The sequence below is a fragment of the Chaetodon trifascialis genome, chromosome 5 (assembly GCF_039877785.1).
Source record: "Chaetodon trifascialis isolate fChaTrf1 chromosome 5, fChaTrf1.hap1, whole genome shotgun sequence".
NCBI lineage: Eukaryota > Metazoa > Chordata > Actinopteri > Chaetodontiformes > Chaetodontidae > Chaetodon > Chaetodon trifascialis.
Genome location: NC_092060.1, coordinates 8,976,186 through 9,120,364, shown reverse-complemented (window position 1 = coordinate 9,120,364; position 144,179 = coordinate 8,976,186). Strand labels below are relative to the sequence as shown.

The 144,179-nt window shown below is 42.3% G+C and overlaps 4 protein-coding genes and 1 non-coding gene across 9 annotated transcripts in view; 1 reads left to right on the top strand and 4 right to left on the bottom strand.

Moving 5' to 3' along the window:
* LOC139331422 (matrix-remodeling-associated protein 5) overlaps nucleotides 1-6,559 on the bottom strand; it is a 21,730-nt gene extending 15,171 nt beyond the window's left edge. The window contains exons 1-3 of the mRNA XM_070962887.1: nucleotides 6,473-6,559; nucleotides 5,828-5,961; nucleotides 284-413 (exon numbers count right to left, since the gene is read on the bottom strand). Coding sequence (XP_070818988.1) covers nucleotides 284-413; nucleotides 5,828-5,961; nucleotides 6,473-6,559 — 351 coding nt within the window. The remainder of the gene's footprint in view (nucleotides 1-283; nucleotides 414-5,827; nucleotides 5,962-6,472) is intronic.
* Nucleotides 6,560-29,945: 23,386 nt separating this feature from the next.
* Nucleotides 29,946-37,737, top strand: hdac3 (histone deacetylase 3). The gene is made up of 15 exons (XM_070962536.1): nucleotides 29,946-30,131; nucleotides 30,942-31,024; nucleotides 31,166-31,308; nucleotides 31,453-31,534; nucleotides 33,443-33,499; nucleotides 33,571-33,626; nucleotides 33,823-33,956; nucleotides 34,152-34,232; nucleotides 34,400-34,473; nucleotides 34,637-34,701; nucleotides 35,158-35,247; nucleotides 35,524-35,582; nucleotides 35,871-35,950; nucleotides 36,136-36,293; nucleotides 36,394-37,737. The coding sequence occupies exons 1-15, from the start codon at nucleotides 30,077-30,079 to the stop codon at nucleotides 36,461-36,463; spliced, it is 1,287 nt and encodes a 428-aa protein (XP_070818637.1). The 5' UTR covers nucleotides 29,946-30,076; the 3' UTR covers nucleotides 36,464-37,737.
* A 161-nt stretch (nucleotides 37,738-37,898) lies between these two features.
* On the bottom strand, nucleotides 37,899-51,886 carry LOC139331170 (myotilin-like). Of its 2 annotated transcripts, XM_070962533.1 has the most exons (11): nucleotides 51,780-51,886; nucleotides 47,528-47,747; nucleotides 46,050-47,059; nucleotides 45,144-45,294; nucleotides 44,723-44,824; nucleotides 44,008-44,045; nucleotides 42,967-43,105; nucleotides 42,593-42,800; nucleotides 42,257-42,422; nucleotides 41,676-41,809; nucleotides 37,899-40,064 (listed from the first exon to the last, which is right to left on the bottom strand). In XM_070962533.1, the coding sequence occupies exons 3-11, from the start codon at nucleotides 47,033-47,035 to the stop codon at nucleotides 39,922-39,924; spliced, it is 2,067 nt and encodes a 688-aa protein (XP_070818634.1). In that variant the 5' UTR covers nucleotides 47,036-47,059; nucleotides 47,528-47,747; nucleotides 51,780-51,886; the 3' UTR covers nucleotides 37,899-39,921. The 2 variants fall into 2 exon arrangements, with proteins under 2 accessions (XP_070818634.1, XP_070818636.1); XM_070962535.1 differs by lacking the exon at nucleotides 44,723-44,824.
* A 13,651-nt stretch (nucleotides 51,887-65,537) lies between these two features.
* LOC139330901 (mitogen-activated protein kinase kinase kinase kinase 4) lies at nucleotides 65,538-135,259 on the bottom strand. 4 transcript variants are annotated; one of them, XM_070962116.1, is made up of 33 exons: nucleotides 135,117-135,259; nucleotides 134,165-134,230; nucleotides 124,618-124,674; nucleotides 120,757-120,882; nucleotides 120,417-120,527; nucleotides 118,503-118,593; nucleotides 118,189-118,319; nucleotides 116,742-116,796; nucleotides 116,310-116,388; nucleotides 114,806-114,978; nucleotides 111,249-111,321; nucleotides 110,708-110,831; nucleotides 109,899-110,015; nucleotides 109,316-109,459; nucleotides 104,876-104,941; nucleotides 101,033-101,359; nucleotides 99,614-99,748; nucleotides 99,219-99,356; nucleotides 97,093-97,163; nucleotides 95,832-95,911; nucleotides 92,373-92,461; nucleotides 91,917-92,011; nucleotides 91,204-91,288; nucleotides 83,506-83,673; nucleotides 82,601-82,709; nucleotides 82,154-82,309; nucleotides 81,795-81,938; nucleotides 81,364-81,498; nucleotides 81,112-81,212; nucleotides 79,929-80,078; nucleotides 72,718-72,877; nucleotides 71,915-72,054; nucleotides 65,538-71,043 (listed from the first exon to the last, which is right to left on the bottom strand). In XM_070962116.1, the coding sequence occupies exons 1-33, from the start codon at nucleotides 135,171-135,173 to the stop codon at nucleotides 70,960-70,962; spliced, it is 3,837 nt and encodes a 1,278-aa protein (XP_070818217.1). In that variant the 5' UTR covers nucleotides 135,174-135,259; the 3' UTR covers nucleotides 65,538-70,959. The 4 variants fall into 4 exon arrangements, with proteins under 4 accessions (XP_070818217.1, XP_070818218.1, XP_070818219.1 ...); XM_070962117.1 differs by having other exon boundaries at nucleotides 109,325-109,459; XM_070962118.1 differs by lacking the exon at nucleotides 101,033-101,359.
* trnal-cag (transfer RNA leucine (anticodon CAG)) lies at nucleotides 83,304-83,386 on the bottom strand. The gene has a single exon. It is a non-coding gene; the product is annotated as a tRNA-Leu (tRNA).
* Nucleotides 135,260-144,179: the final 8,920 nt, after the last annotated feature.

Genomic DNA, 144,179 nt, shown 5'->3' with positions numbered 1-144,179 from the left:
GCAACCATAAGTATTAAACTACTTTCTCTTAACTTGGATTTGCTGTTGGTCCTGAACAGAATAGACAACAATGATGGACCATATAATTAAGAATTAGGGATGAGAAGCCTGTCTGATTTTGAGGATATGAGTAGTTGAGTATTAGTATTATACATTATATATACACTTTTTACTATAAGATCCCAAGATCACCCCCCCACCCCCCACCCCACCCCAACACACACACACACACACGCGCGCACGCACGCACGCACGCACGCACGCACGCACGCACAAACTCTACCTGGAGTGATCTCAGGCTGTAAAAGGCCCCCGGGTGGAGTGTGCTAATGTCGTTGCCATGCAACATGAGCATTTCCAGTTGCCGTAGTGACCTGAATTCTGACCCCTCCACCTCTGTCAGGCTGTTGTAACTGTTTGAGAGAGAAAATAAACAGGGCCAGTCACTGGGATGAAAGAGTGACAGAGGGTCATCTGGGGGGTCAGAGGGAATAGAAACTATAATTAGTTAGCAGTCAGTGCTTGCATGTGTGTCTGGGCAATGTGACTTTTCAAATGAAGGGGACGAAGAGCGCTGGAAAGACTGAATGGAAAGAAGGAAAGAGGGATGACAGAAAGACCTCCGCCAACCTTTGACCTATAATTATGAACTCATTCTTTAAGCATTGTCCTGTGAAAGGCAGAGGAAACAAACATACACACACACACACACGGGCCAACAATTACTGTGCTGCATTTTTTTCACAACCTTCTTAAATTGCACCAATGCACAGCAGGCACTGGCTCAGCATATCTATAGGCAGGAGCTTTTTACATTAGTTTTGTCCCGTTGTAAACAACATTGACATAACACTTTAAAGCAGCAGGGGTCTTTGTGCATAAGCCCCTCAGTACATAATTATATCAACAATCAAAATACAAAGAACTACTGAAAAACGTCTCTTGGCGTATTCAGATTTGAACACACTGCGACAGACATCTGTGAAAGAGTCAAACCAATTGCCAAGTACAGTATAGAACAGTAAATGCCAGAGCCAAACACATTACTCATGAAAGGAACACAGCAGAGCACGTTACGTATTGGCAGCAGCCGCCAGCATTTGACAGATTTCAGTGTTTGAGACTTAGTCAGGCCTTCCAATGCCAGGAATAAGCACAGTATTGTCTAACAGAGTCTAATATCCTGTAGTGAGTTCCTGTAAACTATAAAACATGTAACATTCCAGTGCAGCTATGTGGTTATCCCTACCCAATTGAACACATGTGGGAGATGCATTTTTCCTCTGCCATCAATAAAACAGCCAGCTCACAATATATTATCTAGTGGTCACGTTCATCCAGAGTGTCTCTCTTTACCGTGATGCACATATTAAAAGTGTAGGGTTTCCCATAGGCAACTGAAATTTGACTGCTTTGTGCTTATACCATAACTAAAGCTGCTGCATTTCTTCAGTATACAGGAGTTCTAAGCACTGGCAACATGATAGATAGATAGATAGATAGATAGATAGATAGATAGATAGATAGATAGATAGATAGATAGATAGATAGATAGATAGATAGATAGATAGATAGATACTTTATTTATCCCCAAGGGAAATTCACTTTACATACAAACACATTGGTGTTTGTATGCCCCTGAGCTGGCATTAGCCGTGACTGCAGGGTCATCCATATTGTGAAGGGGAATTTCTTCAAATCTGGCACAAATATTCATTTGGACTGTTTTTGCCTACATCTCAAGGATTCACATGCAAATTATGAATTATGACTAAATTATTAATCAATAATTCTGAATTATCAGCTGTAGTTAGACAGGCATGCCCAGCACTTATTGAAGCATACTGCGGCTTTAAGCGCACAACACTACCTTCGCTGTATTGTTCTTGGTCCAGTTTTTTTTTTTTTTTTCACTTTTGTATGTAAATTATTCAGCATTTCAGGTTGAGCAGTGCACAATAACAATAAGTAAACTAGACCTTGCAACCAAATATTACATGCACTCCATTTGCAACAGTTTTGATAACTTCTCATCCCTTGTGATTAGAGATCCCTGGAGAAAGTTGATTTGATTTCAGCTTCAATCACAGCAGACTTGTATGTGCTGTTTTCCATAACTCATAATTACTTTGTCATGATAGACCACAAAGAGAAATAGCTCAACGCTAAGCCCTATTGTCACTATGCCAGGCTCTGTAAGCATGACAAACTGCAGCCTATTAGATACCAACACCCATCTCCTAACAACCATAAATCCTTGTGTGTCGGAGTTGTTCCCTCTAGGTGGTCCATAGCATCCTCCATGCCTACTGAACAATTGGCAGGTTGTCTGAAAGAGGCTGGACACCTGCATTTATTAGAGCAGTTTCTGTTTGAATTCATGCAGCACTGCTGTAAGCCCAGACTAAAGGAGAAAAGACTCCACAGTGTAAATAAAGCATTACAAACACGCCTGGTGTGAACATATACCAACAGTTTTACATTAGATAGGAAATCCTCTTGTTCTGCACCCCAGTTTACAGGGTGGTCCAGTGTTTAGGATGTTAGAGTCTGTCGCTCCCTAAAGGTTTGGTCCCCCTCCAAATGTCTGCTCTGACAAAGTGTCTTTGAGACATTCCCTTTATCCCCATCAGAACAGACAGCGCCTTCTACCCGACACAAAGAAACAACCATCAGGAATCAATAGTGAATAAGAAAAGAGTGTATACAAGTGCAACATCAAACAGCCCTCTGCAGTGAAATTAAATTAGCGTATGTAGTGAACTGACAGAAGCGTGTTCAGTTTTGCAATTGATTTGCTAAGCTTCACCAGCCCTTAGTTGCTGTTGCTACGCCTGTCAATCTGTCTGTTCTAACATATGCTGTTCCCAGTGATGAAGGTGGCAGATTTACAGACATTGACAGATTTTGAAATGCTTCGTTATTTTTGAAACAATGGATCCTTCATTTCAGACAGAGACAGAATAATGCAGCTTTCTCATTTCTAACTGGTGTTTGCAAACTGAAATAACGACTGTCACTGGCAGCTGAGTGTAGTTAACTGTAACTCCATAAGTTGGTTTAAAATGCTATCTTGACTGGCTTTTTATTTCTGGCTGATGTTTTTTAAAACAACAATAGTGTAGGCCTATTAAGATAAGATAAGATAAGATAAGATAAGATAAGATAAGATAAGATAAGATAAGATATACCTTTATTAGTCCCACAGTGGAGAAATTTCAGGTATTACAGCAGCAAAGTGGATAGCAGGAATATAGGGCATCAGGAAAAAAAGACATTAAATATGAAACAATATAAACAAGGAATATAAAAAATATCAAAATATGGACAACAGGTACTGATTGGGCTGCACGGTGGCGCAGCAGGTAGTGCGCGTGCCTCACAGCAAGAAGGTTGCCGGTTCGATCCCCGGGTCAGACGGGGCCTTTCTGTGTGAAGTTTGCATGTTCTTCCCGTGCATGCGTGGGTTCTCTCCGGGTACTCCGGATTCCTCCCACAGACCAAAAACATGCTCATTAGGTTAATTGATGACTCTAAATTGTCCGTAGGTGTGAGTGTGAGTGTGAATGGTTGTTTGTCCTTGTATGTGGCCCTGCAATCGGCTGGCGACCGGTTCAGGGTGTACCCCGCCTCTCGCCCATTGTAGCTGGGATAGGCTCCAGCCCCCCGCGACCCCGAAAGGGATAGGCGGTATAGATAATGGATGGATGGAGGTACTGATTGGATGATATTAAAGTGAATATCACATATCTGCAATCGGCTGGCAACCGGTTCAGGGTGTACCCCGCCTCTCGCCCATTGTAGCTGGGATAGGCTCCAGCCTCCCGCAACCCCAAAAGGGATAGGCGGTATAGATAATGGATGGATGGATGAATATCACATATGCACTTGATACTACATATGTGATATTCAGAGAAGACAAAGAAGCAGCATTGTTCTTGTATTGCAGGATTGAGCTAGTTAGCACAAGGAAAGATAAAAGTTCAGGATAGAGCTGCTTATGTTTCTCTACACTCTGGTATAACAACAACCAGGACTGGCTCCTACACAGTGAGGAAATATTATACTATGGATGTCCATTTCTTTAACCTAAGTTCATAAAATAATGTAGATGAAATGTTCCTTTGTCTTGGAACTGACACTGGGTTATGTTACTACTGTAGACAGTAAGCTAGTTAAATAGACAGATAATGATGTTTACTGCTATAAACAGCATTCCTTACACTTTCATTTTTGTGTTTCTGGTTTTGGACAGGCTAAAAAAAAGAGACCATCTTCCATACGCTTCATTTGCAAAGTAACACTCTTCCCTCTACCCCAAGCACACTGCTTCAACATGCAGAGAAATCCAAGTTTTGACTGGCCTGCTGTCCCTAGTTACTGATGTTAAGCTATGATTGGACAACTGTTGTCCAGCAAGTGGTCAAAAGAAAAGAAAAGAAAAGAAAAGAAAAGAAAAGAAAAGAAAAGAAAAGAAAAGAAAAGAAAAGAAAAGAAAAGAAACATTGAACCAGCATCTCACATATTGTTACACATATTGTTGCTGCCATGTGGAAATCATGTAATGTCCACTTTTTGAACTTTTTTATTGTTATGTTGTGCATCTGCAATGACATAATACCTTCCATGTGTCTGTTAATGTGTGCTGGATGTGTGTTTGGTGTTCCAACCCTGCAATATGTTGCTACAATGGTTAAAGACAGATTCATAAAACAAAGGCCAGAATGCTTTATGGCTGTTGAAATCCGAGTGGGTAATTTTATATTAATATAACAATTGCGGTTGCCAAAGCCTTCCTAAAGTAGTCACTTTGTCCCTAGTGTGATGCTGGCTATATAAATGCTGTATATTCATTTTGTTTTGGTTTAAGACCAAAAATATCTGGAATGCAGTGATCGTTCCCACACTACTGCTCCCACAGGAGCACACACAGAGACAGTTTACCTCCTGTGGACTGTAGTCCGGCCTCAGCATTGGAACTTTTGTGAGCATTTACCTACTGAAATGCTCCATCACATCATAACATTATATCCAGTAGTGAAGAGGTGGACAGCTGCCTGAAGCACAAATGTAATGCACCTGAAATTCAGTGATAGTTGTTTCCACCTCCTGCGAACAACAGTGTAGCTCTGGCTGCTGCTTGCCAAGTAGCTTGCCACGTAAATATCTATTGTTTGCAGCTAATTATTAGCCAAGACAATTTGTTTTATACAAAACAGTGGCTGGGCTATTTCTCTGCAGTGCTGGAGGGCAGTGAAAGCTTCATGCACCAGACAGAGACCCACATGGAAGTCATTAGGAGATTTATCTCCTCCGCTGTCAGTGCAGAACCACATGCTGGTGCTAAGCCCTTATCTTCTGGGTTTAAAGCAGATGTTGCCAAATGAAATCCACCATGGGCTATGTGCTGATTATCTCGCTGATGAGACTGCTGTCTTTGGCTTGCAACTGGCTTCTTTTGTTCTTAAGGAAGCTTGACATATGATAAACCGATCGCAAGCAGCAATATGTTTTTATGATCCCACCCCCTAAGGCAAAGGAGTAATTTCTCTGTTGGATCCACGAAACCATAAAATGTGATCTCTAAAGAGTAGTCGAGATTTCGCAAACCAAAAAGCATTTGCCTCAGCATTTTAGTTTGTGAGTCATGAGAGGCGGTGATGATCGTTTGTTCGCAGAGAAAACACGTCTCTGACAAATCACCTACATCGCATTCCACAGTATTTCCTGTCGACTGTTTAGGTTTCTTCCCTTCAGGCTGCCATTGATAACAATGTCTCACTGCTTCTGTGTGCTTGTGTGTTTATGCATAGGAGTTGAAACTTACCCAAGGTTGAGCCTCTCTGTGTCTTTAGGAAAGGCTTTTGGTATGATGGTCAGGTGTCTGAACGTACAGTGGACCTCTTTAACACCCGGACAGCTGCAGCTCCTTGGGCAGGACTGGATGGCATGTGTGGGGATCTACAGAAAAGAGAGAAGGTGTGTAGGAAGAAAGGGCCAGAGGGAGGAGAGGAAAGGGTACAAATGGAAAGCAATCAGATGGAGAAGGTTAGGAGAGGGGGCACAGATATAATAAACAAGGGATGGTGTGATATAGCAGGTATGAGAAAGCAGTGAGGAGAGGCAAATTCAGAAAAGATGAGATAAGAGACAGAGAAGCAAACAGATGAGTTCAGGCCTGTGTAGGCACTGACAGTTTGGAAAGAAATCAATTCTAAGTGGAGTAAATAGACTTAAGGCTTATATAAAATAGACCAGGTGTATTAACATCGTGCACTCCTGTGCCTAATGCTATCAAGCACCTTTTTAAAAATATTTTATTCATCTGAGAGCCAATATTTTTCTTAAATTCAGGACTTTGTCATTTGCATTTGCATGGCTCTTTTTTTGGAGATTGAGTATCACCAAGTGACTTTTATCAGTCAAGCAACCACTGGACTCCCATAAGAGAGCTTCTGTGAGGAAGATTTACCGTTTGCCATAGCAGTGATGAGAAGAGCAGGGGAAACCACACTGCAGCCAGCCTGCAGAAGATGTTGGCACACCACCACAGCGCCATGACTGGATGGCTGTCTGACTGCTCACGTCATTAATCCACCTGCAGGAAGGGATGAAGTGATTTAGATGCACAGTCAACAAAAAGCATTACAAACAGAACATAAATGATATTTACCACAGGGCTGTAAGAAGTGGATTGTATATTCCAAGTGTACCTGATGAAGTGGTGACTCAGTGTAGTGATATTGCTATTGATGCATTTGCACAGTAGATGATGATGATGATGATGATGATGATGATAAAGGAAGCAACCCAACGATGACCTGTGCAAGGTGAACTCTACTATAGCTTTTCCTCATTGCATTACGAGATGGACTCCAGCCCCTTGTGAACCTAAACAGCAGTTTGTAGAATGGATGGATGGGCAATATGAAGAATTATACTCTTTTACTTTGGTTGTTGTCCACATTCATCTACTGGAAACAATTCCTTGAAATTGTCTCTATCCCTTCATTCAGGCTTCATTCAGGACAGTGTGCATTATTGTTAACTGGAAAAAAATTTATATCGCACCTCCATTCATAGTTTTTTGGCCACTTGGGGGCAGCTGAAATAAGTTGTAAACAGAAAACATACACAGCATCACCTAATAAAGTTGATATTGCAAACTTTTTTTAACCATCCAACAGATACATGTTTTTTGGACTCTGAAAAGTTGACAAATTGTCTCACTTCGTAGCTGTTAAATGCTCTGCTGTGCTCGTCAGCTCGCTGCTAATGTTGCAAGAGATGAGACTAAACCAAAACAGTAAAGCTGCAGGATGTAACATCAAAACAATGAGAGGAAAAAGAGGCTGAAAGTCACCATAGAGTTTGGAGCCCTGGTAGCTCACCTGACAGAGCACACCCCACATAACAAGGTTGAGTCGTTATCGCAGCCAAAGTTGAAGACAAATAAATTGAAGGCATCAATGAAATGTTATAGTTGATTGTTTTCATTTTGGGTGATATTTGTTTTCCTCTGTTACAATTTAGCAATGAAACATCTTTAGATAGGTTACTAACCTTATTTTTCTCAAACTAAGCTACATTCACAAGCCCACGGTCCTTATAGTGTACACGTAGCTCATAATGCATGGACACACTCTATGCACAGATGGACACGTATGCATCCATGCATATTCAGCTGATTTTTCATCTTTTGACACGTGGTGAGTTTTTGAAAGCGCAATAAGTAAGATCACAGTTTTTAGCTTCAGCTAGACATGATGAAAGAGAAAATTAATATAATGACTTGCAAAATGCATCACATTAACGATCATTTACCCAAGCCGAAGCAGGCACACACACACGTATTAGAAGAGCAAAGAAAGAAAGAAAGAAAGAAAGAAGGACGGACAGACAGGCAGAAGAAAGAAGAAAGAAAGAGTGAATGAAAATTCTCATGATAGCATTAGCAATACTGAGAGAGAAAGTGAGAGAAATCTCCTTGAGTGAGTAAGCTGACAACTGTAGCAGCACTCCTATCACCAAACTATTCGCCCTCAAGGTTGACAAAACATGTCAGCGAGGTTTGAACACTCATTTAAATCCTGCCTGTCCTCACTACACCTTCCCTTGGGGAACTCAGCAGAGTGCAAATCCTCTTTTATCCACCTTAATCATGTGCAAAACTAGGAATATGTGTTTATTTGAAGACACACAATAGACATATCATCTGTTGGCATTAGGTATTACAGACTCAGAATCACAGTTATTTTTTTTTTAAATAATACAGAATCCAATCCAATACAACACAATGCAATAGTGTAACAGTGGCGCTTGTGGTTTGCTAGAGTGCCAGGTGGTTTGGCACTCGGTATGTTGGTTTAAATGTTAACATACTGCTTTGAGGGCATTACATACCAATTAAATACAACCACTCTTACTGAAACATACACTCCTACACACAGGCACACACCGGTCTGGTGGTTAATAAACTCAGAGGGGAGAAAGGAATGGGTGGAGGAAGAGAAAGACAAGCGTTCACAGGTAGAACCAAACAGCACACACATGTACATATTTGAAGTCATTAGAGGCCAGTTTGGGGTTTCTGGTTTCCACTTCTATCTCTGTGTTTGCTCCTCTCAGGGAGGCTAATTCACCTAACAGCTGTATGTGTGTGTGTGTGTGTGTGTGTGTGTGTGTGTGTGTGTGTGTGTGTGTGTGTGTGTGTGTGTGTGTGTGTGTGATAGAGAGAGAGAGACATTTGTGACAGGAAGACAGGAGAAAATTGCCCTAGAAATTGACCTGGCTCGTAATGTCTTATTGATAATCATGCTCTCGCTCTCTCTCTTTCCCTCTCTCTCTCTCTCTCTTTCTCTCTCTCTCTCTCTCTCTCACACACACACACACACACACACACACACACACACACACACACACACACACACACACACAAGTTTAGACTTCCTGATCTGACAAACACATTAACCTATATAGAGGTCAGACAGGCTCACCATTGATTTCAGTGGTGACAGTTCAGGTTAAATGAGTTGTTTCCATTCTGAAAGTGTCAGCTGGTGACAAGAATAACAAACACAACATTCTCAATGCTGAAAATCACGTTTCTTTAGTTCCAGTGTCTACAAGGTGGAAACCAAGGAAATGTTGGCTTTGCAATGTGACACCTTCACCACTGTAATGAATGTCAGAGCAAATGGGAATTCTGCACAGCTTACTGTATGTTTCATTTTCTGGGCTGACATTACAACAACACTAAAAATCCACTGCTAACAGCAGCCTGTGAGGCTGTGGGCTACATAGGCACAGCTTGAGCTAAATGCTAATGAACATGCTAATGTTTGGCAAGTACAAAGAAACAGTAAAAGTGAGATAGGAATATCATTAGTTGTACAGGTATATGGTCATGAAACAAAGAATAAGACAAATTTAAAGTTTGGACTGTTAATGGCACTTAATAAAAATAAAGGGGCTCATCAAAGCAAAAACAATTCATCCTTAGGGAGATATAAATGTATCCAACAGTTGAGATATTATGATTCTACATTCGCAAAGCTATGTGGCTGTCATGGCTAGAAGTTGAAAAAGTCATCTTTTCTCAAGGTCCACTTGTTAGTTTTACCTGAAACTTTCAGCCATATCTCATGATGTTCATTAGCAGCTGACTGTAACATGCAGTTGAGATATCTGAAAAGGTAGCCATTGGTTCATAAACCCACATTAACTGAAATGACCACAGCAGTGTAAACAAGCTGTAGCAACAACAGACATACTCTTCTTTTAGCTCTGGTTTTGGTCTCCACCAACACCTAAGAAAAATATCTGGCTCCACTATTTGCAAAATGTTGTCAAGTAGCCAACTTTGTCACAAAGTGTAGCAATTTGAATCACTGTTAATTTAAATAACAGATCACCGTAGATTAGATTTTCATATTATGATTATTTGGCCTTTTGTGCCCTCCACAGTGAGGTCAGGAGTCAGGGTCAACTGCAGATCAGAAGCTCTGGAGATGTTCAAGAGTCATTGCTGTGGTCAAGGATGCAGGAGGGATATTATGCGTCACCAGAGCTTGAACCTGTGCCCTCAGGTCTCTAATGACTTTGCCACCTTTTGGCCAAGATCATAAACATTTGTGCTTGACATTTTTAAGAAGCCAGTATCTGAAACTTGTAATGGGACACACTACACCTATGGCCATCAATAAAAGTCCCATATCGTTTGTGCAAAAGTGGTCATTTGTTCTATAATCTAAATGGCATGTTGAAAGGATACTGGATGCATTTTATCAGGTTTTACACGCAGCTGCTCAGTAACCCTCACTTTTAATACAGCTCAGGTAAGACTAAAACCTGTTGTTGCAACAGCTTCTACCCTGACTTTACAGAGCAATAAAGATGTCAATTCAGTCAGTTTCTAGTGTCGCGGTTATGATGATCACAGGTAAACGCTGTCAACCAGCTAATTCTCTGCTCCTGTCCTCTTCTAATAGCTTTACCAGATCTCTTGTGTTAGTACTTTGGAGACAGATAGAGGGACAGGAAGGGGAATGTGAGGAGAACGTAAAAACAGACGAGTCAAGGTGGTGCATGGAGAGAGAGGAAAGGAAAGGAAGGGAAGTCTGGTCGAGGAGGAAAGGGCAGCAGAGTAGAAAGAGAAGAAAGAGAAAACAGATGAGAAGATGAGAAAATGTTTTCCCTGTACATTTAAATCACTTAGTGCCCCTCCCAGACGCTCACCTGACAGAGATTAAGTGCTGTACTTCACCAAAAGAGCCAGGGCACTGCACTGCCCGACCTGCCTTATTACAATCAAATGTTCACCGGCACACAGGGGTTTTCTCAAAGTCCTGCCAAAATTCATCTGTCACTCCTTTGTTTCCTCCTATATGGGCTTCTTCATGATCAATGAACGAACGAATGAAGGAATGAACTGTGCAAGGAGTCAAAGTCATGCCATTATGAAGAGAAAGGACAGGAAGCAAAGGAATAATTTAATGAATAAAGGATGGGCAGAAACAGAAAAGGCTGTAGTAACTTACTCTACTTTGAAGAACATAGAAACCCTCCCAGTATTTAACTGGATCATTATTTAACACTTTAGCATATCACATATTGAATAATAGCAGGATTATGTGTAGGAAAAATAAACTTTATTTTAGTGCTGTCAATCGATTAAAATATCTAATTGCGATTAATCTCATGAATGTCATAGTTAACTCGCGATTAATCACAAATTAATTGCACATTTTTATCTATTCTAAATGTCCCTTGAATTATCATTTTAATACTGTCATCAACATAAAAGTGGATAGGCATGCTTTGTGCAAATGTTTTTTATTGAAAACAACTTGTAGTGTTACACTTCACACTAACATTCTCATTTTGAGCAGTCATTCACATTTGAATGAATCAAATCTCACACAATTTAACACTGTCAATAAACAGATGACAAAAAAAATAAATATTTGCTTACAAAAAAGCCCCTTCAACAAGCCTTTCTAAGGGATCAAAACAGGGTGATACAAGATAAAGTTACAAAGGTCACATCATTGTAAACTAGGACTCAGGCTATAGTGCAGTTAAACCATGGCTGAAACTTTCCTTTCTTAAGTTTCCTTTGAACATACAAGCAGTCAGACTATGATGCTCTTCTGTTTATTCACTAGAGGCTTATCAACCCAGCCTCTAACTTCTCTCCAGAAAGAATGAACATTACTTACCTATGGCTGCATCAAGCTTGTTCTTAGTTGCGATATCCACATGCCTCTGCCGAAAAACATCCATTGTCACCTGGTTTTGACAAGGTGGCCATTCGGCATGTGTTTGGCTATCAAGTGCTATTTCAGACTGGATGTGCTACGGTGATAACTCAGTTCACACCGACAATACACACAGATAACTTTGGTCTTGTCAGTCAGCCCATCTGGCAAATTTTTGAAACTAAACTTTCCATTCAGAATCGTGTTCGCATCCATTTCGGCGTTTCGTGCTTGACATCCACACAAACCGGCAGCCTAGTATTTTTACAGCTAGTGAGCAGGCAAGACCAAAACACGTGCGTGGGACGTGCCTATTGTTTTGTTTCCGGTTTACAATTGGATCCTGTAGTTTTTCTTACGTTACTAGCAGTGGCCACAGCTTATAAAAAACTAGGTCACAAAGAACGTTAATCTCACGATAAAAAAATGACGCCATTAAAATTGATTTGCGTTAACGCGTTAATAATGCAATATTTTTGACAGCACTACTTTATTCATTTATTTTTGGGCAGTAAACAGTCCTGTGTTTATTATTTGGTCTAAAAGTATTATGAAATCAATAAAGCTGATGTGGTGGTTTAATCTGAGTTTGTCACTTCTGTTCTCATAAGTAATTAGCAATGCAATCTCAGTTACTGGGAATAGTCCGCACACCCAACCAAAAGCTTACTCTGAAACAGATGGCAGTCGTACTGTCATAGACAGAAAGTTTTCATGACTATTTCCTTGACCTCATTGTTAAAGCTGCTCCTGTGGAGGGCTTGTAGGATGCTATGCTACCCTGTGGTTATATTACCAAACGGCAACAATGAGAAGTAGATTAATAAATGCCAGTTTTATGGTGGCCAAGAGAGCTCAGTGCACTGCAACTTAAAGGTCCAGTGTGGAGGATTTAGAGGAATCTATAGGCAGAACTATAATCTAATATTTATAGTTATGTTGTCTTTAGTATATAATCACCTGAAACTAAGAATCATCATGTTTTCATTATCTTAGAATGAGGTCTTTTTATTTACAGAGGGAGTCCACCATGTTGCATGTTTTTACTTTAGCCCAGAACAGACAAACCAAACACTGGTTCTAGAAAGCACCTTATGCATTTTTTGCAACCACCATAGGCTTTCCTACACGCTTGAAGGGCAGGGTGATGCTAAGGGTATCCAGCTGGTTGCAATCTGCAACCTCACTCCTAGATGGCACTAAATTGACACAGTGGACCTTTAAGAAAACACAAGCATCATTTGTGTGCTGCAAATATTCACAATGCAACCAAGAAGACAAAAGTACTGCAAATATAACACAAGTAAATAGACAAACCAAAGCAAACACGCTCCTTAATGCATGGTGTATTCCTTGAAGAATAGGTGAGGCCAACACATCTTTATGTCAGAAGCATTACACTGCTGCCAGCCGAGTCACAGCTGCTCTATTCAAGATAACACATGTTAAGAAAGGACTACAATATGAGTCCCACATGTTTTCCATACATGTCTGTAATATCTTGTGCTGCCCATATATCCTCATTCAGAAATCTCTTTCAACATAATGTGAGGAGTGTTGCTGTTGGATACTAACCTTGTCCAGAGGGTTATTTAGCGAATTGAAAATAAATGTTTTATGACTGACAAACATATTTGAACATTTACATTTGGGGGACTTCTTTGATGTGATCATTATCCCTAGTCCTCCTCACTTCACTAACAAATGTCTTATGGTAATTTATTTAAATTTATTACATTGTGACACAACTTTTTAATATTCTTGAGAAACTTCTGAGGGTAAGGAGTCCACGGTGGTTTTAGAAGTCTGTTTTATATACAGATGTGGTCAAATCAGTCATGTGGGTTAAAAACATGGAACAAATGTCCTTTTTTCCTTTTGTGTTACAAAGTTTTGCGCGTTTGTTGAGTATTTGTAAGTGCCTGCATGTTAATTGATTGCTTTAACTATTTTCAGGGACAGATTCCTGTCAGATTTGCACAAGAAGTATTGGCTGTAAATCTCTCAAAGTTTTAGCATGGCTTGCTGCAGCATCACAGAGAGAAGCTCAAGTGGTTTTAAAACAAACCTAAAATAGTTTGTACAGTCTAGGCGAAGTTTAGCGAGCTTTAATCTTTCCTCTGGCTCATTATTACTGAACGTTGGCCCCCTTTAGTCATTAAAACAAAGCTGCATGTGGCTAATAAATACTTGAGAGTGTATTTATATAGAGTCTGTTTGCCTGAAGTGGTGATTGGTACTAATATATTTCAAATGCACTTCACCAAAAGGACCTGGTTAAAGTAAACTTTCCAGCAACAACCAGTGTTTAGCAAAAACTGTCTGGCACAGAGTCTAGCAAATATAAATATTTGCAATTTCAGATCCTCTTTGAACACAATCATATGGGAATATTGTGCTATTACAGCTGTTTTTGGTGGGTGGGGGGCAAAAATAGGTTACAGGGCATAATATGTAGGTCAGAAAAGTTCAAAAGCTTTGGAAGACAAGCTCTATTTCACAGCATTGCAAGTAGCTGTGTATGAAAAGTTTCTCAGTAGACCAATATAAACAGCAATTTGACTTAACACAAGTCAACAGATGAGTTACTGTGACACCAGTCATATCTGTCACTGTGTGGCAGAAAGTATGAAATCAGATTTCAAAGTGAGACATTGTTCTTTGATGTTGCAAAGACAAATGTGGCTCTTTAGCTGTCGGTCTTGCAGCCTTTTGACACTCATTAGACAACCTCAGTTTATCTAACTGGCAGCTGTAAACAAGCACAATTAGTCATCAGCCATACATCAACTTCAGTTAAGTGTGGCTCAAAGCGCTGGAGGAACATTCAGCTCATGCAGATGTTGGGCTTTTGCATCAACACGTGAAGGGCAATTTTAAATGTGAACATTAAATGTGAATCTCCACATTAAACCAGAGGACTGTACAGAAAACAGTGTCCTGAAAACTATCAAACCCTTAAAACCCTTAACCCAAACAAAGTTACTTCTCCATCTGGGAGCATTTAACAAGTCGTTGTTAGAAAAACCACAAGAGACTCACCTGGAAATTCCTCCAGAGGTGGAAAAAAAAAAAAAAAGTTTAAGTGCAAAACAGACCCCAAAACAAGTCCTTTAGTTTTGACGGCAGGCGGGAAAGTCTGAGTTTTACAAGAAAAACAGGCGTAAAAACAAAAGTATCCAGTTGAGGCTTTAGTCCTGTGGATGTTTGCTGACTTGTAAAGCCACCGAGGTCCTGAGGTCTGTGAAAGAGAGAGCAGGAGAGGGGATGGAGTGCCTTCAGTGTGTGTGTGTGTGTGTGTGTGTGTGTGTGTGTGTGTGTGTGTGTGTGTGTGTGTGTGTGTGGATAAGTTTGACCCTCTGTTGGTCTTTAAGGCATCTGGATTTCAGATTAACTTCTTTCTCATCCTGTTCTGTAACTGTGGAGTCAGGAATGCTGTTTCTCCATCCCCTCCTACACCTACGCTCCTTCCTTCACCTCCTCCATTCATCTCCTCTCTCTCTCTCTCTGCTCTAACTACCCCTCGCTCTCGCTCTGTGAGACTCTTGATTTCCATTTCACACAGGCAATCCTGATGGAAACATTATCACTGTCTGTTCCTTTTTACAGTTTGCTTTCTTCCGTTCGTTCTTTCTTTCTCACTCACTCCCTCCGTTCACCTCTTCTCTCAAGCTCCCCCTTTTTTCTCTGTTCTCTTCACACACCTTCACCTTTCCAACCCTGCACCTCCCTCTTCCTCTCTTTTCTCCCTCTTGAGGTACATTACAGCTTCTGAATACAGATTAGCCAATTATAATAATCTGTCTTTAGCTATCAAGCCTGGGCCGGCGGCTACACACACTGACGCATACTTTGCAAAAAGTTGGCAGGCAGTGCGTATTTTTCATCTGATCTGCCCAGATAAGTTTTACATTGAATTAAACAGGATGGGAACATTTTAACAGTTCAATTGTCCCTCAAGCCCTGAAACCATATGTCATATCTGCAGTGTTGAGGCACTGGCACCATACCTTGGCTGTGTTGACATGGCAATTTACAGGATTGAAGCCTTCTTTTTCCTGTAGAAATGTTAAGTCTGGGCTTTTCATAACAAAACCTGTGTAACGGCTAAATGTGAGTCTTAACATATCGTGCACATTGACTGTGTGATAGGTTTGATCATGGTGGTACCATTTGGAACCACTTAAGTCGCTGACATACTCATTTGTTTCCCAAAGTCAAAGTCTAAACAAACCTATATAAATAGGTCTTTCTAACAGAGGCCAACCTTCACTTTATTTACTTCACTTAGGGAAAAAAGAGATGAAAGAGTCTGTAAAACCTTTAACGTAAGCCTGTTAACACGCTGTTGGAGCAGTTAAGGAGTTGAAAAATGAGAGTTCAGACCATCAGAATAAAGCTCATGAGCTTTCAATCATATCACATGGTCTTCATCAGCAGACAGAGTTTTACAGTTGTCATAGAAATGGCTTCAGATTTTAGATTTTGAAGTTTCCAGTTTTAGGTGCACTGGCAGTGTCGCTCTACATATGGCAGTGTTGGTCTGTTGGTCTGTTGGTTAAACACATCCTGACTGACTTTTGTGATCCTGGTTCCTGCTGTACCACCTGCAGGTTGGCTTCCTGTTTATTTGTGAAATGTTTTGATAACTGTAGATTGGCGCAAACCTTTATTCAGACATTCATGGTTCCCAAAGGATGAATCCTACTCACTTTAGTCATGTCCTGATTTTTCATCTCTTTGTGTTTTGTGCCAAGTGGCAAACCTTTGAAAGACTTTTCATTTTTCAAACCATGCTGGACAAGAAGTCCTTAAAGCGCTCTTGCAAACTTTGCATCTGTGCATCAAGATGATGTGAGTGTGACAAGCTTGACAGGATGGCACGGACATTCATTCCAACAGACGCTCTCTGTGTGTAGATGTAAAAATTCTGCACATTTATATTAAATAACATGTTTCTTCAGATGTCTGCCAGATTTACAACATGAATTCATTCATTCTTTTCTAATCCTTAGACATCCCTGAGACAACTGTACTTTGACATCACTCAGCACCTTCTCTCTGCTCTCTCTGCACTTTTCTGCTATCCAACAGCATTGTACACACAGACACACACATAAATACACAGTTCAGTCATCAGTTTATCATTGTGATGACGGTGGCTGGTGCCAGCTCCACGGGCCAAATCTCAACGGCATTCTTGTGCCACATTCTTTTTCCTCGCACACAAACGTACATGCACAAATACAAGTGGGTCATTGTAAGTAATAACAAACTGCATCCTGTTTTGACAGGCTTCTTGAACTGTTTTTTGATGTGTGTGAGAATGTGTGTGCCCTTTGGAGCAGCATGTGCACACTCATTTCTATGGTTTTGCTTTATGATGAACAGTGCCTGAGCGACCTGGTTCAAATGTTAAACAGGTCAGAAATGATGCTGAATAGAGCAGATTGACAAACTACTGTTTAAAAAGCATGAACATCATTAACTCCAACTAGGGTATAATAAAGATGTTTCATACATCAAATATATATACCATGTTGGCTTATTCAACTGTTTATCAGCCAATATGAGAGTGACATTTACAATGCAGGAGGAAACTTCATCCACAGTTATAATGTCAGTTATAATGTCTTTTCCAAGATGTTTGCAAGAATGTCTGGAGAGAGCAATTTCATACAAAATCAATGGAGAGACATGAGTAGACGCCAGTTTACCCAAGACCGCGTAAAGTCATGTATGTAAGGAACATGTATGCAACAAATGTGTTCTTGTCCCAGAGCTTTATGTATCTGCTTCATGAATGTGCAGAGATGAGAGGAAAAAGGAGAAAAATAACTGTTTCTGATTGGCTCTGAGATCTCAGCTAAACACAAACACACACGTTTGCACACTCCCATGTCGCTTGCTGGCTAACATCAGCAGCTCAGTGGATAGTTGGGGGGGTGGGGGGGTGATGTGTCTCATGCCCATTCAGAGCATTGTCAATGAAAGAAAGAACTTCACCATGAGCTTATTGTGTGTCTGCTTTAGTGTAGGTTTTCATTTTCATTCTTTCACTGACATTTACTTTGTGACCGCCAGCTGAAAGTTCAGGGTTACAATATTCTGTCTTAACCTCAGTGTGATGTTCTGGTGGTGGTATCATTCATTCCTTTTAAATCTCTCAGCACTGGTCTCTCATTTTCATATTCTCACAAGCTCTTAAGTTCTTTATCATGTGGTCTTTCTCTCTACTTAATCTCCGCAGTTCCATACACAAGACAGACAGAGAAACAAGAACAAGACTAACAGCTGAAATACATGGACGCATGTACTCAATTTTTTTACATAGCACTATGTAGTTTTTACCTGTTGGAGGGCTGCATAGCCATGTAAAGAGACAAAAATAGACCAACCATGTAAGAGAAAATAGAGATAAGCAGCGTTATGTCTGCACAGGTGTGCCCTGCTTCTGCGGTCAGAGCAGCAGCTTCAGTTGCTTCTAACAGATGCGTTCTGCCACAGTGGACGTGTCGCGCTGCGTCCGTGCCATATTTATTTTGACTGTAAAAGTCTACAGGCACGCTAGCAGCTCTGTGGTTCTACTTAGCGCTTTGTCCTAAATGCTCATTTCAACATGCTAGCATGCTCACTATGACAATATGACATAATGTTGAGCAAAATACAATGTGAACTATGTTCGTCATCTTAGTTAGTGTTAGCGTGCTAACGTTGGCTAACAAAGCTGTATACCTGCAAAAATTAAGTAGTGGACAAATAACAATTTTGACCTCTAGAAGTTCACAAAAGTCATTAGAATCAGATCATGAAGTCTGCACTAAACTGGATGGCAATTCATTCAACGTCACTAAGAGACATTTGCTCCTATATTCATTTTAATATAAAATAATAATAATTTAATAATAATAATATATATCAATAAGTTATTGATAATAAAGTTAGAATGCCTGTGGCATGCCCTGCGATCGACTGGCCACCAGTCCAGGGTGTACCCAGCCTCTTGCCCATTGAAGCTGGGATAGGCTCCAGCCCCCCCGCAACCCCGAAAGGGATAAGCGGCATAGAAAATGGATGGATGGATGGATGGATGGATGGATGGATGGATGGATGGATGGATGGATGGATGGATGGATGCTTGTGGCATGGAGTCCATCATCATCAGGTCCATCAGGTTTCTGTAAGATTTCCTGAGAAAGCTGGAACCTGGCGATACCTCATGTGTACTTTAAATCTGCCACTGAAGAAGTCAGTCCACAGATTACTGAGTGATACATGGCTCTGTGTTTGTTCTCAGGGGTTTCCTCCTCTTCTTCCTCTCTTTCATTGTTTTTTACGCTGCCTCTCATGCTCACTTTCTTCCCAGTACTTTCTTTGTGGATTATCCAGTCCAGCTGTGTTGATCTGTCAGCAGGGATGGGAGCAGAGACTGAAGGAACTGAAGCACCTGTATGTCTCTCATCCATTTTTTCTCCTGTCACGCACTTTCTGTCTTCTCTCCTTCACTCACTCGTTCAGGGAGCCAAGATTCCATCGACTGATGGACCATAAAACATTAATGCTCTCCATTGACAGGGTGGTGCACGATTTCATATTTCCACAAGCTCAAGTTTCTACTTTTTAAGAAAAACAGACCTAAATATTCAGAAGAGGAATGTTAAAAAGTAACATCTTGTATAAGATTGTATAAACTCCTGAAGCTGAGAGAGATCTGAGTAGCTGGTTTTCTGAAAAACATTCCCCCATTCATGGAGTTTACTCATTTGGCATCACATGACTGATGAATGAAGTGTGGAACTTCTGTCACATGATGACAGGTGGTTGTATACTGAGGAAGGACTGCAGCCTCTGTCCCTGCTGTCGGATGTGAATGGCCTTGGTCTTTCTGTGGCTGTACAATGTTTCTCTGTCAGTGACAGTCAAAGATACTCTTGAAAGAAAGCTCTGGAAAAAGCAAGTGGACCTTGAGTTAAGCTGCTTTTTCTTCTTTTCTACAAACTAATGCTGTGTTGAAATATCCTTGCTGAAGTGGCCTGCTAATGTCATAATTCACTAAGATAACAGTGAAACTGGGATGCACATCTCGTCCATGTTGTTTGTACTAAGAGCACAAACCTCTCTGAATATCAAGTCAAGGCCAAACAAGCAAACACATCTGCCCATTATCACCAATTGTGATGGCAGGTTCATCACTTTCTGTTCTCATATGGCTTGAAACCTTTCAGCTCTTTCAGGGAAAGAAATGAATCTAAATCTAATCTAAAATGAATCTAAATCTAATCTTATAATTGTTAGATAGTAATAGCAAAAGCATGCAGTCGCTGTGTGGGATATTATTGTCCCACACAGAGTTTACTGTACATCCATCACCATTAAAAGATCTCTTCTATCAATATCTTATCATTTCTGTTGCGTTGTGTGAAGGCAGGGCACAGAATGAGGAGATCTCGCTTGAGAAAACAAAGCTGATCAATTATCAAAAAATATGTACATAATTATATTCAGTATGTTCAGTTTAGTATGTTCAATTTTCAAGTAATTACCATAAAGACAAGGTGTAATATTTTTTTTTCTTCATAAAAATCTCCTGATGGAAATGACAGTGAGGTTTCTCCACATTTGTGAACACTTCCAAACATCTTCCAGCCCTGCCTGCTGCAACAGGTCTCTCCTTGTTCCATGAAGCTTGATGTTAGTCATGCTCATGGTATTCCTCAAAGTATTAGCAGATTGCTTTATCTTTTATGTCTCTCCTATCAACTTAATTGCTCCCTAGAATCACATATGAGCCCATTTTAGCGTTCACACTGCTGGTGCTGAAGTCAGGTTTTTGCCAGTGAGGGCTCCATGTTGGTTTGTCGCTTCTCCGTGAACTCGATGACAAAACCTGACACCAGTTTTTCTTTTCAACAAACAGGACAAATCTGGAGCCTCAAGGGTTGCAACACGCTTCTCTCTTTAACCCACTGCTGACTTCACTTGATAAGATGAGTGTGTTTCTTGCATAGCAAAGCTGTAATCAAGGGCCGTCTGTCAGATTTTATAGTTCTTAGCTTCTGCAGTGCTGCAGGCAGTACAGCAGAAAAAATATGATTTTATGATGAAAATATTAAAAAGATTAAGGAAAAAATATCAAAGTTAAAATATCAAAGTTATGAAGACTGTGGTGAGAAAACAGAGACACAAGGGAAAGAAACTTTTTCTTGTTCTGAAGAGTCGAACATTGATCTCAGCTTTCACACTGAAGTGCTCAGAAAGTTTTCATATGGCAGAAAATGTCTGTCGCGTGGACAGTTTGTCAGAGCTTCCTGCCAATCAATTCCCCATCAATCCACTTAATTAAACTACTCTTAATCACTTCTGTCTTGCTCTACATCTCAAACCCAAGCCAGATTGCTTCATACACAGGCAGCTGTAACGTGATGCTTTTTTGGCATTTGTTTGCATGACAACTGTTGTCAGGATTTCACTGTTCATTTATCTATCAGTAAATACATGAATGTGTGTGTTGCACTGTGAAGACTTTTACAGTGTGATGTAGGTTTTTATTGCCTGTATCTCACTGAGTGATTTATTATAACTGGGATGTGGGTGGCGTTCTTTGCTCTGGGTAAGCAGCTGATGATGTATAATGGTTTAGCTTTTCCTGCTCTAGCGATTGAAATGATTGGTTGTTGGTTCTCCAATTTGGTCCAACTATTGGAAGGGCTGCAATGAAATTTGGTGCAAGCATTAATGCCCCCCTCAGGATGCATTGTAAGAGCTAATATTTGCTAAGTAAAGTAAAAACACGAAGTACAGCTGAAGCTGATTTCATTGGTTTAGGTATTTGGACATAAACCAAAATACTGAACAGAATGAAATTTTGACCTGATGATTTTTACTGGAGAAAAAATTAATGTATCACATTAAATCATGTTTTGATGTTATACATATCTGGCAAATTTCAGCTGCAAAATACATTTAATGTAGTGAGCGTGAAGAGGGCAGTATGGGAATGGCAGTAACATGTTGGAAGAGGAGCCTGGCTTTTTGTCAGGGAGGCCTTGTGGAACTGATCAGCATTTGGAGTGGACTCATTGTGAACTTTGTGATCAGCAGCTCAAGTCATAGTCATGAATCATATCAATCATTGCATCTTTACAAGCCCTTAAGGAGCAGGATGATCTTGTTTCTACTTGGGTTTGTGTAAGTTGCTTTCACTGTGGTGAAAAAATGTTGCTTTCACTGTACATAGTTGCTGCACAATCTCTCCCTATAACTCTTTCTCTTCATTGTGCTATAACAGTATCTGATCCTCTTAAAATAGGCACCACGTTCAGAGGTGGTCAGCACTAATGCCGTGTAATGGGTCATTTCTTTAATGGCAAATTCTTCACTAAACCCTGCTATGCTTAGTTTGTATACCAACACGTACAAAGCAGCCCTTCTTTTCTGGTCCAAAAGGTCCCATTGGTTCTACTGTGTGTTTTAAAAGTGGTTGAAGAAGCCCTTATTGGCTACTTACTGTAGGTCAGACTTTGCCGTACACACTACTGTGTCCTAATGAACATATGGTCAAATGTACAACAAGAGGCATGCTGATGCCGACAGATATTTTTGTTATCATTAAGACCACCATGAGGTGATAGGCGGTGCTGCAGTTCAGTGACTCAGCTTCCAGGACTAAATCATTCATCATTGACTGACAGCAGCAGCACTCAACAGCACTGGGTGAAGCGTTGCACCCTCGACTGCCCATGAGGCATTAACTACTGCGTGAAATTGATGGCTGTCATACTGGCACTGAAGTAACAAACACACGTTATGCACAAACAAGCTTGTCAATCAGTTTCCACCCTCCTGGTTACTGAACCATCAGGATGGTAGCTATACCTGCCTGCACACACCCAGTGACACCCCTTCTCTAGGCCTCTGCTGGACTAAAAGATGTGATGTTTATTCTTCAAGGAAGTGGACACCGATCTTTAATTTATGTCGTATGTGTGTGATCACAGGTGGTGCGATTCTCCACATCTGTCATGCAGCAGGTGAGGTCATGGATGATTAAGACTCCAGGGAGGAGACTCAGGCTGATGTGCACCTCCTGGAGCGAAATGAAGTTGGTGGAACGTTATGGAGCACTGCATACACACTTAGGACTGCTGGAATCAAGTACCTGTATATCTGTGAGAGTATATCTGGTTTTAATGGACTTGAACAAATTTAAGCCCAAATTTCTCACTATGGCTGACACTTGTTATGCCTGACCAACTTGGACAGACTCCTAGACAGAACATTTGCCAACTCCCACAAGACAAGCTCAGCATTTAGCAGTGTGTTATATTTGTTCCTCAATTCGAAGTATAACTTAGCAGAATAAACAAAAATAAGCAACCCTATTAATCAACACTAGAAAAAGGCTACCCATACACATACCTTCCACCAGATTAATAACGAATTAAGTCCAACAGTCAACAAACTCAGTTCTACAGCATGCTAAGATTAAGCCAGTTCTCAATATGCATACTGGAAGAGTGACATATATGTCTCTGCAGATTTGTCCTTCTCAGAGGTCAAAATGGTTTTGTCTGATGTTTTCATCTTCAGCCGTACTCATTTTGTTGATGTGTGTAACATTCAGCAGCTTCAAAGTGGTGTAATTATGGCAGGAAGTGAAGATGCAAATCAGATTTTCATGACCTGACTTTTTGTTGGTTTGGGTAACTCATGTCAGGACCACCAGGGCTTTAGGCCTCATGCTGTGCTGTAGTGATGGCAAGCAGCAGCTGCTCTGCAACATAGGAAAAAGAACATCTTATAACAAATCATTGACTCATTCATGATCAGCTGCATGGCAAAACTTGGACTTTACATGAAGGTTCCCTCGTCTTTCAGCCACTTTCAGAGGCCTGCTCTGAGACTTTCAGTCTGAGGGTCTGGAAAATGAAAACCAAATGAAGTGTTTTAGAGCACCACTGTGAACACATGCCCCTGGTTTGTGGATGAAATGCATAAACTTTAGAGTTGTCACAGCAAGTTGCTGACAGCTACAGTATACACACAGCTTTTAGCCAGCTTTGTGAAGTGATCTGGTGACCTTGGCAGTGGACTAAAGGTTAGAAGGCCAAGCTCGTGATCAGAGGATAGCTGGTTCAATCCAACTGGACTGGCAAGATAAATCTGGGTGGGGAAAGTGAAAAAGCAGTGCTACTGTAGCCCCTCCCTCGTTACCACCATCCTAACCTTACCCAAATATCCAGACGATCCAGTCCAGTAAAGTATTTTGTCCAAAACGCTACAACAATCCACAGAAAGTGGTTTCATCTTTTCACATTGGTCGGCATCATACATATCTTCCACATTGTCTGAGTTATAATTAATTTGTTGGTTTCAAAATGGCTGCAGCAAACTGACCCATCTGCATTGGAAGGAAGTGTTTCTTTCTCTTCTTTTGTGTAAAGATCGAGCCAATTGCCACCTATTGTGCAGGTGACTGGTGCTTCGTATAGCCAATGAAATTCTGAAAAAAAGGACTTGCTGCTTCAGTGGGTAACTTTACAGCCAAAACATGGAATTGAGTGCAAATAGGGATATTAAAGATAGCCTGAAATGATAAAAATAGTGAATGACCTCAACATAAAGATAGATGTCCTAACTATGAATTGCCTAAATATAAATATAAATGCTTATCTAGATTAACCAAATTAATTGCCCCTTTTTTAGAGAATGCCTATAACATTAGAAAAACAAAATGTTCATTTTCTCTAGTATTGTTAGGGTTTTTTATTGAACTTGGACTAGTGTAAGGCTTCATGCTGTGTTCCCATTGTGTTTTCCAGCTAATAAGTCCCAGACAACGTCCTCTGCTGGCATCTGTTTGCCAAAAACGTACTTCACTGTGTTCAGACTTTTATTACAATGCCAGTAGCACTTACAGTGATTCTGACTTCTTCAGATAGCAGAGTGTTAGATTTCAAAAGAGACCAAAGCCATGCATGTACTGAAAGACGCTCCAAGCAAATTGTTGACAAATGGTAAATTAAGCCCCATCGCTCCAATAGAGCTGCTCAGTGGCTGCAGATGAGACGGTGGTTGTACTGGGCAGCTTCCAGGTGTGAATGTGTGTAACTGTGGAAATGCGATCAGGGCGTTCCTGCATAAGACAGTCGTCCTGTCAGTGAAACGTCCCTGAATAAACAAGGGGAAATAAATAAATGATGAAATAAATTAGAACTTTTGCAGCCATGCCTTGATTTTTGCACCGTATTTATAACAGTCTAATGTTTTGAACATGCGTGTATTGTGTGTGTGTGTGTGTGTGTGTGTGTGTGTGTGTGTGTGTGTGTGTGTGTGTGTGTGTGTGTGTGTGTACCCACATCAACATAGGCTGTCACCACTTTGTGTCATTGATAAAGCCTAGCATCTCTTTATAGTGTATATATCTCCAAGGCAATGACATACAGGAATGAGTTGTTGATGGCACTTGGTGGTGTGGTCTGTATGTGTGTGTGTGCGTGCATGTATGTGTGTGTATGTCAAAGGGAGTACGTGTGTGTTTCAACAAACAGGCAGAGACAGATGCTTGACAGAACAGAGTTGGACCCTGAGGCCAAAACAAGCCAGCTAAGGATGAGGCAGACACACATGCGAATGTGCGTGCACACACAAATGCACAGACTGACTTGATAGCTATGCAAATACAGACTTTGACAGGCTGCTCTTCATCAGGCATGCTACACTGTTATTAAAGTTTTAAACAAGCAAGACTATGCTTCTGATACAGGATGAATAATGGGTAAGGACAGCACTGCTGGAACAAGTTTCCTGATACACATGATTTTGTCAGCCAGTAAAATAATGTATCAAGAAGTAAAACCTTGTCTAGTATACCAGTAATACCAGTATACCTTTATTCTACCACAGGATACCCATTATCTCTGGTAGCAGAAACCTATTTTTTATTAGTTCTGTTAGTATTTTCTATTAGCATAAGATTTGCTATGCTCTAGCAAGGAGACCTGGTTTACTGTGGTCCTCTGCCAGGAAAAAACACAACTTTGTGTACACAGAGACATAAAATCCAGGTGACTTCTAGTGCGCTAGAATCATCATACTTTCCTGTGAAATTTGGTAAACAAAGAAAAGAAAGAAAGAAGAAAGAAAAGAGGAAAATAAAGAAATAAGTGGTTGGAACTGATGAAGAAACAGAACACGAGCAGCTCTCTCCATTTTAACATCAAGGCCTTGGTTTTGATGAATGCAGGCTGAAATTAATACATCTCAAAAGAGCAGGTGGACCCATGTGAGTGTGACATGATGTCCACAGAAGACAAATGACCCTCACTTCCTGAAAAGAAAAATAGAATACATTAGCCATAAATGAGGGGGATTCCAGGTTGAAATCTGCTCTCTCTCTCTCTCTCTCTCTCTCTCTCTCTCTCTCTCTCTCTCTCTCTGTCTCTCTCTCTCTCACACACACACACACACACACACACACACACACTAACATAATCTGCAGCTCACCTGTTGAACCTACTGTAACCTGAATCTATGTAAGCTCAGCCATTTAGCTGCAGGCAGCAGAGAGAGATGAGAGATGGGGGGGGGGGGGGGGGGGGGGGGGGGCAGCAAACAAGCAGAAGAGAGAAAGTCAAATCTACAACCAGACATTCCAACGCAAAACAGCCGACAAGCCAACACAAATTCTGCTCGTGAAGGCGAGGCAGCGTGACTATATGAATGAAAATTAACGCCAGCCTCTCCATCACACTCTCCAGAAGTCATGGATAAGCAGTTCTCTCTCTCTCATACACACATGTTGCCGTGTTCACAGTGATTTCATGGGGAGTCAAACTTTTATTTCCATGGAGACAGAGATTCAATACAGTATCTTTGCGTTGGTCTAATCTGTGCTGATGTAATCTGTATCCAATTCAGCTTTCCTTATGTGTTCTAGGGCCTAACATGTACAGTATGGTCTGCCTAAACTGAACCATTCTCATCTTTGTTAGATATGGACACAAATACGACCCCAAGGTCCTCTAACAACAAGGTGATGTCTTCAGCATCTTATCTGAATATGTCATTAAAGCTGCCCTGTGGAGCTTTCTTGGACACACACGTTTCTCCTCACAGTCAGAGTTTGTCACTAAAACACACTGTGAATCCTTGACAACTAGCAATGTACTGAATAGATTTCCTTCCTCAGCAATGACCTGTGTTATTCCTATCTGTGTATACTAACTGTATACTACTAACTAATAGCCTTCTTTGGTGCATTATTATGTTTCTTGACATGTTACCACCACCTATTGATCAGTGCAAAGCCATTGGCTGGAATATGTTTTGCATCAACTGCATGCATGTGCAACCCTGCGTGTGTGCAAAAGAGCAAACAAAATGGGACCAACACAAAAAAATAGAGCTAATACTAGTCAAACGCTCCATGGAGAACCTTTAACTGAGCATCTACATTAATTATATGAAAATAGGCTTCAATAAGTTTAAAAATGCTTCAGCTCACATGAAGCATACAAGATTAAACAAGTGTGTAAATCACCAAGTCATCATATTCTTCTGACTTAAGATAGGGAATAAACCAACTGCTGGTTTCTGGACAAATCTCTCCATATATTATGCTTTCACAAACACTAACCACTTCAAATTTAAGGTCACAAATGTCTTCATTTTGTTGGAGCAAAGTTGGAGCTACGCTGGGTCACCAAACTCCATGTACTTTAGATAGTATCCCTCGATCAGGTGCAGCAAAACAGCAGGAAAAGTCTGCACAACCTAAATCCTAACTTAAAGTCACAAGAAAAGAAAAATCTGTAATAATTAGACGATTCAATTATTAGCCGAGAAACACAAAATCATTTAATTGACAACAATGTCAATAATTATTGATTGTCAAAGTTATTTAACAAGCAATAATGGTTAACAAGCAATAATGGTAAACATTTGCTGGTCAGTTGCTCTCAAATACAAGGACCTGCAGCTTTATTTTGTTTCGTATCATTGTAAAGTGAAGATTCTCTATTTTCTGACATTTAATGAACTAAAGATGAATCGAATCACCAGAAAAATCAGACAGATTAATCAGTAATGAAAATAACCAAGAGTTGCATTTCAGAGAATACACAACAGAAACATATCATCAACAAATCATTCGCTCCTCCTTTTGTTGGTTCATGTGACTGCATGTTAGTGAGTTTGTGTGTGTGTGTGTGTGTGTGTGTGTGTGTGTGTGTGTGTGTGTGTGTAGCGTTTTGGAGGGTGTAATAAATCACATTTAATTCTCTCAACAGTTTAGCTGTCATACACAGAGTTTCATACACACACGTTTGTGCATACACACACATGACCCTGTCTGTGTAACGTTGTGCTGGTAGACCTCTCGGGCACATCTGCTCTTGCCATCTCACACACACGCACGCATGCACGTGCGTGCGCGCACACACACACACACACACACACACACACACACACACACACACACACACACACACACACACAGATTTTATTCTTTACTGTGGAAAGAAACAGGGAGGGTGTGGGTGGACTTGAGTAAAAGCACTTATACCACAGTGCAAAAATCCTCTGTTACAAGTAAGAGTACTGAAAATGTTAGTAAAAACTAGTCTTATACAAGGGGGCCAGGGCCCAATGTGACACCTTCATAATGTTTGTTTTGTCCAACCAACATTCAAATATCTAAATGATTCCACATAAATACAGATGATTGAAATCATTGAAAGGAAAAGCAGCAAATCCTCACATCTGTGAACCATGACAATGTTTTTCCATGGAAAATAAAATGATTATCAAAGTAGTTGCCAATTCATAAGTTAGTTTCTACATGTTTCTACAGCAGTACAAAATGGACAAAACAAACACTGTGTTTTTTGTGAGTTTCACAAACACCATAGATTGTCCTGCATGGAAAGGGAGGGGTGAGATGAGGAGTATTCAGCTATTTGCAATCTGGAACCTCATCACAACATGCGACTAAATGCTACTCACTGCTTTAATTTATAAGGATATGTTTTGTAGGTGACAATCTTAATTTAAGCTACCTAATTAAAGTAACTAATAACTCCACCTGTCAGATAAATGTAGTGCAGTAAAAAGTACAATATTTACCTCTGCCTAACATCACTACATGGTGTCAAAATCAGATGATTAACACTATGACACTATAGAAATCCTTTGACAACAGCTCAATGGTAAACATTACATGATGATTTAAACAGGCTGGACACAGCCAGCGCAAAAACAGATTCTTCACCTGTACTGTTTTGCTGCTGTCAGTCACAATCAACATTTGGATACCAATGGAAAAAAATCTAGGTGTCTGAAAAAGCACTTCAGAATTAAATCCATCTTTGTACAGTACATTCTGTTTGGTTTAACCCTGAAGGTGTTTTGAAAAACCAAACTGACCCCCCCCCCCCCCCCCCCCCCTTTTTTTTTGAGTGCCTGTATTAGCCCATTTTTCAGCAAATTAAGAAACCTGTGAGTACAGAAAATAATTGAATTACAGTAATGAGGCAGACATTCAAACCATTAAGGGGTCCCCCATTATTTTTGGTTGATCTGTTACAGCAAGTGATTCAATTACTAAAGCTCTTATAGCAGGCTGTTACATCATATGTTGAAATACCCACAAAAGGACTGATTTAAATTCACGTAGTTTGCATTTTTAATAGATCTATGACTTCATATTTTGTCTGCAAAGCATAAAATCAATTTGGCAATGCCACACATCCACAGAGGAAAGGGCCACACTGATTAACAGCTACTTTCTGTCATTAACAAATTTAACACAAAGTAGGAACTGATTTTATGTCATAAAGGGCAGCTTTATGTAACTTGATGCTTTCAAATATTTTTCACTAACTACACTCCAAAGTAATGTCGAGCACTGCTCTTCCTTTAACGAATGCAAATTTTCAGGGATTTCCTCTATAACACAACCTTCATCAAAAGGTGTTGTGGTAAAGAGAGGTGGTAATAAATGTGTTGATAATATCATAATAATTGTTCAAAAATAACTGTAAAATATCAAAAGAAATGACAGTTAACACGAAGATAGTCTCAGTAAACGAAGCTATAACCGTTCATTGTTTATTTTATATAGGGGAATAAAAATGACTTTTATTTTTTCCTGTCGCATCTCTTCCTGCCCCGCCCCTCTCCGTCACCACTGTCGCTGTTTGATGACGTAGAGAGTCGGTGTTTACCATGGCGGCTATCTGCTAATTGAAAGAAAAAATGAGGGGTTTATAGCTGCGAGAACAGATTTTCGAAAAAGACCGGGAGACATTTCGTTCAGAATGACCAACAGAACATCTTATTTTTATGACCCAGACGTGGGAAACTTTCATTACGGTGAGTTTGGTGATGGTAGTGCACAGGCCTACAAAGGGAATGGCGCTAATGTAAGCTAGCTACATGCTAATAACTTGAGCGATGTGTTTTATTTTTATATTTATTTTTATTTTTTCGTACTTCACACTCTCTCTCAGTGCATTTGTAAATATGTTGTGCTGCTTTTCGCTATAGCACATTTTTCATGTTTATGGCTACATTTTGTGTAAATTTCAAAGTATCTGACCTGCTTAGCTAACTAACGTTATGTTACCAGTAATGTGCATTGATTTGTATTGAATGATCATGTTTCACTCTGTGATCGCCATATCCCTATTTTAATATTTGTGATGTATAAGTTGTTGCCATAGCAGCTTTAATGGTTTAAAACTGTCATTTTGTACTAATTGCAATAGCTTACAATACGAATCATTTTATGTTGACAGCTGAAGTGAAGTGATATAACACTTTGTGTCCGTTTCCTGCGTTTAAAGCTTTTGCTGTGACTGCTTTGGTGCGTCACATTTAAATACACAAGGATAAAGATATTCAGATCACAACAAAGAGTCTTCACTTGTATAACTCTAGTTATAAAAAATGATATTCAGAGTATTTTAGTTTTGTTAAATCCATCGTGTTGTAAGTGTAACAAATACAACCATGTCATGCTGTCAGTAATGCTATGAGTCCATTAGTGAAATAACTGCACTATAATGTGGAAACTCTGTGTGTGTGTGTGTGTGTGTGTGTGTGTGTGTGTGTGTGTGTGTGTGTGTGTGTGTGTGTGTGTGTGTGTGTGCGGGCGTGCCCGTCCGTGCGTGCACACTTCAGGTGCTGGCCATCCCATGAAGCCTCACCGTTTGTCTCTGACTCACAGTCTGGTGTTGCACTATGGACTCTACAAGAAAATGATGGTGAGCTGCACAGAGATTTGTTAGCACTTCACGTCCTGCTGGTGCTTCTCACAATCAACACTCACTCTTTTGATTAAAGAGGGACAAAGATCACGAGCATGATACGATTAAAACATTTCATACTGTGCATTATGAAAATAGGTGTTCAAGCCATACAAGGCGTCTCAGCACGACATGTGTCGGTTCCACTCTGAAGATTACATCGACTTCCTCCAGAAGGTCAGCCCCAACAACATGCAGGGCTTCACAAAGAGCCTCAACACTTTCAATGTCGGAGATGACTGGTGAGTTTTCAGAAAAAGGGTGTAGAAAATGCTCATGTCTGAAGTCATTAAATATTTTTGACATGCAGTGCAATTTAGTCATAGCATACAAAAAGAAGTGACTGAACATGACTAGAATATTTTGTGCCTGTGTTTTTCTTTCAGTCCTGTGTTTCCAGGTCTTTTTGAATTTTGCTCAAGATACACAGGAGCCTCTTTACAGGGAGCCACACAGCTCAACCACAAGGTAGCGCGCGCGCGCGCGCGCACACACACACACACACACACACACACACACACACACACACACACACACACACACACACACAAAGCAATGCAGCGCACGTGCAAACATGATTGAAGTCGGTGTTGCCACAGTCAAAGACAGTTCCACTGTCACAAGCTTCACAGGCGCTGATTTACTTTAGCTGTTTAACCCTGTTTCCAAAAAAGTTGGGACTCTGTAAACTGTAAATAGAAACAGAATGTGATGATTTACAAAACACTGAAACCCTCAGATTAAACCGAAAAGAGCACTAAGATGACATATCAAATATTGAAACTGAGAAATTTCTTTGTTTTTGAAAATGATTTCCTCATTTAGAATTTGATGGCAGCTACATGTCTGAAAGCAGTTGTTCAGGCTGATGTTTAGCACTCTGCTGCATCACCTCTTCTTTAAACAACACTCTGCAAGCTTTGGAGAACTGAGGAGATCAACTGCTGTCAGTGTAAAAGTGGATTGTTTTCTCATTTTTGCTTGATGTACAATTTTATGTTTCATAATGCGTCGAACATTTTTAATGGGTGACAAGTCTGGACTGCAGGCAGCCAGTTTAGCAGCCGGACTCTCTTGCTAAGGAGTCATGCTGTTGGAATATGGGCAGAATGTAGTTTGACTTTGTTTTGCTGAAATAAACAAGTCCTTCCCTGAAAAAGATGTCATCTACTTGGCAGCACATGTTGCTCCAAAACCTGTATACAAGGTTTAACATTAATGGAGCCTTCATAAATGTTCAGGTGGCCCTTCCACGTACAATAATGTCCCCCATACCATCAGGGATGCTGGCTTTTGAACTGTGCGCTGATAACAAGCCGAGTGGTCCCTCTTCTCTTTAGTCCAGAGGATGCAGCGTCCATGATTTCCAAAAAGAATTTCAAATTTTCCACTTCACCTCAGGCCATCTTAAATGAGCTCGGGATCAGAGAAGGCGGCAGCGTTTCTGGACCTGGTTCATAAACGGTTTCCTCCCTCCATGATAGAGTTTCAGCAGTGATGAACTGTGTTCACAGACGATGGTTATGTGTTCCTGAGCTCATGCAGTGATGTCCTCTGCAGAATCGTGTCTGTTTTCAGTGCAGCGCCATCAGAGCGCCTGAAGATCACGGCCAGCCAATCCTGGTTTTCGGCCTTGTCCCTCGCATACAGAGATTTCTTCAGATTCTCTGAATCTTTTAATGGCATTATGTACTGCAGACAATGAAATCTCAAATTTCTTTGTAAACTTACATTGAGAAACATTATCGTTCAATTGCTGCACTGTTTACCAGCACAGTCTGTCACAGAGTGGTGAGTCTTCAGACAGATTCAGCCTCTCTGGGAGGCTCTTTATAGACCCAATCATGTGACTAACCTGCTGCCAGTTAACCTCATTCATTGTGAGATGTTCCAGCAGCTGTTTTCTTTTCGCATTTCACAACTTTTCAGTCTTTTGTTGCCACTGTCCAAACTTTTTTCAGACATGTTGCTGGCATCAAATTCTTTTAATTCATCAAATTAAATAAACAATGACATCTCTCAGCTTCAGCATTTGATATGTTGTCTTTGTGCTATATTCAGTTAAATAAGGGGTTTCAGTATTTTGCAAATCATCACATTCTGTCTCTTTTAAACAGCTTCCTGACTTTTTTGGAAACAGGGTTGTGTTTTGGTTGCTGCCATGACAACTTCCTGTCCTGCTGTGTGGTTTCTGCTCAGCAGCTGGTGGTTTAAGATGAACGTGTTTCACAGCTGATACCTAAATCACTGCACATTCCACCGTCAAACAGTGTTCACACGTCTCTGTTGAACTGAAACAGCAGCAACATGGCTGCAGCTCGACTGGCAGACTGACTTCATGACCTTGTGTTGATCCCATTCCACTTTATTTTACAGATCTGCGATATTGCCATCAACTGGGCCGGAGGTTTGCACCATGCCAAAAAATTTGAGGTCAGAAGAAAGTCCTGTAACACTTTCCATTCACCTGTGAATGAGGGCTAACACGAATGCTCTGTTTGCAGGCTTCAGGCTTCTGTTACGTCAATGACATCGTCATCAGTATACTGGAGCTGCTCAAGTAAGAGGATGCTCCTGAATGACCTTCATCGGGTGCTTGCTGCGTCTGCTTCTCTCTTTACAGCTGTGTGTGTGTGTGTGTGTGTGTGTGTGTGTGTGTGTGTGTGTGTGTGTGTGTGTGTGTGTGTGTGTGTGTGTGTGTGTGTGTGTGTGTGTGTGTGTGTATGTGTGTATGTGTGTGTGTGTGTTTGTTACAGATACCACCCCAGGGTTCTTTACATCGACATAGACATTCACCATGGTGACGGCGTACAGGAAGCCTTCTACCTGACTGACCGCGTCATGACAGTGTCCTTCCACAAATACGGGAACTACTTCTTTCCAGGAACAGGTGCGGCCAGCTTTATGTATCTCACAGCTTGTTCACGCAGTGTTTGTTTGTTTCAAGTACACTGTGGACCTTTCTGTACAGACTCTGAAAGTGCCATTCGCCTGTGTGGCAGATTTACTTTGGCTGAGAGTGAACATATCTGTAGTGCAAGTTGTATACGTGTGTATTAATGCAGTACGTGTGTGTTTGCTGCAGGTGACATGTATGAGGTGGGAGCAGAGAGTGGCCGCTACTACTGCCTCAATGTTCCTCTCAGAGACGGCATCGATGACCAGAGTGGGCTCACTTCCTGCACTAAGTTCATGTTTTCAGTTTAAAAGCTTTGTGCAGAGTAACACATGAAGCTGCATCGTTACTGTGTTGACTGTCAGTCGCTCTGGAGATTCATACTGCTGTCAACTTGTCCTCATGTGAGACATGACCAGCGTATGTGTGTGTTTCAGGTTACAGGCAGCTGTTCCAGCCGGTTATTAAGCAGGTGGTGGATTTTTACCAGCCGACCTGCATCGTTCTACAGGTCAGTGAGTAATTCTGGAGCTCTAATGCATCATTTGGTCTGTGTGTGTGAGGAAACGACGGTGCTTCTGTTCTAGTGTGATCTGGCCATGATAAAATGAATAATCAGGCTGTCAGGCTTCAGGGAATCGTGGGATGATCGCTGCGTGTTGTTCTCCTTCCAGTGTGGAGCAGATTCTCTGGGCTGTGACCGACTGGGCTGCTTCAACCTCAGCATACGAGGACACGGGTGAGACGGACTCATTAGAACGTCGTCCAGTGATCTGTTTAATCATGCACCAATCAATTTTCCAGTGATCTGATTGGTCACTGGTCAGGCTGTTGGCAGGTTTTGATCTAATCCTCTGAAGTGAACCTGCTTCAACACTGGTTCGGCATGCAGCATAGGTCACCATGGTGATCTAGCAGGGTTAAAAGTGAGCCCAAAGACAGCTGGCTAACAAACTAATCTGGCTTCTTGGTCCAGGTCACAGATCACATGATAATCACATCTTTTCTCTGATTGCATGTCATAGAATTTTGATTTGTTACACACGTTGTCTTTGTAAACACTGACGTGATTTGACTGGTATTAACACAGTGTATTATGTGTGTGCGTGCACAATGCCAACATGTTATGTGTAGATCACATTTAGAGTTTAAATGAATGTATTAATGTCTGTCTGCTGTGCTCCCTGTCTCTCAGTGAGTGTGTGGAGTTTGTGAAGAGTTTTAAGATTCCTCTGCTGGTGCTGGGAGGAGGAGGATACACAGTGAGGAACGTTGCTCGCTGCTGGTAAGTAGTCCGATCGGCACTGCGGCCGACACGGCCAGAACTTTAGTGTAAAACGTTCAAAAAATGAAATAACAGAATGTGAACAATTTTGACAGCATGTCAAAGACGTCTATGTATTATGTTTGGGACTGTTAAAATTGTCCAAAATTGACTTTTGATTATTCCTTCTTAAAAGTTCAAACCATTCAAATACTTATTTACATTTTTTTTTGTGACGAGGTGACAGTGGTCATGAGGCTTTGGTATTTAAATCATGGCTGCTTTGTTCTGTTGCAGGACCTTTGAGACGTCTCTGCTCCTGGATGAATCCATCAGTGATGAGCTGCCTTATAGCGGTGAGTCCGTTACTGTTTACCTCAGTGTCTTTTCTGTTGCCCAGAGTGAATTCAGGATCAGAGTCCTGTCATGTTTCTGTGGCTCAGAGAAAATGTGTTTACTGGGCAGCGTTTTCCATCTTTACTGCCACCTGTTGGAAGAGCAGTGGCACTTCGACTTTATGTCTGAGCATCTGATTTCTCAGGGGAGAATTCAGTGGAAATCATTTTTAAGATAAGTATAAACCACCTCTCTCCCCTTCCTAACCTCTCTGGATTCTCTCCATCCTTTGTTTCTGTCCTCTGCAGAGTATTTTGAGTACTTTGCTCCAGACTTCACGCTGCACCCTGATGTTAGCACCAGGATAGAGAACCAGAACTCCAGACAGGTGAGAGACACTTATTTGCTACAATAGAGTCGAGTGTCTGCAGCACACGTGTCAGCGTTGAGCTGCATCACCTCTGCATATTTAAAGTGCTTTAACAATGCTAACAGTTGTTTGTTGAGTACATAAAGGTGACAGATCACATAAATCCACTGCGCAGTCTGAAACGTGTGCACATGTTGTTGCAGTATCTGGAGCAGATCCGTCAGACAGTGTTTGAGAACTTGAAGATGTTGAACCACGCGCCCAGCGTCCAGATCCACGACGTTCCCTCTGACATGCTGAGCTACGAACGCAACGATGAGCCCGACCCCGACGAGAGGGGGGGCGAGGAAAACTACACCAGGTCAGTACACTTCGATGCTAAGCGGCAGCGAAAAGGGCGTTTCTCTCACCTCTGAATCCTTCCTGTGTCTAACTGGCTGTCAATAATGTCACTTCCTCAGGCCGGAGGCGGCCAATGAGTTCTACGACGGTGACCACGACAACGACAAAGAGAGCGACGTAGAAATTTGACCTATGAGAACGAGAGGAGTGGAGCTTTCCCTTGCAGCGGCTGCAGTCTCCAAACATCACGACTTCACCACAGTTTGAACAGAAACTCATACAAACTTCTGGAAGGACTCTGAAGCTCCGCTCTTTTTCTCTGTAGGTTCAGTTTTTAAAAGTCGCCATCGCACCCACATCACAGTTGTTTCACCGCCAGAACTCATCAGGACAGATGTGACGTCAGCCCCACATGTCACTGAGCACACCTCCAGCAGAAAGCACCATTTTGGTTTGGTGATTTCAGCCGTCACATTTTGAATGATGTAACGGACAGGAGGCTAAATGACCTGTGCTTTGACAATGCTGGGCGCGGAAACGCACACAGCATGTGAGCTGTGTTATGTCTGTTCATTAGAGATGAGATGTTTGTCTTGTTTTGAATTTCCAAGCAGAAATCAGCGAGAATCAGGACTCAAAACAAACCTTTTCTGTATGTGCACAGTCAAATATGTAGATTCTGATAGCAGCTTTTTTCTTATGTTTTCTTTCCACTTGTTAACTTCATGTTATTGTAGTAATAAATGAAACGTATTTGACTTTTGAAAGAGAAAAAATGTCATCTGCAACAAATTTTGCAGCTACAGTATTTTAATCAACTGAACATGTAAACGTCAACACGTTTGGATTTAGGACACAGCCGAAGCAGAGTTTCCCCCACGTCACCGAGTTTTGAGCATCTCAAAGGTATGTTGTGTCAAAATACGACTCATGCATACATGAGAGGCTGCTCAGTCACACATCGACTCGAGTCCCAGAGGTACAGATTATTTTAGTTAACACTTATTTCAGTCACTATTTTTTTAATCTGAGTGTTATTCATGTGCCTTACAGCTCTGAAGTCAGCTGTAGAGCTGGGCACCTTCACATCACTTCCATTTGAACTTTACCTTTATTTGGATGTGTACCAGTGAACATCTGTACACGAGGCTGATCCAAATTAGAGCTGTCCAGGCTGTTCATTCCGTTCTGTTGTCTGCTCATTACTGTAAATACACATATAAATGTATCAACTGTGTGTTCATCAGGGAGAGGAGGACCACTGTGTGTGGTAGGCAGAACATTCTGTACTGCAGCTGATCAGGTGTCAGCGTGTCTGTCCTTCGCTGTGCACCTTTACTAAAGTAGTCTCATATGTGGCAGTGGAGCTTTCTACAGTCTGCCACCTCCAGAAACAGGTTTTATGTGATTTTTGATATTGTTGTCTACTTTTGTTTTTAATAAAAACAACTAAATGAATCACCCGCATGTATATGTGTAAATATTTCGAAGGGAGAGCAAGTTTTGAATACCGCCATTAGAGGGTGCCGTGATCCATTAATAATGAAAGTTCCTCTGAAGACGGTTGGTGAGGTCGTGCTCACGGAGCCCTCATCTCTCTCAACAGCAGAACACAGAGCCAAGTCAATGTCACAAACTTTATTCCTCAGTCATCCAGTGATATGTAGAACATCTTACACAACAAATAGTACTTAGGAGGGTACACACTAATACCTGCAGCTTCAAATCTCAACAGAAAGGACCTAACTTACCAAAACTATTCTGGTGCTTCAAGCAAATCCAATGTCTAACCCTGTTTGACCCAAACATGCTGACAAACTGTTGAGATATGATATGAAGGACCTTTAGCTCCAAGTGAGAGGCACTTTAAATGTTCATGCTTAAATGCAGTACAGTGCATTTGAAGCAGTTGTGACCTAAACCTCACATTTTAAGGGCAGACTGAGCTTTGGCTACACAGGGTTAAATACCAGATTTTCACTTTGCATGCAGATCCAGCCAAAAATACCAGGTTTTCTGAAATTACTTTATGTCTGGCAGTAACAACAAACAGTTCCAAGATAAGCAGGCAACTCAAGCCTCTGACAGACTGTGGTCAGACACGGAGTGTTTGGCAAACCTGGGCACAGGCTGACATACTGATACCTATGTTTCAACTGAACATACTGAATCAATGATGCATACATGCACTGAAGGAGGAAAAAAAACTGACTTTCTCCTTTTTACACTTAGTAAAAACATGTCTTATCTGCACTGCAGATGTGGTAAAATGTAAACTTTTCTAAGTAAGTTAGGTCTAAGTGTTCTTTTGAGTGCAGGTCAGGTTCTGGTATCAGGATGGCAGCCTGTTGCTCTTTGTCCAACTCACTGATACTACACACCTCATGTGACAGCCTTTTGCAGGCAGAGAGGGGCAACTTAAAGTACCAACACTGATAACTAATAACTTCAAATAAATAGCTTCATTCACATACACTGGATATTAGGAACCAGCTTTAAAAACACATAATAGGCTGAATTTATACCACAGCGAATAATCTGAGCAGTAACCGACTGTGACCGAGCTGTCTTTTTGGGGGGGGGGTTATGATTTTCTATTCCAGTACAGACACACATCATCAGAGGAAACAGCAGCTGTAATTCAGGGACAGAAACTTCAATTCTGAGGCTCACACACAAAATCATCAGGATTCAGGTACAAGCTGGAGGAGAGACGTGCAGGTGCTGCAGGACACAGTGGTACAAGCAGACGGCTGTCAGGATTAAAGTGCAGTGATGGATGATGGCAGTGTTGGATTGTGGGTACTGTAGTTAATCTAGGTTGTTTCCTGTTTTCTAATCGAGACCCCGAGGACATGCACAAATGACAGCTGCTGACCCAGCACACACAGCGAGAGAGCTCAACAGAAGTAGAAATAAAGGTGCTGTTTGAGAGGCTCCTGTCGTCAGCCGTCTGTGGACAAAATGGTATCGTGGTTGGCGGCTGGGACAGAACTGGCAGCGGAGCTGACTCTGCCACACTGTATCCAGGTCTATTAATACATCCATGAGCCACATACAGCATTTTGCTGAGAGCAGTCCGGACAGGCAGAGGCTTACAGGCATGTATCAAACATGAGCTCTGCAGCCTTAAACAACAGACAGATGGGGAGAGGACGGGCACAGCAGGGACAAACAGCGGCAGATGGACAACATGAGGTGTGATTATGGAAACGTTTCTGTCAAAGTAGCTGTCGAGTGCTCCTAATGCTTAAGTACATAACGAATGGAGGATGGGTTGTTTTGAGCATGTTGTCTGGACAAATTTCAACTTCTTTCAACTTCAAGATGTAACAAACTACCTTAATCTTAAAAATTTGGCAAATGTACAACTGAATTTGTTCCTGAAATCTGAAATAAAAGTGAACTATTACTCAGCCTCGCACAGCAACACAACCAAAGTGTTGAATGAACCCAACCTGCTTGTCCTCAGAGGTTTCCTGAAACGTGTCCTCATCTGCTGCAGTGCTGTTACTCTGTATTCTGAACCAAAGCGTGATGAGTGCTGCATCTGCCCGGACGTGACAGTGGATCCAGACTCCGGCCCAGTTTGAGCGCTCTGAGACGTGTGGCGGTGATGTGAGGATGTGACTGGGTTTAATGTGGGTCTACAGCTCTTCGCTCTCGTACAGCGGGGCGGTGTGCTGGCCGGGGCTCTCCACGGTCACAGCGGGGATGTGGCTCAGAGAGGACAGCAGCTTCAGTGTCTTCGAGGCAGGGGGCGCTGTCTTCATGGGCGGGGCTGTGCGAGCTGCGAAGGGGCACAGGGAGGGGAGCGATGAATTCAATTTCACCTTCACTCATCAATTACACATGTACTCATTATTAGAACGCAGTACGACCATACTTCTGTACTTTTACAAGAGTGGCATCTCTTAACTAAACTAGAAAAAATAAGTGTTGCTGTTGTGCTCAGATGCCATGTTTATTTACATTAATAATACGAATAGCACCACTGGTTGTTCTACCGGTGAACGACTCAGGCTAAACATTCACTTCATGGCCGCTGTCTGACGATAAGCCTTCTGCCCTGCACGCTGCAGCACGGGACAGCATAGCTCAGTGCCAAATAGGGAGCAGACAGAGAGTCCACGGCTCCATGCTTCACCTGCAGTTTTCAAACTCACAAAACCACCAACTAGAAACTTTAGAGTTTCCAGCACCTGGGACCTGATGTGTTTCATGTGTGTACATGTCCTCTGTGGTGAGTCACTGTCAACAGTTACAGTAGACTGTATTTGTGTACGGTTGCTGCTGCAAGTCAGTTGAAGTATGATCAACAATCAAGACTTAAAATGTACAAGTGCCAGGAAATCTAAACCAAAGTAGACGTTTTAAAGAAAAGAGCCCAGATAAAACTTCTGCCCTCTCACTCAGGTCTGAATACTGACACAGCTGTACGCCAACTCACAAGACTCTTATCAGGGATGTGTACCTATGAAGAAACCTGCTGAGGCTTTGAGAGGAAACTTGAACTATGTCCATGGCTGGTATATGTTAACGATCAGAGGAGCTTGATAGGATTGAATGATTGTAACATTTTATATTGTGTTTTCTGTTTCATTTCATTTTTGTCTCTGGATCTGAAATAAATGGACTTAAACTGAAGCATAAAGCTTTATGCTTCATTGTACTGTATATTCTAAGAGAGGACATGAAACAATCAATTTGTCAGTGTGTGAGTTTCTCGTGTTGCACCAGAGTTAAAAAGAGAGACTTTCCACTATCTTACATCACAAAGAAGGTAGATGAGCACAGCTGTGTTTAAAACACAGTCTATGATCACTTGTACTGACACAAGCATGAAGCACCTGACTGGCCTCTTCTCACTGTGAACTGTGAGGCTGATGAGGCTCGATAATGTTACACTAAAGTCCTGATTAAATTATAGACTGGATCTGAAACTCTTTCACAAACGGTAAATAAACCCTACGTCCCTCCGGTTCACATGAAGCGGTCTCCCGTCCAGCTCGGGTGGAACAGAGGCTCAGGTACTTCTCTTTGTCAGCTTCCCCTCCACAGAGCAGATGGTGTGTTATGTGATCGAGCAGAAACCTAATAGCTGTGTTGTATTTTCCTCCGCTGAGCCCTCTCTCATCAGTGGATGGAGTCCATACTTATCTCTGTGACTTGGTGATGATGCAGTATTCTTGAGGAAGGCTAAACAACTCAATGCCTCGTACGTTCATCAAGTTTCCGCTCGATCACATAACACAGCATTTGTTTGACGTGTACCAGGCTGCCGAGCTGGATTCACAGCATTCTCCATCTGCTGTTTGATTTTACAGCCTGGGCTACTATGGTAACTACCGGGCCCTCTAAAGCAAATTTGCATAGAAAGATAAACACGCAGTGGACTTACTGCCTACATCCAGCCTGGCGTTGCATGTGGACATGCCAGCTTCATTGATGGCAGAGAGAGTGTACCAACCAGCATCAGACTTCATCACCCTCTCTATCAACAAGCACTGGCGCCCTGAGCCGTCCTGATACAGACTGTGGACAAACAAGGAGACAGGTTCAAATGCTTACTTCATCACTGAGTTGAGTGGTGGTTAAATCGTCCTGATGCAGGCTGATCACTCAAAACAACAGTGACACAATTTGAAAAATAATGGCACAAATAAACTGAGAAATCAAGCAGCACATAATCAATTTCATATATTTTCACATGCGAGTCCATTTTGCTTCTTGTGTATATTGTACTTTAGGAACTTTGAACAGGACACGCTGTGCATGGGTGCAGTTTTCTATTAAATGTATAGCTGTAACCTGCCATCAGGGATCAGAGCAATATGATGACATATACTTTATTTTCAAACACATTTTCATGATGTTACAACGCACATTACTTTACCTGTGCACATTCATTTTTTAAACCATGGCACTAATTCATAGAGATGAGAGGAGTTTGGGGGGAATTAAGTCCCTTAGTTGACCCACCTCATTCTGTTGGGGTCAATACGCAGCATGTCTTTATCTTTCTTCCAGAAGAGCTGTGGAGGAGGGGAAGCGTCCACTTTACACTCTAACCGAACAGTGTCGCCCTCTAGAGCTCTGGAGTTCAACATCTTCTGGACAAAGGTGGGAGGACGGAGAGCCTCCTGGGCTGCAGAGAAGAAGAGGAGGATGCACGGCACACATTAAGCTCTGTCCCAACCTGAAGAGGAACTTTTTCTGGTGCAGATTTTGTTGAATCAATTGGAATTATGATTAAGCTTCACTATGCTGGAATGCTATTAAAAACTAGCCTAAAACAGGATGTAATGACATTTTTACCTAATACGTCGAGCCTCATGGAAAACCTGCTCTCCCCTGCTCGGTTCCTGGCCACACACTCATAGACTCCGGCATGGTGCACTGTGACGATCTCTATGATGAATGAGTGCATCCCTTTTTCACACACCAGCATCTTATGGTAGTCGTCTGGACGAATGGCTTTACCGTCCAGATACCAGCAGACGTCAGGAGTGGGGAGGCCTCCCACCTGGATTGAGAAGTTGCACTTTTATTCCCTCTTTATTTACCTTTGCATGGCCACACCATGACTGCTCTATGAGCGAGCCCCTGACCTTGTAGGAATACAGATTGGGTGTATTAATAAACTTAAAGACGTAAAGCCCTTCGTGTAAAGGCATGTGTGTGTGCTTCACCTTGAAGTCAATCCTACAGAAGCGTCCCTCCTCTACAGTGAGGTCTGGAGGAATCTGCAGGAAACGAGGAGCGTAACATTTCTCCTGGATAGCTGAGCCCTCATTTGCCCTCTCATCTGTCCCTGAGTGGTGCCTCCCCCTGTGGGGATAGAGACAGATTATTTATTCATTATTCACTTTCAATGACTGAATTTTACAGTCCACTGGTGACAGCGCACGCACAAGCAACCATATTACTGCTGATTACTGCTCAGTTTCTGTCCTGAATGAGGACTTTTCTATCTTTCCTGACGAACAGCTGGAGTTATAAGACACTCTGTAGATTTAGGAATACCCATTTCTATCTCAAAGCCCATGAAAATGGTGTTATGTGGCAAGATGATAAAATGACAATGAATAAAATGTATGATGATAAATGACAATGAAAATCTGAATCAGTCATTTAGATTTGCTTCATATGGATCCTCATTTACACAAATACAATTAAAAAAAATCCTGTCAGTCATTATAATGACATGTCAGAAATGGGGTTTCGAGAACTATAGAGAAACTAGTAATAGACATATGGAAATTAAGTAATTTAAAAGATCAACATGGATACGTGGATAAGTGAACCTATCGCAGCCCAATGGATTGGACTATCACACTTATACATACGTACATACATACAAGATTTTAAAACAAGAATATTAAATGACTGTTTACACGGATGCTTTTACACGGATGCTGCTGTGATGCAGCATAAATGTATCATATGCATGACTGTGCAGGACAACTTGAGGCTCAGTCACCACACTCAAATGGACAGAGACACAAAGTGTCAAACATTTATGATCTGGACAAACATGAAAAGCAAAATGACCATCATTTTTAATCCATCCATTTCTAAGAGATTGATTTTGTTTTACAACTGCATAGATGGAGTAAATACTGCCAGGCTGGCCAGAGATCTCACAGGCGAATCAAGGCTCAGGGTTCTGATATTGACTGGAGTCCTGGGTTAATGATTATGAGCAGTACTGATACATAAACTGTATTTACCATAGTCCACCTGTGTGTCTTCCTTCTGGTGAGTCTGGCTGTAACAGAAAACACATTGATGTAAGCAGAGGTAATCACAGGTTTGAACTCTGGAAACTAACTGATCAACAGGTTGACAAAATGCCAGGAGGGGAACTGTGTGTGCGTGTGTGAGTGTGTGCATGTGTGTGTGCATTCTGACACAATGGTCCTGTTGTCACCGATGAAAGGGGCTCGTTCTCAGAAAGCAGGCTAGAAATAGCCGCTGACAAACATCGTTCACTTTAGAGGACGTGGGTGTGTATGTACATGCATGTGTGTGTGTTGGTGCTGTGTGTGAAAGAGAGAGAGAGAATAGAAGGTGCAAAGCCCTGTGAGCGACAGAGGCACACACACACAGAGTGCAACGGGTCAAAATGACAGCATGAGACAGCTCACTGGGGCTGCTGATTATACTGCCAGGCTTTTCCAACTTTGTGCTCGGGAGCCCATCAGGAGGCCCTGAGAGGGGAACGGGCTCCCTGTGCAGCCATTCAAACCCAAATGACAGCAATAATGTGTGGTCTTTACTTGATAGCAAAATGAAAGCTAATGGGTTTTGGACCAGAGCCAACATAAATGCAGCAGTGCAACACACACCAGAAGAATCTGAAACACACTGTTCTAAAGGTTGAGCTGGTAGGATTTTTGTAATGATTATGGTGTCCCCAAACTAAACCAAAGTTTTCTGCCATACCTGGTCGAGTTGTGAGTCTGAAAGATTGTCTTGGTCAAACATGTAGGTGGCGTTGTCTGGACCCAGCAGCCTACGAGCCATACGCTCCTCATAGGATAGTTTCTGTCAAAATTGAAGCTTTAACTGTTAAAATGTCAGTTTTCACACACACATGCACACAAAGTGTGCTGTGATTTAGGTTCAAACAGGCACACACTGTGTCAGCGTGAATGGGTTGGAGTGTGTTGTGTGTTAGTGGAGGGGTCTTTTCTTTGATGAATGAAATGTACGATTCTTGCACTTCCAACACAGTTTGCAGGACACACACACACACACACACACACACACACACACACACACACACACACACACACACACACACACACACACACACACACACACACACACACACACACACACACACACACACACACACACACACCTGACTGTTTCTCCTCCTGGCCTCTTTTGATCGCAGCTTCTTTTCCAGATCCTGGATGAGGGCGTCTTTGGAGCCCTGGATGTCATCATCTGTGGAGCGAGAGGAAGAAGGCCGAGGCGCTACAGCCTTCTTCAGGATGGGCTTGGGAAGGCTGGCAGATGGAGAAGAAAGATAAATGAGGGAGTGACACAGGTTAAAAGAAGAGCAAGAAGAGAGCAAAGACGAAGAAGAGAAGACTCCAAACTAAACAAACTACTAATAGTTGCTCTTAAATGCATTTAATACGGAGACTGCAATGAGTTCCCTCCATGAACTAGATGTCAAACACCATGGATTGCTCATAAGCCTGCACAAATAAGTCAGTCGCTTCTGTGATTTTATAATTTCAGGTTTGTTCATGTTATTTTCAACTCTAAAGAACATTTAATTGGTGACCACTCAGAACGCTAACAGTAGTGTAGCTGGCCTGCTGTGGACAGAAACAGTCTGTGGAGGATCTTCTCAATCATCCAGGTGGTATAACATCTGCAGAAAGTTGCACTTAAATAACTGGAATCTCCACTAACATCCACAAGTAAGTACAGTTCACTGTTAAATTATAGTAAACAAGTGGTGCCTCTCTGTTTAGGGAGAGTTTCTCCTGTTTCTCTCTCACTCACACACACACACACACACACACACACACACACACACACACACACACACACACACACACACACACACACACACACACACACACACACACACACACACACACACACACACACACACACACACACACATCTGTCCTCTCTGAATACATAAATACAGTTTGCTCCTCAAAGCAGTGCTTTTTTTTTGAAGAGTGGAGAGCTGGCACTTGTCCGTGACAGTACACATGCCAAACTGATATATACTGTGACTCACATGTTTGGCGTCCCCTTATAGCTGGTGGGCAGGGAGACCACAGCAGGCGGTGCTCTGTTCTGACTGCTGGGAGTGCTGGGCTGTGGGAGAGAGGAGGACGAGGAGGAGGAGGGAAAGAGAGGGGAGCGAGGCAGGGAAGGGGATACTGGGAGAGGCTGCTGAGGCAGGGAGGAAAGAGTGGAGGAGGCCCTCATGGGGAGGATAGGGCTGGAGGGGGGGAGTGGGGAGCGGGAGGGGGAGGTGGGAGGGGGGGGGAGGTTGGAGTTGGGAGACAGCTTGGAGGAGGAAAAAGGGGAAAAGGCGGACTGGGAGGGCAGCACAGAGCAGAGGTAAGCAGCAGATGCTGACATGGTCTCCTGGTTTGCTGGCAGGGTGGCGCTGCCGAGGCCAGTGGCACTGGGGACGCTGGGGGTGAGGGTGATGGTGGAACGCATGGTGGTGCGAGGGAGGGAGGAGGAGGAGGCTGAGAGAGGGGAGGAGGAGGTGGTGGAATCAGAGGGACTGAGCAAGGGGGCAGTGGAGGAAAGAGGAGGTGCAGCAGAGAAGGCCGGGGTGGAAATTGGAGAGCTGAGACTGGATGAGGAGGGAGAGGACTTGCCCGTGCCATTGGCCTGGGTCTGGATCTGGATCTGGGTGTGGGTCTGGGGCTGGGTGACAGACTGGGTTTGACTGAGGTTTAGTGATTGAAACTGTGACTGGGTCTGAGACAAGGACCTGGACACCGACTGAGTTTGAGAAAAAGACTGACTTTGTGTCGGCATCATTTTAGTTTGACTCTGTGTGTCCAGAACATTTGGACTCTTTTGGGGATTGCTGAGGTTCTGTTGGGAGTTATTTTGGGTCTCCTGGGCTTCCCTCAGAACACTTTCATAGCTGGGCGCCTGGAAGGAAGGCTGCGATTGAATAAAATGCCTCGGTCGCTCATAGTTAAAGGCACTGGGAGGGAAGGCGCTGGGAGTGAAGGTAGGCAGGTCCGACAGGTTCATGTTGTTGCCTCCTGACTGGGAGGACTGGAAGGGAGAAGACACACAGATTGACAAACAGTGAATCTGGTGGATTTCTACTATTTCTGAGTGTAATAACGACGTGAAATTCAGAAACATTCACACCTCTCTATTTGCTGGAATCAAGATAATTAGCATGCTTATCCAATATCTCATGTGGCTAACACATTCAAAAGAATATTCAAGGTGTAGTTAAGAGGTTCGGTGTCAGGGAACTGGTTTGTTCTTGTCAACTAATGTCTGTTATATTTCCTTCTGTTCAAAATTAGCCAGAATTACCACCTGCCTCCACCAACCAGTCAAGCTGCACTTTACATTCAACTCTGTGCACTTCAAAATCTGAAGGAATTTGATAAAAAGCCTTTTAAACACATCAACTCACACAAAACAGGAAGTAGCTGCAAATATTAAAAAAAATAACTGCAGAAAAAAGGTTCTCAGAGAGCACGACAGTTTGATAAGAAATGTTCTTACAGTGAAACTGAGCTTGCTTGGGGTGAACAGCTTGGGTGTTTGGGTTGTCTCCTTGACTTGGGTTGGTGGTGGTGGTGAGGGTGGAGGGGGAGGGCTGGGCGTACAGGCTCGGACAGTGACTTCTGGTGACCTTTGTCCCTCTGAGCTCAGGGTGCTCTCCTCCTCCCTGCGACAAAGGCGTTCCTCAGAGAAGTGGTTGGCCGGCTGAGGCTCTGGAAAACTGAAAAACAGGACAGACGCATTAGCAAAGATTTGAATACAGTGAAAACCAGAGAGTCAGTGACACTGATGGGTAACAAACAGTTATAGTTGTGATGAAAATTCTGTTACGTTCCTGAAGCTAAAGGGATTTTATCCATGACAATCCCCTGATCTCCATGCAGCTCAAACCTAGTGTCAGCTCTACAAGAAATAATACCAAGGTCCAGAGACCCTAAACAGTTGTTGTTACTAAGTATAGGAGTGCAAACATCCAATTGGGTAAAAGTTGAGTGCTTGCATGCAGGAGAACTACAACATGACGTATGGGTCCTCTGATAATCAGATTAAAATGACATGGATTGAGGCTGCACAGCAGACAAAATGCTCATTGTATGTCCTTTATTTCTCAATGGTTGCCATGCTCCACATTCATCCAACGTTGATTCTGCACCAGCTGATGTTTCTAATGCTAGCCACTTTTTACCATCGACATGTTAACAGGTGAGCAAAATTTTAAAGTGTCTTTAACTAGAAAATATATACTCCACTAGGGCTGCCATTGTCCTACAGGGACTGTCTAATGAGAGTAACAGATTTTCGGCCCACTCAGTAGTCTTTTTCCTGTAATACTGAGCCTGGCTGGTCCTCCACTTTTCTAATAGGAAAGAATGTTGTTCCCATGACTACCACGTAGTCTGGGCTACGCAGGAGCATAATGACAATAGCAGTCTCTCTATTCGCTCATTCTCACACACTCATTTACGTATACACACTGCCTCACTGTTTTTCTGCATTTCTTCTGGTCTCCTGAGGGCACAAGACAGTTTTGGCCAGCCAGCATCAGCTGACCTACAGTCTGAAACAGTAATCTTGGATCTGGATAAAAATACAGTGACGGACAATCACATTTTTGATCCCATGTGTGCCTAAATCCAAGGACTGTGGAGTGAAAAATGGCAAAAAGGGCTTAGAAGAGGATAAGAAGGGTTTAGAAGGAGAATTTGGATTCTATACCTCACAGTTCAAAACGTTAAGTGTTTCGTGAGGTACCGTCCACACCTATTGCGTCTTTCTTCAGCCAAGGTCTTAGTTTTACTGAACTTGTTAAAGGGACAGTTTAAGTGACCATGGCAAGAACTGACTGGGACATTTTACGTGTGAAACTGTTTCCACATTACCTGAAACATATTTTGGTCCATATATATGACTACTACTAGTCAGGCATATAGCAGAAAGACTAAAGGTGTTACTAATGACATTAATCCAGTGTTTCTCAATTCCGGTCCTCGGGCCCCACTGCACTGCATTAATGCAAACACTGCATTAATGACATTTAACTGTCCCACTACTGAAATGCTGCCTCATGATGAGGCAGCATACACAATACCAGGGTCCTGTAAGTGTCACACCTAAAAGTGATGCAGCAATGAGTGATGCAATCAAATCCACCTGTCACTGACAAGTCAATGTGAGTAAGTCTAACATACACAGACATCCACGTGGTGAACCCAAAAGCTCTAAGATGTGTCATCACTTTATCATCTTATCTACTTCTATGCTTGTTTATTCTTTTTAATGATCAGCAACAGTGAGCCTGATCATTTAACACTGCTGTTTAGCCCTGACTATCATGTTTCTACCTCTGCACACAGCTAAATGATACACACTACATGTGAGTGATATGTCTGTGTTCAAGTGACTGTGTGTGTGTGTGAGTGAGTGAGAGAGAAAGCAAGAGAGCATTTGTATGTGTATTTATGTTTGTGTCATTAAGTGGGCATAGCTATATTGGTCTTGGAATTCGGACATCAGCTGGCAGGTGCAGACCCTCTACTGGTGACCCAACCCTTTTAATATGCATGCGCACACGCGCGCGCACGCACGCACACACACACACACACACACACACACACACACAAGATCTGCATGGCATGGTGGGTAGGAGCATGCTAAGCTGTCCTCAGTCCTTTGAATGACTGGTGACAACAGAGAAACAACAACAAGAATCTAGTGAGTGTTTGGAAAATAAAAGTCTCCGCTGCATCAATTTGCATTCAGAAAATACTTTGATACTGGGTGATGAACCAAATGCATCATTTTCACTTTGAGAGGGATTCTGAATGAGCATTGTTTTCTTTATTCATTTGTCCATTTATCTGTGTACCTGATGATCACAGACTAAACTGGGTTCATTCTAATGAAAGCTGGACAATTCAAGCATCTCACTACTACGTTAGACCTTTTTCAGCATAGTACTGATCAACCCAGCAAGGTTCAATGGCAGTAATCTACCTTCAGCTCAACAGAAATCATTGCAAAATAGCTCTCCTGTTAAATGTTGTGGCTTTTATCTTAATAGAAAATATTTTGGTGTTCAATAGTTGAAGACTTTTCATCATTTTATGATGCCATTTCACCAAATGTTGGTTGCAGCCAGTCAGAGTTAAAGGGAAAGGCTGAGGCAGAAAAACACTTTGTTTTACTAAATCACTCATGACAGAAATGTCATGTCCTAACCAACAGAAGTAACTTGTGTTGCAGATAATCCAGTTCCTCTTTCTCAAATAATCAATGAAATAATTAGATAAACTTCAAGTTGGCCAGAGAAACTCAACATGATCTCAAAGGCCAGACCGCTGCCGACAGTTCGTGAACAACTGTTGTTGTTTGCAGCAGTGAAGAAGGAGAAGGGGGCTTTCTGAAGGACACCGACGCCATGTCTGCACTTCACATTACACATGAGATCACAGCCCTGGACCCTGATATAGAGTGGACACATTACACTCAGTCAAACATACTTCACACCTTGAAATACTCACTGCTTTTGAATATGAACCAAAGTATGAAGTCAAAGTTAAAGACATACTCACCAGACTGTATCAAACACCAAGGATCCAAAAGCTCAAGAGACACAATGTTATGTCATACTCATTAAGCAGCACCTGTGGTGGGCTTCTCAAATGTACAATTTTTCATCTGCTTCTTTCAGTGGGGCTGTCATTTGTCCATTCCACATGACTGCACCTGAATGCACCAGGCTGGTTCAATCAGTCACTTCAAACTCACACTGTGTTGTTTGTACTCCCTCACATGCAAATTACACAAAATCATTTTGAGTAGTGCAAATCTGAAGAAGACCACCAAATTCAATCTATAAATGGGAAACCATGTCCCATAATAAGAGCTCTTTTGTATGACTGCTAGCAAACTGTTAGCTCGGTCTGAAGGACACACAGCTCATACTACTACTTCACAGATGAGCTCATGGCCCTTTCTAAGGTACCACTTGGCTAAAGTATGGGCTGTCTGGCATGCAGCAAACGACTCGACAGCACTATAAAGACACATATTTACGGTGGATCCCTGGAGCAGCTCCAGAGGATCCTCAGAAAAGTGAGGGATAGGTTAATATCATATTTCAGTTCAGTTTAAGTAAATTAGATGTGTGTGGAGATGTGCCAGACAGTCATAAATCCCTACCTGAAGTGCAACAGGCATCGACTTTACTGCCACATCAAATTAAAACAAAAATCCTAAGCCAGCTAAAACCTCAGTTTCTTTGGACAAAAAAATTGTAAACTTGGAGGACTTCAGCTAAACTTTTGCCAAACTTTAAAGACAACAGGGATTTTTTGTTGTTGTTTTTTTTTGTACGGGAGCACGAGCCAGTAGCCAACGTTTTTCACCGACTGTTTCAAGAAAACAATGGATGTCGTCGTTTGCTAACGTTATGTTAGCATAACTGAAATTAACCGAAAGTTATTTCTTCCTAACCTGCTCCAAAGAGCACCAAGCCAATGACACAAACCCCCAAAATAGACTTAAGTCCACTTTCCGAGCGCTCTAAACATAGTTTGACCTTTTAAAGAGGACATAGCATATTACGTTTCCATGACATAAACAGGGAAGGAAAGCTGGCTTGCTTAAACATTAACGTCAAAAAAAGAAATAAATATAGAGGTCAAAACTGTGGCGCCAAACAGCGAAAAAGTCCCGGCAGGTTGAAAAGCCAGTGGCTCACTGAGCAGCGACAGGAAGGACGTTTTCTTACCTTGCTGAATGTTTCTGTACCACGCTGCTTTAACTTCAGTATGAATGAAATTAAACTCGTCTCTGCATGGAGCTCAATCCAAACTCCAGCATGAAGCGGGAGGCTGGAGTGCAACAGGTGACACCGCGCGCTCACGAGGGGTACTAGGAGAGACGGGAGCGCGCGGATCCAGCTCATTGGTCGAAGGGTCCAAAAGCTCAGCATCGTCATCACAGCTGCATCTCTGTTCAACCTCTGTGGTCCAGCATGCAAACAGCTGCTATGTGACCGGACGAGTCGCCTTTTCTTAAATATTATTTTGAATTAATTCAGCCTCAAGCACGTCTCAAAAGCTGCGTTTCTTTACCTTTTTGAATCAATATAGTAGCCTCATCATTATCATTAAGTTAACAGTTGGTCCCTTTAGGTAAGTCTCATGGAGAAGGAGAAAACAAAGACAGACAGACAGACAGACAGACAGACAGACAGACAGACAGACAGACAGACAGACAGACAGAAAGAAAGAAAGAAAGAAAGAAAGAAAGAAAGAAAGAAAGAAAGAAAGAAAGAACTGGCTGGTTCTAGACTTTTAGAATAATACAACAGCGCCCTCGTCTGATATAAAAGGGAACTACAACAATGTAAAGCGTATAGTACTACCCACTACATTATAACAAAATAAATGATGAAATCAGCAAAGGTCAGTCAGTCAGTGATTGAATGAATAGATAAATACACACGTATAAGTTTCTTCCATTGACTAAAATAACAAATGGTGTATCTAATTTTTTTTCTAAAGTCAATAAAATCTGAATTCAGAATCAGACTTTTATGCAGCATTTCAGTGATTGATACAGACTTGCTGAAGAACAGCACTGCGAGTTGTAGAAGCTTTGACTGGTACATCAACTGTGTGGCAAAGCAAAAATAACAAGGGCAAAGGTCAGAGGTCGTTGCTGCATGTGAGTGCTCTTGTTTGCTGTCATACACATTGAACAGCACCATAAACACAGAAGTACACTGCTGAAATAATGGTGTGTGCATAAACAAATAGGTTAGTGTTATATAATGTTTATAGAGGCTGACGAGTGTGTGTGTGTGTGTGTGTGTGTGTGTGTGTGTGTGTGTGTGTGTGTGTGTGTGTGTGTGTGTGTGTGTGTGTGTGTGTGTGTGTGTGTGCACTACTCACTCTGCAACAGGGATGTTATCTTCTTGAGAGCCATCAGGCCACTCAGGAGGGGGGAGGTTCATGGGGTCGGGCAGCTCAGAAGGAAAGTTTTCAGTGCTCTTTCTGGAGGAGGAAGTCTCCTGCTCGAACGCCGTCTCCTTTTCCTGTCTGAGAGAAAGAGCTTCCTGCTGACGAACAGCCTCGATCTCCAGCTGCTCCTCCAGGTCTGGATGGCGGGGTGCAAAGCAAGAGGCTGATCAGTTTCACTGTATATGCAGTCAAAACAGGTAAACTTGTAGTTGACAAATTCTAATAATAAAAAAAGGATGTCTAACCGTTGTAAACTTCCAGGATTGCAGAGCAGGAGACGGTGCCAAAGGAGTTGAGGGCCACACATTTAAACAGGCCAGAGTCTTCTGGAAAGGCCTCCGTGATCACCAGTGTGCACAGCTCCTCTGCAGAAAGACAAGAAAAGAAATACAGCTTTTCATTTAATAAAAATCTTCTAAACGAGATCAAAACAGCAGAACCTTTCACTTATAGAAATACACTCATAATTTCAGACCAAAGGAAGGACTCATACTCAGTCACTGATTTACTGTGATTGTGTCCCAAAGGCTTTGGACAGTTTGTGTCTGTCATATTCTATAACAATTACCTTACTCACTCTGCTCACTTTTGCCATAAATAGTTTGAGAGTATGTTGGTTATATGCGAAAGACACGTTAACTGTAAAGGTTGTAAGCTGATGTGGCTGAAAACGACCAATCAAGAGGCACTTTTCACCACCCACTGACAGCACAGCTTCAAATATTATGTGACAGTGGAAGCATGTAGCAGGCCAAGGTTTTATACCTGTGCTCCCCGACGTCTTTGGCTCGTGACTCCTGAAAATGAAGTAATGCCTAACCCCTCATCACATACATGCCAAGACAACATGATTATCAGAGGGAAAAATATAGCTGAAGGACTTGATTTAATTTTTGTGAATGCATATTGTGAAATCAAGTGAGGCAGAAAATCAGGGAAGTGTAAGTTAGATATGGGCATGGCATGAGCTGTGAAATCCTGTGGGATTTGTTTCGTTCTAAAAATTATTGTGTCCAATTTTTTCCCTAAAACTGAGAATAAAATAAGAAAATCAATTTTCTGATTATTTTCCCTTCTTCTCCTTTTGACTCCTCTGATTTAACTCTAGACTCCCCACCCCATCCGCATTAAAACCATTAATATATGACCGTATTCTGTACCTACCTGGCACTGATGCAGAGCTGGCCTCTGGGGAAAGGAGAGGAGAGAAAAATCATTTTTTTAAACCAAACTCATGAGCATATATAAACACAGCTGCCATACATCTGACACAAATCACTAAGCAGGTCAATGAATGAAGACTTTTTTTTCATGTAATAATATTACCACAAGCAGTCATTTGTGATATAATGTTAAAGTTATTTATGTAGCTTCATAAATCTATAGAAACACAACATTTAGACACAAGTGTTAATATTCAACCATCTATCAGGTCAAAGTTGAGTTGCTGAATTTCAAACACACCCAACTCATACGACTCCACTGACAAACGGCACACTCACTCTTGCGCAGTATCCTAAAGTCATCGGAGTCCAGTATTTGTTCGTCCTCTCTGTACCACATGACCTGCAGGGGAGGAGTCCCCCTCAGTCTGCACTCCAGGACCACCAACTGACCCTTCACTGTGGACACATCGTGGAGGCACTGCAGTGGAGGTGAGGAAGACGAATGCAGAGATGAAGAAGTGGAAAAAAGACAGAGGAAGAGACAGTCTCAGAGGATGTTATTGTAATCAGTGATCTTCCATTTCAATCAAGCATTTTTCTCATTTTCTTTTCCATTTTGCTCTACACTGACAGTATAAACTGCACACATGAGAAAGTAGAATAAGTGTGTTTTACCTTAACGAAAGCAGGAGCCACTCCATTCCCTGAATACTGCTGGTTGTAGATGGGACTCTGAGTCTGGAAATGAAAAATAACATGCTCAACTGAACTTGCTTGATAATCATTTTACTTATTTGTTTATTTGTAAAGAGTGACTGAACATTAAATCCACTTTTTAAATCAGTTACTTCTTGTAGTGTTAACTACGTCCCGTGCTCCTCGTCCAAAGTTCAAGGCAATGTCATGTTCAAGCTCACCTCCCCGGGAGAACCATCTACAAATTTGAGATCAGTCTGTAACATCTATCGAATGAGATGATTCATAATTACCCTCTGAGGGCTCACACACAAGGGCTGCACCAGGCTGGAGTGTCTCTGAGCGAGGAAGGTGGAGGAGGAGGAGCTGGAGGAGCAGGAGGAGAGCTCTCGAGAGGAGGATGAGGAGGAGGAGATGGTCAGGGACATGGTGCTGGTCTTCTTCTGCACCCTCTGGACGCTAGACAGTCACATACCAGCAGTGATTAGGAAATGACCTTATCTGCTTATGCTATTAGTATTCATTATTGAGATTTTGGGCACACTGGAAATTACTTCTGTGTGTGTGTGTGTGTGTGTGTGTGTGTGTGTGTAACTTACTGTGCCATGTTTCAGGCGTCCCAGGAGGCAGTGACAGAGGTTGTTCGACTCTCTACAAAGACAGAGGCAGAGAGTCACACGTGTTACGCTCCCTCCCACAGTGTCTTTTACTGTATGAAAGGTTGTGAGAGCATGCAGGGTCAGCCAAATCCTTCCTTGCATAGTAAAAGTTTTCTAACTGCAGATGTTGGTAATGTAGGGAAACAGCAGCTGCATGAGCCAGGAGTTTTGTGCACAGTGAGGAAAGACAGCAGCTTAGTTACATGTGTTTATATATATGTGCTGTGATGGGATTCACTGCTGGACTGATGTTTTGGATTGTTCAGGTTATATTTGCACCTCAGTTCTGAGTGTGGACATAAAAGGATTTTTTGCAAGAAAGAAAAAATAGAAAAATTATACACATGCAAAAATCAGCAAATTCAGAGGTGAATATTTGTATTTTGTTGTTTGCCCTCTTTTAAATTCGCTGCACTGTGCAGGTTAAGAGTGCTACAGTGGGCCACAATTCCAGCCAATGAAATTTCATTTCAACAAGTGTCCCATGCATATATTGACTGAGGAATACATAGATTTTTATTTGCTCAAATTCAGCTTTTCTTTTCAAGACAATCATTTCTCTACATAAAATAACTGCATGCAAAAAAAAAAATAATTAGAATAAAGCGATGGGCCATCACACACAGACACAAACATAACGCCACAGCCTGCACTCTAACTGAGATGCAATGCCTGCTGATCCTATTGGTATGAAATTAATTGTTAGCAAAATGCTAGTGGAACCCAGTGGCAGCACTGAAGGACACATCTTAGCCAACATGCTGAGTGACAGAACTCTGGATGATGCATGTTTGTAGATTTTATGGTTAACAGTGAACTAAAGGAACTTGGAAAGACTATATGCCTGTGCTGTCAGAAATCCTTCATTTGAAGCAAAATTACAGCAGACCTTTCTGTACTTGTCCATCATTAAACCTGGTGCTGCTGTGGCACACAAAGAGATCCTGTCAACACAGTCTGGGCCTTCTTAAATGTTGCAAAGCTGAATAGGCAAAGTCTAAGAAAATGCTTGTGTGTTTTATTGCCTGAACAGCAGATGGTTGATTTATTTTAATCCTGTCATAAACCACATAAACACACAAAAAACCCCACAGATTCAATACGACAAAGACAAACAAAGTAAAAGCAAAGTCAAACAAACTATAAACAGCATGTAACATCAGCAAGGTATTTAACAGAAATCTGAAGCTTGACACCTAATGTGTAGGTTTCTGTGGTGGTCCTGATGTAAACTTTTCACCAGGAGTCTCTGTAATCAAACAATGTGTTAACTGGGGTGAAAAGCTGAAGAGCATAAGGGATAGGGAGTATGAAGACGAGTGAAGACAACAGTTTGCTGTTGGAAGCTTACTTCTAAAATCTGCGCTGCATGAAAGAAACATGGCTGCCTTGATATCCAAATCCCGTTTTCATCCAGTTTCTCTTTGTGTGGGTGCAATAATACAGCTGATGCATTTGCTGAAAAGTGCATGTGTCCAGTCCTTATTTTGACATATTCAGTCGTCTTTGTCATGTCTGATGCTGTAACATGATGTGACTGAACCCCATCCACTCCCATTTACTATCTACCCACCTCCTTGTCTGGCCACACACACACACACACACACACACACACACACACACACACACACACACACACACACACACACACACACACACACACACACACACACACACACACACACACACACACACATATCATACATAAGTCAAATCTGCAATGTTTCCAGACAACCTAACCTAACCTAATCCAGCTTCCTGCCTGGGATCTGTATTGCCCGGTGAGTGTACTTGAATATCTCCTCTTTCACCATCAGGCCAATAAATTCATCACTGATCACTGTGAACAACAGTATGGGGTGTTGCAGCTAATTGAAAGTACATGGAGTTTTTGTTATCGTTTCACACCCACAAATCCCAGCCTGCTGTCCTCTGTGGCTGTGTGTCGGGCCCAGAGAAGGAGCTGACAGAGGAGGCTCAGGTTCAGGTTTCCAGGCTAAATTAAACTCTGCCGCCTCCTGAGCACAGCAGAGACTCTCTGACCTGAGAAAAATCTCTGTGTCTCCATTAACAAGACACACACAGACAAACAGTGGAGGGTAAAGCTTTCCTTCACACCACATCTTTGCTTCCGCTCTGCCTTTAACCTCTTTGTTTGCGTTTTATCCACTCTGTCTGTCTGTCTGTCTGTCTGTCTGTCTGTCTGTCTGTCTGTCTGTCTGTCTGTCTGTGGAAGTGCTATATAGGGATCACTAACAACAGCACAGACTAAACACAGTCTAAACTAGAGGATCGCAGCTTAAGAGGAAATGTACAACATTCATGTGCACATCCAGTTTTCCCCTCAGATAATCACTCCCAGCAGGTGTGATTGTGTGTCTGGTTGAAGTCTGTTGTCGATAAAACAACAGCTGCTGAACCCTTCCTATCAATTGTTTCTCTGTTACATAACCGAAGGTTTTATAGCAGCAGCAACAAGCTGCATTCACCCAGCATTACTAACGTGTTGCCTGGCAATAGACAGACATGCAGGAAGTGGTGAAAAAGTTCACTGAGGAACCAAACAAGCACAAAGTTTTCATAAAGTCAAATTATGATGCTCTAAGTGTTCCAGTGAAGGGGTTACAATTGGGGATACAACGAGAGACGGATCAGAAAAGAACTGTCAAAGCTGACGGAGCAGCGGACAAGATTTCTTCACTTTTAGTCTCTAGTATGTGTCAAAGCTCCAGTTCGTGCTGCAGGCTTTCCGTTCAGAGACAAGCCGGGTGACATCACCATGAAATCACCATTTCTATTTTGGAACTCTCCTCCTGAGGCACAAAAAACATTATACAGCTGAGTAGTAGACCTCATGATGAGCAAACTGAGCTTCATGTCTAAAATCTTTTGTGGCAATTCAAGGTCTGATCCCATCACATAACACATAATACTCACTGACTGTACCAGTGTGATTCATTGATTCTGGCAAGTTTTATTTACAACAAAAGTTCAGAGGTGGATGATACTGGCTGAGCCCACTGTTGTCCCTGACTGACCCAATAAACTCCACTAGTGACCTTGAGTCCAGTGTGAATCTGCAGCCTGCTTTTCATTCCTCATCCATAATTTAAGAAACACATTGTACTCAGAGATTGACACCACAAATACATGCCCACCTGCAGGGTTTGTACTGGCCTGTCTGGTTACAGCAGCTGAATTGTTACAATATAATCTGTATATATGAACTGACTGATTTTAGACCTGGTTTGAATGAGTATGGGCGCTCTGTGCTGTTTTTTCTATGTTATTCTGTGCACTGCATGTTCTTTATCAATATGTCTTAGAGTCTAATGGTCATTAAACTAGTCACAAGTGGAAGATTTAGGATTTTCATGTAGCATTTTGATTTGCTTTATGTCTGCCTATGAAGGTGGAAATCAAATTCATCCTGTGTAAATACACAACATAACACAACAAACAGATGTTCAGCCATTGCAGGCGAGTAATCTGACCTGTGGCACACAACTCTGGAGTTTATGTGTCACTGAAGAATAATGGCTGTTATTTTAAGCACTGCAAGTCCCCCTGGGACAATGTTCATCATCCCACCTGTTCTGCTACACACAGGAAAGAGTGAAGAGTGCTGCCCTTCATGCATGCAGATAGACAACTGTAACAGAACCACAATACACGCGGTATAAGCAGCAGCTGAAAAAAAAAAAAAGAAAAAAAAAAGTCAAATGGGCCATCACATTCTGGATTTTAGCTGCTGGTCAATAAAACAACTGACATTTCACATGTTATACATATTGTTGCTGGTGTTGTACAGTAGTTGATGTTGTCTTGGAAAATGTGCATGTTTAGCATAAAGGTTTTTGCATTGACAGCAGTATTATGTAAATCATGGCAGTGCTTTATGGAAATTCCTTTATGTGAGTTAATCATTTCAGCTTCAAGACCTGTGTTATTTAGCGCCAGATGTTGGGAAATAGGAATTCCCCTTAAAAGAAAAGTCCCATTTGAAAACTCACTTAAATATTCATTTATTCTTTGTTTATTTATTTTGAAATCTTTTTATTGAACTTTTTAAACATATTCATACACTCCTAACATATATCACATCAAACAGCATCACAACTCAACAATGTATACTAAGCTCCATACACATATAGACATGCACATATAGTAACAAAGTACAGCAACTATTCTTTGTTTATTTTTGCATCTTTAGTCTCCATGTATGGTAAATTGTATGTTTGTCTGTGGACAAATTTACCATTTTTGCATAACAAGCTGACCTGCGGTGCACTGACTGAAGATTGCCTGAGTTACACTTAACTGGAATAACTGGACGGAGTTAACTGAAACATCTCTAATTTCCTTATAATTGGAAGTTATGGACCCATCAAAGAAATAATTCTCTGTTGACATGTGTAGAAGAAACTACCAATAAAATCAGTGCAGTAAAAGTGTTTTAAGTGGCACCTGGCAGCTTTGCCCTTTGGTGCTTCCGAGTGGCAGTGGGAAATTGCTGCTTGATTTAAGTACTTCATTACCCAGTAATGACACAAATAACAAAGTCTACACTTCTCTGACAACAACACTGAGACTGTGCCGCCATGCTATGATCTGTGAGGCTACACTTAAGCTCAGCAGTGCTTTGAGCTGAATAACACAGTCAGCATGGTCACATGCTCACAGTGACCATGCTGACATGCTGATGTGTAGCACTAATGTTTACCATTTTCACCATCACTTACTATGATAGGATGCTAACCTTAGCTAAACACTAAACACAAAGTACAGCTGAGAATGATGGGAATGTCCTACAATGCCATCAGAGGAAAAGACAGGATTACTAAAACCAATCCATCAGGACGATGTTTCATTCCACACATGAAAACTCTGACCTGCAGATGGCGCTACACAAAAGTCAGTGAATTACCAATCGCACAGGAAAGAGTGAAGAGTGCTGCACTTCCTCTAACAGTCAGAGTTGTATATCACCATGATTCCAGAGGCAGAGCCACCTGTTCTCAGCAGACAGGACGACAGTTAGACATTCAAGATGAGAGCTGATCATTCAGTTTCCTGTGACACATGGCGCAGTGTTCAGAAGCTGGCAGTACAGATCTCTGATTGGGGAGAAAGGTGGAGGATAACACTGCAAATGACTCATTTCTGAGCTGTTGCCATAGAAATATCCTCTTGCCTGCATCATTTTGGCAATCTGTTCTATACATTAACAGCACAGAGTATACTGAAGATCTGATTTCCCTGCATTTCCACATCTACACATTGCAATCAGATGACTGTGCTGTTATTATTCCTGAGAGAAAAATGAACCTGTAATGACAGATTCAGGTAAGTATAGTTCCTGGTTGATGAAGTAGAGCCTTCAGGAGAAAAGAGGAGGAAACACCAACACCTACCCACAGACCTTGTTAAATTTAAACAAACCACCCACTGTGTAATTCCAGCCCTGCACACAACACCATGAAGCCTCCAGCCAGCAGCAGCTCTGCGCTGTGGACAGATTTAGCGCAGCAGCGGCACATTCTAGCAGCAGAGCTGGATGAGCTGAAATCCACCAGCAAGCAGTCATTGCATAAGTCTGTGGGATCTTCTTTGATTGACAAGAGACCTCAAAATCTATGGCGCAACAAAACCAGCTGCTGCAAGAGACTTCACTGTGGGAGAAAAGATAAACTTGGCTGAAAATACTATAACCAATTTGAACCGCTGCTCACTTATTTGCATTAATAAAGTCAGTGTTTCATGGTACATTTCATTTATGTTTCATTTATGACTCATTTCTTTTTTAATAATGTTTGGATAAAACTCTTTATAACCATTAAACCCGATGGAGTAAATTGTGACTGAATTGTTTTCAGACTTAAAGCAACTGTCTGTGTTATGCTGTCTTGGAAAATTGAGCATGTCAGCAGAATTATGGAAATCACTTTGTGTAAATTCCTTGATGTGATACAATTTTCCAAAAGGAAAAGCTCCATTTGAAAATTCACTTAAATATTTATTTATTCTTTGTTTATTTTTGCATCTTTAGTCTCCATTTATGTTAAATTCTATGTTTGTCTGTGGACAAATTTACCATTTTTGCATAACAAGCTGACCTGCGGTGCACTGACTGAAGATTGCCTGAGTTACACTTAACTGGAATAACTGGACGGAGTTAACTGAAACATCTCTAATTTCCTTATAATTGGAAGTTATGGACCCATCAAAGAAATAATTCTCTGTTGACATGTGTAGAAGAAACTACCAATAAAATCAGTGCAGTAAAAGTGTTTTAAGTGGCACCTGGCAGCTTTGCCCTTTGGTGCTTCCGAGTGGCAGTGGGAAATTGCTGCTTGATTTAAGTACTTCATTACCCAGTAATGACACAAATAGCAAAGTCTACACTTCTCTGACAACAACACTGAGACTGTGCCGCCATGCTATGATCTGTGAGGCTACACTTAAGCTCAGCAGTGCTTTGAGCTGAATAACACAGTCAGCATGGTCACATGCTCACAGTAACCATGCTGACATGCTGATGTGTAGCACTAATGTTTACCATTTTCACCATCATTTACTATGATAGGATGCTAACCTTAGCTAAACACTAAACACAAAGTACAGCTGAGAATGATGGGAATGTCCTACATTTGTTGGACTCTAGTCATGAACCAGAATACTGGATAAATTAAAATATACCTAAATGATGAGGTATTTAGGCAAATTACCTAATGATGAAGTTAGATGAAAAGTCAGGGATCAATTTGTTGTTGTCGTTGTTGAGATACTTAAGTCTGGACCTAAGTGCTGGACAGACTGACCAGCAGACAGCCCAACTTCAGTTCCAGTTGGTAACTCTAATTTTTGTCCATGACAACACAAACTTCATCTGTGCAAACAATGCAGATGGAGAAATTCAGAGCTCTGTATTACTGCAGAAGACTGTTGCCCAGTGCAGCTTTAATTTTTAGTTCTAAGTGTAATTTCAAAGGTACTCTGGGACATAAAGGCAAAAGAGGAATTCCTCTGCTTGCTGTGGGCCCATTTTGGCTGTCTTCAGTTACATCACTCACATAATATCACAAAAAACCTGTTAACCCTCCACCTCTACCTCCACCTCTCCAATTCTCCTAACTCCTTAACTTGTCTGGTGGGGGGACCGATTTAGCCCGACCGGGTCACCTGATCTCCCCCTCTGCCAACCACAGCTCAGCGGCCGAACACAGCGTCATACAGGCATGCCAGGCTCGCACTGCGAACCCCCCACTCTGCCACCCACTCGGATTTGGCTGCTATGTCTTGTGTTGCCTCACCCTGCAGACTATATAACTGACACACTTTTTTTTTTTCTCCCACTTCTACCTTTTAAACTCCCAAACGGATGCAACAGATTTTTCATCCAATGCTCTCATGGAGACAGTTTGCATCCTGGATGAAATAGATGCTCACACACACACACACTTCAACCCACATATATACAGTTACGTCATCACACTGACAAACATATAGAGACACAGACAGAAAAAGACAGAAAGACGGAAACAGAGATAAAGAGAAAGGCAAAGATACATACAAATCAACTGTATACAGGCTCAAATAGAGCCGGGGACATGACACAGCATATAAATTTAGCTCCGGACAGATTATCCCAGCTGCCCTTTTCTTTCTGACTGCAAACTCATTCACCAACTCTCTCTGCAGTATCAATCATGTTGTATGAGGAACCTTGTGCCTCTTCACCAAGTCAATCACAACATCTGATGTGATTGATTACCCTGCTTTCTGTCAATCAGAACAAGGAGCACTATCTATCACAGTGGAGAGCTATGGATAAACCGTGATACAGAACGTGTCCAGTGACAGTTTATCTTTGGTCCAGACATGTGCAGCAACAGAGAAATATCACATTCCTTCACCCTGCAGTGAAGTGATCCACTGTGACTGTTTCTTCTACTTGATGTTGAAATTGTAGTGTTAATCCAACCATGTGCATGACAAACAGGCCCAGCTGCACCTTTAACACACAGCTTTTATCCCAACTGTAGAAAAATTGATCAAAAATGTTCCTCTCCTTACCTGTTTGGTCTTTTCCCTGCAGGTGAAAGTAAATAAATAATAATAATTTAAAAAAAACAAAACAACAAATGTATTGATCCAACAGGAAGTGTGAATGATCCAAATGCAAAATTGCTATGAGACCGTGTGGCTGCCAGTCATGGCTTGGTCACTGGACGCTCCCTGCTCTGGGCGAGCTGACACACACATTTACACACAAACACACAGAAAGGGGCATGTGTGTGTGTGTGTGTGTGTGTGTGTGGTGGGGGGGGGGGTTGTGTTGGTGGAATGGGGTTAGGAGGGAATCTGAGGCTGGTGAGGTGGGGGTGAGGGGAGGCTAAGAGGGTTCAGCTGAAGTGGTACTAAACGGGGCAAATTTAGAGCAGAGACAAGTGTTCAACAACAGTGCCGAACTCACTGCAGAGCAGAACTCAGAGCTGCTCGAACAAGTGCTTTACCTGTTCCTGTGTTAGCTCATTGGAGCAGCTAATGCTAATCCAAGCCAAAGAGGGGTGAGTGCTAATGGATGTCATTTGTTTGAGCAATCTTTGAGGGGTCACTAAAGAAAAGAATACAGTAAGTTCAAATCAAAAGAGGAAAATGTGGCTGACGTGTCGGGTTGGAGGCTCGATGACCTAACCTCATCCAAGAGTGTGAGTCGGGGGCCAGGAAACCTGCGACTGGTGCCAGTGAGTCTTCAGGAGACATTTGAGATGAGACCCCTGGAAATGAGAGAGAGAGAGAGAGAGAGAGAGAGAGAGAGAGAGAGAGAGAGAGAGAGAGAGAGAGAGAGAGAGAGAGAGAGAGAGAGAGAGAGAGAGAGAGAGAGAGAGAGAGAGGGAGAGAGGCAGAGAGAGAGAGAGAGAGAGAGAGAGAGAGAGAGAGAGAGAGAGAGAGAGAGAGAGAGAGAGAGAGAGAGGCAGAGGCAGAGAGAGAGAGAGAGAGAGAGAGAGAGAGAGAGAGAGAGAGGCAGAGAGACCACACATTTGCCATGAACACTATTAGCTGAATCTGAAGCTGTGTTCATGGCAAATTCAGTAGCTGATATGATCAAAAAATCAAAAGCGCAATTTTATTTGTCCCGACCTTAAACCTGATTAAAATAAGATCTGCACTGCATAAGCCAGCTGTAAACTCCTATTACCTTCAATTTTGAAAAACTTGTCATAAGGAAATGAGAGTAACAAATGCTTCTGCTGATGGTGTTGTGCCGACAGGACGAGTGTAACATCTTCTGCCACAGTGACAGATGCAGTGTGTTTACATGTGCGTCAGTTTCAGAGGTTAACTGGATTAAAGGTTTCTGATGACTCAGTGGTGAAATGAATAAATAAATAGATAAATCAGTCCATCCTTTAAAGCAAACAACACAGCACTCATTTCAACACATTTATTGTTGTCTCACTGTCTTTTGCTTCATTACATGGAAACACAAGTTAGTGTGTGTTCATCTCAAAGCAGGAGGGGTACAGTATATGCTGCATCAAACATAGGTCCAGTGCAAAAAGTAACACAAAGGATCAACTTTCTAATGCTACTGACATGGTAAAGGGGAATATACATTCTTAAATATATATATTTATAGAATATTTGGCATTTTATAATCTCAATGTCTCTTTAGAATTTACAACTTACAGTATAAGAACACAACCGTCCTGTGTGTCCAATAACATCAAAAACTCCATATTGCAAGCAGTTGGGTAACTCCATCAAGTCAGCCCACAACATAATGACAGTAACTGTGGAAGTCTGGCTAAATCTAAACTTCAGGGAAATGTCACTCATCAACAGACAATAGAAGTTTAGCATACCGTGCATCACCTCAGGCTATTATTGCTTCACAGCCAGTGCTATCAGGAATTTCATCTGGCCAATGGATGAGTAACAGAACTGGGCTAGAAATCTATGCCTAAACCTACACCTTCGTCTCCTCACCATAACCATCATTACGTATACATCCAACATGTGCAGTTTGGCGTCCCCTGTTGAAAACATGCCCCCCTTAATGACTCTGTTAGCATGTTTGATCATTTTACTCTCAGGTTTTTTCCACCGTTTTTGAGCTTTTGATATCAGGGATTCTTGAATTATTCAGCTTAGTCAGAGCCTCTTGACTCTTTTGCAGTTTTGCATTTGGGTTTAAAGCAACATCCACATTCCTTCTATTACCTGACACTTGACTCAAGCCACCAACTACGTCCTCTAACTCTGTCCGTCCTTCCCTTACAGACTCAATTCCTGTCTATTCAACACCTGCTCCCATTCTCCATCACACCCTCCCACACAAACACACTTTCTTTTTGGATTGCAAAGCTCATCCATGCAGGCTGGAAAATAACGGTTGTAGAGCTTAAAGCAGAACTATGTCACCTTTGAAAGAAGAAATAACACATTACGCATCATGTTTTAGCATCTACCATTAACCCATAACTGACTCTTTCTTTAATGGGCTACAGAGCTGCTTTGTATTAGCATTTCTCTGCATCATGCTTCATCCTACTTCCCCAATCAACAAAAAACAGTGTTGGACCAAGACTCTTGATACTTTCGTAGTATGTGAAGTATTTGATGCACTATAGACTGTTTATGCTCTGTGTCAAAAGAAAGAATCACATAAGCAGCAGTTCAGAAATATGACAGAAGCATGTCAAAAACAAGTTTTCCTGAATTGGCTGGAGAGTCCTTCAACAGGACTGGGGGTGGACAGAGACACCTGACACAAGAGAACGAGACACTGGAACAAAGAGCTAGAGGATGATAAAAGATGTAAGCGGCAGCACAACAGATGTAGATGAGTAGAGGAGAGAGTTGAGCTAAAGATGCAGAGGGAATGAAAGGCGGCGGTAAGAAGAGACGTGTTGACAAAGTGAGAGGAAAAGAGTTGGTGTGGGAGTTGGAGTTGTGAGTCACCGCGGGCCTGAAACAGCATCTATCATCTTCTTAACCAGTGGAAGGTGTGGGTGGAAGTGCACTGATCTCCCTCTCATTAGCGAAACAGCTACAGTCAAATGTTCAGCGCCAAAAAGACAAAGTGCAGGAAAAGACAGAGAAGTTTGTTTCTCACAACTCCCAAAAAAAGGCAGAGCTGATTTATATGTTGTTTTCCAAAGCAGGGTGAAGAATGATGCAGATAATTGCCACATTTGGAGTCATGGCTTGTAAGTGGGCCGATGCAGAGAAAGAAAGATTCAAATATCCTCTAATAACCTTTGCACTGAGCTACAACCTGACAGTATGAGGTTGGCAACCTGTTTTTCAGTGTTGATATACTATACTCTATCCATGGATCACTCACAACAAGGCTCAATTCAGAAATTTACCAAATCACAGGTCACCTGCTAGAATCTGTCGCAGTAATTGCATAACAATGATAAATGAATGGTACTAAATACATTATTGCTTTAAGAAGTGGGGACACGAAATCAAACTGGAACAACATTCTTACAATTTTGGACTTTGTTTTGTAATGGAAGAAATAAAAAAAAGAATAAATGAATCAAACTGACCAGTCCAAGGCTGATTAATGAATGCACTAACTTGTTAACTTGTGCTTAGTAGCAGTACATGTACGGCTGACAACCAGAAATGTATGACAGAGTGTGTTGGATAGTGGAGTGCAGCGAATACAGGCTGGCCACTGTACATACTGTACACTGTCCATGCTAGAACCGCTGTGGTAGCTCAGGACCACTTTTGATCTGGTTTCCTGTCCCATTTGGACTCTGATGGCCAGGATCTTGCTCAGGAACCTGGCCAAACCTGCCGGTGCTGCGTCGGCCTCCATTTAACAGCTGACCAGACCTGACCAAAGCTGGCCGCAAGCTAGCACTGAGCCCGATTCAAAGCATGACCAAGACAAAAAAATTCACATCTACACAACATCTGAATGCATTTATGTCAACATCTGAAAACATAAATGCTGTGACTGTCCCTCAAAACACATTTCAAATATCTATTTTGATCAAACTTTAGCGCTGTTGCTGTCAGCTGCACATAGGAATAAATGTATTTCCAGTGTCCATAAATGTTTTTGCCAATTTCATGTCTTAAAATACAGTTTGTCAGTGTTTAAAACATAGTTGTGTCAATTTATCTTACAGTATGTGGAAATTCTACAAAGACCAAAAGTGATACATTCAGGTGCTGCTAGCCAAACCTCTGCTAGCTTTGCTATATGCTAGCTAACAAAATGAACATTTTTAGCCCATGTTAGCAAACAAGTCTGTTATCCTGTTAGTAGACAGTGCTGTATTCCATGCACTGCAGCCATGTTAACTAGCTATCTGGTCCGGTGTTTCGGGGACAAATAACATTTACCCCACTGAGACAAATACTGTCAAACATTTGGCAAACAAGCAACAAGAGAGTCATTATCAGGAAGTTAATTTTCCAGTTTAAAATATTCTCACAGAACCAGCTGCATTATTTCTATCACATCCATTATAAAAACTAAAAGTCAATGTATCACTGAATATAAAACATTTGGTGCAAATTTTGATAGCCTGAACATTCAAGAGTAAATATAATATTGAGTATAATGTAACACAGAACATAACCATGTTAGCAGTTGGAGCAAAATCTAACGAAGGAAAAGACAACTGGTCAAAATTAAGATGGATCAGAAATTACAAATTCACATTTGAAGGTAAAAAAACAATTATTCCTTCACTTCTACCAAACCTAGTACTGTCTAAAGCATACATGTAAGTTATTAAATATATGAAGACTAGCAATGTTAAACTGCATATATTTTGTTGCACTTTACCGAGACACATCGTTCCTGGAAGCTTTTCAGGCCTCTGAGTGTCTGATGTGTTGGTCTAGTTGGCATCTTTTGTATGGAATATAATAATATACATTAAAAGTTTTTTTTTTTTTTTAACCATCTTTCCAAATGAAATAGTCATTATGTGTGAAATATCTTACACAGTCAGATTCAAAGAAGCCAACATATCAAAGCCTTTATCTTTGGTCTCTTGCTTTGAAGCTCATTGTGTAAATGACAATGAAAAATATCAAGGAGAACAGAACAAAAACTATACAACTGGGCATTTCTGCTTTTCTCAGCCCAGCTCATTGCATCTCGTCAGATCCAGGCTCAAGGAAAAAACCCTTTATCAAGGTGACCCATCAAAAACAGCTGTGCATCCCATGTTGGGTAGTGTAAGAAATACTGCTCGAAAGCCGAAGGCTATCAGTTAAATCTTCAATACTGACGATGGAATGGCTTTAAATTTTTCAAAGCAGGATATATTACAGAGAACATGTACAAGGTGGCCATTGTGCAAAGACTCTGACTCATACACGTTGGCAGAAAGTCCACCACAAAACAGAGCCCACATGATTCGTTCTTTGATCTTGACCAAAGATCAACCTGGACAGGAGCCTTCAAGTTCACTGTCAGGAGCTGATCATGAAAATCACATCATATGTCTGTTATGGGATGGAATTTCACATTCATGAGCATTTCATTCTGTACACACATAAAGATGGCTTGTCAATTATAAAATACTTAGAAAACAGTGCATCTTACAACATTATTTACATCCTAAGCTGTACAAAACAGAAGCAGAGAATCCTTCTCAGCCTGTCACTGTGGAGGTGTTCTCATCTCTACTTGTGCACACCAGCCTTACTGTACATCACAACTGCAATTCCTCCGGTAAAGTACAAGGCTTTAAGGTCCTCATTTTGGAATAAGAAGACTAAAATATATAGTCTGGATCTGTGGTGGAGTCAATGCTCAAACTGGGACCTCAGAGGACTGGTGGGGTTCTCACACCTTCTCAACTCTTTTTAATGCAAAGTGGGTAACTACCCCAAGAGATCATTTTTGTCTAATTGCCCACTGATTTCAGGCTACGCACAGAGCAAAGCTGACTTCCAGCTCATAAGTAGGGACAGAATGACTTCATGAATAGTTTTCAGTTACTGAACTCTGTCTTCATGGCAGTTATTGGATTCTGACATTTGGCCTTGTGTGGTTTGCATGGACAGTGTATTTCACAGCTAAGGATAAAGTTAAGCATCAGTTATGTCACATTATGATAAAACTCTTCTCTCAGTCATATAACACTTGATAGTGCCACATTTAATACTGTCTAATAATGCTATATGGATATGAACAAAAAGTTAAAGTTTCAGTACAGTAACTGACTAATTTGTTTTGGCCCCTTGATATCTGCAAATAGTGACAAAGAAAACTAAACAGGACGAAATGCGTTCATAAATAACACTGCTGAGGTACTGGAGACAGCACAGATGGTTTGTGGATCTGGAAAGTGATGAGAGAAACTTATTAGGAAAAAATGGAAAACAGTCACAACAAAATGTGGTTGTCCTACTTAGTCCACATTTTGGCCCCAAACCAGTCTCAGAAATGCCCAGATGATGTCCATGGACCACATAAGCTTGATGAAGGACTTCAGTTCCTCTAGCTTTCCTTCTTAAACACAGATTCTGCTTGCATGAAGACAAACCAGATGGACGAGAGGGAAACACTGCTCCCCTAGACTGTATTCTGAACATAATTATCCACATATGAAGACTTGACTTTGTCAGATGAGAAGGAAGCAGTAGATCCGGTAATACACCACAGCTAGGCATTGTCAAAGCAAATATGAGTGACTAAGTGATATACACATGATTCACTGAGTAACTGATACAACGGAGTCCTTAAGAGAGAGAAAAGAAAGGATGAGCAAAGTGGATGGACTGCAGTGGTCTCCAGAGCTGACAGATGAGAGGAGGAACAAGATGCTGAGGCTAGATGTTGACCCACGGTCTGGTGTTCAGTGGGAATGACAACACAATCACCTGAATCAACAACAGTTTGGCTGCCACATAGATTTAACAGGACACACAAAGAGCTTTGCTTTCTGCCACACTGGCGCAGTGATGGTTTTCAGGCTGAATCCTACTGGGAAAGACTCCAGGTAACTATGGAGTGCAGACATGAGGAAACGCTCGCTGTGCTGTTCACAGGACAGATGCTGACGCGGCTAGTTGTGCCTTTTCACGCTTGCGTGGACGGGTGGGGTGGCAGTCAACTAAAGCTTTTTTCGCTGAATTTCAGGTCCAGATTTGTGTGTCGCTGCAGCTGCAGGAGGGATGATTCAGGCCTCAGGATTCAAGGAAGGAGTGATGGATTCAAGCATCTTTGCTGCAGCCAGAGTTATGATCACCTCAACTGTGAATCCATGCGCCTTGAAATGAGACGGAGCAATGGATCCAGGGATAACTAGTTGATTTTTGTGTGGTGTCCACTATCCATGGAGATGAACACCAGTCAGCACAAACAACAAAGAACCCAGAATGATGAAGGCAGACCCCACCAGCTGAGCCCAGAATAACAGGTGCAGTTGTTACCAGCTGAACAGCGAGTTCTGTCCGAGAGTCATGAAGTAAATCTGACTGCTGCCTCCTGACTGCACTGAGGCAAAGAAGACCTGCAAAAAGAGAGACACGCAGGTTTACGAATTATGTCAGAAGTTTACAAAAAAATCATAAATACATATCAGCTCTGTGGCTTTGAAGTCAGACTGTTCCACACAGAGGAGCACTGAGGGTGATGGGAATTCTGCGAGGAAAATTTCTTAATTCAAGGTCCAGCTATTAGATGATCTCTGAAGCTTTCAGACACATCTCATAGCCTTCTTCAGCAGGTGGAGTTTGGTCATTAAGCTGGTTCAGCTGTCATCAGCATGAAACGTTGGTCACATGATAACAAAATAACTCCATCTACTGAGAAAGGCCATGAGATGCGACTAAAGAAAGAGACCTAGCAAGTGGTCCTTGAGTTGAGTTGTCAGACTGCTCTTTTCAAGATCGAGATCGAACTTAAAAGAAACTAAAAGAAGAAACAAAGCTGGAAAAATGAGCTAAACCAAACTGAATACCAGCTGAGCAACTACTGAATCTAATTACATTGTTTATCAAACCATGAATCTTTACTAAAAGAGTCTGACAGGAAATTAAATATTCAGGGCCATGATACCTAATCCACATTATTAAAGCATTCAGTGAAAAAATATGCACACATTTCAAATAACACTGATAGTAATGTGGCATGGATCCAAATGCACTGGCAAAACAGCCAAATAAGCCAATTGCTTTATTTTGACTTCACAACTGTGACTATTAAGAATTTTAAAAAGTCTTCCTTATTTACTCAACTTGTGTTTTTTATACTTAATGTTTCAGGAATTGCAGTTAGATGATAAATGATGGATCAAGAAGTGTTTGAGTGACAATACTGCACTTTGTGTTGCAGATTTAAGATGGGCTTCAAAGTAAATCTAGACAGAGTTGAACTCCCACCTTGTCGTTCCTTTCACACAGGAACTTGAGCTTCTGGGCCTTTTTGTGCATGAAAACTCCCTCCAGGTTTCCTGTGTTGGCTGACCTCAGCTCTATTGCCTTTTCTCCCCAACCCATCACCTGGTTAGACTGAAGGTAGGCTGGAGAGGGAGAGAGAGAGAGAGAGAGAGAGAGAGAGAGAGAGAGGCAGGGGACATGCATATGAGGAGACAGACTTAAAATAAAGATGCTTATAGACTGGAGGAAAGGGGAGAATGGTGTGAGTAAATATTTTCCCTACAGACATTTCTTACTAGCATAATGATAACTGGATGCACGCAGGCACACACATGCACAAACACTGACAGAATCACCACCACCTTATTTTTAGCCCACCCTGTCCCAAATCTGTCTTCATAGAATCTGGTTCAGGGTAAGTTCTCAGTGCTCAGGACAGCTGCTGATCTAGAATCAGTTAGTCAGACAGAATGCCACTGTGGTGCCATTCAGCAGTAAGTTAAGAGTCTGATCCTGTTGAAATGACTGATGTGTCACACACACGCACGCACGCACGCACACGCGCGCGTGCGCGCACACACACACACACACACACACACACACACACACACACACACACACACACACACACACACACACACACACACACACACACACTGCATCTGGTAGTAATACAGAACAATACCCATTCACGCTCATGTGTGTGTTGTCATTTCGTGTGTATTCCTCTATATGCGTGACCCTTGTGTGTGTGTGTGTGTGTGTGTGTGTGTGTGTGTGTGTGTGTGTGTATGAGTGAAACCTACCAACTGATGCAGGCATCTCCCCCCACTGCAGCACTGTATCCTTGGTGATGCGGCCATAGGTGTCAATGTAGACGCCCTCGTCTTCATAGCAAACCAGAACCTCTGTTCCAGCACTGTTTGGCAAAATGATGATGGCATGGGGATGAATGGAACCCTGGATCTGTGAGACAAAGACAAACGAGATGTTGTTTGGACACAGAAAACATAAAGGTACATGTTAAAACTCTGAGATGCACCAGCATCCAGACACATGTGACAGCTGACATCTCACAATGTCTTTTGGTCAATGTTTAGTTCAGTTTTTAGGTCAATACAACCTACCAAACTCAAGAGAGTGGAAAAGTACAAGAGAACGTTCAAAAAAGGAAAAGAAAAACACAAGAACACTTCAGTGAGGGACAGAGGAGGACAAAGGAAAAGCGATATGCGGGTCTTCATTGGCACTGTGCAGAAAAACCCACATAGTCAGATCCTGAGCAACAAGTCTTCTGCACATCGGCAACACTCATCTAACAGAGATTTCACCCAGCAGCCACTATTTGAGGTGAACATGACCCTAATCAGTTTAGAGACATTTCTCTACCCCGTCCAGAAACATTCATCTGACCACTTCAAAGACATTTCTCCGACCAGGCAAAAAAACTTCTAACCAGCTCTATCTGTGATGTTATGACCTTTTCAAAAACATTTCTCATACAGCACCGATCTCTCCTGCTTGGAAACATTTATCGAAACATTTCAGAAAATTTCTAACCAGTCCAGAAACCTTTGTCTGACCACATCAGAAACATTTCTCTGATCTTTTCAGAAACATTTACATAACCACATCAGACACATGCATCTCACCACATCAGAAACATTTATCTAACAACAGCTCTCATCTTTGCAAACAAGGAATCCCTTCAGCAACAAAGCTCCTCCGAGAGAGAGAGAGAGAGAGAGAGAGAGAGAGAGAGAGAGAGAGAGAGAAAGACGCTCGGCAGTGTGCTGTGATATCTTACAAAAAGTAGGTAATTGTAGTTTATGTGCGAGTGTTTCATACATTACCAGAGGCTGAGCCACCACAATCCTGAGCATGAGAACAGGCATCCACAGACGCAACGCAATCTTAATCCTCTGCCTTGGAATCAGCATTGTTACATAGTTTGCAGGCAACAATGGAAGAAGCTTGCGTGTATGTGTGTGTGTATGTGTGTGTGTGTGTGTGTGTGTGTGTGTGTGTGTGTTTCTGTGAGTGGGTGAGAGTGTGTGGCTTAGGCTTGTGCTTGTGAATAGGTGAATTGCTTTTAACAGTGATGATGAAACAGAAATAAGTGTTGTGAGTGAAAGTGGTTGCTGCTGATGCAGGTGGGTCTGTGTGTGTGTGTGTGTGTGTGTGTGTGTGTGTGAGAGAGAGAGAGAGAATGTGTGCACAAAAGAAGAGAAGGTGTCTAAATGAGTGTGTGTACGGGTATACAGCTGCGAAGAAAGCCCGGGAGAGTGAAGTATCCTCAAGAGTACTCAAAGACAGTGAACTACGAGGATGTCTAAGTGTGAGTGAGTGGGTTTAAAAGCGCTCTGTCCCTGTGTGTGTGGAAGGCAGAGTGTGGAAAGCTTGACTGTACGTGTAAGAGAGAAAAGGCAAAAGAGAGAAAGAAGAGCTGAAATGACATCGCAGCAGCAGCATAAGGCACCGGTGTAGTCAGCAGCTGTGTGCATACTCGGTTAATATACCAGAGGAGGAGAGAGAGAGAGAGAGAGAGAGAGAGAGAGAGAGAGAGAGAGAGAGAGAGAGAGAGAGAGAGAGAGAGAGAGAGAACAACTCTCAACAGGAGCAAGAACAGGTCAGGACACACAGTTAATGATCGCCAGAGAAGGAGGACAGGAACAATGTATTTTTAGATGTTATTCCTCTTTTCTGCACCTCTACAGCTCCAGCTCCCCCATGCATATAGAAAGTAGCACACATTCAGGGTGTCTGGGGCACTGTGTGTTGTGTGTGTGTGTGTGTGTGTGTGTGTGTGTGTGTGTGTGTGTGAGTGAGTGAGTGAGTGAGTGAGTGAGTGAGTGAGTGAGTGAGTGAGTGAGTGAGTGAGTGAGTGAGTGAGTGAGTGAGTGAGAGACAGCGAGGGCAATAAAACTCTGGACAGGACTGTTGTTCAGACTCAAGAAACATGAAAGAACTTTCCTAACTCCAAGTTAATGTTAGGGAATAAAAAACTAACTATCTGGTCACAAAGTCTTCAGGTTGACCTCTGTTTCTCCAACTGTGGCAAAGATCCAAAATGGCTTCATCACCACAATATCCCAAAATGAATAAAAAAGGAGGAAACTCGTTATCTAAACCATTAAACCACAGAAACCAGAGGGAGCTTGTTTCCTGCTCCAGCCGCCCACTCAACACCATATATATGCTCAGTATGTGAAAGAATCTGGTATCGTCCACAAACAGCATGTGAACCAACAAATAACAAACGCCTTCAAAAATGCTGGTTAATACTTTATGCTGGATAAGAAAATAGGCTAAAGCACAATGTTTCAAATCATAAGTTTAAAGAGTTTGTCATATCCTGAGCCTCAAACCTCTGTAGTTGTTGTTAAAGACATATTTAACGGGATGTGTCAGAATCTGAGTGGATATGACTCACCGGAGGCTGCAGCGAGTTTAACATGCCCACATGCAGCAGAGGAGAAGGAAAAAAATGACCTGCTCTATCTCTAATTGCACCAGCAGTGGGCGATTTGTCCACATTCAAACACACAAATTCAGCTGCACAAAGCTTTTTGGAGATGGAAAAAGCTTCAGCTTGACTGAAGCCATCATATGTAAACAGAGTTTGCATCTTCTGAGACTCAACTAGCAATGGAGGAGATGTACCAAAATGAGTACCAGCACATCACACTATAATTATATACTCTGGTGTAAAGTCTGATAATTACTGTGTCTCTGCTGTAGATACTGAAGCTATGTGATGGATCAGAAACATTTTGCCATGCTAACTGATTTAGAAATATTAGTACCTTAGAGCATGAAAATGCGCAAGACTTGGGCAAAAAGGACTGTTAGCATTCAGGTGGTAGCATGCTAACTTTAGCATAGTAACATACTCACACTCAATGCAAACATTTGCTAGTTACGACTAAACACAAAGCACAACTGAGGCTGATGGGATTGTCCTTCATTTTGCAGGTACTCAGGACCAGGGTTAGGGTTAGGGGTAGTACCAGTAGTTCAAATTTGTCCTCTGTGGAGGACATCTGTAAACCTGAATATCTCCCACCCACTGCATACGACTGAATTAACTCCTTTTGCTATCTACAGAGGACATTTAGAGCTTTTCAATGATACCAAATGTGAAGGGGTGGGGCTTTGGTACATTTCGCTTTCTCATTAAGGAAAATGGCATCCATCAGTGCAAGAGCATTTTAGGGAAGAGGAAAAGTACTTTTTATTGAGCAAATTTTGGCTTGACATATATAAGTCTCTTAACAACACATTAAAACATTGTCTGAATTATTTTACTCCTCCTTGAACTGCCACCTTATCGTGGTGGAGGAGTTTGAGTACCCGAATGATCCTAGAGGCTATGTTGTCCGGGGCTTAATGCCCCTGGTAGGGTCTCCCAAGGCAAACAGGTTCTAGGTGACGGGTCAGACTAAGAGCAGTTCAAAAAGCCCCTATGAAAGACATCAAATCAAGGAAGCGTATGTCGCCTGGATTGGCGTCACCGGGGCCCCGCCCTGGAGCCAGGCCTGGGGTTGGGGCTCGCAGGCGAGCGCCTGGTGGCCGGGTCTTTGCCCACGGGACCCGGCCGGGCACAGCCCGAAGGAGCGACGTGGGCCCGCCTTCCCGTAGGCCCACCACCCGCAGGAAGGATCAGAAGGGGCCGGTGCTATGTGGAATGGGTAGCAGTCGTGGGCGGGGGCCCCGACGACCCAAACCCTGGACAACGACTCTGGCTATGGGGACATGGAATGTCACCTCACTGTGGGGGAAAGAGCCTGAGCTAGTGCGGGAGGTTGAGTGGTACCGGCTAGAGATAGTCGGGCTCACCTCCACGCACAGTCTGGGCTCTGGAACCCAACTCCTTGAGAGAGGCTGGACTCTCTTCTACTCTGGAGTTGCCCGCGGTGAGAGGCGGCGAGCTGGTGTGGGCTTGCTTATAGCCCCCCAGCTCAGCCGCCATGTGTTGGAGTTCTCCCCGCTGAGCGAGAGGGTCGCTTCCCTGCGCCTTCGGGTTGGGGATAGGTCTCTCACTATTGTTTCGGCCTACGGGCCGAACAGTAGTGTAGAGTACCCAGCCTTCTTGGAGTCCCTGGGAGGGGTACTGGAAAGTGCTCCAACCGGGGACTCCATTGTTCTGCTGGGAGACTTCAATGCTCACGCGGGCAGCGACAGTGACACCTGGAGGGGTGTGATTGGGAGAAACGGCCTCCCCGATCTGAACCCGAGTGGTGTTCTGTTATTGGATTTCTGTGCTAGTCACAGTTTGTCCATAACGAACACCATGTTCAAGCATAAGGGTGTCCATCAGTGCACGTGGCACCAGGACACCCTAGGCCGGAGGTCAATGATCGACTTTGTAGTCGTATCATCTGACCTTCGCCGGTATGTCTTGGACACTCGGGTAAAGAGAGGGGCTGAGCTGTCAACTGATCACCACCTGGTGGCGAGTTGGATTCGCTGGCAGGGGAAGAAGCAGGACAGACTTGGCAGACCCAAACGTACCGTGAGGGTCTGTTGGGAACGTCTGGCGGAACCCGCTGTCAGGGAAGTTTTCAACTCCCACCTCCGGGAGAGCTTCAACCAGATCCCGAGGGAGGTTGGAGACATTGAGTCCGAATGGACCATGTTCTCCACTTCCATTGTTGATGCAGCCGTCCGTAGCTGTGGCCGTAAAGTCGGAGGCGCCTGTCGTGGCGGCAACCCCCGAACCCGGTGGTGGACACCAGAAGTAAGGGATGCCGTCAAGCTGAAGAGGGAGTCCTATCAGGCCTGGTTGGCTCATAGGACTCCTGAGGCAGCTGATGGGTACCGTCAGGCCAAGCGTGCGGCAGCTCGGGCGGTTGTAGAAGCAAAAACTCGGGTCTGGGAGGAGTTCGGGGAGGCCATGGAGGAGGATTACCGGTCGGCCTCGAGGAAATTCTGGCAAACCGTTCGGCGCCTCAGGAGGGGGAAGCAGCTTTCTGTCAACACTGTTTACAGTGGAGGTGGGGAGCTGTTGACCTCGACTGGGGATATTGTCGGGCGGTGGAAGGAATACTTCGAGGATCTCCTCAATCCCACTGTCATGTCTTCCGTAGAGGAAGCAGAGACTGGGGACTTGGAGGTCGATTCATTCATCACCGGGGCTGAAGTCACTGAGGCAGTTCGCAAGCTCCTCGGTGGCAGAGCGCCGGGGGTGGATGAGATCCGCCCTGAGTACCTCAAGTCTCTGGATGTTGTAGGACTGTCTTGGTTGACACGCCTCTGCAGCATCGCGTGGCAGACGGGGACAGTGCCTCTGGACTGGCAGACTGGGGTGGTGGTCCCTCTTTTTAAAAAGGGGGACCTGAGGGTGTGTTCCAACTATCGGGGGATCACACTCCTCAGCCTCCCTGGTAAAGTCTATTCCAGGGTACTGGAGAGGAGAATCCGGCCGATAGTCGAACCCCGGATTCAAGAGGAACAATGCGGTTTTCGTCCTGGCCGTGGAACACTGGACCAGCTCTATACCCTCCACAGGGTGCTTGAGGGTTCATGGGAGTTTGCCCAACCAGTCCACATGTGCTTCATGGACTTGGAGAAGGCATTCGACCGTGTCCCTCGCGTCATTCTGTGGGAGGTGCTCCAGGAGTATGGGGTTGGAGGCCCTCTGTTGAGGGCTGTACAGTCCCTGTACAACCGGAGCAGGAGCTTGGTCCGCATTGCCGGCAGTAAGTCGGACCTGTTCCCGGTGCATGTTGGACTCCAGCAGGGCTGCCCTTTGTCACCGGTTCAGTTCATCATTTTTATGGACAGGATTTCTAGGCGCAGCCAGGGGCCGGAGGGGGTTCGGTTCGGGGGCCGGCAGATTTCGTCTCTGCTTTTCGCGGATGATGTTGTCTTGTTGGCTACCTCGAGCCAGGACCTTCAGCATGCGCTGGGGCGGTTCGCAGCCGAGTGTGAAGCAGCTGGGATGAGAGTCAGCACCTCCAAGTCCGAGGCCATGGTTCTCGACCGGAAAAAGGTGGCTTGCTCCCTTCAGGTTGGGGGAGAGTTCCTGCCTCAAGTTTAAGTATCTTGGGATCCTGTTCTCGAGTGAGGGAAGGATGGAACGTGAGATTGACAGGCGGATCGGTGCAGCGGCTGTAGTAATGCGGTCGCTGTATCGGTCTGTCGTGGTAAAGAAGGAGCTGAGCCGAAAGGCCAAATTTTCTGTGGTTGTCTATGGAAATCCACAAGGAAGAAGGACATGTGTTTCGTTGGACAAGTACAATCCAAAATCAAGACCATCACCAACACCGACTGAAAGTTGGAATGCACACAAAAGCATCTTATGACCCAGGCTTCACTTGACCAGTTTCTACAAATTTAACACAAAGTTCAAACGTCATGCATGGCAAAGAAAAACAACAACAACAACAACAACAAAAAAAATCAAGACGTCTGAATACGAATGTGAACATGAGTCACAACATTCTGCTGTCAGCTTTACCTGCCCACAGAGAGAGAGAGAGAGAGAGAGAGAGAGAGCACTGAGAGTTTGGTAAATGCACTGAGTGGGAGGAGAGTGGAGGGAGGTGGAAAGAGGAAAAACAGAAGAAATAAGGGAGAGCAATGACTGACATCTGCAGACTGTGAGTGGGAAGAGGAGGAGGAGGAGAAGAGCATCCTGAGAGATTGAGCGGACTGAGGTGATATGGTTGAGTAGAGAGACCACAGCTGACAGATCAAAAGACAGTAAGTAAAAGTCAGGGATAACAGAGAGCTTCAGCTACAGTGGAATAATACCTAGATCATGTACAACCTCAGAGATACGCCATTTAACAAAGCCTGAGAGAGACTCTTTTACCAGGCTGGTCTTATTGGTGAAGTTTCCTCAAGATATTATTAGTGTTGCCTTTACCCCCATAAAGGTGAAGCATGAAATTCTGAGACTTGGTTCCTGAGGTAGATGTTTTTAAAAATAACCCAGAAACCTACTTTTCAAGATATTTTCAACAAGCAGAGAAACAAGCAAATGCATGAAGAACATGAGGTAGAGCCTTACATGTGTCGGCAGGTAGAGATCATAAGGTGTTCCAGAGTCGACGTCAATGGCGTGGAACCCAGACAAGGAGCCGTAGATGACCTTTAACCTCTGACCTTCCTCCACTGTCAGGTCAACAGAGAGCGGCTTTTGAGGCAGAGACCTGAATGACTGGGTGGACACACAGACAAACACGTGCACATGTCAGTCATTACCTTTAATGACAAGATGGTCCTGCTGTTACGTCCATGAGGTAATGTATTTTTGGCCCTTTCTGAGGAGAGAGGGTTAAACTACATTACATGGAAGAAAAAGTAGCTCAGGCCACAAAGGATGCACAGAAATGGGACACAGCCCTGCTGAGAGTCTGTGTGTTTGGCTCTCATAGCCTGGATGTGTCATTATACGTCTGGCGATGAACGTGACCCTATTAAGATTTTTTTTTTTTTTTTTTCCATGTCTATCGATGCGTTGTCCTAGATATACAAATATGTGGTAAGAACAGGAAAGACAATGGAGGAGAGTACTGATGACCTGACGACCTGTTGGTGGAGGTTTAAGTACTTCAGAGAACCCAATCAAGGATGAAACTGAAGGAGTTAGGATACTAGACGAGCAGGTTGATATATGCACAGAACTGCACTGAGATTCAGTTTCATCCTCTGTATGGTGACGACTTCAGACATCTCAGACTCTTTGTTTGGTTTTACTCTGCTTTGTTTGACTTAGCTCAGCTTTCATTGGCTCTAAGTTGGCTGTTACCTGTGACCATGTCAGCTAACATGACTACAGTTACCAGCTCATATATGTTAAGTGTTGGAAAAGTGGCCAGTTTGGCCTGCTGGTGGCAAAAAGCTGGGAGTTAACCACAGTGCTCCAAATCACAGCAATCTAGTATTTCAGATGTTTCACTAGTGACTGGGGAAGTGTTGGAAGGACACACCAACAAGTCCATGACATTGATATCCCAAGAGCCCTGGAGCTCATGTACAGCATCATCATACAACTTAACCATGATTCTGAAGAAGCTGGGACACTGCGTAAAACATTAAAAAAAAAAAAAAGAAACAAAACAGAGTATATGTAGCACAGTATATACTGACAGTATATTATCTTTACAGTTGGTCTAAAGAGCTCCCAACTCTATTATTTCACTATGACAAGACAGAAGATGTATTTTAGATTTGATTTAAATGATACCAACCTTGAAGGCCATGAACTTGTGGTATGGTTTTGGGGCCCACGCGTACACCTCCACAGCATTCTTCAAAGCAATCACTAAGAACTTTATCTTCTCGTAACGCACTGAGGAAACAAGATGGACAAAGAGACCTTAAGAGACCGATTAACCGACTGTACATGTTGTTCTCAAAGAATAAAACAACACTTGAGGGTCACATTTTTTCTCATTTGTAAAAATGCACTGTTCAATGGGCCCTTCACAGTGTGTGCTTACCAACTTTATAGTGTACACAGCCCTCCAGGTCGCCTACTGAGGTCCAGCCCTGTCGCTTCTCCACCTCTGGATCGTTGTGTAGGATTTTATTCCTTAACCAGGACAGGTAGTACAGACGGAGCTTGTTCTTTTTACCTACAGACACAGTTCATCAGTCACTTACAGCTGTTTAATACCCCTGAGTGTCTGGAATGTTGAAATACGTTGCACACGTTATGCTCATATTATTGTTGGATCTTGTGAGCAGTGAGCGAGGACGGTGGCCAAACTACACTCTGTTTGGTCTGCTTCTGTCCGCTTCAGTGTGTGAGGCAATATAAATATAGTAACTGTGTGAATGCAGCCAAATGAGAGTCTTGGTGTTTCTAGAGCTACATTCTACTTAATCTGTGTCAGTGTGTTTAGTGTACTTGAAGCCACAGTGAATGTACCTGATATGGTGATCAGGACATTGAGCCCCTCCAGCACATCCATCTGCTGAAACCTCCGCCTGCTGATGAGGGAGTAGACCTTCCCCTGACCACTTCGATCCAGCAGCCACAGGCCATTCTCTGTCCCCACCAACAGGTTCACACCTGCAGAACGAAACAGACGCAAACCTTACACCTCACCACCTACACGCTGTGCCATGCTCACCTGCCTGTAAGGCATCAGTGAATCTGTATATTATAAGACAAAGACACTGTATTTATTTATTCATATTTGTCTTATCTCATCACACAGGGCACAATGAAACACTGACCCAGTTGCACACTTTAAAGTAAAAAACAAGCAACATAAAACTACAAACCCCACAGTCCAGCACAGAGAACCTCGGTGTTGAATTTCTTCTTGTACTTGCGGATCTCCGGAGTGTCACTTTGTGGTCGAATGTTAGTTGGATTGACATTCACCACAGAGCCCTTCCTGTGGTTCTCTCTCTTGATTTGCTCACCCTTGCTGCCCGCTACACCAGGAGGAAAAAACAATGAGAACAATACGTGCTGTTGTTAAATGTCTACAGTGTCTCACAGTAAAACTGTACACTCTACGTCTTTCTCTTTCTTTATAGAAAAAACATGGACAAAATATTCTATATATTAGAATAAAATAAAACAAATGTAATCATTGAGTGTCTAACCTTTAATTATAGAAATGAAAAGTCACTTACATATGAATAAGCAAGTATGCATTGAGTACTGTGTAATTGTGTATTGTATGTGTGAATCCATGACTGCGTGTGTGTAAATGTACTCACTTGGGCTCTGTGGTGGTGATGATATGGGGATCAATCTTGGATCAATGAAGGACAGGAAGGAGGAAGAGGAAGATGAGGAGGTGTTTTTACCAGTAGGACTGCTGACAGCCTGATGATGAATAACAACAAGAAAAACAGTTATTCAACACCTTTTTTAATTGGATGGTTTTCGGTTCTTGTGGGTTTTGGCCGCATACACAATATCACAAAACCATTTCATATCTCTTTCAAACCTATTTTACTTCACTCTCTAAGCTTTATTACTACAAATGCATTCTCGGTTCTAAATATGAATGAGGACATATGAAACACATCGAGGTAAGTACATGACAATTTAGACAGATCACATCACCACTGACACCTGAGCAACCACCTCCCTCTGGTGGACATATGTCAGTAATGCAACTAGAAAAACAATTGGATATGAACAATGCGTTCAAATGCTCATAAATAATTCTGACAACATTTCCCCAATCTACTTAGTTTAGTCTGCTTGCTATTATGGAAATCATAAGTCAAAATACAGTTAATTTTCAAAAGTCAGTTAGTTCCAAACAATTTCATTTTTACTCCACTGGTATATTTCATTCTACTATTTCGACATTAGTTACTGCAAGACGGCATGATACCCTACCATGGGTTTTTCAAATAAGACAGCACTTTAATAATCCCCCAAAGGGATCCCCCAGAATTTGGCAAAGGTTGTCAGAAGTGGGATTCGAACCCACGCCTCCAGGGGAGACTGCGACCTGAACGCAGCGCCTTAGACCGCTCGGCCATCCTGACTGTTAATGTGCTGTCATCAAATACATTATTGCTGAATAAAACTCCTGTATGATGTGGATGTAAACTAACATGTGTGTACGTGTGTCTCTCTGACTGCACATTCCTCCAAATAAACTTACATGTAGTTCCTGCTGTGTGGGGGATCGAGGGGATGTGGGTGACTGTGAGAAGTTGAGTTCACATGTCCGCTGCTGCTGGCTCAGTGCATTGTGGGTGGGACTGGAGGAGGAGGTTTTCTGCAAGAGGTCTGGTAGCAGGTAGGTATCATCTGAACCTATCCGAGAAATCTGCAGATCATACAAAGAGACAAAGGACCAAGTCAGGCAGGCTGCACTTACTCACTGTGTGTGTGTGTGTGTGTGTGTGTGTGTGTGTGTGTGTGTGTGTGTGTGTGTGTGTGTGTGTGTGTGTACATGCACTTGCTGTGCACACCTACAAGGCATGTGATATCTTCCTGTCAAACAAACAAATTGGTTTAACCTTTCTTTTTAACCAAAGGTTCTCTTTCTGTCATTTGGCTTAAGCTAAACTAAACATGCCTCAGCCTGGCTGGGAATGAGTTTGGGCCTTTAGAGAGGTGTGCCACTGTAAAGGAAAGAGGTGCGCTGGATTTGTGACACAAGACAAAAACCAGAGGATCATTGAGAAATGGCATGCTGCACAATAATCGGTTTATCTCAATTATATTATTTTCTTAAGCACTGGAAGCCAGAGAATAATGTGGACTTTATGATCCCATCCTCCACATTATCAGTATCAGTCACCTCCCTCTAAAAGTACAGATGTTGCACAGTCTAGCTGATTAACATGACTAGAGTTAAAGTCTCGTGGTTGTGCGCCTCCACCAACCAGTCCAGTTTCATTTACGTCCATGTCTGTACAGACTCATATATCGTCGCTGTCCGATAAAAAACACGTATCTCCACTTTTAACGATTTTGACTTTCCATTGGCTAAGGAATATTCACATTCTCCCCCAGCAACAGGTAGCATTGGGGATACAAGTGACCAATGGAAAGACGTTTTATTACATCATATATTTAACACGTATCTCCATTGGGTGTCAGAAGTGTCCATCAATGCGCGTATCTCCCGTATGCGCGTATGTCAATCTATTGTATGACAACTGTGTTCAAGTTTTCGAGTAGTTAACAGACATTCACGATTGTCATTTGCACGTAGTATTTCACATATTTTTGTTCTGTACAACTCAATCCTGAGGGCTAACCACTAGCTAACCTTAGCCTGTATATCAGATGATTTGTCATGTCCGTAAACACAGACTGTATACCGTCAGTACTTGGCAGACTTATTATAGCATCTAACGCTAGGCTAATGTTGTCCTTGCATCGAGCGATGCCAAATGTATCTGTTCAGGAGGAAACACTGCACCGTTTCTTGTAACAAAGCATCTTAATAGCCCACCGATACACGTAGGCCGAAAGGTAAGTTTCTGCAGTAATTTGTGTGCTGCAGTGTTACGCAGGAACGGAGAAATTATGACAGGGGTTTAGATGATATCTTTGGGTAAATAACGTTAGGTTTTAAGCAAGGGATAGATGATAAACTCTGTGAATTCCTTGAACCGAGTCAGACTGATGCATGTGCGTTAATACAGTATTAGATGACTCTTCGCCTATATGGACTAATCTGATTTCAACACAAAATACCAAAAAAATCTTAGATTAGGGTAATGTGCTATGTGGAAATGTAGGATAGCCTGCTATCAATAGTTTACGGATTTAGTGGGACATGAACGGGAGACTCGAGGCTCGTAAATGACCGGACATCATTGGAACGCATTATTTAAAAAACACGTATGTCCAATGTCACTCACAACGCACGTAAATCCAATTAAAATACTAAACGGGTTGCTAATCACCGTGCAACTATAGGTTTTCATTTCGAGTCCTAAGTGTGTCTAATTACTGTGTTTTGGGTTTAATTTGTAAGTTAATTGACGAGTAAAACACTTTTTTCATGCTCCTGAAAAAAACGAGTTTTGGAGATACGTGCTTTTTATCGGACAGCGACGATATAATATGTAGTGAAGACTTTGAAGGGACTGAATAAAAAAGGTATTAACTGTCCTTTTAATGGTGAAATGGAAGTTCTCACTTTATTGACATGTGTGACTCCAGTGAACAATGTCCAATGAGAAACACGCTGTCTTCACTTACAGACTGTCTTTACAGAGGAGGACAGAGGACTGACAGAGAGCTTCATCACATGGAGCAACAACAATCACCTGAAGCTCAATAGCAGAACCAATGAGCCTGCGGTGACTACAAATATGGATGATGCTGCTAAGAAGCTAAAACTTGTAAGTGTACGTGGATGCTTCACACACACATCTTCAACCCAGCAGCATAGAAAATCTGTACAGTGAAGTTGACCTTTGACCTTCTGGATATAAAATGTCATCACTTCATCACAGTACCCTTTGAGACATGTGTGTAGCTTTGAATGGCTGACGTGCTGACGTGCTGAGGTAAGCGTATCGTCTCACTTCCTGTTTCTGGTTGCTGCCTTACGAGTAGTGTGCGTTTGTCGCTCTTGTTCCTCTGAGTGTAATTTGCTCTGTGTTTTGTTACAGCGGCCTTTTATCCGCACTCTAGAGTAACATTAGTTCTGCTCAAGCACCCATAAGTCTGTTTATTTAGCGACCGTCAATTTTATTTGTCTACGCGCTTGTCTGCTCTGCTAGCTATACCAACTTAGCCTAGCAGCTAGCGATGGCTTCTCTCTGTCCCTCTCCAGCTCTCTCCTGCTTGGTGTGTCACATGTTTAGCTACTCCTCTGCCTCCTTTAGTGATACTGGTACGTGTAATAAATGTAGTTTATTTGGTGAGTTGGAGGCGAGGCTTAGTGAATTGGAAGCTCGGCTCCGCACCATGGAAACAAAACCATTAGCTATAGTTAGCCAGGCCCCCGTAGTCGGTGCGGACCGACCAAGTGCAGCTCTGGCTAGCCGTCCCTCGACAGCTCCCGAGCAGCCGGGAAACCAGGGAGGCTGGGTGACTATTCGAAGGAAGCATAGTCCCAAGCTGAAGCCCACGGGTCACTACCAACCGCTTCATGTTTCTAACAGGTTCTCCCCACTCGGCGACACACCCGCTGAGAAACCAACTCTGATTATTGGCAGCTCCATTTTGAGAAATGTGAAGTTAGCGACACCAGCGACCATAGTCAAATGCCTGCCGGGGGCCAGAGCGGGCGACGTCGAATCAAATTTGAAACTGCTGGCTAAGGATAAGCGTAAATACCGTAAGATTGTTATTCATGTCGGCGGTAATGACACCCGGTTACGCCAATCGGAGGTCACTAAAATTAATGTGGAATCGGTGTGTACATATGCTAAAACGATGTCGGACTCCGTAGTTTTCTCTGGACCCCTGCCAAATCTGACCAGTGATGATATGTTTAGCCGCATGTCATCGTTCAATCGCTGGCTGTCGAGGTGGTGTCCAGCAAACGGTGTGGGCTTCATTGATAATTGGCAGACTTTCTGGGGAAGACCTGGTCTGATTAGGAGAGATGGCATCCATCCCACTTTGGAGGGAGCAGCTCTCATCTCTAGAAATCTGACCGATTTTATTTATGAACCTCACCCCTGACAACTCAGAGTTGAGACCAGGAGGCAGAGCTGCAGTCCTACACGCTTCTCTGCGCCTCCATTAGAGCAGTTACCCACCCAACACTCCATAGAGACTGTGTCTGCCCCCCGACCACGTAAACTAAGTAAACCAAAAGTACAGAGAAGAGGAGTTAAACATAAGAATCTAATTAAAATTAGAACAACCTCTGCAATAGTACAACAAGATAGGAGAATTAAATGTGGACTCCTTAACATCAGATCTTTGTCCTCTAAAGCTGTTCTAGTAAATGAGTTAATATCAGACCATAATGTTGATTTATTTTGTCTGACTGAAACCTGGCTGTGTCCTGAAGAGTATGTGAGCCTAAATGAAGCTACTCCTCCGAGCCATATTAATACCCACATTCCTCGAGGCAGCGGCAGAGGAGGTGGAGTTGCAGCCATTTTTGACTCAAGCCTTTTGATCAACCCTAAACCTAAACTCGACTATAACTCATTTGAAAGCCTTGTTCTCACTCTTTCTCATGAGAAATGGAAAACAGTGCAGCCACTTTTATTTGTTGTAGTATACCGCTCTCCTGGTCCTCACTCCGAATTTATAGCTGAGTTCTCGGAGTTTCTATCAAGCTTAGTTCTTGAAGCAGATAAAGTAATTATTGTAGGTGACTTTAATGTACATGTCGACGTTGATAATGACAGCCTTAGCACTGCGTTTATCTCAGTATTAGACTCAGTTGGCTTCCGCCAGAATGTACATGAACCGACTCACTGTTTTAACCACGCCCTCGACCTTGTTCTGACATATGGCATTGAAATCGAAGACTTAATAGTCTCCTCACAGAATCCTCTTTTATCAGACCATCATTTAATAACTTTCGAATTCATATTACCAGACTACCAGCCAGTAGGCAAAAATTCTTATACCAGACTCCTGTCTGATAGTGCTGTAGCTAAATTTAAGGATATGATCCCATCAGTATTTAATTCAATGCCATGTCTCAATACAACAGAGGAGTCTTATGCTAACGTTAGTCCCTCCCAGATTGACTTCCTGGTTGATAGTGCTACAGGATCGTTGCGTATGACACTTGACTCTGTTGCTCCCCTAAAAAAGAAGAAAATTAAACATAGGAGGTTAGCTCCATGGTATACTCCTCAAACCCGCAAATTAAAGCAAACTTCACGGAAAATAGAAAGGAAATGGCGTTCTACCAAATTGGAAGAATTTCGGTCCGCCTGGCAAGACAGTCTTAAAATATACAGGAAAGCCCTCCGCAGTGCCAGGGCAGCCTATTACTCTGCACTAATTGAGGAAAATAAGAACAATCCCAGGTTTCTCTTCAGCACTGTAGCCAGGCTGACAGAGAGCCATAATTCTTGTGAACCATGTATTCCTTTAGCTCTGAACAGTAATGACTTCATGATCTTCTTTAATGATAAAATTCTAACTACTAGAGACAGAATTCATCGACTCCTGCCGTTAACAGGTACTGTTTTGTCTTCAAACGCAGAAATCGTAGAAACTGTTACTCAGTCTGTCGCAGTTTTAGACTGTTTTACTCCTGTTGACCTTCACCAACTAATTTCAATAATTTCATCATCAAAATCATCTACCTGTATTTTAGATCCTATCCCGACTAAGCTGTTTAAAGAAGTATTACCTCTAATTGACTCTTCAGTTTTAGACATGATCAATCTCTCTTTATCAACAGGCTACGTACCACAGTCCTTTAAAGTAGCTGTGATAAAACCGCTACTGAAAAAGCCTACTCTTGATCCAGGGGTTTTAGCCAACTATAGACCGATATCCAACCTTCCCTTTCTCTCAAAAACTCTTGAGAAAGCAGTTGCCAATCAGCTGTGCGACTTTCTAAACAATAATAGTTTATTCGAGGATTTCCAGTCAGGATTTAGAGTGCATCATAGCACAGAGACAGCACTGGTTAAAGTTACAAATGACCTTCTAATTGCATCTGATAAAGGATTTGTCTCTGTACTAGTCTTACTGGATCTTAGTGCTGCATTTGACACCATTGACCATGGCATCCTATTGCAGACACTGGAACATTTCATTGGCATTAAGGGAACTGCGCTAAGCTGGTTTAAATCCTACTTGTCAGATCGCTCTCAGTTTGTACGCGTTAATGACGACTCCTCTGTGCTCACTAAAGTCAGCTATGGAGTTCCGCAGGGTTCTGTGCTTGGACCAATTCTATTCACCTTATATATGCTTCCTTTAGGTAAGATTATCAGGAAGCACTCAATAAATTTTCATTGCTATGCAGATGATACCCAGCTATATTTATCAATGAAACCGGAAGAAACCAGTCAGTTAACTAGACTACAAGCATGTCTTCATGACATAAAGACCTGGATGACCTGCAATTTTCTGATGCTAAACTCGGACAAAACTGAAGTTATAGTAGTAGGCCCTAAACATCTTAGAAGGTCACTTTCTGATGACATAGCAGTTATGGATGGCATTGCGCTGGCCTCCAGCACCACTGTAAAGAATCTGGGAGTTATCTTTGACCAAGACATGTCCTTTCACTCCCATGTAAAACAAATTTCAAGGACTGCCTTTTTTCACCTACGTAATATCGCAAAAATCAGGCATATTTTGTCTCAAAATGATGCAGAAAAACTAGTCCATGCATTCGTAACTTCCAGGCTGGATTATTGCAATTCTTTACTATCAGGCTGCCCAAATTCGCTGCTGAATATTCTCCAGTTGCTCCAGAACGCTGCAGCACGTGTTCTGACAAAAACCAGGAAGCGAGATCATATTTCTCCAATACTCGCCACTTTGCACTGGCTCCCTGTAAAGTTTAGAATAGAGTTTAAAATTCTCCTCCTTACTTACAAAGCCATAAGTGGCCAGGCACCTTCTTATCTTAAAGAGCTCATAGTACCTTATTGCCCTACTCGAACACTGCGTTCCCAGAATGCAGGTCTACTTATGGTTCCTAAAGTCTCAAAAAGCAGAACAGGAGTCAGAGCATTTAGCTATCAAGCTCCTCTCCTGTGGAACCATCTTCCAGTCTTTGTCCGGGAGGCAGACACTGTCTCTACATTTAAGAGTAGGCTTAAAACTTTCCTTTTTGATAAAGCTTATAGTTAGGGCTGGCTCAGGCTTGTCCTGGACCAGCCCCTAGTTATGCTGCTATAGGATTAGACTGTTGGGGGACATCCAAAGATACACCGAGCTCCTCCGTCCTTCTGTCCCTCTCCATCCGCACGCTCTCATGTCCTACCACGGCGTGTTACTAACTTAGCTCCTTCCCCGGAGTCTCTGTGCTTTGTCGTCTTGCAGGTTCCCATGGACAGTGGCTGAATCTGGATTGTGGATTTCAGCTGCGTCTCCTGCCTTGGCCCTGCCTGACATCCACTGCAACTGCTACTGCTGTTATTACATCCACTGTCACTGTTACTGTGACTGCATGTCTGTCTCTCTGTCTCTGTCTCTGTCTCTCTCTCTCTCTGACTGCTTTTCTTTCTGTCTGTCTGTCTGTCTGTCTGTCTGTCTGTCTGTCTGTCTGTCTGTCTGTCTGTCTGTCTGTCTGTCTGTCTCTCTCTCTCTCTCTTGCTCTTCCTCTCTCACCCAACCGGTCGAGGCAGATGGCCGCCCAACCAGAGTCTGGTTCTGCTCGAGGTTTCTGCCTGTTAAAAGGAAGTTTTTCCTCGCCACTGTCGCCAAGTGCTTGCTCATGGGGGAATTGTTGGTTTCTTTGTAGATAAAAGAGCTTGGTCTGTACCAGCTCTATATGGAAAGTGTCCTGAGACAACTTCTGTTGTGATTTGGCGCTATACAAATAAAATTGAATTGAATTGAATTGTAAAAGTTTGTCATAATTAGTGTATGAATTCTTGAGTTAGAGCCAAAAATGTGTCAGTGACCTTTGACCACTCAAGTCTAATCACTTCATCCTTGAGTCCAAGTGGACTTTTGTCCACATTCCTTCAAGGTGTTCATGAGACATCACATTCATGAGAATGAGACAGACTAAAGTACATACTGATGGACAGACAGCCTGAAAACATAACGCCTCTGGCTACAGCTATCGCCTGATTGGAGGCATAAAAATGCAGAGAGGAGTTCGGAGGAGAAACAGGGGAGCAGTGTGTGTGTGTGTGTGTGTGTGTGTGTGTGTGTGTGTGTGTGTGTGTGTGTGTGTGTGTGTGTGTGTGTGTGTGTGTGTGTGTGTGTGTGTCCAGGGTACCTGGTTAAGATTGTGGTGAGGTTGCAGCACGATGCCATCAGGTATTCCTCTGTAGTACTTCCCCTTTCCATTGGACAGGCCGGACCTTGAAAGAGACAGGTCAAGATTTTAGACCAGAGCCTGACTGTAGGCACTGCATTTATTAGCTGGAAACAAGATAAATAGATCCTCAAGATCAATGGAAATAAAAAATCAAGGCTGATCAACTTCCTGGAATCAAAAGTTGGACCAGAAGAGAAATTATTTCTGTCAGAAATGATAAACACTAATCTATTTACTCCATTGTATCACAGTAATAATACACTTCGCTAGCTTGTCCCAGCCTGAATTTCAATGTCAGATGTTCAATTAAATCTTTGAGGCTTGGAATTTTAGTCCTGCATATTAATGTGTGCAGGGTTCTGGGTTGAGCTTAGCTTTGGTAATGAGCAGACACATTTCTACATGCAGGCTTTCTCAGTAGGTGTGGCAGAATTCTGAGTAAGCATAGCGCCTTTTCACTTCAGACTCTAATTCTTAATATTGGGTTTGCACCAGGTCATGTTTCATAATTGAGTTGTTTAGAAACACTGAAAGAATGACTCACTTCCCTGCCATCTGATATTCTGTTTTTGGAGTAAGAGGAAAGACTAGGTGTTCATACATGGTGTACTTAAATCAGGAAAGTTTTTAACAACATAATGCAATTATTATCCTAATGATGAAGACCTCACCTGTTTCTCTCTTCATCGTCACTGCTGCCAACCTCGTCGCTGGATGAGGAGTACTCTGTGGCCTTGTTCAGCCGACCCAGAGCAGATCGTACAGCCTGCATGGCAGAGGTGAAGAAAAGAGGTGGAGAAAACGAGGTCAGGTGAGTCAGAAGATAAAAGAAAGAGCAGAGGAAGAAGTGACAAAAAGAAGCCTTTTGTTTAATGTGCTGCAGATGAAGATGATTACTCTAAACTATCTCTACATAGAAAGAGGACGGCCTGACTGGAAATACCCTGAGGTCACTTCACATGTCATGTACAAGCTGAATTTTGGTGACATCTGTGTGCACATTTTTTGAGATGATATCGATAGGTCAGGTCAGTCAATCTGTCACAACTGGTCTCACGTCAGGTGTGACAGGTGTGTACAGTGTGTGGCAGAAAAGCTGCGACAATGTAAAATGACTCTTCACTTACTTGTGTGTGTCCACTCATTACGTTTTCCTGTGCCATCCTGTGCAGCTGGAGACGCTGCTGCAGAAGAGGACTCTCCAGCTTGAAGAAACCTACAATACACACACAAACAAATTTAATGATACACACACACACACACACACACACACACACACACACACACACACACACACACACACACACACACACACACACACACACACACAGACATATCATCAGGCATTAGTAGCAGTTATGCATTGTGAAACAGCCACATGGTCGGTGCTGAGAAACTTTGAACAGATTAACATCAGTGATGAGGTGTAATTACCATGGACAAATGAGGCCATTGTCAAAAAAACAGCAGGGTTTCCTGGCCTCTGCAAGGGCTCTAACATTGTGTATCACTGGGCTGTGGAGCTTTACAGCCATCCATCCATTCATTATCTTTGCCGCCTATCCCTTTTGGGGTTGCGGGGGGCTGGAGCCTATCCCAGCTACAATGGGCGAGAGGCGGGGTACACCCTGAGCCGGTCGCCAGCCAATTGCAGGGCCACATGCAAGGACAAACAAACATTCACACTCACACTCACACCTACGGGCAATTTAGAGTCATCAATTAACCTAATGAGCATGTTTTTGGTCTGTGGGAGGAAGCCGGAGTACCCGGAGAGAACCCACGCATGCACGGGAAGAACATGCAAGCTTCACACAGAAAGGCCCCGTCTGATCGAACCGGCAACCTTCTTGCTGTGAGGCACGTGCACTACCTGCTGCGCCACCGTGCAGCCCAGCTTTACAGCCATAAACTATAAATTTGGAGCTATGCTGGATCCAAAGTTCAAAGCACAGCTTGACCTGCTCGTCATTAAGCAAAAACTCATCAAATGTCATAAGAAAACACAGTAGAAAAAGTGAAATTAGCCAGTTAGCTCGGAGCAGTGGAACATGCTCTGAACACAATATTGGTATATCATCACCTCATAGAGTTGGTATGACTATATGTGTTACAGAGGCCTATTGTACACATCAGGCATGCACAGAGCATCATTCATTTGGAGTTGTGTGTCTGTCCGTTGGATGAATCTCCATCCAACATTCACTCTCCTTTTACTGTAGCTGTTGTTTGCTCTCCATCAGCTCCTGAGGGAAACATCAGGCTTGAGCTGCTAAAAGCTCCACAGAGTTCACCAGCAAGCTGTTAGCTTTAAGAGCAAAAAGACTCTGTAAAACCCTGAGCCACTGTTAATATAAAAATATTGATTACAGCAGCTTTAAAGTGTTAACAAATGGTGGTTAGATTGATCAATCTGTGTTTGGTATCTTCAGCCACTACATGACACCAGAAATTGTCTGTTGCTGTTACACGAGCTTCAAAACTCTGCTACTGTTCAGAGCACAAGAGTGATTTTAAGGCATAAAACAGGAGAAGGCTACTGCTCTTCCATCACACACCAAGAGCTTCTGACAGTGGCAGGGTGTCTTAAATTTGAAAGGGACTAGCTCCACCACCAGTACTACTTGACAAACTGAGGCTCACTTGTCCCCCGTACCTGCAGCGTTATCTGCTTTTTATGGTATTAAACCAAGATATCAATCAATTTGTAAATTCTATATATGTACATGTATGTCTGTACACACACACACACACACACACACACACACACACACACACACACACACATATATACTGTATATGAGTGCTATCAAAAATATCGCGTAATAAACGCGTTAACGAAAATCAATTTTAACGGCGTAATTTTTTTTTATTGCAACATTAACGTTCTTTGTGATCTAGTGAACTTTTAGTTTTTTATAAGCTGTGGCCACTGCTAGTAACGGAAGAAAAACTACAGCATCCGGTTATAAACCAGAAACAAAACAATAGGCACGTCCCACGCACGTGTTTGGTCTTGCCTGCTCGCTAGCTGTAAAAAAGTAGGTTACCGGTTTGTGTGGATGTCGAGCACGAAACGCCGAAATGGATGCAAACAAGATTCTGAACGGAAAGTTTAGTTTCAAAAAGTTGCCAGATGGGTCGACTGACAAGACCAAAGTTATCTGTGTGTATTGTCGGTGTGAACTGAATTATCACCGCAGCACATCTAGTCTGAAATAGCACTTGATGGCCAAACACACGGCGAATGCAAATTCGACAGAGGCATATGGATGCTATTATGTTCAAAGGAAACTTAAGAAAGGAAAGTTTAAGCCATGGTTTAACTGCACTATAGCCTGAGTCCTAGTTTACAATGATGTGACCTTTGCAACTTTATCTTGTATCATCCTGTTTTGATCCCTTTGAAAGGCTTGTTGAAGGGGCTTTTTTGTAACTAAGTATTTATTTGTCATCTGTTTATTGACAGTGTTAAACTGTGTGAGATTTTATTCATTCAAATGTGAATGACTGCTCAAAGTGAGAATGTTAGTGTGAAATATAACACTACGCGTTGTTTTCAATAAAAAAACATGCAAGCCTATCCACTTTTCCATGTTGATAACAGTATTAAAATGATAATTTAAGGGACATTTAGAATAGATGAAAATGTGCGATTAATTTGTGATTAATCGCGAGTTAACTATGACATTCATGAGATTAATTGCGATTAAATATTTTAATTGATTGACAGCACTAATATATATATATGGATGTAAGAATGCTGTAAACATCTTTCCAACAGCAATAAAGTTCAAAGAGGAAAGCAACTTTTTCTCAGGCTCATCATGAGCAGATAAAAAGCTTTTCACCACAGTGAGGCTGTATGAGTGTCTCGGACAATCTCTGATCTGCGGCTCCAAAAAAACAAGGTCGAGGCCTGCAGCCACACAGAGTGGGAGGCATCAAAAGTTGTTTCCTCTCAACTGCACTCAAAGGGAAACTGAAACACTAAACAGATTTTCGCCCATCTTCCTCTTTTCTTTCGAACTCTCCCAGTCGAGACAGCAGCAGCTTGCTTGCTGCCACGTACAGACGAGGCAGAGCTTTGAAACAGATGAGCTGTTTCTCAATAGCACACAGGTGGAGAGGGCATACTTTGAACTCTTGATAGTAAGTGTATGTACTGCATGGTGGGCTTGGTGTGGTTGCATGTATCCATTTATGAGCATACTGTTTAGGGTGTGGGGTGTATGAGCATGTGTGATGGGTTAGAATATGTGTGTCTGGACCATGTGGGCTAAGCTGAGAAACCAATGATTTAACCTTTCTGCTCCAAGTTCACACACACAACCACACAGACACGTACACAGCATTAGTTCACACGAGGGCCACATCTGTGTGAAACCACAGGCTGAGCTTAAACTGTAACAACTGTGGTCAACGAAACAAACAAATTATATATACCTGACTGATCATCACAAAAATAACATTTACATTATGATTGTTACATACAGAGGAATAAGTCTCTAACCCAGCTTGCTTTTATGGCTCATACAACAGCATGTGACGAAGTTGGTGAAGGGCTGAGTTAAGGTGGCACTTACCTGGGTGGTTGCTGCTGGTGGGGGAGACTCTGTGAGACACAGACCGTCCACCCTTATCTGCTACAGACACTGGACTGCCACTAGATGGAGAAAGAGACCCACATAGAGAGTGACACAGACGGAGAGGGATTTTTGATCTGCATTATACTCTTCTATAAGTTCTAATCTTGAGTATATCCTTCACGGTGCCACTGCAATGACTCAATTTCCTCACCATTAGTTTCATCTAATCACAAATAATCATTCGAGCTAAGCTAATCTGATCTGCCCATGACTGATTGTTTTCTAATAATGTATGCAAGTGAGCTTGATTGTAGTGTGATATAAACCCTCACATTCAATAAGGCTCACTCGAGCTGGAAGGATATCTCTGTGGTGAGGAACTACCACTCTCACAGCCTGCTTACACTAGATTACAAATAAAGAATGTACACTCGTATTCTATTTAAAACTAATGTTATGTGAGCTTCTCTTGTTTCCAATTTAAGCACAGACACATGCATTGTATCTAAGTTGCAAGCAATGCTCACATATTTGCTGCTTAAGGCAACCAGCTCAGCTGATACTTACAGCTAAACTGACTTGTGGGAGCTCCCAAACTCAAGAAACACTCCTCTGTTACAAATCTACATTGAAAAGGAATGAACAGCTTGCTAGAAACAGAACTGCATTAGTTAAAGGAGTATTAGCTAATTCTTTGGGGGTTAGCGAAACCACCTCTAAACACCACATTGACATTATCACCATATAAACACATGGAGCTACATTAGCTTTCATTTGGAGTTGTGTTTCTGACCACCTGATATATGCAAATCCAATATTCACTCTCTCAACTCCTGAGGGAAAATATCAGCTGCTAAATGCTCCACTCTGTCTCTCCACCAGCTAGTCACCAACTTCATCTGTGTGCCATTTGGTGCTGTGCAGGTAGAGCACAAAGGGTTCATCTGAGCTTTTAAGCTGAAAACAGCTGCCTGCTCCTGCAGGAAAAAGGACCGTACAACCAAAATAATGACCCCAGAGATGCTAAAATAATCTGTCGAGCTAAGTGTGACTGCAGTGCCAGGTGTTAATTCATCTCTCGTGAGCAATCTTTTTCACACTACACATAGTTGTTTCATCCACTGTCAATATAATGTACCAATTGGTGAAGCTTTAAGGGAAAAAAGATCTCTTCTACACAGACAAAACACAGGCCAACTTTCATAAATGACAAATGTATTGTTTACGTGTTTCGTGTGCATACAGTGTGGTGGTCTACCTTGAAGCCGCCCTCTTGTGTCCTATTCCCAGCTCTCGACAGTAGAACTTCGAGGTAGTGCGTTCTGGGACCTGGAATTTGCACAAGACAGAGGGAAGAAGAAGAGTCAATTTGACAGACTTGATACAAACACATGGTCAGTGGATACACAAAGATGGCTGTCTCCTGGTGGTCCTGAATGCTTGTTTCACTTTTCATTAGTTTGAGAAGGCTCTTTACAAGGACCTCATGTCTAGGCGAGAGGGGTTCCAGCTAATTATAGGAAGGTTTCTGCAGTTATGAAACGACAACTTCTACAGAGCCTCAAAGGGTGTCGAGCAGAGGGCAATAAAATCTTTAACAATCCACTGGGAGACATTTATTGCTGAGAATCTAATGAGACCGTTTGGCTTTGCTATTTCTCAACATTTCAACACTGCTCCTTTAAACTGGCCGCAGCTTTGTCCAAATTGTACATATGGTGTGGAAATATTATCTGAGTCAGGGTTATTTCTTAACCTTCTTCAACACTGCCAGTCATGATGTGACAAGATCAGCACTGTGAAATCAATACGAGCACACTCTACTATGTGACGGTCTTTAAACTGGATTTCAACACTTCATTCTTCTCAAACTTTCAGTCTGACCAACCAGCTGGTGACTTTTTGACCTGTCATCTCCTGGGTCATATGACCCAGTTACAGAGAGGAAGACACACCCAGCAGAGCAGGAAGTGAGCTGTGGGAATACCTATCATCCCTCTGACAAGTTGCCCACATCCTGTATCTCTCACACGCGAACACACACACACACACACACACACACACACACACACACACACACACACACACACACACACACACACACACACGCGCACACACACATGTTGTGTTTATATCACTTGTGGGGACATTACATAGACTTACATTCATTTCCTGGAGCCTAACCCTAACCCTAACCATAACCACTATCTGCCTATTCCTAACCCTGTACCTAACCTAACCTTACCTAACCCGTAACCCTATCCTCAGTCTGCACCCTAAAATGTAATGATTTACATTAAGGGGACCTGCATTTTGTCCATAAGGGACATTGTGGGTCAGTCCCCACAATGTGACTGTGTAAACAGATTTTTGTCCCCACAATGTGATAAATACCTGGTCACACACACACACACACACACACACACACACACACACACACACACACACACACACACACACACACACACACACACACACACACACACACACCAAGCTTTTGCCTCTACTATTGCGTCACATGCATAAAATTAACATTAGAGCCCTCAGCATGATCTTCAGACTATTTACACGTGCAGTGTAAAATGAGCTGAATTCAGACAGTTGTAAAAATCATCAAATCATCATATGTCTGGCTTTGCTACAGCACATTACTACATCACACTCTAGTGGTGGAGGTCCTCCAAAGTGAGCAAATTTAAAGCCACTCCAGTGTTTTAAAGCAGCTCCAGTCACCACGCTGCAATCACAGGAGAGAGAAGTGAGTTATTATCTGCTCTGCTGAATCCATATGGCCTCCTGTTAGTTCAACAACATAACATAGCGAACAGACAGCTTTATTGGGCTCCCCTCCTCTCTCTGTAGTAGTTATTAGTTGTTCTATTAACTCCATATGGTGTTCTGTTAGTAAATACACCTTACAGCATATTCTGTTTGTAAAACACCTAGCAGGGGAGCAGTGATATTAGGCTGAAGGCAACAGAGAGAGAGAGAGAGTGAACGATGTGTCTTTGAGTGTTTTATCACAAAGATGGTTTTAGTTAGGGGCACTTGACAACAAGCCTTGAGAATAAAGCACCTCAGCACAGCACATACAACACTTACTTTCCCCAAAACACAGCCACATCTGCAGTGTGCCAATCACGTGCTCTGTGCACCACTTCCTTAGCATGGTATGATCAGAATACAGGATGCTTGGCACATCATGCCAGCCTCGTGTGAAGCAGGGGACATCCTGCCCCGGCATGACAATAACAATAACTTCCTCCTTCAGTGGCAGCAAGAAAAACACGACTTCAATTTTTGCCTCATTTATGCAAGTCATTGAACCTGCTGGTATGTGACCTGTTGCGTCATCCAGCCACTAATAGGACAGCTGTGGCTCACCTTAGGAGGTGTCTCAACGGAGTCCCAGAAGACATCATCTGTTGGGGACATGGGGCAAAACGGAGACAAGGGGGAGATGGCCATATCTGACATAGAGCTGCTGTGAGGGGCATCTCGGCTAGAGCGCAGATTGGCATTCTGGGAAAACAAAGGGTTTAAAGATTAACATGTAGTTTTGAGCAGTAATAGTAAAAAATGAGAGTGTGGCTACAAACAGGATCAGGAGGAAAAAAACATTCTCACATACATCAGTCAAGCGAGGACTAGAAAAGAGCAGAACAGTCTAAACAGAAACAAACTTCAAATAAGAAAGATGCAGTGCAGACTGGAGGACAGCAGGATACAAAACATTCAAAGGGAACAGTGGGCTTGTGATGTGATGTGACTGTGTATACCTGGTTGAGGTGAGCTCTCTGCATGGCTGGAGTACAAGGACTAGAGCTGCTCCCAGAGCCCAGCCTTGAGTGCACCTGGCTGGGCAGACCAGCAGCCAAAAGAAGCCTGGCTAGGTCTGATTCTTGGAAGTCCATCTAAAACATAAAACACATGTAAGACTGTGTGTGCGTGCATGTGTGTGTGTGTGTGTGTGCCTGTAATCACATAAAGATTGACTCAGCCCTCTGTTTAATCACGTAGTCTCACTGAGATCAACATTTTTTTTCCCACAAGCCGTACTGTTATCCACATTTACACATTAATGTATGAGCATATACAGGAATAGGTGGCAGACAGGAGACCAATAAGTAATCTTTGAAGAGGACAGTCAAGCAGTGACCATGGCAGGTATGCACTGCATAAAGCCGAGGAAACTTCTGGTTTTAGTTCTCCTCATTTTGCTGTAAAGTCTGATCTTATTCTTAGAATTAAGCTTATGTGCCATGCATAAATGTTACGACTTGGTCTCAGCTCCCGAATTATTTAAGAGAGCTCAGATGTCTCTTCAGTCCACAGTGCCCATTAGAGGCATCAGCTGTCCATATCTTCAAAATGTATGCTGATAAATGAATAAAGGATACTGGCCCAATATCTACATTAACCACAGCTATATCGATCAAAGAAAGAATAATTAAATCAGCTGAGTTGTGGCACATATAAACTCTGGTGATTTTAGGTTTCAAAAATGTTTAATTCCCATTTTTTCCATTTAACCCACTAAAGATTTTATTATCCCAAATAGCAGATCTGGATAACGTCAGCAGGGCACAGTACATCTTATATAAGCTTTCCTCTTGCTTGCTATGATATAGTCAAGCATATGTAATGTTGCACACGATGAATGATGGGTAGTCCTAATCATACGAAGTCAGCATAATCTCACTTCTGGAGCGAGGCCTCGGTGAAAATAAATACATAAATAAAAACAGAATTTTCTCAAAACCATAGTCAGCCTTTTGTCACTCGGCTGTTTGAAAATGCTGCCTCACAGACAAAACCTTTGATCTGCTTCCTGTTGCAGCTGCTTGTGTTTTTTTCGCTAAGAATAGAAGTATGAAACACATGTCAGTGGAGTAAATGTCTTGGTGGTCTCCATGACTGCACCACATTCAAACTAACATTTGGCTTTGATCCTCCAGACCTTTGTTACCTTGAGGTGGAGCAGGTCTGCCAGCTGAGATAAGGATGAAATGCCAAACCAAAAGTTAAAAAAGGGATTGAGAGGAGAGAAAAAAAAAAGATGAAATAAATCATTAAACTCAATGAAACTGTCCTCGCATTCATTGAGTTTAATGCACGAGACAGAGCAACACAGACTGAAAGACGTGGGATGTAGAGTTGACAAAGGGTGCGAGACAGCTGAGGAAGCAGGATTTTACCGCTGAGCGCTGGCTGTTTGCTGGACGGCTGGGCGAGGAAGCAGCAGCGGCAGCTGTGCTCCCACTATTAGCTGTTAGCTTCTGGACTGCTGCCACAGACTTTTCTCTCTGCCTCTGCCTGTCTCTCTCCCTCTCTCTCTCCCTGTGTCTGTGGTCGTGCTGCAGCGACAGGAGCTGGGTTTGGTCCTTGGGCAGGGTGCGGTGGGATCGCCTGCCCGCTGAGGGCTGCTGATGCTGAGCCAGAGGCTGGGGCTTGGCCTGCGGCTGTAGCTGAGGCTGGGAGAGCTGGGCCTTGTGCTGAAGCAGCTGGTTTGGAGCCACGGCTCTCTATGTAGCAAACATGAAAAGCACACATAGAAACTGACGGAGCCTGGGAGTGTCTGTCTGATATAACACACATTTATACTGTATGATGAGGCAACAGAGTGTGTGCAAATTTTAGCGGTCAAGATTCATGACTAATTTAAAGAGGGAAGCTTGAGACATGTCACTGTAAATCTTCTTGATTAGACTTGATTAAAATTTCCATTTTCTTGTTGAATGAGTTTTCAAATAGCTTACTTATAATACTTGCCATTATGATATGGTAGAATGGCTTAATATTTGCTAATCAAACTTCACGTCAGAGGGAAAAAACACTTCAGCTACAAATCACAAAGACTGAGTCATGATGGCATTTCAGCTTCCCATGAGTCAAGATGTTCTAATTAATGAGCAACTGACAGCGATGATGAGCGCTAACACTTCCAGGTTGTTCTGTGGTGAATATGTAGACTGGAGGTATGACATATACTTTGACAGGTCTGATCAACACTACTCTTCATATAAAAATAATAAATGAGGACATGCTAGTTCCAAACAAAAAGGGACGCTCCCAGGTTCTGCAGAAACTGACAAGACGAGCCACAGCTGTTGCACGAGGACCTCATAAAGCACATACATGATCATCAAGCTTACTGTGACACACATTCAAAGAGGCACATAAGAAAGAAGCTCATTTGATTCACTTCTTTGGTGTGAAACACAGACCAACATCCAAAACATTCATAAAATAGCATTCAGTCCAGCACTGGCAATGATGCTTGGACAAATGACGGCAGCTGGTCGTCTGGCCCGAAAATCTGATTTGCGAGCCCAACTTTCTCCAGAGGATATGCCATAAAAGCACAAATAAAGAACGACTGTCGACTACATCTCACAACACTGATTTTCTTCAGGTTACAGCTGTCTTAAAATCTCCTTTTGAAATAGAACCAAACGCCGTTTTCCATTGCCAGGAGGATGAATTCAAAAAACAGACTTTTCATAGACATTGCATTTATGTGCATGTTTGTACAGCTCAGCACCTGGACTGAGCTCCAGGTTTGCCCAGAGAAGATGAACACGAAGTTACACAGCAGTGCTTTTGGTTTGCACTGAGGCTAGCTACATGAGACTAAAGCTACAGAACTGCATGACACTGTGATGCAGCATATTACATATAAAATGCAACTGCAGGCTTGTACTTTATGTACACTTTCAGTCACTCAGGAAGCACACATACTCTAATTCACCCCCCCCCCCCCCCACACACACACACACACCAGTAGAGCGGACAGAAAGAACACCTGTGCCTTCGTTCTGTCCACTTAAGACATTAACATGGCTGCCACATGCCAGCTAGATGAGATGAGATTTATGAGACTGTCGCTATAGAGGGTAAACAATAAGATAAGTAAACAACCAAGGACTCATAGCCAGAATACTCAACATACCGAACCAACTAAGATCAACTAACAGCACTTTCCCAGCATTCATGGTGCCTGGGAACAATATTAGGAAACGCTCCATGGCAGCTGTCTGCAATGTGTCGTCCAAATGACCACGAATGGTGACTTGAGTAAGAATGCTGAGTTGCTCTATTTGGTAACTTAGTGATTATGAATGTCAAACTATGAAAGGAGGTGACAATGTGAGCTAATACTAAAGTTAGTCCATTCAATCGAAGGTTAACTCAGTAGACATGAAAACTGAACAGACAAATGAAGCATCGTCTATCCATGCATCCATCTTTGGAGTGTCGCAGGACAGGAAGCCAAAATAAGACCAAAAATGTAACTTCCTTCCCCACTTTTATTGAGTTATTTATATTCTTTCATGTCATTAATCTACAGACTACAGAGTGAAAAGGAAGGCAATGCTCATTCTACTACAGAGTGGTAACAACATGACATAAGAGAGAAGAACAGAGAGATTAGGGGTTTGGGGAGGCTGTTATAAGAAGAAGGGAAAGTGCTCGAGAAATAGAGAAGTGGCAGTGAAAACGAAAAGAGACATCTTTAGTGAATTTGTATGTCTGAAACCCCTACTGAGGTTACCATTTTGACAAGAAAAAAAAACGAGACAAGTCGAAAGAGAGATGCCTAGAAATGAAAAAGGTTACACGCTGTGAACGTCGGAGGGAGGGATGAGGAGAGGAAACAAGTGAGGAAGGGAGAAGGCATGCTGGGATCAGCGGAGAGGGGAGGGAGGGAGAGAGAGAGAGAGAGAGGGAGACAGAGAGAGAGAGGGGGAGAGAGGGAAGGCTTTAAAACAAAAGTGATGGCGTGCTGTGATAAGCATTGGCTTAAAAGCAAAAAGGATCTGATACTGCTGGTACAGATGAGTGTGTGTCACTGTTGACTCTGAGTCCTTACTGGAGTCCCACACAAATACAGAATTAAAAAACCTTTGAATGTCTTATCACCGGGGGTGTCAGGCATCCACAGCTCGACTGAAACACACTGTATTCCTCTAGTTTAATATATATATACATCTATACAGTCAGAGACAATTCATTTGGCTTTTCCTTCTCATTGTCTTCTCCACTCCATTGCTGTATAATCCTTTGCTCTTCACATCGCCTCACTCTTTCAGTTTCTGTCATCTTACCCAGGGTTAGAGACACAGATAACACCATTAAATTTGTTTCTCTCTCTCACACACAAACCTCTTGGATTCAGTCTTTGGATCAAAGTATATTCCCTCCTCAGCTTTACAACATAATCTACTCATATCATCAAAGTGGGAGCATCTCTGCTTCACAAGTCATTAAATCTTTTTAGGGTTGCAACTAACGGCTACTTTAATTAATAACAAATCTGCATTTGTTTCTTCAATAATCCATCAATCATTTGACCCAGAAAATGTCAGAAAATACTGGAAAATGCTCCCATCTCAGGTGATGTCTTTGAATGTCTTATTTAGTCTGACCAACAGTCCAAAACTCAAACATAATGAGCTGAAAAGCAGCACAACCTCACAACTGAGAAGATGAAAGAAGAGAAGATTTGGCATTCCTGCTCAAAAAATGACTGAGGCAATTAAATAGTTATCAAAATAGTAAATTTTCTGTCAATCAACTAAGTGTTTCTCATGAAGACGATGAAACCATGAATAACATAGTTTACCATCGCTAGCATTTATTTTTCCCTGCACACAAACACAGATTCTTATTAAGTTAGCATTAACAGAGTAAACAGGCAACTGATAAAGTTCAGAATTCTGAGAACACAAACACCCAAAAACATGTAGAAATCCTGACAAGACAAAGCAACAAGCAAGAAAATGAGACAATCACATAAGAGACAGAAACCTTGCAAGAAAGACCTCCTCAGAGGTTAGCAGTTAGCACACGCACAAAACCACTTAACACTTCGTAAACTCCTGCGCAACATCTTGTTACTGACCGAGGCCATCAGCTGCATTAAGAACATGCCCACATTCTAAATATGCTGCAGGAAGAGTCCTACCTGCCCTCGCTCAAACGAAAAATGAAGAAACAAATGACAAGTAAGAAAAACATATGGAGTGAAGGATTGTTACCTGCTCTGCAGTGGAGTCCAGAGGCCTTACTGACACATCGGCACTACGCTGTCTGCTCGCATGGTCCTGCTTGAGACACACACATGCACCACACACACATGCACGCACACACACAGGCACACACACAGACTCATTAACAGATAGCCACATGGTTGAAGTGAGACATCTGTTAGCATGTTTCTTGATTTTGAGGACATTTAGTCACAACCCAAACAAATACATTTCACTTAAATTCAAACTCTAAAATCCTCTTGTTCCACATTGTTGCATTTGTGTACGGTCCTCACAGGAATAGCAATACATTGGCACCACACCCACACACACACACCCACACACACACACACACACGCACACACACACACCCACACGCACACACACACACGCACACACACACACACACACACACACACACACACACACACACACACACACACACACACACACACACACACCCACACACACACACACACACGCACACACACACACACACACACACACACACACACACACACACACACACACACAGGCTTACTTTAATTAGGGTATACTAAGGTCTTGAGCAGAATTCTGAGAGGTGGGAACTGAAATATTCAGAGTGTGCAAGATGGCATGGAGCTTTTAGCCAACGCCCTCCAACCTAAATATTTCATTATGACCTCTTTTTGAATTTCCTCTGGAAAATCCTTGTATGTCCAAAACACTGGATATTTTCACATCAACAATGTTTAATTAAATCACCTCAACTGAAATGTTTGCAGTGGCAGCACCACTGCCTTTAGATTGTGTTTGCTCAACTTGGATCTGAAGGGTCACATTCAACAGGGCTTCAGCTCGAACGGCAGCTTAACTGGATGACAAAGTTTTTACATTTGATAACAAACTTAAGTGCCTTTGTGCATAATCCAAGGTTAGCACTCGCAGAAGTTCAATCTAGCATTAACACAAAGGACAGAATCACACGTCAGCGACCTGTTAGCATTGCAGAGCGAGTAAAGAGAACTCAATCGCTGTACAAGCCACTGACTGAATGTCAGCTAGCATGCAACAAACAAACAAGCACTATTGATAAAATATGGCACAAAACACCCTTTGCAACAGGAAGGTACAAAACTGTGGGAAACGCGGTCTGAGAATGCTGCAGGTGTGAAACTGATTATTATCACTTCCACCATGGCCTCATTTATCACTGTGTTAAAAAAAGAAAAAAACTGGACACCCTATTTATCATCAGTCTCATCATTATGTGCTTACAGCAGTATTTTATTTGAACTTTTGTTAAATGCCTATCTGCTCTTTATAACAATCTGTGTATAGAAATGTAAAACATCCAAAATAATTTGGTAAAAGAGGAGTTTTCATGGTTTGTAGCTGTGTTTTTCACTGGAGACAATAAGCATGCATATTTTTAAGCATTGCCTTTCCTACAGTCAAGCATTAACACACACTCCCACTACAAGCACTCTGCTGCTCTTTTCCACTGGTGTAACTGGGGGTTCAGAGCACCCACAGACAATTAAGAGACAACAGCCAAGCTAGCAGCTCTGCGAGTTTGTACTTGGGTACAGCAATGCTTTGAGCTAAATGCCAACACCAGAATGTGAACATGCTCACATGGATAATATCAAAATGCTGATGCTAAGCAGGTGTAATGTTTACCATAGTGAATATCATTCACCATCTAACCATCGGTTTTGTGTGTTAGCATTCTCACATTTGCCAGTTAGCGCTTGTTGCTTGAGACATTTCACTCAAAACCACAAATGTCAACCTCATGGTCATAGAGGAAAAGGCAGGGGATCACCGAAGTCAGTCAAATTCATTCACTTGAGGTCTTAAATGTTTGATCAAACACTGATAGAAATCCATCGCAACAGTTGTTGAGACATTTGAGTCTGGACCAAAGTCGTGGGACATCCGACCGTCTTACTTTGCCACTAGTGTGGTTAAAACTGAGGGTTCTCAGATCTGAGCATTCACTTTATAAAAAAGAAGAAGCAGCATTTTTGCATTTGACAAGCTCCAGCTAGTCAATGTTGGGTAGTTTTATGAGTACAACTCCAGCACCACAGCAATGCAAACCAGGCAAGAACGCCCTGAACCATAAAACTGTGCACATGGTGCAGAGTTTCCTGTTAACAGTGACGGCACCTTTAAAATTTGAGTTCAAGTACTGTGACTTATAGCGGCTCTGGCGACAAGTCACATAACCAACCATCTATTTTCTAGATCCACTGATTTTGTTCAGAGTTGCAGGGAGCAGGAGCGATTCCCAGCATGCATTGAGACAGGATAGACTAAACGCAGTTGTGTAATTGCATCCTTGGTCATTCCCTTTCCCCGTGGACCACATTTAACCACTTGTCTCGTCTTTAAGCCACCAACAAACCTCTGAAATACGTGATGCGACGCTCGCCAAATCAATCAATGTGTGAAATGATTGGAACCGCTGCACCCAGACAAGTTCTTCATTTGACATAATACAAGACATCACATCACACACTCACTGAACCTGTCACATAATTAAATGCAGATGCATTAAAACTTAATGAAGCATCAGATAGATCCATTAAGCATGCTGAACTTAATGAGTTAGAGGCAATCTGTGTAATCAGAATCTAATACGTACAGATAGCTCTCTGCCACACACACATAAGCACACCAAATAGACATATAATATAACAAGACAGATATTAATAGCACTGAAATACAGTGTCTTCTACATGGAGAAATCACAGTCGCTAATCTGCTCTTTGGTCTTAATATGCACCTACTGAAAGTCACTGGTGTGTGGGATAGATTCATTAAGCATGTGTTAAAATTAATGACTAAAAAATGAAACTGAAATAGTAGGAAGAGCTCTGTGTCTTCGTCAAAAGTAACTGAAATTGGCAGAGACACTTCCCCCTGTCTCAGTGCGCGCACACGCACACACATCGTTGGCACACAACTGTTGCTTTGTAACACTTCCTCACAGAGAAGGTGATTTTTCGTTTCTCAGATTTGTGTGGTGTTATAAATTAAGTTTGAACGAGGCAAATCATCTTTTTATAAAGACCTTCTTCAAACAGGAAACTGCAGAACAAAAGCAAAACAAAGCATTTCTGAAACACATTCAACCTCCAGCTAATTTACAAAACCTTTTGAAATTGCTGTGACATGATCATTTCTTATATATATACACACACACACACACACATATATATATACATATACACACACACGAACACACACACACACACACACACACATATATATACATACACACACACACGAACACACACACACACACACACACACACACACACACACACACACACGGTATATCCTGTTTTATAGGAATTGAATCCCTCAACATTTGATTCAAGCAGCACCTGCATACAGGAAGTCATGTTTGATGTAAAATGTACTGAAACATGAAAGGCCATTGCTTCTTGTATTATGATGGGATTAAAGGTGATGCAAATGTGTCCAAAAAGTTTTGTCTTCTCCAGTTCACAATTATAAAATGTACAGCTCTGCCCTTAAAAAACTGGGGAGTTTTTATCACCTGGGTGACGAAGGCTGACAGATGCAACCACTGCATCAGAGCAGCGTGCATCAAACACACCTCGAGCTTACAGAGTTTCTGAGGGAAACAAGTCCATGTCTTAACTCACTGCAGCATCAAATATTCATCGAGTCTGCAACACATACAGACACACACACAGCGTTTCACACACTCACTGCCACAAGGTTTTCCTTCTGACAGGTGTTTTTGGTAAACATACACATATTTAAATTTGGGCTTGCATCAAACAACCAAACAATCTAGACTTGACACTGTTTCATTCATGTGTATCCAAGCTGTGACCTGCCAGGACAGCTGTGGCACAAAGGTCAGACTCTAACACATTTCTACAGACTTCCTATCATCCACACTTCACATGCTGCTTTCATTCTTATGTTGGCTTTTATGAGGTGTTCACCAAACAAAGGACTTTCAACACAATGAAAGTATTGTGAAGACATTTCAGAAAGAATTAATACTGTATTAATTAAGGCTGCATTAATAAATGTTTTCTTTGGAACAACTGGTGAAATGACTCTATTTTGGTTTTACGACACATAACTTTGATGTTTTGGTTCACTCAGCAGCTGTTTTCAGTGAATAAGGTCTGATAAAGCAGCAGCACTGTACCTGCTCAGAGCCAAACAGCAGACAGACACAGTTAGAAACTAGCTGCTGAACGTAGTGGAGCATTTAAGAGCTCCAGAGCCAGATACTTCACTCAGGGACTGCTGAGGACCAAACCAGAGCTAAAATAAGGACTACGTTCGTCAGGTGAAGGTGCTCCATGTCTGCTGCATGTGCAGATAGCGTCAGCCTATGGTGCTGCTTTAAGTGGCCAAACAAACCTTTCCTTAAAGACTCACCGATGGAGCTAGAAAAAGGCCACAGACCTGTCTTACCTGTCTCTTCTCACTCCTCCTGTTTCTCTCATCCAGAAAGATCCTGTTGTCATGGAGATCAGACTCCTCCCCAAGCAGGATCTCCTGAAGCTCCGCCCACTGAAAGGCGCAGTCTGTCCTCTGCCGTCTCTGCTGCTGGAGACAGCACACAAAGCACGGCTCAGCACAGCAATACGTACGCAAGCAGCATCATTCACATCAGCTACAGCAGCACAGCTCTTGTTTGTTCAGTTGGTGGCAATATGTGAAATTTGTATTTGAGATTCATATTAAGGACAGCTTGCCATAGAGCTGCAGTTGAACGTTACTGTGGGGTCACATCATACACAAAAAAAAGTTTCCATGGTTGGAGGTGTGATGAGAGCGGTTATGCTGGGCAGAGTCAGGATGTGACTCAGCAGGTGGAGGGTGACACTCAAGTGCTTTCTTGTAAATGGACTTGATAAACGCTGGAGGATTTCAGCTAATTTTCTCTCTCTTCTGAAATGTTTTATTTCCAGCGACACTCTCACCTACGTACTGACCTGGAAATGCTGAGTGAACGCAGAGCTTAAGCGTGTGTTGCAGTACTTACGTCCTCTAACTTCTGCCGTTGCTCATGCTGCTGCTGGATCCTCTTCTGTCTGTCAGCCAGTAACTGCTGCTTGTACCGCTCCTGCTCTGCCAGCTGCTGCCTGTGCTGCTGCAACGCCTAGACATCGTGTATCATATGATCAGAGTTTGAATAAAAGTAGGAAAATGAGACAGCCGACTTTTGGCACTCTGAAGTCTTTGACTGAAAGGTTGAATATATTGGGTTAACTCGGCTCTTAACTCTGCATTAGCACAGCCCGAACTGAATTATGTTTGACTTTGATCCGAGGTCAAACGGCTTGCTGTTCCAACGGAGATATGAGGCAGTTACACCTAAAACTTCACAAAGACTAAAGGCTAATTGCTGAGTGTGAAATAGGATTAGAGCTCAGAGAGGACCTTTTGGTAACAACTACACATTTCCAACTAATATGATGACTTTTCCCATTTGAGTTGAGATGATTTTCTGGTGTGATAGAAGACTAAACTAAATGAATGAAATTAACGAACCTGAATATGCTGAGCTGACAGAACACACCTACTATTACCTCTTTATTACCTCTATTACTACTACTATTAATAATAATAATTAGGGGGGCAACTAACAATTATTATAACCATTATCTAACAATTATTTTCTTGATTAATCATTTAGACAATGAAATAATGAAGTGAAAACTGAGAAACTGTAACCGAAAAATAACGAATAACACAGATACACAGATTATACACAGCAGACTAAACTCCATGCACTTAAAAGTTTTATTACACCAATATGAATGAAAGGCTGAATATGAAATCAAAATGTACCTGTTGTCTTTGTTGAGCCCCACCTCCTCCGTGGCCTCCCTCTCTGGCCCCTTCACGATCCTCTGTCTGCAATCGAAGAAACTCCCGCCTTAACGTCCACTCACCAGGAACATTCACTATGGAGCTGAAAGAGACAGACAGAGGGGGAGAGAGGGAGACAGTGTAAGAAATAATAACAGTATCTGAATGTCATGTGCTGAGGTACACTTGACGATCGCTGTTAATTCACCACTGACACGCTCACAGTTACACACATGCACACACAAAGCTCATCCTAGGAGGAAGTGCTCAGTTCTTAGTGCCATCTGCTGTTTGACGTCCAGGGACGGCAACAGAGAGGCTCATGCATCTGTCATATGAGTACAGGCATGCCCTGTAGAGATTCATGAGCTATGTGCTGTATGTATGCATATACAGTCTGTATATGAGGAGGGAGAGTTCATAATGACATCTGCGGCTTTAAATGATTTCTCTTCTGCACGAGTGTGCAATCGATCGATTTCTCCAACGATGTTCATGCAGAGTGTGAAAAGGTCTTTACCTGGGTTCTCCTTCCTCCTCTGTCACCTCGTCCTCCTCTTCTTCACTGCCACTGTACTCATACTCTGGACCCTCTGAGAGAGACAGAAGAAAGGAGTAATGTATTTGGTTAATGTTACGTTATTAGAACCAAATGCATCTGCTTGCAAGGATCAATGGAAATGGACTCTTAATAATTTACTGCAAGTATCTTTAAACTCTCGAGCTAAACTGTTCGAGCAGAAATGAGTAGCTGATTAATCCAAATAGAAAGAAAGAAGAATCATTTAAGTCGTTAGTTTAAACAAAAACGCCATCCGCTATCTGGCCGCAGCTTCTCCAATGTGAGAATTCTCGACCTCTTATGCTGACTGGACAGAACAGGACATGAAGACATCACTTTGGACACTCCCTGACAGGCGTTTTTCCACAATTTTCCAGTGTTTCATAGATGAATGGATTCATCGTGGAAATCACGCACAGATGAAGTGATAATGAAAGGAACTGTGGTGCAAAAAGCTGCATCAGAGTGGATCTAAATATGTGAAAATGTAACAGTGGACATCCACCGGCTGCAGAGCACTTGTGTGTCCACTCCGGTGTCGATGTTAACACCAGCCTGAGCGTGAATCTAGCAGGTTTTCTACTGTAAAATTACACTCTCCGTGTTTGTCAGAAATGAGACGCAGCCATGGGTGGTGCTTGGTGAAGGCCTCTGATGTGTCTGCACTGGTGTTCCTCTCTGGCACGCTGCACTGTGTCTCTGGCTTTGTGAACCAGCCACTGTCTCATTAAAAATTCCTCCATGCCTGCCTGCCTTCTTGTTCCTTCATCATCTACTGCCAGTTGCAATTTTGTCATTATCAAAGCCACACAAAAGTATAGTGTGGGCAAACTTGGGCAACAAGAAAGTAAATGAGAGTCTTGTTTTGTGGAAGACATATGGGACAGAGCTGTTGTACCGCTGCTTTAGTGCTTAATCATCATTTCTCTCCCTTTCACATGCACCTCCTACTGTGGGACCCTTAAAACGTGTGAATGAGCGTCTTTCTCTGCCTGAGCTGGCTGACTGCTCACACACACAAATCAGTGCTTTGGAAGCATCTTCTTGGTGCAATTTTTTGAATGTATATTAGACCCAAGAGTTTGAATAGTGGATTGGAAAATTGCTTTCTGAGCCTCAGGGTGTCACATGACCACAACACAGACAATCACTGCACAGCCCAGCACTGTTCCAGGGGGGCTAACTGCCCACAGGCCAGGAAGATGGGCCGGCCATCTTAGCATAACAACATTTGGCTGACATATGGTGAGAAAGTAGCTCAGGCTAACTTGAACATTAACTTGACGCACCATTTGTTGCCATTAACACGCTGAATGATAACACAATGCAGGTGTAGAAAGAAGGAGGAGGACTGACAAGGTCTACTTTTGGAATGGACGGAGGAAGTCTCTGCTCTGCTGCTGTGATGTCATGTTTGAAGGTTTTGGCTCATGTCACATCTCTCTGAGCCAAAAAGAGCAATTTGAGGGTTAATGCCTACGTCTACTGACCGAGAAGTGCACTTTTTTTTGGGGGGGGGGGGGGGGAGTGATTCATCTTCCAAAACATAGAGCATCTTTGTCCAAACTACACTCTTGGGCATGCTGAAAATGACACATCCTTTTTGCATCATGTCCGGAGCATTAATTCTTCTTTTTTTTTTTTCCCCTGCTTTTCCCACACACACACTTACATTACCAGCATTTCAGGACTGTGGAAGGGCATACACACATGCACACATACAAATATGGTCTTAAACATACACACACACACACACACAACGCATGCAGTATGCAGAGAGTCCACCAGTCATTAGTGTGTTTTTATAAGCTAACAGAAGATTAGAACCAGATGGCCGTTCTGTTTCCTCCTTCCTTCCCCTCTCAGCTTCTCTCTCTTACTCTCTCTGCTCTGCTGCTGCGTGTCTCTCTTTCTCTCTCCGTTGTTATCGCTGTCTCTTTCTGTCTCTCATCCCTCGACACCGCCTGTCTCAGTTTCCTAAATAACAATGAATAAACCTCACGGACAATACGAGGATTGAACACCGCTTGAATATCAATGCTGGTGCAAAAGAAGAGCAGAGTCATAAATATCTCTGTCTTCTCTGCTCCTCCCCTCACTCTTTTTCTCACAGTTTGCCTGCCATCGCAGTCAGCAGCAAGTCCAGAGCAGAATTCATTTTTAGAACAGGATGAGGATAAAGTTCGCCCCCTCATACTTCTAATTTGTCTCGTTTCTTTGCTTCTACATCCCTCTTTGTCTCTTCTTCCTCCTTCTCCGTGTCTGTCTGTTGTGTAAAACACTGTCCCAAGTGAACGCTGTAGAGAAGGAAAGGTCAGGCATGTTCAGCCTTTTGGCCCGACCCAACACTCTCCCTCTTTCGCTCCCTCGTTCATTTTGTCTGGCCGTCTCACTGTCGCCCTTCCTCATTCTCCCCCTATTCGACTCAATTAAAATATCTGGCGTAGCTGGTGCAGTTCAAATTCAAATTCAAAACTTTACTGGCTAGTCAAACCAGTTGTTGTGCATGAACTGCATTTTCTGAAGTGTAATCATATGCATACACCAACAGTGCTTCCTTCCCTAAAACTTTGGACTGGGTTTCAGTGCATTGCAGTAAAAGTGGACAGGTTTAGGTGTTTTAACGTGCAGGTTTACACTGACAAATTTATGAAACATTTTCATTAACAGTATGCTATAAATGAGCAGAAACACAGTGGTTTTTCATAGGCCGGGCCAAGCAGCTGCTGTGCCATCAGTACAGCTGGTGCACTCTCTCAGATAAAGTGTGCTGCAGTTCTTATCCCCCTAATACAGATCATTGGTGAAACAGAGTGGAAAATCTATTCTATGAAAGTGGCCTATTTGTAAAACTTTTCAAATTTCAGACAGTTTTTTTTTTTCCAGAAAACTAGTTATTAAAAGAACTGATGAAAGTCCCTGGTTGAACATCACCTCTCAAACGTCTCAATAATTCTAACAATGTAGGACAGAGATGACAGAGAGAATAAACCTGGGTGTTAAATCAGTCTCTCTCTCTCTGTGTGTCATTGATTCAAACTGTGTGCCCTGTGGGTTTTTGTTTTGCAATTTGTGTTTGTGCGTATGCAGCAACTGAAATTAGCACCTGTCAAATAAAGGCTAAATGTCTGCGGCAGGTACAACATTCAGGTCACCTGCCACCATGGCAGATCACTGGTTTTGTATTCAGAAAAAAATAATTTAAATAGCAATTCTTAAGTCAAGAAAAGTCAGGGACTACGGTGACATGATGATATTTCCATAATCCTACTGTCAGGTTGTGGAATCAATTCCAGTGAGTCAATTTCACTCGTCTGATGTTTGAGTTAAAGAGCGCAGTACAGGGTTTGGTCCCAATAAAACTAAAGCAGCAACTGTAACAGCAGAGTGCGTTTAATGTCAAGTGCATTCATCCATCGACTGTACCTGTAAGTTCATCCATCTCCCTCTCCTTCCTTCCTCTCGCCCTCCACACATTTGTTCCTGGTATATCTACCGCATTCATCTCTCCTCACCTTTCTCTCTCTTCTTCCTGGTTCTATCCAGGTGATCTTTGAGCATGATGCGAACTTGTCTCTCATTAGCCAGATCTCTGATGAAAGCGTGTCTCAGCAGGGCGTCGGTGGCCGGTCGATGCAGATGGTTCTTGACCAGACAACGATCCACAAACGACAGGAAACGCTTGGACCTGTGAAAGACAGAGAGACAAACAAAGAGAGCTGAGGGAACCAGGAACAAAACATGTCAGCATGAAAACAGACTGAAAATATCGTGAAATCAGAGTATAAAATGTTAATAAAAGGACTATTGAACGCTTTTGAATTATTCAGCTATTGGTTATTGGTGTGATCACAAGAGCCTAGTTGAGGCTATTTTACAGGCTAAAGTCATTATTATGAGAGTGGCAGCACATTAAATACACTGTTAGAAAAAAATGTTTTTTCACTTTGACTCTTAAATATGTATTTAAAACTGGTCCCTTTCAATTAAATAATCTCTTGGTGGAGGGGATGTTAGCGTAAAGAGGACCAATTTTAAAGACAAAAACACTATTAATCCAGACCTCAGCCATAAAACAACAAAGTGGAGCAAATTAAGATCATCTATAAATCAATATGCAGTCAAAATCAAATGAAGCGAGAAAAATGGAAAGTTTCCAGCAATGAAATTTGACAGAACAACATAAAAACCAGCAACCATGTCTAAATCAATGAGAGCCTCAACAACAAGCCACAACATTCTGAAATATTTATCTAGACTCACCTACAGTATGCAAGCTAGTAATCACGTGTTGGAGTATTACCAAGCAAAATCCTGTCAAAAACGTTGAATTGAAGTTTTACTCGAGCAATATCTGTATACAAAAAACACTCCAAAACTTCAAGCGTTGCTGTCTGTAGTCTGGTATGATAGAAATCAGAGGAGGAATATGTGTTGCTGCTTAGGTTTTGGTGTGCTTGCCGCCTTCGGGAGGCCCTGAGGTAAAAGGAATGGAGAGCACTGCGCACCCCAGACCATTGGAGCTATTAAAAGCTGTCCTATGAACTGGAGCTCCTGATGACATTAATACTGAATGAAAGACAGCACGAGTTCAACCACCAGTTCAATCTCAAGAGCTTATCCATTATATAAGGAAGAGAAGGAGACATGATGACAAGACAGGAAGAGAAGAGAGTGGAAGAGAGAGAGCGGTCCTTAATAAAACTCTGATTCTGATTAAAACGCCAGCAGCAACACATTCGCACTGTGTTTTGTGTCCAGTTGATTAAAGTCCAATTGTATGACAGTTTGCAAGTTTTACCTTGTTATCTGCTGTTTCTTTGTGAGAAGATAGTGTCACTGTATCTTTGGACTGTCTGGTGCATGAAACCCAAAACAAAGACCACTTTCAAGCCCAGTTTCCAGAGGAGAAAACCTAAACACTGCCCTCTACTTCCTGTTGTGTGTGTGTGTGTGTGTGTGTGTGTGTGTGTGTGTGTGTGTGTGTGTATACACGTGTGAGTGTGTTCCCAGGCTTACCACTTCTTTGACTTAAGTTTGGGTGGAGGGTTCCGCGGAATCAAAAACAGTGCTCTCATTGGATGCATGTCACACAGAGCTACAAACAAGGACAGAGAGGAGAGGGAGAAAGAGAGCGAGAGAGAGAGAGAGAGAGAGAGAGAGAGAGAGAAAGACAGAGAGAGAGAGAGAGAGAGAGAAGGATGAGAATGAAAGAAGAAGGAACACACACACACACACACACACACACACACACACACACACACACACACACACACACACACACACACACACACACACACACACACACACACACACACACACACACACACACACACACACACACACACAGGAGCAGCATGAGTGCAGGGGAAATGAATCCTGAGCGGACAGATACATACAGACAAAACAAACTGTGCAAACTGTGTGTGTGTGTATGTGCACAGGACTTACGAGGGGCTCCTTCAGCCATCTCTAAAGCAGTGATACCTAAAGACCAGAGGTCACTCTGAGAACAAGAGAGACAGGAAAAGGTTAAGGTCAGCGCACACACAAAGCTTAGCTCGAGTCCTGCTCATTTCCTGTAAACCTTGGATGTCCTCTTCGCGTTCAAACAGTAAATCAGTCTGTGCATAGTGTGAGAGTATAGATCCAAGAATTACAGTGACTATTTCCAAGACGTCGAGCCAATCTTCTGGCATTTCACGAATGAATCAAAGAATCAGCGGATCCCTTTCGGTGATGTACTGGATTTCAAAAGTTCATGTCGAAGTACTTCCATAAAAACACACGTTCAGCTGAGATTCCATGTAAGGACGTTTCTGTGAGACTAAGAGGACAAGTTCGCTCAAAATTAGGCTCACTTTAAAGATTTTCTGTAAGTAATAGTATAATTAAGTAATAACTAATAGTAATGGAAACTTCTGCTGAATATAAGGTGATGTAGACTTAGAGCCCATTGACACCAGTCACTTCATGCACCTTAGGCGAATCAGATAGCTATCAGACATAAGAAATGCTAAGTCAGTGCATCCAAGAAACCTTTACTACTTTACTGCTTTAGTTACTGTTTTGGCCACTGCATATGTGACTAACAGCTTGTCTACACAAGAAACAATTCAGCCCCACTTTTCAGTCATCCATCTCATGTGTGTGGAGCAGATACGCCTCTGCTTTAATCAATACATATGTCTGCACAGTGTGACGCCTTTCCCTCTGTCTTAGAGGGGGTCCAGCACATGCTGCCTTCAACACCTCCACAATAGAGAGGACACAAAACATGTTGCTGATCTACACATCCTGGTGTTGCGTGTTAACCGAGAGTTTTAAGAAATTTCATTGGTCTCAAGTAAACGTCTGGCGTGATCTCCCTCCTTGTCCCATTCCTTCAGCTGGTTTGTGACAACAGGAAGCATTACTGCTTGAACTCATCCTAGACACACGTAACCACCTTCCTGTTTTCTGTGTGTGCATACAGTAGATCTGTAACACGCAGGTGACCTGGACACACTGTGCCTGAGCGCATCCTGTGCAAACACTGATGGGAGACTGAAGCCGCTATGCTAACATGCTCTATTCGCAACACTGTGACACTTGAAAGGTCATGTGTAAACGGGACTGTCTCTTCCTCATATGTGGTCTTGGTACAATTTATATTTGTACCTTCAGACAACAGCAGTTGCAGCCTGCATTAGCGAGCACTAAAGGACAAGAACTTTCAGAGTAGTATTGAAAGTTTTAGTTCCTGTTGGATGCTTCACATGTACATTCATTTAAAAAGAAGGTCACCCTTGTTGGTGCAAACTGACCTAATTCTCGTTTTTTTTGCATAATCGCCATAAATATTTCTATACATTGGCTGAAAACTTGACCGTATCTATGTAATTGTGTAATTGAGTACCCTGTAGTCATATGTAGCCTCAGGGTTCTCGTCACATGCGATGACCTCCGGAGCCATCCAATAGGGAGTGCCGATGAAGGTGTTCCTTCGACCGATCGTCTTATCCAGCTGTGCTGACACTCCAAAGTCAACTGAGGCATAAAAAATGAAAGACAATTTCACATCTGAAAACAACCACGATCTTCGCTTCTTTGTGAGGCGTTTTCGCGGTCATGTGATTAATGGATATATGACTGTGTGATTGTTCGACAGCTTTGCCTGAAGGCATGCAGATGTGTTTGAGAAACCGCAGCGCATGTGTTGATGTGTCATACCCAGTTTGACTTCGGCATTCTCCGTGAGCAAAACATTTTGTCCCTTAATGTCTCTGTGAATCACATGATGGGAGTGAAGATGGGAAAGACCCTGGAAGACATGCACATGCACACATAAACACAAACATACACACAGTCAGATGACCGCGATCACTGTAAACATGAAGTCGCTGGTAGCATGATGCGTTTACATCAAGAGGACTGAATATGGAGAAGAATTCATCTCAAGCTTCTTGTTGTTTCCCTTCCAATAAATCTAAATAACTCTGCTTTAGGTAGCAGAGTGCTCTGGTAGCACAGGCTACCCACCAGTAGCACCCTCTAATGTGTGTGTGTGTGTGTGTGTGTGTGTGTGTGTGTGTGTGTGTGTGTTTGTACTCTCGCTTCTTCAAAGGAGGTTAAATAAACAGAGGAAGTGGGTCTTATTTCAGACAATGACTTCACCGCGCTATGCTCAGTGTCTGTGTGTATCTCTGTGTGTGTTTGTGTGTGCGTATGCCGTGGTGTTGAAACAATGAGGAGACAGCGTGGCTAACAGCAGCAGGGAAAACACTGGCGACGGTCCAGAGCCCTTTGTCTCTCAAGGGCTCTAAAAAATCATCTCACTTTTATTCCATCCTTGATAACGTCAGCGTCGAGGGCAGATACGTTGGGACTGGCTTGATATACAGTCTGTGTAGGTTTGAGCCGCAAACACCAACGCAGACAGCAGCGCAAACATCGCGGAGTCTTTCTCAGGACCTTTTGATCTCTTGTAATGAAAGCCATAACATCTCACAGACATGTGTTTTAAACTGGCCTTTAAAGTGTATACAGTAAATGAAAAAATAAATCAATTATTCCCCCAGAGTCGCAGGAGGAAAACACCAGGGAAATACTGACGGCTGAGCATAAAGAAGTATCTCTGTCAGTTCTGGCTTCTTCTCTTTGATGTTTTGGCAAAGAATCCAACACTAAAAGTAGCATCATGTTTCTTATACAACAGCAGCGACTCATCCAGCCTTTAGTTTGCATCCACACACAAATTACTACCTCTGTTCTTACCAGCACTAAAAAGGGCCTGTACCATAACAACACCTCAGGAACAAGTTCACTTTGTGCACATTGTTCTGCTTGTTTGGGAGTTATTTGAAGTTTGAGGGTTCATCTGCTCGGTCACACGAGCCACACAGTGCAAGGGTTCTGTGTGGGTGAAGCACAGAGCAGCAGGTACGTGCACCTCAACATCTTGCATACACTCTGATGTTTTAGAGTTGCAGAGGAGAGGGGTTATTTTGAGTGGAGAGGGTTCATTTTCTGCACAGGCAGTATCAGCTGTCTGGTTGCTTCTATCTGGTTCTTAATAACAATGAGAGGATAAAAAGTTAAAGGTACAAGCCTGTGGACAGAAAAACATAAGAAAATTCTCAGAGCGCATTTCCATCCACCTGTTTTAATGCACATTTTCAATTTATGTATGAGAATACCTGAGCGAAAATAAGAGAAAAAAATGAATAAAATAAAAAAAGGTCAAGTAAATAGTCAATATATCAGAAGAAATACTAGCATAACAGTCCTGGATGGAAACACGCAATCATTTGCATTTTCTTTTGCACGCTTTTTGGAAATTCTGCTAAAATAATTTCCATTTTTTTTATTCTGGGTCAGTTTTGGGTTAACGTTGCAAACAGGATGCAGTTTTTTTGGGTTTTTTTCCCCAAAAAACTAAGCATTTACTAAGCACTACTATACCAAACTGATGGAAACAGACACTTCACGGCTCCACACTGAGTCCAAATAAATACATGAATAAAATAAAAAGTGTCTCTTTGACACCAAACCAAACAAATGCCTTTGAGAGGTCGTCTATACGAGCACAGTTTCACAGTGCGTGTGTGTGCTATGGTGAATGTGCGTTTTTGACATTAACCTTACCCTGAGCACCTCTCGGCAGATGTAAGCTATCCAGTCCTCCTTGAGACAGTTCCCCTTAGTCTTCTTCACCAGGTCTGTCACAGAGCCGGCTCCACAGTACTCCATCACCAACTGGACGGACACATGGAGGCACACAGGTACCAGCCAAAACAAGTGCGACTATTAAGTGAATGATCTTGAAATAAGGCACATAATATGACAGGAACACTTGATAATTTCAGAATAAACCCAGAAGGGTAGCAGCTATTTAATAAAAAAAATGAGTCATTTCTTGGCCCTTTTCTTTTGACTCAACAGCAATAATCTAGGCAGAAAAAGGCTGATAGAGAAGTTGACAAACCCAGAGTTGGTGGTCCTGTCCAGCAGGACCTTTCTTAATAAAAGCTCCATAATAAGTAGCGATGTTTCTGTGGTGAGAATAACTCTTCAACATGTTGATCTCCAGTTTTATCTCCTCTTCTTCCTCCTAAAAACAACAACAGATATAGCAGAAATCAAACCACTTGTACAGTACATATGGATGATGAAAACATCAATTTCAGATGGTTGATGGGTATTTAAAGTAGTTATGCTTGGCTGTAAGAAGACATGTTTCTCAACTCTTTGACAGAAACATGTTAAATACAAGTCACAAAAGACTATTTGATACCTTACACCACATATAAACCATCTGAAGAGTTCTAACTCCTCTCCATCTTCATCCTCACTTCCTGCCTTTTCTTCCTTTAAAAACTACATTAAACTACACCGTAGAAAAATGACATTTTTCATCCAAAGGCTGAAGGGTGGCACTTTGCAAAACTTTTCCTTTTTATTTCTACTGAGTCCATGAAACACAAACAGGCTCAAGTCCAGACAGAGAGCATCTCCAATCAGACTGCTGTGTCACCTCTAGATGACCTTTCACCCTAAATTCAACTGCTGCTATTTCTCAGCAAAACAACTAAGGTTGGTCAGTGACGCAAGGACAGAAAGACAGAGCAGAGAGAGCTGAGGAAACACAGGGCGGCAGGTTTTGTTTTCTCACTATAAATCCCAGAAATGATTTGTGACTTCTCCAATTCACTGAACCTCTAAATTTTCACTGGACTGGAGGAGAGGTGGAGGAGAAGGAGAGCTGGAAAAGCTGGATGTAGCTGTTAATCAGAAAAGAGGAAACAACAGAGAGCGTCTCCCAGTCACTGACCTCCTTTAAATCTCCACAGGACAGGAGGGGAGAAAATGACAAGGCAGAGTTTGAACTTTCACCTCCATCTGAAACACAAAGCCTCCTGCCTCTATCTGCAACCTCCCTCTCTCCCCCTGTCTCTCTGTTTGTGTGTGTCTGTGTGTGAGAGGGGAGATAATGGCCGAGCATTTCCTGCTAAAGAGGCTGTCTGCAGCACAGAAGACCCACAAGTCCCATCAACAGGAAAGAAATCAGCGTGTCCAGTCCTGCAAGGAGCGGATTTGTGGTGAAGTATTAAGTGGAAAAAAGAAGTCTGAGCAGTTTGTAATACACTTAAACTGACACAGCAGCAACTGCACAGAACCTACTTAAACCACTGTTATTTACTTTGGTACAATTAATCAGTTATTATTCTTATTTTACGCTTACAAGTCATCAAACTTATTACATTTCATCCCAAGGGGAACATGAATGTTTACACAAATGGCATGGCTGTCCATCTAATAGCTGTTGAGACAAAAACACAAATCTGAATCTTGTGGCGGCATTAGAGGAAAAGTTAAAGGGTCACCAAAGTCAGTAGGATTCATCCTCTGGGAACCACGAATGTCAGTCCAAATATTAATGGAAATCCATCAAACGGCTGTTGAGAAATGTCAGTGTGTGCTGATAGCGTACCTTAAAAATGAATTCAATGACTGAAATAGATGTCAACAAATTTTCTGTCGATAAGTTCAACTAACTGATTTGAATTTACTGAGTCTGTTAGCATATTCCTGTGAGACAGAACTTCTCTGAGAAGGTTCAGCCTGACTACATTAACAACAATGTGATGAAACACTGCTGCTTAGCTACATTACAGCCAGCATGTCTAACGTGCTGCTCTACATCTGTAAACTGCAAGCAATATTCAACAAGACCTCACACCTCTCATTCGAACCCTCGTATATCCCCTTGTAAGGCCACAAGGCAGAGCACGCACACGTCAGCCCACTGTTTAGTCCAATCTAAGAGTTAAAGTGTTAATCCGTAATCCATATATAACTGTGAGGTGAACCCCACCAGTGAGGTTCAAAATTCAGTGAGTTTTTCAGCCTCAAATGGATTTACAGTGTGAGCTTTATTAATATTTGATATCACCTAAACTATCCAAGATTGTGGCTTTAAAACTCTAAAGCAAACAGAACTTCAATATCAAGGAAATTCAGCTGGAATCTAATAAAAACACGACTTCTGTGTCGAAACAGAAATATTGGCGGGACTGAGAGAGCAGCAAGAAAGAGGAGACTATTTCGTATAATTTCATTTTGTCAGGCCGGCGTTATATCACAGCAGACTTCTGTATGATCATCGTTGTGTGTCTACGCTTTGGCTGGGGGAGGGAGTTAGAAGAGCTTGTGAAATTCATTCTTTAAGTTCCATCGCTTCAATTGCCTGCAAGAGTGCAGAAAAAATTGAATTGGGAAAAGACAAAAGAGAGGCAAACTCATTTACTCCAATTATGTGTTTTTACGTCTTTTCCAGGCGCAAACATCTGTAAATGCTGAGATACTGTTTCACACAACAGAAACGGACCTAGAGACGAAGGTCTCCAACAAATCTGGAAGCTTGTGTCTTAAAACTGATTCATTCATGGTAAAGGCACTGCATTCTGGTCCCACGACCACTCACAGCACTTTCACAACACAAGTCTGCATTCACCCATTCACACACACACTGATAGCTGGGCCACCTGCTCATTACGAGCGTTAACCACCTGGCACAGCATCAGGAGCAATTTGGGGTTCAGTTTCTTGCCCAAGGATACTTCAAAACACAGTCTGCGGAGGCCAGGGATCGAAGCACCGAACTTCTGATAAGTGGACGACCGCTCGACCTCCTGAGCCACAGCCGCCCCAAATTCATTAATGATGCTGGATCATGACAGTTCTGTAACACTGCTGCTCTCTTTCTCTGTTCTCTCCCTCTCTTTCCGTCTCATTTCTTATGCCTCTATTTATTCCCCTCTCTTTGTTTCTCTGGATGCTGCCAACAGCTTCTCCCGATCTGTCTTCACCCTAAATTTTAAATTGACATGTTAAGTCCGAGAACATACGGCAGTATAGAGCCAGCAGAGCCAACAAAAACATTACTGCCTTGTGAAAGACTTTACAAGTGTTGGAAATTCATTTGTGTCTTGCCGATTATGTTTTAATTCTTTAGTGGACTCGTGGCTTTAAACTGCTGACAACATAACTTTTAAAACCACACGACATCAGCAAGTGTGCAGGAGTTATCTGTCTTCTATGTCAGACAGATAGATAGATAATGAACATCATGCAGTAAATGCACAACAGCAGGTACATCAATCGATCTTCCACAAAAACAAGATACATGACAATCAGTCTAGACCAACAGTGGATCTATAACACACATATAAATGCAATGTAAGGAGTACTACAGTGTTGTACTTCGGGCACTCACAGGGGACAGATTAAATAAACTGTTGCAGCAGAGGCTTTTAGTCCCTACAATTGGTCAAACTCCAAAAACACTGGATCCAACATTTCCCATAACACAAGTCAGCAGCATCTTTCATTTGACCCCTTGCTTCCTAAATGTCCGCTTCTTTCAAACTGCACAACTCCAGTCCTGCTCATGACATCATCGCCTCCGGAGGCACAGAGGACATCATACAACTATGTTCACAGGCTGTTACACTCGTCATGATGAGTAAGCTGAGCTTTATGTGTAAAATCTGTGGAACGCCAACCACCAGACATACAATTCAGACCACTCTTCAGCTTTTTTTCAGACATTTTCAGGACCCATGGACACCCAGTATGAATGTTAAAGCCCGTGGGAAATGCCCGTGTACAAGGATCTGTTTGTATTTCCTCCTACGCAGAATAAAACCAGGCCAGCTTGCTGTGCAATTCTCATGTGTTTACCATGTGCTTGAAAAAAAGTATGTCATGTATAACTTACACTGACAGCATGCTTATCTGTTAGAGAGAGAGAGAGCGAGAGAAGAGTGTGAAATTGAATGTTTACCTCTGTAACTTCCATGACTTTGATAGCTGCCAGTTGGCCCGTCTTGACATGACGACCCTGGAGAAATACAGGAAGAAAATGTTAAGATCACAACAGACTAAACAGCCGACTTATAAAGACTCAGTTCCACCAGTATAAACAGATTTTTCAATCTTGAAAAAAGCAAACAGAACAATGTATGACATCGTTAAGTACTGTGTACTGAGGACTGTCACTGGAGTCGTGTTTGTAACACCCCAAATCCCACAAGAACGCAAGTTCTCACATACGACTGCACCAAAACAGAAAGCAACGTGCACTACAATCAGCCCATCAGCTGTAATGTGTGTGTGTGTTACTAAAGTGACACACACCTGTTACAAATTACAACACCTCTTCTGACCGAATTCTTGGATTGCGATATTATCGTCAACGCTGGACACGGCCATGTCTACAGAATTTCATTTTCTCATAAGCGGCACAGTCAGAAAGGACAAGACAGGATGCGAGATGAAGGGGGGAAAGGGAGAGAGGGAGGGAGGCAGCAGAGAGAGGCAGAGCTGTAAAGTGCAGTCAGGTGAAAAGGGGAAAATTGAAAACCTTGTCATGAGTCAGAAAGCTGACAAGATACTAGAGTAGCGACTCTATAAGCCTTTAAGCTGCAACGTATGACAGGGCTCTGGGCGTGTGTGTATGAAATAGACCAGAGGGCATGACAAATCCCACTATACTCAGTCAGTCTGCTAATATTCAAGTGCACACAGAGAGACAAAGAGAACGAGAGAGAACACTGTGAGACAAACACCACATTTTAACACTAATCTATTTTCTGTGCGGCTACATTTCAGAAATTGTCTCCAGAGGTCTCCAGGACCGATTTCCCCATGATAAAGCAGGCCATGGAGGATCAGCAGGGTGTCGAAACCTGTGTGTCTAAATCAAGTATTTCCACATCAGAGAAGTCTTCAGGAGTTTCCAAGAATTCAACTCAGCAGTTCAAAGTCATCAGTCATGAGCCAGCTGACTGGATGCAGTGCCAGCACGAGCTACTGTTGCTGCTTAACTTTATACTAACACTTCCATTAAATCTGTGACTATCAATACCGTCCACTGTCTGCAGCTCACAATAACCAGCATATGGGAAAGGATTTGACTGGACATTGTTGGACATCATGGCAGAATGCAGTAAATGTGGACGTTTGCTTGGTGGGAACTTTCCTGCAGTGTATTTGGGAATGTGTCTGCAGGTCATTCTGGGTCAAAGTCATAGAAGTCCCAAATGGACTGTTTGGATCACTTTGACTTACTTCATGTTTATAAGATGACACATCCCAAATACAAAACATATCAATCAACATTTCCCATCTTCCTCGCCACCAGAATTTCTCATGCTTATATGATAATAACATGGGTGTGTCCATGAGATGATGAGCTTATTGTCCTCATATAACTACACTAGTCTGTGCACATGCTAATCAAGTTATCCAACTTATCAGTGTAGTTATTAGACGATGGTTTCAAGCGACAGTCTCACTCTGTCTCAAACACTGCTGTGTGATGTATTGCCACTACTGGTTTCCTTCCGCAGAGGCGTTCCTCGCTTCAGGGCCAGCTGGACACCTCCGCTGTAAAATGCTCCAATGTCGAATGTTTAGGATGTTGGGAGTGCGTGTTGGTTTTATTACATCCTAATTTAGCATGAGTGAAAATGTTTCAGTCCCAGAATTAAAGGGGAGAAAAATTCATAAAACCAGTGGAATCGTATTACATGCCTCACAATAAAGTTCACTGAACATGTTGCTGGACCAGCTGCCGTGAAACAGACTCCTTGTCGGATGACAACCTAGCTGATGTTCTTCTATACATATTATGCTTTCATACTGGATGTAAGATGGCAGGCTTACTGACCTCTATTCATTCTGGCCCTGATTCTGTCCCCAAGTAGAGAACATTGTCTCCATAATTGCAATGAATTGTGGCATACCAGCAGCCAGCAGCCTGAACGTGATAAATAAGGAAATGGCCTTCCCTTCAGAGTCGATGGTGTCTGCTGGCTCTGCTGCCACCACAACTTCCAAATGTGAAATGTTCTACTCTCAACTGGGCTACTTATTAACAATATGCAGCACACACACACACACACACACACACACACACACACACACACACACACACACACACACACACACACTCAAAGGGCTCTCTGCTCTCCACCAGAAAATTAATTGGAAAAAGCTTGTGCACTTTTTGACACTGAAATCCAATGAATCGCGCACACACACACACACACACACACACACACACACACACACACACACACACACACACACGCACACACACACACACACACAGAGAGGTTGGTGCACGCATGCGTGCACACACACACACATGCATGCACGCATTTAAGTCTACATTTAAATCCTTATCCACTTCTGTCTGTCGCTTGTTCTCTGACACACACACACACACACACACACACACACACACACACACACACACACACACACACACACACACACAGTGGCAAGATAAGGGAACACTACAAATATTGTGTCAGTGAAAAGGTTACTATAATATATCCATACATATGCTAATTAGATACAAGAGAGACATTTATAATACAGACAGCGAGGGGATGAATGAGAGAAACACTTCCACTGTGTCCCTCTGCTCGTCTCCCGCTTTGTCTCACCCCTCTCTCTGTGTGAGTCTGTCTCTCTGTCTCTCTCCCACCTCCCTCTTCTGTGTCTTTCTATCTGGCCCCTGCAGTCTGTCAGTTACATATGTATACTTTGTGCTTGGATGGACTGCATTACTGATCAGCTCTCCTTTCCAAACTGCATGTAGGAATGGTGCTATTTAAGAGCTGCATGTCTGTATCTGTATGTGCGTGTGTGAAAGAGTGAGAGTGTGTGTATGCACGTGGTATAATGCTGCTGAAAGCTCAAGGAAAATTCATTCTGTCCTACCGTCACATGAAAAGAATTGAGAAAATACTGTTTGTGTGTGTGTGTGCATGTGTATACTGTCAGCCAACAAATATATATTGAGTATGGCTCAGGGTGGAACCAACTTGTTTTTTATGAATACATGATTTTAATCAAATTTAATGAAAAACCTGAGATCTTATACAGAAATTAATATCTTATTATCATGGTAAGTCATCATTTATAGTTAAGAAATTAACAACAAACGTTAACAAGACTGGAGCTGGTGTTCTTTTAACTACAGTTTTGGCATTTAGACAGCACAATAAGAAGGCCAATCACATCTGAGGATATTCTAACAAGAGGTCTTCCCCATATTCTCACTCTGTGATAAACAACCACAAACACACGCACAAGTGATCAGGACAAACCATAGCTGTAAGCCTCATGGGGGGTTACTTTCCTCTTCTCTCTCTAGTTTTCATCTGTCTGTCTCCCACTTCCTTCCTCCCCACCTCTCTGTCTCTCTGCCTTTCACCTCTGCCTTCCTTCCTTTCGCCCTCTCTCTCCTTCCTCTCCTTTTTTCCCCCCTTTGTCTCTCTCCCACCGTCCTTTCCTTTTTACCTCTAGCAAGCACAAACACAGCAACTCTGCGCTACATTGGAGGATGTTTCCTGTCTCTTTCGGTGTCTCTTCTTTCTGCCCTCAGCTCAAACTCCCACACACCATTACTTGGCTTTGGAACAAAGACTTATTTCAAAATCAGGCATTACTCACTTCAGTCTTTCAAATAATGTGTAGTAGTGTCATGGGGGAATAGTTTGCACAACTGAGCAGTCCATTTCTTACGGGCCTTTAATTTCTCTAAAGTTGGGCAAGTGTTTTTCTAAATACAACCCCTCTGCAGCTTGTGCTGTGTAGCAGCTGCAGGGTGGGCAGTCACTGAAGGGAAGGGGTTAAATTGTTTGCAACTGTAAGCAGAGGATGGTCTAGATCTACATGTGGACATTTTTTACACTCTTGTCAGCAGATCAGTTAACATGAGTAAGATCAGAATGATGATATATGGGTCAGAGAAAGGGAAGTGACGCTAGCGAAACCAGAAAGATTTGAGGAAGTGCAGGTGATTCACACTGGGAATGGCATTACAGCCAGCTCTTTTATGGCTGTGTGGTCCATGATGCTTCAACACTGTGTCACTGAGGTTTAATGAGAGGCGTCTACTGTGGAAGCAATGCTTGAGAGCAAATTTGGGTGCTTTGACCTCTCAGAAACATAACTAAAATGTTTGGATGTTAAAGATTTGATTTCATCGTCAGTTAACACAGTCTACGGTGTGACAAAGCAAAACACTTCAACTAGTTTCATATAGTCAGAGTGGCCTGAAAACAGTCACTAATTTCAGCTTTTACACAGTGAAGTGTTGCATCAGCAGTGATCGTGGTGCTTAGCCTTGGTGGAGTTTGACATTTTCACAATGTAACACACACACACACACACACACACACACACACACACACACACACACACACACACACACACACACACACACACACACACACACACACACACACACACACACACACACACACACACAATACAGATGACTCTACAGCAGTGGCTTGCAGGGAAGGGAAGTTCCTATTGCAAACAGGGAAACGCCCTGTGTGTGCGCGTGTGTGTGTGTGTGAGTGAATGATGAGGAGAAGCGTGCACAGTGTATGACTTGGTGATGCAGCACTAAGGGTGTCTAATAAAGCAACTCAATAACTTGATGTTTATTTGAAAGGTTTAACAGGTAAAAGCAGCAACTCTACTGTTCAGGAAGCAAAAGCCACTTTCTGCTGTTTAGTTGTAAAGAGACACACGTCTGAGTGTGCCTACAGAGTCATTGTCAGGGACTGGGATCCTGGGGCTACAAAACTACTGCAGGCATACTACTGCCATGTGACCACGACTGCGGATAGTACATCCTTTAAAACAAATGTGCATGGGTGTGTGTGCTGCATCATTTGGACACCAGAGAGAAAGATCACGAAAAGTAAAATCGGTGCTGTTAATTATGTTGGAAGGAAAAGCAAAAGGAACACAAGAAAAGGAAACGGGGAGGAGAAGAAGTGTATTGAGTTTGGAGTATTGAGGTCACGGAAGTGTAGAAGAGTGGAACTGAGTGGAGAAAAGGGTGATTGTGTTTGTCTTGTCGTGGCCGGACCACTTCCCTTTTTGACCACAGGAACTTTTCCGGGAACTTTCTGAGGGACTAAGGAACTTTACTTGCATTGAAACTGGCTGCAGTTTTAGATCTTGTCCTATGGCACTGCTTTACAGTGTGCCAAAGGGTGGAGGCTGCAGTGGTGAACGTCACACACCGGACAAACACAGGTTTCAGTACTGATACATATCATAGCCCACAAATAACTAGAAAAACATACGACAGTGATGACTTGTCTTGTTTCGTGCAAAAATCCTCTCTCAGTCTACACGGTGGCTCTCTAATTACCACAGTTCTTAAGATGTGGTGTAAATGCAAAAACACGTGCACTGAACATTCTGTGTTGCTGAGTAGTTCATGATGTTTCAGTTTGTGGGGCAATTTGGCTGAAAAGACCTGATTGTTTTCTCCAGCCCTCTTTACTCTCCATATGACTCTCCAGCTCTTCTAATTGTGTCTTTCTTAGTAGTTGAGGAAATCCTGTCCACTGAGCAGGAGGATGCTCCACTGGGTTAAATGAAAAGGAGGCTAATGGGGCTCACTTTCCTCCAGTGTCAGTTCCCACCACTTTGATTGACATTATATCAGACTACAACCTAACTGGCAATTAGGGGATCACAAATCTGACCACATTGCTGTGCAACATGAGTCATGGTAGAATTTAGCAATCCCTGCAATCAGCCCCTGACGCTAGACACAGGTCAGCTGTAAGGCTTCAATTTAGAGCTGAACTAATTGGCAACATAACCTAAGTTCAACTATAAAACATTTCACTGAACAACAGACAGTGGAGCGTGTGGTTTGCAGCAGAGACTACAACAAACTGCACATTACTGTGCACATATAAACATTATCATGGCGACTGCTGCCCCTGCTCCCTCCTCCGCCTTATCCTCAAACTCCCAGTGTGTGTTCTTGAATTTTGCACATGCTGTCTACCTAACCTACCCTCCTGTTTCACTCCGCTGGAGATCACCTGCTTGTTTCTGTCCATTCCTGAACATACATACATAGAAGAGCTTTTCACAACAAATTTGCCAGCGGGTCAATCTTGCTAAGACTCCATGGTGTTCCGGCCATTCCCTCCTATTTAAACCTGTTGCCTTTCATTTTTCAGTAACGTGCTTTATAAATGCTTTCACCTGCTGCCTGCCCCATCTGATCTGTTTGCCTGACTTGAACGACCTAACCTAACCTGGCCTGTTGCTGACTGCAAGACTGAATCAACTTTAGACCTTATTAAAACTGCTTTTCACAAAACCAGCCATTTCTCTGGTTTGACATTTGAGTCCTATATGCTGTTGCCTTCTACAACAGGAAAAAAGTTAAATATAACACAAAAACATTTTAATTGTGATTAAGTTGTAATGTGACAAAGCATGCAATTCATAACTAACTATTATTAACGTACATAATGGTCAAACAGAGCTTTAAGCTTAGAATTAAAATCTGTGTATCTGTGACTGGATTTTGTCTTCATCTAACATTGCTAAATGTTTAAAATGCAATGTCATGAAAATGCATCACACATATAAATAATCAGAGGAAAAGCCCTGATGCTTTGTCAGCATCCCCTTCACTCCCGTCAATCTACAGCTCAGTGTTTCTTTAAGGGGCCATGTGTTTGTGTAAGTCATTGTTCTATAGGCCCTATTCCTGTCCTGGCTTCCCATGATGGGACACACATGCATGCACACTCGCTGAAAGTTTTTGCATGTGTGCATGAGGAAGCAGATCTGCACAGCCCTCATTAAGGTCCAGTTGACTGATTGTTAGCATTACATGCTATCATTATAACTTACAACACAGCAGATCTAAGACAGAATTGATAGACTGTAAGTACATGATTTGAGTATTATTATTACTATGATATGTAAATCTGCAAGTGCAACTACTATACTGTATGTCTGGATGTATTTCCAAAACTTTTAGATTATTAGTGTGTAATTAGTTGCATGATATGTGTGTATTTATGTTTCAATAGCCACCCCTCAGTTTGATTAAAAAAAAAAAAAAAAAAAGAGTCCACAATGACTGCTTTCTGTCTGAAGTTTGAGAAACTACCCCAGAAGACTACTGGAATGTGGATTGTGATATGGAGTCTGTGTTTGGTCATGACTGAGTGGATAATTAAATGGGTTCTTCCTTAGCCAATGCTTACCCCTTCCACTATGTTTCATGAAAATATGGCAAGTAGTTTGTTCCATAATCCTGCTGACAGTCAAAGAAACAAACCAATGAACAGACTGAATGTGAGACTACTTGAGAGGGCAGTACTCAGGGAGGAGTATTTTCATGTCATTTCATTCATTACTTCACAAAACTACAATGCTCTCACATATAACCAAACTTTCCAAACTCTGTAGTCTCTTGTCCTGCTTTTTTGGCGGGATCGTGACAGGAAAAACACGAGAGCCATTACTGTAATTCCCCCTCATTGAGATTGCTCACAATTCATCCACATTTGGAGGTTTCCCCTGGGGGTGGGCGGTATACCAGTTTCATCACCGTCACCAGTGTCACATTCAGTCATGAGATGGATTTTGCATTACCATTATTACTATGACAAATGTTTCAGCATATCAAAAACAATGTGCTTTACTGCTTATTTAGTTGCTTACCCTGTTGAATTTGGTGTTACCAAGTCCTGTGGCTAATGTGGCTACTAGCATCTATTGCAGACCCACACACAGGAGCCATGTTGCCGTATATAATATTGCGGGACAGTCGAGATAAACTGTGTGACCATTAAGCCTTATTTGAGGCCAACTAAATAACCAGAGTAGGAGCTTGAAAATGGGAAACTGTGGCTAGTCTTGCATAGCCACACCTAATGTTAGCTCCACACTTCAAACTGTAACACGAGCTCAGCTGGTTTTGATGTGACAGGAAAGCCTCTTCTGCTGCGTGCTGCGTCAGTATGTTTGTCCGTTGCTGCCATATGTAAATGTACCTGATAGACATGCCCTGTGCTACACTGATTGTTGTACTTGTTTTCTGACAAATACATGCTGTTGGGATGCCTAATCCTATCCCTTATCCAACTCTGACAATGAATCACATTGCACTTACTAATTAATCTACATTATGGGGCAGGTTACTCCTTCCAAAGCTCATGTACGCCTCATATGACCTCATTCTCACTCCTTCATGGAGCCAATCCATTTTTAAATCTCTAAGATAGGTTCTCTTTGATTGCTAAGAGAGTGAAAATGGGTAGAATCATATTTCGAGTGGGCGATCCCTTTTATTTTTTGTGATACAGTGATAGAAATTTTAGGTCATATCACCCACGCCTAGTTTGCACTTGTTAAAACATCAATGAATGTGAGTCATAGGATGAAATTGGTAATGTTCTGCCCTGTATAAACGCACCATGTGTTCAGGTCAACACAGGCCTCACTGTCCTGTGCATCTCTTGCAACATTTCCTCTTTCTGGAAATGAAGTGGCAATCGAGGCACATGCCCACCTTCTGTCTCATACACATGATACACACTTTCTGTCACCTTCAAGTTTTTAACCTCCACCGAGACCACGCCAAATTCACTTTTTATTATTATCACTATATTTGTGCCACAAAGCAGTATGTGTATAAAGTGACCTGAACCTGAACTGAATTTGCTCCATCATGGTCGTGTACTGCAGGACAAATAACAATCCTTCTTATACAACCTTTTTCCTCTTCCATAATTCATTTTGGATGAAGGCCAGTTGAAATCATCTTCTGTAAAAACATGCCTACCAGCCTTAATTTTCTTCGCCGCATGCAGCCCAACAGGAATGAGTTCTGAATTCTGATGACACTACAAACAAACACTTTCAATCTTCTGACCACCCTTAAAGTGTATGAGCCCTCTGTTCCACAATCTTCATTCACCCAAGAGGACCTCCTTTTTGAACTCTCAAAGTGAAACTGTTCCACAGAGCTATAGTAACACGGCGTTTGTGGTATTGCAGAGGCATGTGAACATGATTTGCACTGAGGGAACAACCAGCTGCAGAGACCTAAATAAGAGTACGCACCTCCTGTAACCACAAACCACTCATACACATATACACAACAGATATTGTGATAAGGAAGTGACCCCACCCAGGCCCTTTTAAAGATGATGCAGATGCTACAGATGCTAATGTGTGTGCGTCTGTGTGCTCTGTATGCAAGAACTACAGGAAATTTCAGTCAACTGAGAATTTCTTCTTTTTCTACTGAACTGGAAGTAGCTATAGGAGGTTTTACCAGAAGTCACATGTCAGATACTGTAATATACTCTGTGCCTGCATGCGTCAAGGCTGCTGCAGGCAACTTAGTGACAGCAGAAAGAAACATGACAATACATATCATGTGTTTGTTTGTGTCAGTGTCACTTCCAAGCATGCAACACAAAAAAAGGAGGAAATGGACAGAAAAGCATCATGGGAGTACTGACCTTGTACACCTGACCGTAGGTTCCATTGCCGACCACCTCCACCAACTCAAAGATACCTGCTGGATCCTTAAATAAATAAAGACATGGTCAAGTCAAAGGAAAGAGACTCAGATATGAGTGATGCTGAGAAACAAGAGAGCGGAGTCAAGCGAAGAGAACAGAGCTGTGCAGACAGCAACAAAACAGCCCATGGTGCTTTTCAGCAAAGTCATAATGCAACAGGTTAACGCCAAGAAAAACTATAGTAAACAGCTTTACAGTACAGACTCAGTACTAAAGGCCAATGGAGAAGAACAATGCAGTGTTAATGTGTGATGGGGGGGTGAGGAAGTGGGGCTGCAAAGGTGGATAACATTGTAAAGTACATGGAGTGAAAATACAGCTTGATTTTATAGACCGTGATTACACTGACTGCATGAATATCATCACCTTAAGATATATAAAATGCCACTACATGACTGTAAACAGTCTAGGGCCACGCAGGATGTTGTCGTTTCTACAGAGAGAACAATATCACAGAAGTCCAACTGAAGAGCTGAACACTACACACTAGCTACTATTATCTTTAAATTGGGCTGAAACTATAATGTGTGACTAGCTGGAGTGCTTTTTCCTACTTTTCTGTCAATAAACAGTCAGAGTTGGTCTGAGTGGGCTTTCGCTTTTCAGCGTGTAAACACTGTAGCCCGTAAACTTCCAGCAAACAGGACACAATGCAGACAGAAAGCCTAATGTTAGCGCCGAACATTAGGCTTTCTGTCTTTACTCGTGACACGCCACGTTAGGACACGATAAAACGTTTCTTTAACAGTTCACAGAGCGAGAGAAGACCGTCAGACGAGTTAAATCAAAGTCCTGAAAATGCCATGAAGTTTCAAGCAACACCCACCACATCCTCCAATGTTTACTCAAACATTTCATTAAAAGAGCAGGACAACATTGTTCTACTTACTCTTAAAGCAGCGAGGTCTATACTGTCCAAACTTCGCGTGGTGTTTTCTCTCGACATTGCTGTCAGTAACTTTGTCACCGGGTTGATATTTGTGGACAAGTCATGGACGGTCAGAGTTTCTCCTCTACTAACTAACGGGTTTTCCTCTCTTCGGATCCATTCTGAAGTTTTGCAAGCAGCGTCTAACAAGTCAGCGTCAAACACACCACTTCCGGACAAGCCTTTCAAAATAATTCCCCTTGGCAGACGTGAACTTTTTTTTTTTTTTTTTGGTTACACACTTGCGGCACGATTCTCTATCTTTTGAACAGATGAAATATATAAATAAAACAGAAAATATATACATAATGTCAGAATAGGTTTAACCGTCTTTAAATCTATCTGGAAATATCGAAATTCAGTATGAACATACGCGGAGCTGATAGTTACGCTGGCCTTTTGGACGTTTCACTTCCTTTTTCACTACATGATCTTTTTAAAAAAAAAAAAAAAAAAAATTCTTTTTACTCTGTCTCAGGCCAAAATCTTACCCTTACAACATCCATGTTTAATTGTGAAATTAGCATCACCGTATTTCTGGTTACGTTAACTCACCTTCACTTAGCTAGTTTGAATTTGTTTTGTTTTGTTTTTTCCCGTAAAATGACTCGAAAACTTGACATCTACTAAACCCCGGGGAAAGAAGAGGTTTTGCTTTACTAATCCCGTGTTTCGACAGTATTTGCGTCAGTACGGAGCTGACTGAAAATGCTGAAACAAATATTGTACACAATTTTGCCACGTGCATTTACGTGTGTGTGTGTGTGTGTGTTGTGGGGTGACGTTCACAGTCCTCATGTCCTCAGTCATCACTATTGCAAATACCTTTCAAAAATAAGTGACAAGTAAATGTTACTACATTACTAAACATTAGGAGGTGGGCTTCTTGGCCTTATTTTACTTGAACTTATGCAACACAAACTTAGGCTCACATAAGGCTCATCAATAGAAAGTTGTAGTTTTAAGATGTACTAGACATTTTTCACATTGCACATTTTGACGTGATGGCATAGTTAATAATATCAGTTATTGCTTAATTCAATTTATGTGTCCAAGTATTATCCATTGTGTAGAACACTCTGGTTCACTCGTGAATGTTATTAATCACAGCTGTGGTTTTCATGCTATGAAAAAGGTCCATTGTGTGAAATCCAGCTTTGTGTAAAATTCATTTTGCCAGGACAGCCCAAAGATCACAAGACCAAAGATCAAATTGTCTTGCAACTCGTAAAAGTGTGATTATATATGAACATTTTCAAACAAACAAAAACTGTTGTGTCCCATATATTTCTGTAATGTCCTGGTGCAAGCTCAACAGTGGCTCCTTAAACTATGGAAGCCAATGCATGAGCCAGACTTTCTCTACACTGGCATGCAGGTGGACTTGGGGCTTGCTAACAGTGTAAGTGTATGAACATATGTGCTGGCTACTTAATCCAACAACTGCCAGTAACTGCTATATTTTGCATGATGAATAGGTTGTTTGCAGTCACATGACGTAAAATTCAGATGGAGGGCAGGAAGTGAAAAGCACAATGGACGAGATGAGGAGGAGGAGAGCGGAGTCAAGCGAAGAGAACAGAGCTGTGCAGACAGCAACAGAAGCCCATGGTGCTTTTCAGCAAAGTCATAATGCAACAGGTTAACGCCAAGAAAAACTATAGTAAACAGCTTTACAGTACAGACTCAGTACTAAAGGCCAATGGAGAAGAACAATGCAGTGTTAATGTGTGATGGGGGCTGAGGAAGTGGGGCTGCAATTCAAGTTTATGTGGAGAAAAGTTCTTACTTATTTCACCTTTATGAACAACAATGTTTGGTACTCGATAAAAGCTCCTCGTGATTATAGGGCTTCCTATGCAGAAAATCACTTCCGGCCCTCCATCTGCGGTTCATGCCACAACAGAAGAGTAACATGACATCATGTGCACAACAACATATTTCTTGGAAACACAAGTACTTGACACAGTGCTCAGCAGTACAACAGTGGGCTCTATTTTCAATGCCGCCACCGGCACGGTGGAGGCACAGCGCAAAGTCAGGTCTGCTTCGCCGATGGGGCGTGGCGAGGCAGACTTTGGTATTTTCGTGCACTGCGCTGCCGGCGCAACTCGTCCTCCTTCTCATCTCAGTCCCACCCAGCGGCGCAACTCGGAAGGAGGGAGGGGAGAAGGCGTGGAGTGGGTTTGACACAGCCAAGTCCAATCTTCACCAATCACACCAGCTCCTCGCCTCACCTTTAAAAGCGCCGCTGGCGAGGCGCATGGCGAGTTTCGAGGATGACTGAGCCCGCGCAGGAAACTGTCCAACGCCCAAACTTCTCCCAGGAGGAGACTGACGTCACTCATGTCTAAATATGAGGTCCTTAGATGGTAAATCCTTTGCCTCCTCCTCCTCCTCAAACCAATGATGTACTCCATCTTTGTAGATAACATTAAGCATTACAATGATAACATTTGTATTTGGAATGAAATGACGTGGGTAATAGCAGACAACATCATCACTTACGTTTTTTCCATGTGTCTGTCTCTCTCTGTCTCTGGAGTGCTCTGAGATAGATGCAGTATATATGCTCTGTAGGATGCCACGGCTGTTTCTGGTTGGCACAGCAACGTTAATGGATTAGTTCGCATCCCTGTTTCACCTGTGTACATTCGGTCAGGGTGAGTGACCATTACGCGTGCCGAACACACTTGCGATGTGGTCAGATGAGATACTGATCAACATATAGAAATTTAGGTCTGAATGTATGTGCTGACTCAGATAGTTGCATTGAATCGTGGTTGTTGCTAATTATTGATCGCAGTGAAATGCCAGACACTGTGGAAACCTGCCTGTGAGGTATTGGTGACGTGAGCGCACCGACTCCGCCGGTTTTACGAAAATCCACTTGCCCAGCGGTGCACCAGCACCAGGTCTGGGGTGGCAAGCTTTCAGGGCACTTTTACGCTGCCGGTGTGGACCGAAATGGACCAAAAATCCAAATCCGCTGGCTGATTATGCCAACATCTCCCCCTACTGCGCTGCAACGCCCATCCTGGCGCACCTCTGTCCCACCTGTGCGCCTCAGTTTACCAAAATACTAAGTGTGCTGCGCACCTGCCTGCGCTGCACAAAAATACCACTGCGGTGGGTGCGCACCCTGCACCCCGCCAACGGTGGGGACGAAAATAGAGCCCAGTGGCTGAATCACCTCATTACCATGCCCCACCAATTCAAGTAAAGCAAGCTAATTAACTATGAGTTCACAACATTTTTTAAATCCAAAGTTAACTGAAATACAACACTTTACTTATGTTGTTGAGTCAAAACATAAGTAGGCCTGTTGCTACAGTTCAATCTGGAATTTTGCAGTGCTAATATGAGCTAGCTAACGTCACTTTTAGCTGTTTTGTATCATGTAATTTAAGACTAACAGTACATCTAAATTGTACCATGAAACCCAAAACATATCCCAATAAATGCGCTTTTGTTGATGTCAAAATTGTGATGGGTGATGATAATGGTAATGATATTTAATTGAGAAAACAATGGTTAACATTCAGCAATTCAGGACCCTTTGCTAAACCTCCTTTGTCGCTGTTGCTATGTCCGGGAAACGTACATTCTCTCACTGCACATATGGAGTTTACAGTAACAACAGTGGCTGATTTACCATCAAATTTTGCAGTAATTTTTGGAATACTAGTTCTGTGATTCCTCACAGAAGTAAAGAAAAGCAGACTTTTACAGCTGCAGACCATGCATTTTGCAAGCAGATTTTCTAAAGTATAGCTAGCTAATGGAAGCTAATGCTTAAACTCCTTGAGTCAGCTGAGAAGTCTCCAGCTGACATATCTGTGTGACACATTTTAAAGCGAGAGCCCCGTAAAAGAGCCTTTAAATATGCACTTGAAGACTGCGTACATGATATCATGTTGAAGCTACATGTCTTCGGTATAACAGCATCCCCATGAGCTGTTGATCCTTGAAACGTACACAAGGGAGCAACATTGTTTGTGTACTTCAATCTCGAGCTAGTTCGCTCCATAGCATAGTAGTAAAAATAAGACGTAAAAATAATAAAATGTAGGCCAATTACAATGTTATTCATTTATTCAAAAACAAAACGCAGGACCGAGCTGCGGTCATTACTTTAAAATTTGATATAGCTGCATCTTGTCTCACAGATCTACATTCCACAAACAATGAATGTGTCCCTGCAGTGCAGGTATTTTTCTAATGTAACCTGTAACACAAAATGATCCAGAAAGCTAATAACCATTGCCTTTGGACATAAGGCTTGGCTGCTACTGTAGGTAGCAAGCTAGTTAGCCAGATATGCTAACATTTGCTGCTTGCATTGGAGCAGATAAAGACAAAGTTTGATGAATTCTTCACAAGTTTGCTCTTTTATTTAAGGTTTTTAGAAAGAAAAGGAAAAACACTATTACAGCAAATATTATCAATGTAACTTTTAAATTGTTTTCACAACACCATCACTTACTTTTCAGTATTTCTTTTTTTTTTTTTTGCTCTACCTATGTACTATTTTTTTTAAGTATGTAAGTATTAAGTATATAAAGTATATTGAAGAGATGGAGCTTGACATTCCAGTCTCCTGACTGAACCAGTGAGTCATAGTCAGCATGGTGAAATAAGAGTCATTATGTGGTAGGACACAGTTGCTGTGTGTGTTGTAGAGAAACAGAAAGAGTGAGACTATGCCAGAGCTCTGTGTGTAGGAGAATGAAGGAACGATGGCAAGTGACTCTCTTGCACCCTCTGTATGTGTGTTTGTGTGGGTAAGCGAATGTGACGAATTAAGAGCAAGAGAGGAAGGAGGGAGGCTGTGAGTGTGTGTGTGTGTGTGTGTGTGTGTGTGTGAGAGAGAGAGAGAGAGAGAGAGAGAGAGAGAGAGAGAGAGAGAGAGAGTGTTTGTGCCACACTGAAGAATGCTCTCTCTGTGGTCTCACACAGTGGCCTTGTTCACACCAGGGTCAGCTGCCTACACACACACACAAACACACACACACTCATCCACTCAAACGCACATTTCTGGACTCATATCCAACCTAAACAAGACAACATTCTGAGTAACAATTGAATAAGAAAATTCCAAAGTGATAGAGGGCATTTGTCCGTCCGTCTCTCTCCATATATCCATCGCTGCTTTCTCCATGTGTACGTGTGTGTGTTTGCAAATGTATGACATGTCCTGTGTCAAGAGGAAGTTGACATTCCACTTATCTAAAACCATTTCCTGAGGGCACTTGCATTCATGCATGCACACACTCATGCATGCAGGAATAAACATGTATACGGAAGTGATGAAAGTGTCAGATGGAGTCTCAGTTCTTCAGAATCAAAGAGAAGGGGTCTGTTCTGCTGGGCAATGCAAAAATTTACTTCATTCTTTATTTAAACTGAATTCATATGTCTAGAATAGTTCATATGCAAGGAAATAAGATTAAAAAGAGATAACAATGGAGTTTTCAAGACCTTTAGAAGACAAGTTCACAATAAGCAGGCAAAAAGAACACGTACAAATTATTCAGCTGTTCAGCTGATATCTGTTTCAGCAATGTTTATGAGAAAGTCATATGTCAAGCCAGTGTGTTCAGTATGCTTAACAGACCAGCACATAGTACATTACAGGACTAAACCAAAAGTATAGCAAGACAGATTGAAGGAAAGCATTGCCGGACTGCAATTCAGGATACTGACACTAAAACAGAGTTATCCATAGCTTGACTCAACGGAGCTGATTCTGAGACCAAAATGACCCACACCCCCAAAACTTTGTGGAATCTGGGAGCTTTGTCCTCCTCGACCGACATTCAGCTGACTCGAACACTCAGACCTATCTGTCTTGGAGGGGACTTGTAAAGAGAGGGGTTGTAAAAGAGACAAATGGTTTGACACATGGGGTGACAGGGTGGCTGGAAGCAGAGAACAGACCTGAGAGAAGATCAAGTACACTTTGTTGCAGCCATCGTGAGTGTGTGGAGGCGCAGATTGGGATAGTTCAGGTCACTCAAAAACCGTAACAGTTTAACCTTGGTTCAGTCACAGTAGTCAGCTGTTAGAGCAACATGTTCTCACATTAGATATCCATTTAAAAATGTTTGGTCAGCTGCACAGCTTTGCTGGCCTTCCTGCAGAGGCATACTGCAGTGATTCTGACAGGCCTTTATCTGTCCCACTCAGTGTCTCTTTATCTGCCTTTTTCTTATGAAAGAGCCACAGACTGAGGTTTTTAAACTTTTATAGACACACAGCTGCATTGACATTGGAAAAAACCCACTATGTGACAGGATTTTTTTTTTTTTGTCATGATGTTGTGTGGAGTTATTTACCTAGCTATTATGAAGGCACAATGGTCATGAGGTTGTCTCAGATATGCATACGCCTTTCTGAATGCTGGTGCTTTCATGGTCTAGTAATATTTAGCATCATCCAGTGATATTTAGCATATTTGTCAAGGAAGGTGAATACAGGATCTCATACCTAGTGATCCTTGGCAGCCCTAGTAATGACACATCAACATGTGGTTGCAGGACAAAACTAAAGTGCTTACATGTAAGATGTCATTTCCTAATTGAAAGTTGTTAAAACTTGATTAGCACCACACCCTTTATTTAAAATGTTTCTCTCATAATCTCTTTCTATCTCTCAGCTCTATCCTTTTCTTTTTTCTGTTTTCTTATTTGTCTGCTTACCACAAGAGAGCGCTGTTGCTCATGTTTGCATGTCACTTAAGTCCTAGCTGACATCAGTCTGTGCTGTATACAGCCTGAGATAAAACAACAAGGCCACGTTTCTATCTATTTGAAGTCAGGATCTCAGGATGTGGCTTTTAAAAAAATGGATCTGTAAGCTGTAGCTTTTATAATCAAGTTCAATTAGGAGAGATTTGCACTCAAAGCTGACATTTGATTTTGAGTCTTCAAAGTCTTCAAACATGGTAGGAAATTTTCTTCTGGTATTCTGATTAGTAAACACAAATATTATGTGTCAGATATTTCTGCCTGTTGAGCTCTTCTCGTAAAGAGCAGATCTCAAGATTAAAATGGATGTATAAGCCACCCACAGGCTAATCAGTCAGCCACAGTGTAGCGTCACTTATTATTTCTAAGGTTGATAAAGCAGGCAGGGAGCAGAAGAGCAAGTCCAAGGTGTGCTTTTTTTTTTTTTTTTTTTTTTTTTGCTGTGTCTCACTGCATAAATATTCTTGAGAATCAATAAGATTCAATCTACTGAAACAAGAATTTCCGCATGATTAAACACACACATCATTTCACAGAATGGAGGCTCATTAAACACCTTGAGAGTTCATACAAATAATATAATTTAGGACAGAATGAACGGAAGAAAAACAAACTGGGAGGAAGATAGTGGGCAGAGACACAAGATGTTTGAACATCTCTCAAAAATATTATATATAGTTTCTCTCTATAATGTATGAAGGATTCATTAACTTATACAACCAAGGGCCCAAATAAAAGATCCTGCAAACCCAACACTGCATCACTGCAGGAGGCAAATGTATTTAATGACGAGGTGATATGATGAACTGACCAGAAAATGATGAGAAAATGATGAAAATCCCCAAAATATATTTAGAAACGCATTAGATATGAAATAATTACATCGTAAAATTAACATCCATTGTCAAATTAAAAATCATAGATAACTCGACAGTTAAATGATTCATCTTCTCACTTACTCCACCGTAGATCGAAGTTTGAGAGCCTGTTGATCGATTTGTTTTTAAAGGGCTTCATTGGCTGCAGGCTTGACTGATTTCTGTGAACTGTGTACAGTTTGAGATTTCATAGAGAAATAAAGCTATCATTTAGCACCTAAAAACAGGAGATAAGTACTAACCTGTCCTCACCAGAAAAACCACCATATATTATTATGATGAACTGTATTTATATTTTGACCTTTCGAGTCATTTAGGTATGAGGGTGTGTTCTCATGTCATGCAGCCTAATTCCCCACAACCATTCAGCATACTTCACTTCAATTCTTCATAAAAGGCTCAATAATTTAAAGGTCATTTTGTTGTTTGTGATGCAGTGGAGAAATGTCTTCTCTTCAGGTGATCTTTTTTTAGTTGAGGTTTCTAATTATCTCTACAATCTAAAGTACACACTGTAATTTGTGTGAGGCCTCTTCTTTCAAACAGTGATCAGGCTAACTGAAGGGTATTTACAGTTCAGTTAGAAACTGGCCTGACTTTAATAAAAGTCTGGGATAAATTGAATGTGACCTGATGACGGTGGTAGATGAAAAGTGAATTACCTAGATACAGTAAGTTATTTCAATTTATCCTGCGTTGAACAGGAATACCAATCCAAAATTTCATGGAAATACAATCAAGACTCGCTGACAAATTTCAGTGTGGACAACCATCAGACTGACATTGCCTTCTCCAGAGCCATGCCGATAACGTGCCAAAAAATGACTTAAACGATATGGATGATCAGAACAGATGCCAGCTAATTTTCTCCCAGTCAATTTGTTGATCACTCAGACAGCTGACTGATCTGTTAGCATATTCCTCAGAGACAAAACTTCAAATTGATCACGAACTTGAATATTCAGAGTGCATTTTCAATAGTTTTTTGTTGAAGCCGACAACTGTGTAAGAATGTGGGGCAAAAATTTACCGCATTTAAAAGAAAAAAAATTACTTGTGCTACTGTTACTGCACAACGCTCCTCAGAAAGAGAAATACTGTTGATGATGTACTGGTATGTCGTTCACTCCCATCAAATACTTTCCATCGCTCAGGAAATCAGCGTGACCTCATTTGGTCATCAGTTTCATTTGTTATCAGGGTGCAGAAGATTCTGTGAGCCTGTGTGTGACGCATACTGTAAATGTTTTTAGTTGGAACTTTAATCAGCAACAAAAAGAATTTATTGCTCATGAAGTGTAGAAAGGATTTTTTGTTCCAAATTATGACTTGCTGGTGAATATTCTGGTTGCAACTCAGCGTACAAAATATCTAACAAAAAGTAAATCTGCAGGCTA

Excerpts from the sequence above, each read along its gene's own strand:
- hdac3 (XM_070962536.1), top strand. The coding sequence starts at position 30,077 with ATGACCAACAGAACATCTTATTTTTATGACCCAGACGTGGGAAACTTT. Across the intron at positions 31,025-31,165 it reads GACTCTACAAGAAAATGATG|GTGTTCAAGCCATACAAGGC; the intron begins GTGAGCTGCACA and ends TTATGAAAATAG. Across the intron at positions 31,309-31,452 it reads TTCAATGTCGGAGATGACTG|TCCTGTGTTTCCAGGTCTTT; the intron begins GTGAGTTTTCAG and ends TTTTTCTTTCAG.
- LOC139331170 (XM_070962533.1), bottom strand. The coding sequence starts at position 47,035 with ATGAACCTGTCGGACCTGCCTACCTTCACTCCCAGCGCCTTCCCTCCC. Across the intron at positions 41,810-42,256 it reads ATTGACCCCAACAGAATGAG|TCTGTATCAGGACGGCTCAG; the intron begins GTGGGTCAACTA and ends GTTTGTCCACAG. Across the intron at positions 40,065-41,675 it reads CGCCAGGCTGGATGTAGGCA|CTCGCACAGCCCCGCCCATG; the intron begins GTAAGTCCACTG and ends GCCCCTTCGCAG.
- LOC139330901 (XM_070962116.1), bottom strand. The coding sequence starts at position 135,173 with ATGTCGAGAGAAAACACCACGCGAAGTTTGGACAGTATAGACCTCGCT. Across the intron at positions 124,675-134,164 it reads CCTACGGTCAGGTGTACAAG|GGTCGTCATGTCAAGACGGG; the intron begins GTCAGTACTCCC and ends GTATTTCTCCAG. Across the intron at positions 83,674-91,203 it reads CTCACCACAATCTTAACCAG|ATTTCTCGGATAGGTTCAGA; the intron begins GTACCCTGGACA and ends TATGATCTGCAG.